The sequence below is a fragment of the Thalassophryne amazonica genome, chromosome 7 (genome assembly GCF_902500255.1).
Source record: "Thalassophryne amazonica chromosome 7, fThaAma1.1, whole genome shotgun sequence".
Lineage (NCBI taxonomy): Eukaryota > Metazoa > Chordata > Actinopteri > Batrachoidiformes > Batrachoididae > Thalassophryne > Thalassophryne amazonica.
In genome coordinates this window covers 83,836,030-83,950,378 of record NC_047109.1, presented here as the reverse complement: position 1 = coordinate 83,950,378, position 114,349 = coordinate 83,836,030, and the positions used below count along the sequence as shown (strand labels likewise).

At 41.0% G+C, this 114,349-nt stretch overlaps 2 protein-coding genes across 5 annotated transcripts; one reads left to right on the top strand and one right to left on the bottom strand.

The window, feature by feature from the left end:
• Positions 1–18,114: 18,114 nt before the first annotated feature.
• On the bottom strand, positions 18,115–73,622 carry tmem67 (transmembrane protein 67). Of its 2 annotated transcripts, XM_034174876.1 has the most exons (29): positions 73,375–73,622; positions 54,775–54,863; positions 54,574–54,664; positions 51,027–51,126; positions 43,988–44,057; positions 43,775–43,849; positions 43,622–43,684; positions 36,984–37,138; positions 36,605–36,737; positions 35,662–35,748; positions 34,501–34,566; positions 34,254–34,407; positions 33,443–33,563; positions 30,354–30,459; positions 27,317–27,373; positions 27,069–27,167; positions 26,867–26,965; positions 26,682–26,690; positions 26,492–26,578; positions 26,259–26,358; positions 24,653–24,792; positions 24,387–24,527; positions 24,169–24,249; positions 23,959–24,075; positions 23,732–23,848; positions 23,534–23,641; positions 19,081–19,183; positions 18,846–18,988; positions 18,115–18,359 (listed from the first exon to the last, which is right to left on the bottom strand). In XM_034174876.1, exons 1-29 carry the CDS (start codon positions 73,577–73,579, stop codon positions 18,279–18,281), a joined length of 2,997 nt encoding a protein of 998 aa, XP_034030767.1. In that variant the 5' UTR covers positions 73,580–73,622; the 3' UTR covers positions 18,115–18,278. The 2 variants fall into 2 exon arrangements, with proteins under 2 accessions (XP_034030767.1, XP_034030768.1); XM_034174877.1 differs by lacking the exon at positions 26,682–26,690.
• A 6,413-nt stretch (positions 73,623–80,035) lies between these two features.
• Positions 80,036–99,250, top strand: pdp1 (pyruvate dehyrogenase phosphatase catalytic subunit 1). 3 transcript variants are annotated; one of them, XM_034174881.1, is made up of 10 exons: positions 80,128–80,174; positions 80,848–80,851; positions 85,289–85,566; positions 85,663–85,830; positions 88,801–89,012; positions 90,548–90,629; positions 95,307–95,401; positions 96,510–96,678; positions 96,754–96,972; positions 98,062–99,250. In XM_034174881.1, exons 3-10 carry the CDS (start codon positions 85,318–85,320, stop codon positions 98,440–98,442), a joined length of 1,575 nt encoding a protein of 524 aa, XP_034030772.1. In that variant the 5' UTR covers positions 80,128–80,174; positions 80,848–80,851; positions 85,289–85,317; the 3' UTR covers positions 98,443–99,250. The 3 variants fall into 3 exon arrangements, with proteins under 3 accessions (XP_034030770.1, XP_034030771.1, XP_034030772.1); XM_034174879.1 differs by lacking the exon at positions 80,848–80,851 and having other exon boundaries at positions 80,036–80,174; positions 85,258–85,566; XM_034174880.1 differs by lacking the exon at positions 80,848–80,851 and having other exon boundaries at positions 80,084–80,174; positions 85,263–85,566.
• Positions 99,251–114,349: the final 15,099 nt, after the last annotated feature.

Below are 114,349 nucleotides of genomic sequence, written 5' to 3'. Positions count from 1 at the left end.
GAGGTGGGCTTCATAGATAATTGGCAAAGCTTCTGGGGAAAACCTGGTCTTGTTAGGAGAGACGGCATCCATCCCACTTTGGATGGAGCAGCTCTCATTTCTAGAAATCTGGCCAATTTTCTTAAATCCTCCAAACCGTGACTATCCAGGGTTGGGACCAGGAAGCAGAGTTGTAGTCTTACACACCTCTCTGCAGCTTCTCTCCCCCTGCCATCCCCTCATTACCCCATCCCCGTAGAGACGGTGCCTGCTCCCAGACCACCAATAACGAGCAAAAATCTATTTAAGCATAAAAATTCAAAAAGAAAAAATAATATAGCACCTTCAACTGCACCACAGACTAAAACAGTTAAATGTGGTCTATTAAACATTAGGTCTCTCTTCTAAGTCCCTGTTGGTAAATGATATAATAATTGATCAACATATTGATTTATTCTGCCTTACAGAAACCTGGTTACAGCATGATGAATATGTTAGTTTAAATGAGTCAACACCCCCGAGTCACACTAACTGTCAGAATGCTCGTAGCACGGGCCGGGGCGGAGGATTAGCAGCAATCTTCCATTCCAGCTTATTAATTAATCAAAAACCCAGACAGAGCTTTAATTCATTTGAAAGCTTGACTCTTAGTCTCGTCCATCCAAATTGGAAGTCCCAAAAACCAGTTTTATTTGTTATTATCTATCGTCCACCTGGTTGTTACTGTGAGTTTCTCTGAATTTTCAGACCTTTTGTCTGACTTAGTGCTTAGCTCAGATAAGATAATTATACACAGTCAAAACTATTAATTTATTAATCCTATTACCTTAACCAATAATCTGCATCACTTTTTACCAAAGTTAGAGCAACTTTAACTTTTGACCCTTGTACAAACTGAAATTGACCTTTTTCACCATTTCTGCTCTTTATTTATTTTTTTACTCCATAACTCATAGATGGTCCAAACAAAACATTTTTTTTAAAAAATCTTTATGATCAGAAAAATATGGAATACCTTTCAATATGATTGGAGAATTTTTAAATTTTGACCCATGTGTAATTCTTCAATGGACCCCTACCTGGCTGCCTTTAGAAATTGAAGTAGATACTGTGCTTTTTCAAGAGTAATGTCTAAGGAGTATTTGTGCCAGATTTGGTGCTTGCATCACCATTATAAGTATTCTCTGTAAATATTCTCATCTGCTACACTATAAATGGAGCCTCGTCCTCAACTACCACAAAAAACTCCAAGCTGTCATTGATGTTAAAGGGGGCAATAACATGGTATTCAGATCTGGTATATGTAAACTTTTGATCAGGGTCATTTGGGTGGTTTCTGTTGTCATTATGATTTTAAAAAGAAAAAATTCCCAAAAACCAGTTTTATTTGTTATTATCTATCGTCCACCTGGTCGTTACTGTGAGTTTCTCTGTGAATTTTCAGACCTTTTGTCTGACTTAGTGCTTAGCTCAGATAAGATAATTGTAGTGGGCGATTTTAACATCCACACAGATGCTGAGAATGACAGCCTCAACGCTGCATTTAATCTATTATTAGACTCAATTGGCTTTGCTCAAAATGTAAATGAGTCCACCCACCACTTTAATCATATCTTAGATCTTGTTCTGACTTATGGTATGGAAATTGAAGACTTAACAGTATTCCCTGAAAACTCCCTTCTGTCTGATCATTTCTTAACATTTACATTTACTCTGATGGACTACCCAGCAGTGGGGAATAAGTTTCATTACACTAGAAGTCTTTCAGAAAGCGCTGTAACTAGGTTTAAGGATATGATTCCTTCTTTATGTTCTCTAATGCCATATACCAACACAGTGCAGAGTAGCTACCTAAACTCTGTAAGTGAGATAGAGTATCTCGTCAATAGTTTTACATCCTCATTGAAGACAACTTTGGATGCTGTAGCTCCTCTGAAAAAGAGAGCTTTAAATGAGAAGTGCCTGACTCCGTGGTATAACTCACAAACTCGTAGCTTAAAGCAGATAACCCGTAAGTTGGAGAGGAAATGGCGTCTCACTAATTTAGAAGATCTTCACTTAGCCTGGAAAAAGTCTTGCTCTATAAAAAAGCCCTCCGTAAAGCTAGGACATCTTTCTACTCATTACTAATTGAAGAAAATAAGAACCCCAGGTTTCTTTTCAGCACTGTAGCCAGGCTGACAAAGAGTCAGAGCTCTATTGAGCTGAGTATTCCATTAACTTTAACTAGTAATGACTTCATGACTTTCTTTGCTAACAAAATTTTAACTATTAGAGAAAAAATTACTCATAACCATCCCAAAGACGTATCGTTATCTTTGGCTGCTTTCAGTGATGCCGGTATTTGGTTAGACTCTTTCTCTCCGATTGTTCTGTCTGTTATTTTCATTAGTTACTTCATCCAAGCCATCAACATGTTTATTAGACCCTATTCCTACCAGGCTGCTCAAGGAAGCCCTACCATTATTTAATGCTTCGATCTTAAATATGATAAATCTATCTTTGTTAGTTGGCTATGTACCACAGGCTTTTAAGGTGGCAGTAATTAAACCATTACTTAAAAAGCCATCACTTGACCCAGCTATCTTAGCTAATTATAGGCCAATCTCCAACCTTCCTTTTCTCTCAAAAATTCTTGAAAGGGTAGTTGTAAAACAGCTAACTGATCATCTGCAGAGGAATGGTCTATTTGAAGAGTTTCAGTCAGGTTTTAGAATTCATCATAGTACAGAAACAGCATTAGTGAAGGTTACAAATGATCTTATGGCCTCGGACAGTGGACTCATCTATGTGCTTGTTCTGTTAGACCTCAGTGCTGCTTTTGATACTGTTGACCATAAAATTTTATTACAGAGATTACACAGACTAAAGTTAATTATGGAGTTCCACAAGGTTCTGTGCTAGGACCAATTTTATTCACTTTATACATGCTTCCCTTAGGCAGTATTATTAGACGGTATTGCTTAAATTTTCATTGTTACGCAGATGATACCCAGCTTTATCTATCCATGAAGCCAGAGGACACACACCAATTAGCTAAACTGCAGGATTGTCTTACAGACATAAAGACATGGATGACCTCTAATTTCCTGCTTTTAAAACTCAGATAAAACTGAAGTTATTGTACTTGGCCCCACAAATCTTAGAAACATGGTGTCTAACCAGATCCTTACTCTGGATGGCATTACCCTGACCTCTAGTAATACTGTGAGAAATCTTGGAGTCATTTTTGATCAGGATATGTCATTCAAAGCGCATATTAAACAAATATGTAGGACTGCTTTTTTGCATTTACGCAATATCTCTAAAATCAGAAAGGTCTTGTCTCAGAGTGATGCTGAAAAACTAATTCATGCATTTATTTCCTCTAGGCTGGACTATTGTAATTCATTATTATCAGGTTGTCCTAAAAGTTCCCTAAAAAGCCTTCAGTTAATTCAAAATGATGCAGCTAGAGTACTAACGGGGACTAGAAGGAGAGAGCATATCTCACCCATATTGGCCTCTCTTCATTGGCTTCCTGTTAATTCTAGAATAGAATTTAAAATTCTTCTTTACTTATAAGGTTTTGAATAATCAGGTCCCATCTTATCTTAGGGACCTCGTAGTACCATATCACCCCAATAGAGCGCTTCGCTCTCAGACTGCAGGCTTACTTGTAGTTCCTAGGGTTTGTAAGAGTAGAATGGGAGGCAGAGCCTTCAGCTTTCAGGCTCCTCTCCTGTGGAACCAGCTCCCAATTCAGATCAGGGAGACAGACACCGTCTCTACTTTTAAGATTAGGCTTAAAACTTTCCTTTTTGCTAAAGCTTATAGTTAGGGCTGGATCAGGTGACCCTGAACCATCCCTTAGTTATGCTGCTATAGACGTAGACTGCTGGGGGGTTCCCATGATGCACTGTTTCTTTCTCTTTTTGCTCTGTATGCACCACTCTGCATTTAATCATTAGTGATCGATCTCTGCTCCCCTCCACAGCATGTCTTTTTCCTGGTTCTCTCCCTCAGCCCCAACCAGTCCCAGCAGAAGACTGCCCCTCCCTGAGCCTGGTTCTGCTGGAGGTTTCTTCCTGTTAAAAGGGAGTTTTTCCTTCCCACTGTAGCCAAGTGCTTGCTCACAGGGGGTCGTTTTGACCGTTGGGGTTTTACATAATTATTGTATGGCTTTGCTTTACAATATAAAGCGCCTTGGGGCAACTGTTTGTTGTGATTTGGCGCTATATAAAAAATTGATTGATTGATAATTATGGAATCACCGGCCTCGGAGGATGTTCATTCAGTTGTTTAATTTTGTAGGAAAAAAGCAGATCATAGACATCACACAAAACTAGTCATTTCAAATGGCAACTTTCTGGCTTTAAGAAACACTATAAGAAATCAGGAAAAATAATTGTGGCAGTCAGTAACGGTTACTTTTTTAGAACAAGCAGAGGGAAAAAAATATGGACTCACTCAATTCTGAGGAATAAATTATGGAATCACCCTGTAAATTTTCATCCCCAAAACTAACACCTGCATCAAATCAGATCTGCTCGTTAGTCTGCATCTAAAAAGGAGTGATCACACCTTGGAGAGCTGTTGCACCAAGTGGACTGACATGAATCATGGCTTCAACACGAGAGATGTCAATTGAAACAAAGGAGAGGATTATATCAAACTCTTAAAAGAGGGTAAATCATCACGCAGTGTTGCAAAAGATGTTGGTTGTTCACAGTCAGCTGTGTCTAAACTCTGGACCAAATACAAACATGGGAAGGTTGTTAAAGGCAAACATACTGGTAGACCAAGGAAGACATCAAAACATCAAGAAAGAAAACTTAAAGCAATATGTCTCAAAAATCGAAAATGCACAACAAAACAAATGAGGAACGAATGGGAGGAAACTGGTGTCGTCTGTGACCGAACTGTAAGAAACCACCTAAAGGAAATGGGATTTACATACAGAAAAGCTAAACGAAAGCCATCATTAACACCTAAACAGAAAAAAACAAGGTTACAATGAAAAGCAATCGTGGACTGTGGATGACTGGATGAAAGTCATATTCAGTGATGAATCTCGAATCTGCATTGGGCAAGGTGATGATGCTGGAACTTTTGTTTGGTGCCGTTCCAATGAGATTTATAAAGATGACTGAAGAGAACGTAAATTTCCACAGTCATTGAAGATATGGGGCTGCATGTCAGGTAAAGGCACTGGGGAGATGGCTGTCATTACATCATCAATAAATGCACAAGTTTACGTTGATATTTTGGACACTTCTTATCCTATCAATTGAAAGGATGTTTGGGGATGATGAAATCATTTTAAGATGATAATGCATCTTGCCATAGAACGAAAATTGTGAAAACATTCCTTGCAAAAAGACACATAGGGTCAATGTCATGGCCTGCAAATAGTCCGGATCTTAATCCAATTGAAAATCTTTGGTGGAAGTTGAAGAAAATGGCCCATGACAAGGCTCCAACCTGCAAAGCTGATCTGGCAACAGCAATCAGAGAAAGTTGGAGCCAGATTGAGGAAGAGTACTGTTTGTCACTCATTAAGTCCATACCTCAGAGACTGCAAGCTGTTATAAAAGCCAGAGGTGGTGCAACAAAATACTAGTGATGTGTTGGAGCGTTTTGTTTTTCGTGTTTCCATAATTTATTCCTCAGAATTGTGATTCCATTTTTTTTTTCCCCCTCTGCTTGGTCTAAAAAAGTAACTATTACTGACTGCCACAATTTTTTTTTCCTGCTTTCTTATAGCGTTTCTTAAGGCCAGAAAGTTGCCATTTGAAATGACTTTAATTTTGTGTCATGTCTGTGATCTGCTTTTTTTCTACAAAATTAAACAACTGAATTAACATCCTCCAAGGCCGGTGATTCCATAATTTTTGCCAAGGGTTGTATAATTTTTTGCACCTGTGTATGTTTTCCCCTCTCCAATCAACTTTTTAATCGACGACACTGTTCTTCTTGAACGTCCCATTTTCCTCAGGCTTTCAAAGAGAAAAGCATGTTCAACAGGTGCTGGCTTCATCCTTAAATAGGAGACACTTGATTCACACCTGTTTGTTCCACAAAATTGACAAACTCACTGACTGAATGCCACACTACTATTATTGTGAACACCCCCTTTTCTACTTTTTTGTTTTTTTTTTTAACTAATAGCCCAATTTCATAGCCTTAAGAGTGTGCATATCATGAATGCTTGGTCTTGTTGGATTTGTGAGAATCTACTGGTACCTTGTTTCCCATGTAACAATAAGAAATATACTCAAAACCTGAATTAATATTTTTAGTCACATAGCACTACTATTATTCTGAACACTACTGTACATCCTGTTTCTACTGATCATTCTTGATGTTTCTACAGCTTAATTGAAGTCCACCTGGGGTAATGACTGGGGACATGATTTGGAAAGGCACACACCTGTCTACATATAAGGTGCCACAGTGGATAGTGCATGTCAGAGCACAAACCAAATGTTATAAGAGCAGCTAACACTTAAGCAGTGTATCATTTAAGAGAGAGAACTCTGTGCGCTGTGATGACCATGTTTGTGTGTGCACGAGCTGAACGAGAGGTGAGTATTTGATTCGTAGGCTAGTTCTTGTAGTATGTAAATGATCAACCAATCAGAAAGTCAATGCTCACTACGTCACACGAACAATTACTGGCCAGCACTTCAAGTTGGACTTCAAGCTGTGTAAAATGTACTGATAAATAAATGTCCTTATTTCTGCAGATTGCAATGCTTTAGGGCCCCTTCACACATTGTGCGAATTCTGGTCAAATATAGCGAAACAGTTCAAATTAGGTCACCATGAAACATCGCATCAACGGGCAGGCGTACATGATCCCCGGTGCGAGAGTTCATGCACGCGACGGTGTCTTTCGAGCAGGAACAGTGTGAGGTTCACCACACCGTGCTGCTTATGTGGGATAAATTAAAAAAAAAAAAAACCCCGCGCCTTACAAAAGCTCTGAGTGCCAGTCATAAACTTTACCACTGAGCTATGGAGGTGTCCTTTGAAAGCTTCAGAAATCTGCCTCATATCAGGAAGGACATGGAAGTATTTAAAAAAATAATCACTCACCATATAAAAACATTGCATTTATCAAGCAAGCAATACAAATATGAACCGTCTGTTCCTCTGTAGGTGACCCATGGTCACATAGTCATGAAATGACATGAATGAGAAGCAGTGGGCTCTGGTCATGTCCACATCTACTGGTCCAGTGCGTCGTGTGTGTTCTGCCCGACCCACGTCTTGTGGACGGCGCGCCGCAGCACAGACACCACATCATGTGGAACAGAGCTCATGTGGGTGACGTGATGGTCAGATTGCCTGCTGCATGTACTGATCTGATGGTCTGTTTCAACCTGGCAGGCTGTCAATGTCCGCTCCGTGTGTGCGCTCGCTCACTGCAGCTTGTCACCACGGCGATATGTTTTTATTTATGCCCACGTAAGTACAGCAATCAGACACACACGCCTCACAGTAGACAGTTGTTAATCCATGTCTGTCCAAACACAGCAGGTGTTATCCAGCTGGGATGTCCCCACAGCTGCTTCTGTTAGAAGCCACACCTGTCAGTGGAGCAGTGTCTGTGTTTGCAAAGTCACACTCATGGGGAACGTAGGCAAATTTCACTGAGAGTACAACAGTGATTGTCTGCAGTCACACTCCAGAATTTTTTTTTTTTAATTAATAAGTTATCTGCCTTTTATGAACAAGCAGGAGAAATTTCTGGGATTATTCTAACATTACTACACTCCAACAGCACAAAGCTCGGCATTTTGAAGCATGTAATACAACCCAGTTACTCACTTACGGTGACATGTTTCATAGTTTAGACATCAAAACGTACATAATTTTAACAAGTTCTAAGAAACATCATGTTCACTACAGCAGTAACATAACTTTGTTCCTGAGCATTGCAATCTTCAGAATAAGGAAAACATTTACTTATCAGTACATTTAACCCAGAATGCATTGCATTAGTATGCTAATCGTGTGAACGACGTAGTGTGCACTGACTTCCTGATTGGTTGAGAATTTACATACTACAAGAAATATCCTACGAAAAAAATACTTGCGAGCAGGAGAAGATGAGAGTGGAGCAGAATAGGTTAGCAGAGAGAGAGGAATATAAGGAAAGCGTTAGGGTTAGACCAAACAGTCCCTCCTAAAAATCGACCGCCCTACCTTCACTGCACACGCGTTCATGATTATCACCTTGTTTCTACTTAAAACTCCAGTCATCTATCTTGGCAACAGATATCTGAAGCTTTTGTGCAATAATCATTCCCACATAAAGTCAGCATTATTTCATCATAAAAGACAGGAAGCGACCAGATCACGACAGCTACACGAGCTGCTATCTGAGGCATTCGCTGCATGTCCGTCATTTCAAAGCATCACAGATTATCACCTTGTTTCTGCTTAAAGCGGCCTCATTTATACTTAAAACCGACTTTAGAATGATTTAAGAAGTTTAGCCTTGTCATCTGGTTAATAATCCCATTAATTCATGTAATCCCCTTGGGTGAAGAGACTCTGTCTCAGACAAGCTGCTGAGCTCCGAAATGACGTATGCCCAATGAAGGTAGGGCTAACCAATTTTTCGGGGGGACTGTTTGGGCTGCGTAAATAACTATAAGGGCAAGGTGTGTCCATCCATCTTTTCACTGGCTGCTGTGCAGAGTTAATTGGGTCGCTGAACCTCAAGCAAGTTCAGCCCTGGAGGACAACAGAGTGTTTTCCCCTATGCTCCTAAACCATGGTCCGGGAGCAGAGTAAGTTCAAGACGAGCATGAAGTCAAAGGAATTGTCTGTAGACCTCCACAACAGGACAATCTCAAGACACAAATCTGGGGAAGGGTACAGAAACATTTCTGCTGCTTTTAAGTCAGGTCCCAATGAGCCCAGTGGCCTCCATCATCCATAAATGGAAAGAAGTTAAGATCCACCAGGACTCTTCCAAGAGCTGGCCACCCGTGTAAACTGAGCGATGGGCCTTAGTCAGGGGCGTGACCAAGAATCCGATGGTCACGCCGTCAGAGCTCCAGCTTTCCTTTGTGGAAAGAGTAGAACCCTCCAGAAGGACAACTCCACCAATCAGGCATGTCGTGTGGTAGAGTGGCCAGACAGGAGCCACTGGTTCATGTTAGTTTAACAGTGTTGTTAGTGTTCTTGATTTATTATGTAGTTCAATTGGTTTAGTCAGTTTGGTTAAGTCTCATGTTGCTGTTACTGTGAGTGAATTAAGTCTCTTGTAGCCAGTGCCGGGACTGGGACCAAAAGATGGCCCTGGTATTTTTGGCCATCGTGGTCCACCATGATTACTTATAGGATATGTGACGTGCACGACCTACCAAAGGGTATGTGCACATCAACAATTAAAATAAAGCCCAGCAGCCCACATGGAAGAAAGTAACCATGTTTTAAAAAAAATGGATATACTCTTTCTACTCACAGAGACTTTCTTGGGAGAGATGGCCACAGTGTCAAAATTCTCATCTTGAAGTGAACATGGATGTCAAAGAAACAGTGCTAGAGATGTCTTCTCAATGAAATAGGGATACTTCACTCAGTGTCATAAATCTGGTCACCTGGGTTGACTTCTGTGGTTGGCAAAAAGCCATAGCGCTGCAATAGTTTTTACAGTCATCGCAGGGTTGCTGTGTTATTAACGGCAACAATCGTTTCCTGAACAGTTTAGGAATACATTTCCAGAGAATTCCTGATTGGAAAACAAAGAGATCTGTGTGGATTACTGCAATTCAATGCAAGAACTGGGTGCTGTCGGCTTACTCCTGTGTTTATGGTATTCACTTCCTGTCAGATAAGTTGCAAGTACATTTAAATCATCAGAAATGTCAAAGGAATAATTTTCTATTTTAGTTTGGCACACCAATTCAACAAAGTTCCTCACTTAACACTGAGCAGTAATTTATCCATTGTTGGAAAATGCTCATCTATTTGTTCAGCTTCAAAATTACACATGAATCTATCAAAAGCCCAGATATCCCAGTTTTACAACAGCACTTAAATGCAGCACACATTTATTGAGGTATGTGGAACTGAACAGTGTGAAAAGGGTATTTAAACTTCCTGCAACCTGATCCATGCATAAATATTCACCTGTAAATAAATGCAAGATTATGCAACTGTCGTCATTTTGAAGCAATGCATCTTGTGGCAATTTATTTTTTTAAGGACCTATTTAAAAGTGAAAAAAAAAATCAAAGATATGAAGGTGAAGCTAAAAATCTGTACGTAATACTATTTCGTCAGGTTATAAGAGTTTTGGATTTATCGTTGATCAAACAAATCCAAAAATTTTTTCATCAATGTGGGGGTCTCAAGTGATTATCCAACCGACAAGGAACATGCACTGGGAAGTTCACTGATGAAGAGAACAAGAAGCATACGTCAAAAAGTCAGAAGCACAATGCAGTTATTGGCAGATTTGTCTCATCCTCACTCTCAGAGGCCATCTGTCTGTCTCCTCTGAATCCAGTTTTAGCACAAGCGAAAAGAATGCGGCACTCAGACAAATGTCTAAGTTTCTGAAGCACTGCACTGTCAGGTAGGTCAGATGATGGTGTACACTTAACCAACCACTTTTCCTGTTTGAATTCAGATACTATAGAATCAGAATAGCCTTTATTCACCAAGTATCTACAAGAATATAAAGTATGTATCAGCATGTATAAAGATGCACTAGACAATGAATAATTCACAGTAAAAATGTGCAGGAAAAAATGTGTGTTAAGGAGAAACAAACAGATTGAGTTATACATTATGTACGTATATGACTTGAGTTTTTTGGCAGGTTAAATTGTTCCTCATTGTAGTGTCTAGGTTTGTTAATCAAGGGCCACACCTCTGCCAAAAATGTGTCAATCTTATACAATATTACAATACGCATATTATCAACCTATAACAAGGATTTGAACCAAGTTACATGAAATTCCTATTAAAAATGTGAGAGGGGTGTTGATTTCCAAATAGAGGCACCCAAGCAGTCTGACAGCGTCTAGCTTTATTAATCAAGGTCTCTAACTCTGGTAAAATGAGCCCAATTTGAACAATATGAAAATATACATATTACCAACCTATAACAAGGACTTGTACCAAGTTTCATGAAATTCCTCCTAAAAGTGTGAGAGGAGTTGATTTCATAATGTTTATATCCCGTTTGGGACAGACAGCAGACAGACAGAAATCGCCGCGGTATAACCTCCCTTTGGGGATAATAAAAACTCGAGCTATAATCAGTGGTAAAAAATTGTATTTGTGATGAAATGCCTAAATTACCAAATTGGTCAGTCTCTGGATTAAAGAGTTAAATAGGGCCATTTGTACAGTCATTCATTTTCTATACATGCATACTCCAATCAAGCGTTACAGGGGGCACACACTGGAAAGGACACCAGTCCATCGCAGGGCCACACATCGATAAACGTACTTGCACGCACACCTACGGTCAATGTGAAGTTCCCCTGCATGTCTTTGGACATGAGAAGAAGCTGGAGGGAACCCACATGAACACAGGGAGAAGATGCAAATACCTCCACCAATAGAGTAGTTGCTTTTGATGACACACTATGAAATAAACATTGACCGAACTGGAACTTCAAAATGGTAAATTTAAGTTAGATCAAACATTTCTGAAAGTGTTCTGGCATGAAGTCAACAATTTTGTTGGGAAAGTGTAGTGACACGGACCCACAACAGGGGGCGTAAATGAACGGACAATGGAAGGAGTCAAATTATAACACTTTACTGTTGTGAATGACACAACCAAACACAGCAGATTCAGAATGTGCAACAGTCAATTAATAAAGGTGTCGTGTGGGCAGGCTCGACGATAGGAGACGCCCATCTGGAAACGAACCGGAACCACACGATTTCCACCACCACCGAACCCGAGGAATACTGGAGCCGCCAAGTCCCGGAGTCCCCAGGTGGCCACCTTCCCGGCGTGTCGGATCTGGTACTGCTGGCAGAAAGCAAAAGACAGTCAAAGGGTGGGTGTGTGAACACCCAGTAACAATCCTGGTGGGAATTCCACCTCCACCTCTCACTCAACACTTTGCAGCGGTCCCTCAGAAGAAAAAGAGCGCCGTCTTGCACAGCCTCCACTAAACGGACCGGTACTCCTGCAAACACTCACAATAACAGATTTACAAATATCACAAAAGGCTGAGGATATTACTTCCAGATGAAGATGATATCTCGGCAGTTTGGTGGAGGTGTCTTCCTGCTTTTATACCAGATGTGATGATTAGTGACAGCTGTCACGGATGATGGGTGACAGCTGTCACCACGGCTTGTTCCTGAGGCGGCAGCGCCCTCTCGTGCCTGAAGCCCGCACTTCAGGCAGGGCGCCCTCTGGTGGTGGGCCAGCAGTACCTCCTCTTCAGCGGCCCACACAACAGGACCCCCCCCTCAACGGGCGCCTCCTGGCGCCCGACCAGGCTTGTCCGGGTGGCGACGATAGAAATCGGCCAGGAGGGCCGGGTCCAGGATGAAGCTCCTCTTCACCCAGGAGCGTTCTTCGGGTCCATACCCCTCCCAGTCCATCAAATACTGAAAGCCCCGGCCCATTCGACGGACGTCCAAGAGCCGGCGAACTGTCCAAGCCGGCTCCCCGTCAACAATACGGGCAGGAGGCGGCGCTGGACCGGGTGCACAGAGGGGCGAGGTGTGATGCGGTTTTATCCTGGAGACATGAAAGACCGGATGGATCCGCAGTGAGGCCGGGAGTTGGAGCCTCACTGCGGTAGGACTGAGGACCTTGAGGATGGGGAAGGGTCCAATGAATCGGCCTTTTAGTTTGGGGGACTCGACCTGGAGTGGAATGTCCTTGGTGGAAAGCCACACCTCCTGCCCGGGCTGGTATGTGGGGGCCGGGGACCGTCGACGGTCTGCATGGGCTTTAGCCCTCGTCCGGGCCCTCAACAAGGCTGAACGGGCGGTGCGCCACACCCGACGGCATCTCCGCAGGTGGGCCTGGACCGAGGGCACACCGACCTCTCCCTCCACCAAAGGAAACAAAGGGGGTTGGTACCCCAGACACACCTCGAACGGGGAGAGGCCGGTGGCAGAGGACACCTGGCTGTTATGAGCGTACTCGATCCAGGCCAGATGTTCACTCCAAGCCGTCGGGTGTGCGGAGGTCGTGCACCTGAGGGCCTGCTCCAACTCCTGGTTGGCCCGTTCGACCTGTCCGTTAGTCTGCGGGTGATACCCAGACGAGAGGCTTACAGTGGCCCCCAGTTCCCGGCAGAAACTTCTCCACACCTGCGAGGAGAACTGGGGACCGCAATCCGAAACGATGTCTGTTGGTATCCCATGCAGCCGGACGACATGGTGGACAAGGAGATCCGCCGTCTCCTGGCCCTTCGGGAGGGCCATGAGGTGGGCCGCCTTGGAGAAACGGTCCACTATCGTGAGTATGGTGGTGTGTCCCCGGGACGGCGGGAGGCCCGTGACAAAATCCAGACCGATGTGGGACCAGGGGCGGTGAGGCACAGGAAGTGGCTGTAGAAGTCCCTGTGCCTTCTGGTGGTCCGCCTTGCCCCTGGCGCAGGTGGTGCAGGCCTGGATGTAAGCCCGGACATCAGTCTCCAGGGACGCCCACCAGAAGCGCTGCCGGACTACTGCCACGGTCCTACGCACCCCTGGGTGGCAGGAGAGCTTGGACCCGTGACAGAAGTCCAGAACAGCAGCTCTGGCTTCTGGTGGGATGTATAGTCTGTTCTTCGGCCCTGTTCCGGGATCCGGGCTCCGTGCCAGGGCCTCCCGGACGGTCTTCTCCACGTCCCAGGTCAGAGCAGCCACGATAGTGGACTCTGGGAGAATGGGTTCCGGTGGATCCGACAGCTCGGTCTTGAATTCCTGTTCATGCACCCGGGACAGGGCATCCGATCTTTGGTTTTTGGTCCCGGGGCGGTAGGTGATCCGGAAGTCAAAACGGCCGAAAAACAGTGACCAGCGGGCTTGCCTGGGGTTCAGTCGCTTGGCGGTCCTGATATACTCCAGGTTAAGGTGGTCAGTGAAAACCGTGAAAGGCACTGACGCTCCCTCCAGCAGGTGTCTCCACTCCTCAAGAGCCTCTTTCACCGCAAGGAGCTCTCGATTGCCCACGTCATAGTTCCGCTCTGCTGGGGTCAACCTGCGGGAAAAATAGGCACACGGGTGAAGAACCTTATCGGTTTCTCCGCTCTGGGATAGCACGGCTCCTATCCCTGAGTCAGAGGCGTCCACTTCAACCACAAACTGGCGACCAGGATCGGGCTGCACCAAGACCGGTGCAGTCGAGAACCGGCGTTTCAACTCCCTAAACGCGGCTTCGCACCGATCCGACCAGGTGAAGGGAACTTTTGGTGAGGTCAGGGCCGTCAGGGGGCTAACTACCTGACTATACCCCTTAATGAACCTCCTGTAGAAATTTGCGAAGCCGAGGAACTGTTGCAGCTTCCTACGGCTTGTAGGTTGGGGCCAGTCTCTCACCGCTGCGACCTTGGCCGGATCCGGGGCGACGAAGTTGGAGGAGATGATAAACCCCAGGAAGGACAAAGAAGTGCGGTGAAACTCACACTTCTCGCCCTTCACAAACAACCGGTTCTCCAACAACCGCTGCAGGACCTGACGTATATGCCGTACATGGGTCTCAGGGTCCGGAGAAAAGATGAGTATATCATCCAGATATACGAAGACGAATCGGTGCAGGAAGTCCCGCAAGACGTCATTAACCAAAGCTTGGAACGTCGCGGGGGCGTTAGTGAGGCCGAACGGCATGACCAGGTACTCAAAATGACCTAACGGGGTGTTAAATGCCGTCTTCCATTCGTCTCCCTTCCGGATCCGAACTAGGTGGTATGCATTCCTAAGATCCAACTTTGTGAAGATTTTGGCTCCATGCAGGGGGGTGAACACTGAATCCAACAAAGGCAACGGGTATCGGTTGCGAACCGTGATCTCGTTCAGCCCCCGATAATCAATGCATGGACGAAGACCGCCATCTTTTTTTCCCACAAAAAAGAAACCTGCTCCCATCGGAGAGGTGGAGTTACGGATCAGCCCGGCAGCTAAGGAGTCCCGGATGTAGGTCTCCATTGATTCGCGCTCAGGTCGGGAGAGGTTGTACAGCCTGCTGGACGGGAACTCCACGCCTGGCAACAAATCGATGGCACAATCATATGGACGGTGCGGGGGAAGAGTGAGTGCCCGATCCTTGCTAAAAACGTCAGCAAGATCGTGGTACTCAACCGGCACCGCCGACAGATTGGGGGGAACTTGGACCTGTTCCTTAGCCTGGGAACCAGGAGGAACCGAGGATCCCAAACACATCCGATGGCAGGTTTCGCTCCACTGTACCACCACCCCGGACGGCCAATCAATCCGGGGATTGTGTTTCATCATCCAGGGGAACCCCAGAATCACACGGGAGGTAGAAGGAGTCACAAAAAACTCAATCTCCTCCCTATGATTCCCTGACACTACCAGAGTTACTGGTGGTGTCTTGTGTGTGATTAAAGGGAGTAGGGTGCCATCTAGTGCTCGCACCTGCAATGGTGTAGGTAGCGCCACCAGAGGGAGCCCTACCTCCCTGGCCCATCTGCTGTCTAACAGATTCCCTTCTGACCCTGTGTCTACCAGTGCTGGGGCCTGAAGGGTTAAATCCCCACTAAGGATTGTAACTGGGAGTTGTGCAGCAATATGTGTGTGTCCCACGTGAATTTCTTGGCCCACCCTAAGCCCAGTCTCTAGGGGCGGGCGTTGGTGTTTAACCGTTCGGGGCAATTGCTCAAATGATGCTCCATTGAGCCACAAACAAAACACGCCCCGCGTGGAAACCTCCTCTGTCTATTAGGTGGTCTAAATGTGGCCCTGCTCGTGTCCATAGCTTCGTCAGCAGGGGGAGCTGTCGCCCCACGGGACGTAGAGGCCAGGGAGCGTGGGAAGGGCGGACCTTTCTCGGACCCGGAAGGAAGAGGGACGGCGCGCGCCTGGCCACGTCCTTCGTCTCGTTCCCGACGGCGTTACTCCAACCGATTGTCTAACCGTATAACGAGATCAATAAGTCCATCTAATTCCCGCGGTTCATCCTTGGCCACTAGGTGCTCCTTTAGGACTGACGACAGTCCGTTTACAAAGGCGGCGCGGAGCGCAGCGTTATTCCAGCCGGACCTCGCAGCCGCGATGCGGAAGTCGACTGCATAAGCAGCTGCGCTTCGGCGCCCCTGTCTCATCGACAGCAGCACAGTTGAAGCAGTCTCTCCCCTGTTAGGGTGATCAAACACAGTTCTGAACTCCCTCACAAACCCAGTGTATGTGTGAAGGAGCCGTGAATTTTGCTCCCAAAGCGCCGTAGCCCAAGCGCGTGCCTCTCCCCGAAGCAGAGTAATCACATAAGCTATTTTGCTTGCGTCTGACGCGTACATGACGGGACGCTGTGCGAAGATGAGCGGACACTGCATAAGAAAGTCCGCGCACGTCTCCACACAACCTCCGTACGGCTCAGGAGGGCTTATGTATGCTTCAGGGGATGGTGGGAGGGGTTGTTGAACCACCACTGGAACATTAATATCTAGCACAGGATCGACAGGAGGAGGAGCTGCAGCAGCGCCCTGAGTGCTTGCCGCCACTTGCGCGGAGAGAGCCTCCACCCTGTGGTTCAGGAGGATGTTTTGCTTGGCTATTTGATCCATTCGAGCCGTAAAGGCGGTGAGAATATGCTGTAGCTCACCAATCACGCCTCCTGCAGATGCCTGCGCTCCCTGCTCTCCCATTGGTTGTTCAACAGCCTGGTGACGCCCCTCGGAGTCCATGACGCTGGCCGAGATATCCTGTTGGGAAAGTGTAGTGACACGGACCCACAACAGGGGGCGTAAATGAACGGACAATGGAAGGAGTCAAATTATAACACTTTACTGTTGTGAATGACACAACCAAACACAGCAGATTCAGAATGTGCAACAGTCAATTAATAAAGGTGTCGTGTGGGCAGGCTCGACGATAGGAGATGCCCGTCTGGAAACGAACCGGAACCACACGATTTCCACCACCACCGAACCCGAGGAATACTGGAGCCGCCAAGTCCCGGAGTCCCCAGGTGGCCACCTTCCCGGCGTGTCAGATCTGGTACTGCTGGCAGAAAGCAAAAGACAGTCAAAGGGTGGGTGTGTGAACACCCAGTAACAATCCTGGTGGGAATTCCACCTCCACCTCTCACTCAACACTTTGCAGCGGTCCCTCAGAAGAAAAAGAGCGTCGTCTTGCACAGCCTCCACTAAACGGACCGGTACTCCTGCAAACACTCACAGATTTACAAATATCACAAAAGGCTGAGGATATTACTTCCAGATGAAGATGATATCTCGGCAGTTTGGTGGAGGTGTCTTCCTGCTTTTATACCAGATGTGATGATTAGTGACAGCTGTCACGGATGATGGGTGACAGCTGTCACCACGGCTTGTTCCTGAGGCGGCAGCGCCCTCTCGTGCCTGAAGCCCGCACTTCAGGCAGGGCGCCCTCTGGTGGTGGGCCAGCAGTACCTCCTCTTCAGCGGCCCACACAACAAATTTTACATGTTTTGTGTAACCTTGAAAAGTGAACCCACTGTATTCTAGGACACAATACACCACTTCCACGCATCAGATTTAAATACAGAATATAAATTTTTTGGGTCAACTCTGACCTTGTCTAATCAGAAAGCACCTCCCTAACAGGAAGAATATGAGCCAAATTGGAAGTTTCTATGGTGAGTAGTTCCAAAGTTATGGCTGATTATATGATTTTCACTTTTTGCGTTACCTTGAAACTTGATCTATGACCTTGAAAAATTAACTCTATTCTACGATGAGCCGAACCATGTGTCCAAATTTTATGATAATAGATGCAGAACTGTGACCGTGAGACTGTTAACTCGTCAACAAATGAAGAAACAAACGCAGGCGATCACATAAACTCCGTCCAACTTCGTTGGTGGAGGTAAAAATCATGGGCAGATGGACAGGGTGATTTCACCGAAAATATGATGTGCTAGGGGTATAATGACTGGGTATGAGTAAAGTTTTGTTCAGCTCCATTAAGGCATAAAGGCTAATTTCTTCCTCAAACACCAAATTGTCATCATATCAAACACTTTTAATGAATTCTAAAAAAAAAACTCCACTATTTACATAGTTGACGGCCACACTGTACATGTAAAAAACATTAACAAAACTTTATTTACAAATTGAGAACAGTAAACACAAACCAGTAAACAACATTGGCACCATCAACGACGTAGCTCATCATAACAGAAATCGCTCATCAATGAATGTGTTGCTGGCAAGGTTTCTCCGGCCGAGAAATTTTCGGATCATGCAAAATATCTGTAAAGGAATGAATGTTTTAAAGAAATAAGCAAATGCTCTTTGTATTATTATACTATGTAACAAATTTTTATTTTTGTTTTGTTCCTGGGTACACAGTGTGTTTTCCTAACCTGTTATGCCTTAAATAAATAGAAAATAGCTGTTATTCCACAGAAACTTTGCTTCTGTGATCAGGACAATGATATTTTGAAATTGTCTGTTTTCAAGAATATTCTCGATTCGCCTTCACTACTACTGAGTAGTCTTCTAGAATATTCTTTGACTGCTAGAACTGTCCAGAATTTTCTAGAAGTTTCCAGAATTATCTAGAAATTTCAAGAAACTTTTGGAACTTTCTAGAACGTTAAAATAAAATCAAAGTTTGTGCTGAATGCAGTCATTTTTCCACAGACTTTAGACATAAGCAGTTGAAATATAACACTTAGAAGCCAGGAACAAAAATTGTGTTACATAGTGTTATGAATACAAGCACAAAATACTAACCATTTGCTGAATGTAGGTCAGCACAGCTGCAAGCACAAAGCTCTGTGCTCCAAGGTCAACAATGCAGAAAAACAAAGTGTCAAAGATCAGGAGCGTGCTCTCATTCCCATAGAACAGCACGCCACAGAAAGAGTGACCCTCATCTGCAGCGAGAAACACAAACGAATATTACGCACTCACAAACCTACAGTATAAACAAACACAAATCAACAGCATGTCCAGGCAAGGGCATTACCGTTATAAAAGATGCTTTTGTCACTGGGTTCAAGGAACTCCATGCCTATGACCCTCTCAAGCATCAGCTTGTCCCTCACTACATAGTCCATGTCAGGTTGGGCCTAGTCAGTGATGCAACAAAAGGACAAAAAACAAACATGCTGGCTTGTATCATGCACAACAAAAATATGAAGAGATCCCCAAAGGTGGCAAGTTTTTTAAAAATGGCACTGAAAATTGGCCACATTCAACCACTTGAAATTAAGCAAATAAGAAGTAAAATAAGACTTCAACATAGTGGAAAGGAAATTTAATGACATCAGCTGCAAAGCTTCTACAGACCCTGATGCAGCTGATGCAATTTGATCATGTGAGTAAAATCTTGGAGAGAAACAAAGTGTCATTCCGGTTGGAGCTTTTATTAAATTATTAATCCCATTCGTCAATATTTTTTCATTTTGCACCTTCTGGCTTGAAGAACACATGGTGGTTTGATGCTTATGGCCACTGTTTAAGTGCTGGGTGTGTTTAGAGAACAGCTGCACAAAATTCTGAATTTTAGAATTGGTATCCATTCAATTCATGACTTGGACTTTAAATTGCATTGGCTCCGCCTAAAGCATGATGACTGAAATTCATTGCAAATAGGGTTGGGGCCATTCTGATCCCGGATCGGTATCGAGTTCCGATACCAACGTAATTCGCAGATCGGAATTTCCCGATCCAACCTGCAGGATTTTCCAATACCGGAGAGAAACCTCTCTAGTGCTGCATGCTCTCTGCTCTGTTTACTGCTGAGCGGGAGGAGAGGAGGGGGAGGTTCCTGAGCTGAAGCCGAGCTGTTTGTTCCGCAGTCGAGAGTTTTAAGCCACGTGTAATGGCAAATGGTCTGTGCCGCCGACCACGGTTTTTCAGAAAAATGAACTGAATTGTTATTGAAAATTCGGCCGCTTAAATGTCCGGAGGATGGGAAACGCTATAAAACAGTAGCTCAAGATGCAACTGAGGTCGACAGCTGAACAGACATTCACTTTTTTAATGCTGAATGGGAAAAAACTCCACCAAAATCCTTCAGTCCAGTTACTCACGTGAGCACAGCTGATGATACACTTAGAAATTTAAGGTCTATTTTACAGTTGAAAGGCTTCATGTTTGCACAGCAGGAAAACAGTGAGCGAGGGAGAGACAGAGAGAGTGAGTGAGAGAGGGGGAGAGAAAGAGAGAAAAAAGAGAGGGAGAGAGAAAGAGAGGGAGGGGGAGAGCTCGAGAGAGCGGGTTAGAGAAAGAGATAGAGAGGGAGAGCGAGAGAGGTGGAGAGAGAGGGAGCAAGGGAGAGACAGAGAGAATGAACATGAGAGGGGGAGAGAGAGACAGAGAGAGAGGACTTTCTTTTTTCTTGCTCCAATACTTGGTTTGACAATGTAAATGTATGTTTCAAATTAAATTGAATTGAGAGAGAGAGACAGAGGGAGAGAGGACTTATTTTTTTACTGTAACACTTGCTTTGACAATGTAAACATACGTTTCCCATGTCATTAAAGGAGAGAGAGAGAGAGAGAGAGAGAGAGACAGACAGTCAGATAGAGAGAGTGCTGTCTTTTCTCTTTTAAGTCTATAAATAAAAATACTTAATTCTTTCACCAAAACATCAAATTGAGGCATCCATCTTAGATGTACCTTCTGGCAAATTGTAACTGAACTTTCAGGTCTTCTTTTTAAGAAAATCCTCCTAAAAACACTTCATCATGAAGCTGTATCTGTCTGTCATTTTTACAAGTGAAAATATCACACATATCTTTTAAACAAATCTCATTTTTCCCCATAGTGCCTTTTGGCATGTGTGTGTCTGTTAATGCGCAAACTTTCAGAATTAGTGTATCACTTAAGATACTAAACTAAAATTTAGCGGTTAGCAGTTAGCTGTAACTTCTGCCAAATTTTTTAGTAGTTTAGTTAGCGGATTAGCAGTTATTGAAGCTAACCTTTTGGTTAGCTGTTCCCACCACTGGTATACTGTGTGTGTGGGTTTGTTATCCGTGGTGTTCACTCCCCTGTGTGTGTCTATCTTTGTGATCTCCTGCTGTTTGTGTGTCCTTACATTCCCCAGTGTCAAGTTCATCACGTCTTTATTTTTCCTCCTGTTGTGTCCTAATGTCTTCCTCATCCACAGTTCACCTTGTTCTTATTAATTATGCTTATCAGTTTCTTTATGTATTTCTTAGGCTGTTCATACGTGTCTCCTGTTCTCATTCTGTTCCTTGTCGAGTTCTGTGTGTATTTGCTGTGTACATCTTTTGACTTAGTTTTCGGGTTGTGCACTGTTTGGGATTTATGTTTCAGTCATTTGTTCCAGGTGTGTACTTCATGTTTTTAAGTTTCTTGATTTGATTTGATTTCCATGCTCTGTCTCATGATTTTGTCTCCTTGTATTCTCACGTGGTTCAGTGTTTCCATTTGTCTTTGATCTCTGCACCTGCTCTCAATTAGTTCAGTTAGTTTATAAGCCACACCTTTTCCGTTGTTAAGTTTGCCAATCGATTGCCACTATTATGCGTAAATCATGATAGTATGTCGTTTCTCCCATGTTCTCCATGTGTAAGTATTTTTTTGCCATCATTCTCCGCTGTCTGCCTGCTTTTTGTTAGTCTGTTCTCTCCTGGAACCTCCCTGTTGTTCACAGCCCTGCCTCCTGGCTGTACCCTTTTGTATGCTTACCCGTCCCCGGTATGTGGGATTGTGTGTCACTTTTGGATCATTAAAGCACTGTGGTTTTTTGCATCTACATCTTTGTGTCCTGGCTGCCTGCTTTTGGGGTTCAATCTGACTCAGCTCCAGCACTAATTGTCACACAATCAGTGAGACTGCACTGTTCTGGTATGAATATCTTTCCTGTTACACTGAAGACCCTCTCAACAGGTGCAGCGGAAGCAGGTATCGCAAGATATTTGCATGCAACTTGAGCTACATTAGGACAAGTGCTTTGATTTTCTTTCCAAAAGACCAAAGGCTCAGCAAGCATCTTCTGCTGCTGCACATGGTGTACTCAAGTTTTGCATCTGGCTCTGTGGTTTCCTGATGTGCTTGTGGGAGGCGAGGACAGAGAAATCTTTCACCCTGCTATTCTTTTCCCCGTTGCTGTGGTAATTTTATTACAAAAGGTCAAATCTTTGGACCTCTGCAATCCTGTGATCTAAGAATATTTTTACATCTTTTCCCAATCATGGAAACTCAAAGTTTGGCTCTGACCATCAAATTTAGTAGCAAAACTCTCAAACAAATGCAGTCCACCTCCTATTGTTTGGCAACCATTCTGAAGACTTTTGGATAAAGCAAAATTTTCTGGGAAATGAAGGGTTCATGTTCCACAAATTGTAATTTAAAATAAATCAAATTTAATTATTTGTTCTATGGTTTGCACTTTTAACACAGACTGATGGGGGGAAGGGGGGGATTTTGTTGTTAATAAAATGAAATGTTTACAAGCCGTTCATACCAATGTTGTTTACACAGAATATTTAATTCACAAATCATATTGATATATAAAATTTTATTGTTAAAACAGAACTAAATAATGTAAAAGAATTTCTTGAATTTTAATTATAGTTCCTTTAATTAAATCTGCATCCTGTTTGTTACCTCACTTGAAAATTAACTAAAATTCAAGATTGAAACTGAAGAGTCATTCTCTACTCAGTTCTGCGTTTTGCACAGCCCTGGTTCAGAGACGAGCCGATTTGTGTTTGTGCTTAACATGCTGATCAAGCTGATCAAGTGTTTCTTTTGCCACCCACAACGGCAGCTTCAGCACTGAAGGTCAAACTGTCACCAGCATGTTAAGTTATTATGGCGGCTTAGTGGTTAGGACTGTTCCCTCACAGCGACAAAGTCCCAGGTTTAGTTCTGACCTGGTGCTTTTTGTGTGGCGTTAGCATGTTTTCCCTGTATTTGCATGGGTGCCTTTCAGGTGCACCAGCTTACTCCCACTTCCACAAACATACAATTTAGGAGAACTGGTAGCTAAATTGACTGTAGGTGTGAGTGGGAATATGAATGAGTACGCGTGTGGGTCCTGTGACAGACTGGCGACTTGTCCAGGGTGTACCCCGCCTCTTTCCTAATGACTCCTGGGATAAACTCCAGCCCCCCCCATGACCCATAACTGGAAAAAGCAGGTTGAGAAAATGGATGATGTTAAATGACAACTATAAGTAACAATACCTATTAACAGCTCAGCTGAAAGTAAGTTCATGAACATAGATTTTCTTTTGAGTTTAATCCGTTTTCAAATGATCTTAGCGTGCATATTCTGTTTTCTGGCTTTACTTTTTACATAGTGACACCAAATGTGATGTGTCAGCCATCTTTTAAAAATCAGCTTTGTACAAGGTGTAAGTTTTATCAGATGAAATCAAAATCTCTCCAGAGTCCAGTGTGCATCTGCTGTGTAAATTCAAACATGTATTTGTACTAACATGGGCTATCACAGATGCAAGGAAGTGGTTCATGGTGTTGTAGGCTCTGGTGCGCTGCTCAAACGGGTTGGCTAAGGATGCATCCACCAGTCTCGATGGCCCGTGCCTCTGGAGGACAAGACAATAATGTTCAAATTACATTAAAAATCAGGACTCATTGTTTAATCAGCTAATATGGGTTTAGTGACAAATACAAACCCTGCTAAGGGGTTCCCGTATCCTGTCATACTGCAGACGGAGGCAGTGAGAGATTGAGACCTGAAAGGTCTGGATGTCTGTATTGGGAAGCAGTCCTCTCTGACCACACAGGAGCTCCTTCAGAGAGATAAAGAATGACAGACGTGAAGACAGAGTCAGTACGATTAGTAAAATTTTAAGTACGCTTTCAGCTGCCTAAGCAGAGTGCAGTTTGTCTGTGTACATACAGCTTCTTTCTTCAGGTTGCTGTTCATTTCCTCCATATTTGTGTCAGCGTGTCCGTGTACAGAATGCCCATGGATGTAGTAGCCAAAACATCGGTGGGACAGCAGCAGCACAGAAACCTACACAGGAACACAGATGCCATGCATTTACAAAACACTTCAAACACAAGAAATGCAAAAAAGTACACCTGCAGTTTGCACTTTGCGACTCACATTACTAATGGAGCAGAGATCCACAAACTGCCGGATTCGGTCCTTCACAAAGCGCACATGAAACACAGTGAAGTATATCACCTGTGGGGATATTTAGAAAATCTTTGAAAGGAGCTTTTACATTTAACTATCTCCTACATTTCTTTAAAAGCACAGAATAGAGCTAAGATGACAGGGAGGTACAGCGATTTTCAGATGATGATTTAGGGCTGTTTTACCTGCAGAAGCCCTATGCAAAGCCACAGCGTGGCTGCCAAACCATAGCGCAATGTCAGGCTGTAGGGAGGCATGTATGCCTGTGGAGAGCGCTTTAAAGTTGGCCAGGGGTCCCTCAGGGCCAGGTTGGAAAATCCCACCACCTAAATAACAGTAGTAAACAAAAAAACACTTAAGTAACAGCATTAAAAAAAACCACCACAAGAAAAAGGGACAGCAAAAAAATTTTAAAAAATCCAAACAAACTCATGTTAAGAGGATCGTGTACTTCAAGGAGGAAGAGCACAGCCATGATCTGAAATGTTGGGCTGATTTTGCGAATTGTCTGCATCTCGTTCCACTCATTGGCCACAAAGTAGGTCCTCCAAATACTGACTGGAGAGGGTTCCGATTTCAGATCACCAGCAGCTGATAACAAAAGTGAGCAAAAAAAAAAAGATGAAACAGCGGGATAATAATTCTTACAAAAACAGAAGATCCAGATTGAGACATCAAATAAATCAAGGTAACAGTATGTAATGAATGATCTACAGAGAGGACCGTGCATACCAGTAAGTACCCAGCCAGCCCCTGCTGATTCAACAGCCCACTTAGACATGCAGGTTAGGTGAAATGGAAACTTTAAATTGACCCTCTGTGCTCGCAGGTATAATGTGCTTGTCTATATGTGGTCCTGTGATCCTGGTCCTGGAGTCTTGTCCAGGGACAACGCTGCCTCATGCCCTGGTACTACTAGTGTAGGCTGCAGCCCCCTCATGACCCTTAACTGGATTAAGCGAGTATTGAAAATGATTTAATTAATAACAGGTGGCTGTGGTGGCACACAGCTCGGCATCCAATTTTAACACTCCATACAGAACAAAATTTACCCCAAATATCAAGAAGATTTTCCTTGCTTGGCATCTCCATGCATCAGGTTTTATGCACCTACTGTTGTGTCACTGGTGCTACCATGTTAGCAAGATCTCACTTGTAAATGAGAGTTTGATGCTCAATGTAATTTTAATCTTGTTATATAAAGAAATCCAAATCCAACTGCAAGCAGTGTGTGGGCTGAAACAAGGCTGGTAGATCGAGCATGAGCCAACAGTGGCCTGAGGGAGACACTATGATGCTTGGCTCAGATCTGCCCCAGTGGCCACGGTAGTATGCGACTCCACATCCAATTTAAAAGCCATATACTGTAAAAAAAAAAAATTACAGCTATCGAGAGGAGTTCACCGGCCTGGAGATACATGGAGACATGCCAGGGGTTCAAACGCCACTAAAATGACTTTTCCTGAATGATGAGGAGGACTCGGCTGTTCCAAATACAGTCACGCAAAATCAACTGAGGTGAGCCGTTATTATAAATTAGTCCTATATAGGCCATGAGGCCTATCAGGCCAGTACTATCTCCAGATTCCACATCGTGAAGTGGATGAGAGTCTACAACTTAACCTGGACAGATTATCAGTCTGACACAGGTTACCTTTACTCTAATACTCAGCTGGGAAGGCTGAGACAATGCAGATTAAGGATCTTATCCAAGAACACATACACATAGCAGGAGTAGGCTTTGAACCCAGGTCTACAGATTGGCAGCCCAGCTACTTATACACTAAGCCACGTGCTCTCCATAAATTAGTGACAGTAAATAAAAAACAGTAAATTAATATTTTATTCATAAGCAGACATTTTTAAGAGTTTAAAATAAAGAATGTACAAAGTACAGCGCCCCTACGCTGTCATCGTCCACCATGATGTTTTACTGAAGATATTGTGATTTTCCAATTAAGTGAACATCACTCACACCTACTAAAAACACCAGAACTGGTCTGCACAACCCTCCTCTCTGTAGGTGTTTGGTGACAATAGAATTAGTAAGGCTATACCTTGCACAGTCCTGCTTCCTTTGGCTCGTGGTCTCTCCCAGTCAATAAAGAACATATCAATAGACAACTGAAGGAAGAGCTTGTGGAGAAAGTGGACCGCCTGAGTACAAATACACAGGCATACTGTTCATACAGAAGTACAATACCTTCACAAAACAGAACTTCATTTTCACAAGTCACAACCACATACTGTGTACAATGCTTTTAGTGGGTGTGTCTTACAACAACCTCACCTTGAGAGCAAAGGCACAACCAATGTAGACCACAAACTGATCCTCCTGAGCAGGCAGCGGTAACAATACCGATACAAACTGTTGGGACTAAACACACAGACAAACACAAAAAAAATACATAGCAACGAACTGCAAATGATGATAACCACACATGTTTTGGCAAAGAAGTTAAGGGAGGAACAAGACTTGCCTCCATTGTCTAAGAAAGCAGAGAATAAAACAAAGAGGGAAAACAAGGTCAGGGAAAAAAGAACAAAATTTAAGAAAAAAAAAAGTTTAAGAGGAGAAGCTACGGAACAATAAAAGTTCTAAAAGCACAAAATGACGATCATTCATGCGAAAGCATAATCTATGGTTAAATGGAATAAGACAAACCTTATAAAAGATAAGCCAATAAAGTCCAGTTCCCACAGTGACGATGAAGAAAACATTGGCCAGATCTCCAGCATAGAACAACAAAAATGTCAGCATCGTCTGGAGAACAAAGGAAACAATTATGCACGTAATTTCTAGTGTTTACTCTTTTATACAGCATACAGACTGAATTGACATTTAAAAGACAAATGTACATTTGTACCTCCATGTCAACAAGTGGTGAGGCGATCCTCCTCTTCCAGCTGACTGTCTTCAGCAAGGAGCAGAGCACTGCAATACCACCCATCACACCTAGAGCCGTCTGTGCACACACAAAGACAACACAAAGACAGCATCTGTACTTCAACATCAGCACTCAAAATCATTAGACATCTGAAAGAATGCCTCCTTGTCAAGTAGGACAATATTATAGTAAATTTTACCTTCTTCATAGGCAATACGTCTACTCACATTAGTTTTTATGTAAGCTTCATTCTGATCCATCTCATACTCCACTGCAAATGATGTCTGAAAATAGACAGAGCTTAATGAGGCACTCTAATAAAAAAAATATATATATATGCTGATTTTGATACAGAAAATCTCAATTAAATTCAATTTCATTTATTTGCACAGTGCCCAATCAGAACCTAAGTCATCTTAAGGTGCTACATATGAGCAAGGTTTAAACCTTACTCATCCCATGAGCAAGCACATTGGCAACAGCCATAAAGGAAAAACTCTCAGTCACTTCATGACCCTCTCAAGACAATCTTGACACTCCATTAATTACTGGATGTCATACCCAGTGGTGGGCACAGCTAACCAAAAAGTGATGTTTTTTAACGCTAAACCGATAAACTGCCTAAAAACTTATTGGAAGCTACAGATAACCAAATCTGAATAACTTTCAACTTTGCCTCAAATACGCTCTCAGCTACTAAGAAGCTGATTTTGAGTTTAAACACCGCCAAAGCTTCTAACAAGACCAATGGTGATCACAAACCCAAACAGCCAATGAGCCAGTGTGTCTGCCTTTGTGCACTCTGCCCCTTGCTGTAGAAAAGCGTCATTTACCCTGACAGGATACAGTGGTCCAGCGATGAGGCAGAGGTCTTGAAATGGAAAGCAGGTTTGAATTATGGTTTTGCTTTATAAATAAAATTATTCCGGATAGAATAACTACATTAATGTAAACTCTTAAAATGTACAAAGTGATATATAACACATATCTGTTAATTTTAAAATAATGCACTAATTCTGAAGATTTGAACATTAACACACAGAAGCCCAAAGGGATTATGGGTAACTAAGCCTCCGCCCATACTGACTGGTTGATTCATTCATTCTATGTAAAAACCAACACAAGTGAATCAATGTGACGTGTTGGTGTTTACAAATAAATGTGCTTTTGTAAAATATGTCATTTTTTTCATTTGTATAAAAAAAAGAAAGAAATTTTCAAGATCCCGCTAGACAGTGCCTAAGCGCACGTGTGATGACATCACAACTCTATCCGGTTAGGAAGACAAGGTTTCTTTCAATAACAAGAACTGTCAAAAAACTTTCTCGTGTGTGGTTGGAGTTGCGTGGCGATAGGAATTGCCTTTTGAATGCTTGAATAACAATGTCAGTCGCACAAAAAAATCAAATAATAGTGAAAACATGTTCAGTGCGGTGTCATAACACATCAATCAGTCGCTCCGTGAGGCATCATAACATCCGATCGGTTTAGCGGCTCGGTGCGGCGTTCAGCTTTCAGGCTCCTCTCCTGTGGAACCAGCTCCCAATTCAGATCAGGGAGACAGACACCCTCTCTACTTTTAAGATTAGGCTTAAAACTTTCCTTTTTGCTAAAGCTTATAGTTAGGGCTGGATCAGGTGACCCTGAACCATCCCTTAGTTATGCTGCTATAGACGTAGACTGCTGGGGGGGTTCCCATGATGCACTGTTTCTTTCTCTTTTTGCTCTGTATGCACCACTCTGCATTTAATCATTAGTGATCGATCTCTGCTCCCCTCCACAGCATGTCTTTTTCCTGGTTCTCTCCCTCAGCCCCAACCAGTCCCAGCAGAAGACTGCCCCTCCCTGAGCCTGGTTCTGCTGGAGGTTTCTTCCTGTTAAAAGGGAGTTTTTCCTTCCCACTGTAGCCAAGTGCTTGCTCACAGGGGGTCGTTTTGACCGTTGGGGTTTTACATAATTATTGTATGGCCTTGCCTTACAATATAAAGCGCCTTGGGGCAACTGTTTGTTGTGATTTGGTGCTATATAAAAAAAAATTGATTGATTGATTGATTATAACAGATCAATAAGTCGCTCCGTGAGGCGTCATAACATCAAGCCTGGTTCACATGGCAAGATAATTAGGCCGATATCAGACCTGATCTTCCCCTTCCGACAATCTTAAGGACACCCCGACAATCATGATGACGCTAAATATAATCTTATCAGATATTCCTGCTGTGTGCGGTGTGTAAGAAGGACATGAGGGGCTAAATGTGACATGCAGCCAATCAGAAAGCGAGGTGTGTGACCTGGGAATGTTCATGTGTGTGTTGTTTTTACCATGTGGCTGACACCACACACTGTACAACTAAACCTGTCAGATCTATGATTTTTCTACCTCCACATGTGTGGTCTCTCAGGTTTTGGAAACCTACAGATAATTTTAAAATCCTGCGGTCGACAACACTGTGATATAACCGGTCGCCAGTAGATGGCAGTGTTCTATGCATTTTGACGCTGGTTATATCACACGGCCTGAATCACAATTTAACAGACTTTTCCGCTCTCGGAGAAGCAACCTGAGCTACTTCTGGCATTTTTACATAAAACAAACACAATAACAACATCTATAAACCCAGAGAATATATTCACAAGAGTTTTAGGCACAATATACAAAGAGTTTAATGCTGTTGTCCGTGTGGAACCTGATCAGAGCGTTTCAAATGCATTTCTTCTTTCGTGAATGTACTGAGATTACCCATAATGCACTTGGATACAGCATGTTCACACTAAAATCTTCAAAATTAGTGCATTACTTAAAACTAAAACATATAGCTGATATTTTCACTTCATAAAACTTCAGACGTGATGTTAATTTAAATAACTTGTCCAAAATTAGTTTGATTAAAATTTTAACCACAAGTTAAAACTGTATGCCTCTGGATGACTTGGGTGATATTGCCAGTGTGTCAACATGGAGTCAAAAGAAATGAGGTTTTTTTTCCTTTTCTATGACCAGTTCTCCTTTGCTTGCAGAGCGGTTTCTTCTAGAACTAGCTCTTTTCTGTTTGTAGAGGATAGAACTGCCCATCTACTACAAAAGCTACATCTGCAAAAATGTTAGCAGACTAAAAATTATCAGAAGATGATGGTTTTCAAAGTTATCTGAAAAGCTAATCCAATAATGAAAACATTATCTTTGATAATTCGCAGTCAGTGGATTAGTGGAACTGTGCCCACCACTGGTCATACAATTTCAACAACGTGTCTCTAACAACTCACCGATACGGTTTGTGTATCACTATCAGTGAGGAGAACATCTTCATAGGCCACTTTGAGTAAAGGAGTAAAAACATGTCCACTTTGGGTTTGTGGAACCAGCTGGAACCTAAAAAACATGTGCATTTGTACAATTACTGTACACACAAATTATAAATACCCAAACTTCATGAGTTAAGGTAAAAAATCTCAGACTTCTTCAGTGCACAGAGAATGCAAATTTTTCTCAAATTCTTGTCACAAATTTGGTAAAAACTTGTATCAACATTCACAAGATAATCCATCCACCTAAAAGGTGTGGTATATCAAAAGACAGGGCTACAGATGCTGTATAAATTTCAGGAGTGGGGGTGGCAAACTAGTAAGTAACTGGTATGGCCACCTTTTGCCTCACATAGTGCAAAACATCTCCTTTGCATAGAGTTGATAAGGTTATTGATTGTGGCTGTGGAATGTGGGTGCACTCTTCTTCAGTGGCAGAAATTGGAACATGCTGCTGTACATGTTAATCTAAAATATCCCAAACATGCTCAATAAGTGACATGTCTGAAAACCATGGAGGCCATGCAAGAACTGGAATGTTTCCAGCTTCCATAAGTTGTAGGCAGATCCTTGCAACTTTGAGCCATGCATTGCCTTGCTGCAACATGAGATGATGGCAGGGGATGAACAGCATGACAATGAGCCTCAAGCTCACCCTAAGTTCAAATTGGCATAAATAAATTGCACCATTGTCTGCCATCTGCACATTGCAGTGGAAACCAGGGTACATTTGTAAAAGACATTTTATGAGACTTTGCCTGGTTAAATAAAGGATACACACACACACACATATATATATATATATATATATATATATATATATATACATATATATATATATATATATATATACATACAACCCCTGGCAAAAATTATGGAATCACCGGCCTCAGAGGATGTTCATTCAGTTGTTTAATTTTGTAGAAAAAAAGCAGATCACAGACATGACACAAAACTAAAGTCATTTCAAATGGCAACTTTCTGACTTTAAGAAACACTATAAGAAATCAGGAAAAAAAATTGTGGCAGTCAGTAACAGTTACTTTTTTAGACCAAGCAGAGGGAAAAAAATATGTAATCACTCAATTTTGAGGAAAAAATTATGGAATCATGAAAAACAAAACAACGCTCCAGCACATCACTATTATTTTGTTGCACCACCTCTGGCTTTTATAACAGCTTGCAGTCTCTGAGGCATGGACTTAATGAGTGACAAACAGTACTCTTCATCAGTCTGCCTCCAACTTTCTGTGATTGCTGTTGCCAGATCAGCTTTGCAGGTTGGAGCCTTGTCATGGACCATTTTCTTCAACTTCCACCAAAGATTTTCAATTGGATTAAGATCCGAACTATTTGCAGGCCATGACATTGATCCTATGTGTCTTTTTGCAAGGAATGCTTTCACAGTTTTTGCTCTATGGCAAGATGCATTATCATCTTGAAAAATAATTTCATCATCCTCAAACATCCTTTCAATTGATGGGATAAGAAAAGTGTCTAAAATATCAACGTAAACTTGTGCATTTATTGATGATGTAATGACAGCCATCTCCCCAGTGCCTTTACTTGACATGCAGCCCCATATCATCAATGACTGTGGAAATTTACATGTTCTCTTCAGGCAGTCATCTTTATAAATCTCATTGAAACGGCACCAAACAAAAGTTCCAGCATCATCACCTTGCCCAATGCAGATTCGAGATTCATCACTGAATATGACTTTCATCCAGTCATCCACAGTCCACAATTGCTTTTCCTTAGCCCATTGTAACCTTGTTTTTTTCTGTTTAGGTGTTAATGATGCCTTTCGTTTAGCTTTTCTGTATGTAAATCCCATTTCCTTTAGGCGGTTTCTTATAGTTCGGTCACAGACGTTGACTCCAGTTTCCTCCCATTCGTTCCTCATTTGTTTTGTTGTACATTTTTAGATTTTTGATGCATATTGCTTTAAGTTTTCTGTCTTGACGCTTTGATGTCTTCCTTGGTCTACCAGTATGTTTGCCTTTAACAACCTTCTCATGTTGTTTGTATTTGGTCCAGAGTATAGACACAGCTGACTGTGAACAACCAACATCTTTTGCAACATTGCGTGATGATTTACTCTCTTTTAAAAGTTTGATAATCCTCTCCTTTGTTTCAATTGACATCTCTCGTGTTGGAGCCATGATTCATGTCAGTCCACTTGGTGCAACAGCTCTCCAAGGTGTGTTCACTCCTTTTTAGATGCAGACTAACGAGCAGATCTGATATGATGCAGGTGTTAGTTTTGGGGATGAAAATTTACAGGGTGATTCCATAATTTTTTCCTCAGAATTGAGTGATTCCATATTTTTTTCCTCTGCTTGGTCTAAAAAAGTAACCGTTACTGACTGCCACAATCTTTTTTTCTTGATTTCTTATAGTGTTTCTTAAAGCCAGAAAGTTGCCATTTGAAATGACTTTAGTTTTGTGTCATGTCTGTGATCTGCTTTTTTTCTACAAAACTAACAACTGAATGAACATCCTCCGAGGCCGGTGATTCCATAATTTTTGCCAGGGGTTGTATATATATATATATATATATATATATATATATATATATATATATATATGAAAGTGCCAAACATCATCAAACGGGAGCATCTGGCCAATCATGCCAGTTACAACGATGCACTGCAGTCAGGTCAAGACCCCGCTGAAGATAATGAACACTCAGGTGAGCTTCCTTGACACAGTTTCTGATAGTTTGTACAGAAATTCAGTGCTAGGCTGTGATGGCTACATGTGGTCTGCAGTTGTGAGGCCAGCTGGTCATACTGACAAATTCTCAGAAATTACTTTGAAGGCAAACTATGGAGGTGAAATGAACATTCATTTTTTTTAGGTTCAGGATTTATTATCTTGGCAAAGTTGAATTGCTCACTAGCACAGACCTTAATACATTTGTGAACACTCTTCAATTTATAATAACTGGGAACAAACATAAAAGTGTTGTATTTATATTTTTAAGGGTAGAAACCTCATTTTCTTGAGGTGGTGTTTGTTTATTATGTTTTTAAAATCTGATTCACCTTATTTTGATATCGCTAACCACACGGATGATTTTAGGCACAGAACTCAAGCTCTTTACTCTTCCACTCAGTGTGTCAATAAGAAACATACGACGAGACAGGAACCAATTCATCATGGTATCTGTGCAAAGATAAAAATGTATTTTTATTAAAACAATGAATACAGAAGAAAACAAAAGGTACAAGGCAGCGAAAGGGAGAGACACACCTTGCAAGCACACCTAAAAATATGTTTTTGACAACATAAATTCATTATATCACTTATACCATGTGATGACAAATGATTAGCTGATCAATATTAGCTTTGATTCATCTCTATAACTGTGTTGGTTTTGCAGACATCCTGGAAAGTGTGTTTTTCAAACAAGTGACAGAATGTCATGTTGTCTTTGAGACATCATCACAGGGTCACCCATAATGTTTGATTCAAATGATTTACTGACTGGTATACACATCACATCATCTGTCTAACGTAGGCTTTCTCAAAGAGTGGTCTGTGGATCACTGGCGGTCTGTGAACAACCCCTATACCGAAAACGTTTAAGAAACACTGCTCTAGCTCTAGTGGCAGTGATATGCTGGAAAATGCATTTTACAAACTCTGTTTTTTACCACCTTAATCTCTGAATGATGAGCTCTAAAAGTTAATCATTTGAAGATAATCACCAAAGAAATATTTCTTATATGCATGATGAAAATCTGCTCACGTATTTCTGAATTATTCTGCACACAACCAAGCACATGCAATTACAATACCCTGCACCACTGCTGTTACACACACTGTAAAGAAACAAACAAAAATTAATCGCACCTTGGTTGATGAAACGTCCATTATACTGTTGGTTCAAGATTAATGTGGGCAGAGGAAGAAGTTCTCTGCTGTCTCCTCCACCAAGGTCCATAAACACATCATAAAACAAGGGCTCAGGATGGGTATACAAGATTTCTGCTACTGACAGATCACACTAGACACACCCAAAGAATATATAAAGTAATATAAAGTAACACTGCAAAGGAATATGAAAAAAAAAACTGTGAAAGAATATTGAGACACTTACACTTGCTTGGTAAGCAGTTCCAAAGCTGAAGGTGGCCTTCTGTCTGGCAGCTGTGTCTGGACACAGCTAAAACAGAACGAGACAAGAGTTTGTTTATAATAATCACAAGACTTTCATATTTTTATGATACTGGATTTGTGTTCCTGTTGGACAGTGAATATACTTCGGTTAGCAATAACACTGTGACCACTATAGGTGAAGGGAATGCCATTGATTATCTCTTTACATTGGCACCTGTCAGAAGCTGGAACACATTAGGCAACAAGTTAACATTAAGGTTGATGTGCTGGAAGCAGGAAAAATGGGGACTCAAAGATTTCAGTGACTTTTCAAGTTCAAGTTCAAGTAGTTTTTATTGTCATTTCAACCATAAACACAGTGAAACGAAACAACGTTCCTCCAGGACCAAAGTTGCTACAAAGAGTATTATTATGATTTATCACGATAAACAATAATAAATACAGTGCGGTTGTGACCATTTTTTATAAAGTGAAAAGCATAGCAGCAGTTATTGACCATAAACATTGCACTCTTAAAATATGAGATTGTGTGTGTGTGTGTGAGTGTTTTCAGTCCAGTCACTGAAATATGTGTGACTGTTCAGACCAGACTCTGGTTGTTAAGGAGTCTGATTATTTAGGGGAAGAAGCTGTTACACTTTGATGAAGGCCAACTTGTGATGGCTCGACAACTGGGCCAGAGCATCTCTAAAACTGCAGCTCTTGTAGGATTTTCCTGGTCTGTATTCATCAGTACAGTAAAGTGGCCCAGGGAAGGAATATCATGAATTGCAATGGGATCACGGGCAGCCAAGGCTCACTGATGCATGTGAGGAGTGAAGGCTGGCCCGTTCCAATACAACAGAGGAGCTACTGTAGCTCTAAGTGCTAAAAAAGCTATAGGAAGGTCTAGCTGAGTTCATGCCTTGAAGGGTCAGGGCTGATTTGGTGGCAAAAGGGGGGACTGACACAATATTAGGCAGGTGGTCACAATGTTATGGCTGATTGGTGTATTAGCTATTAGCTATGTCACTTTAGTGACGGTTCTATAACACGGAAACAAGAGTGGAAAAGTCATTTTTAACAACACACTATAAACAGTTATAAATAATGAACATTGTATTCAGAGTATTCATTCTGAATCATAAATATTTCAATTTACCTGCAGATTATGCCCTCCTACTTTTTCCCATCTGAGGAACTCTCCTTTGACATTATAGACAGCAGCAATTAGCTTAATGTCAGTGTTCTGTTAAACAGACAGAATATGTCAGTTACCTAATGATTCTGCATGACTGTAATGTTACAGCTCAGTCTGAGGACATGCATGATGGAATACTATTATTATAATGCTATTTTTATACAGTTCAGCACATTCTTCCGTGGCAAATATGCAATGTCTGTTTGCCCTTTAACAGTCTGGACCAGCAGACTGAACTTTAAAGCCTGAACTTTGAAGACAAAATTTAGTATGTTCGGAAATAAATGCAAATTTATCTTTTTGATACAGTGCAAATAATAAAGCAATGTCCAGTTATTGATCAATGACAACAAATCATTTTATATAATAAATGAAAAATACAGACATAAAATGTACATGTGACACAGTTATTGGCACACTTTGATTAATTTACAGTAAATCATCACTTTCACAGCCAGTTTTCTTCAGCCAAGTCACAAGATGGATTCACAAGCTTTTCCAAATCACACATGCGCTTGGCTTTTTCCACATGCAAAGGTGTCAACTTAATTTCAGAAAGGGCCAGTAGGATGCAGGTATTCTTTGTAACTACCAATTGCACCAGGTGATTTCATTGACGAACTCTTGCCATCTGCTCAAAGTGATGTTAATCACTTTGGATGTGGGAGGAAGCTGGAGCACACGGAGGGAATCCATGCAAATGCAGGGAGAACATGCAAATTCCACACAAAAAGGCTACAGGTGGGAATCAATCCCATGACCTTCTTGCTGTGAGGCAACAGTGCTAACCACTAAGAGTATGCTGCCCCGTATTTTAAACTCAGCAGTTAAAATTCAGGGGTACCAATCATTCTGACAAGGACAGCAGTTTTTCCACTGTGAAAGACTGAAGTTGAACCATTACCTTGTTTTTTCCCATGAAACTGAACCCAGTGGGAGCTATTCCCTGACCAGTGAAGCTCCTCTGATCACTCTGAAGCACTCGATGAGCGAGTCCTGGTTCATTCCCATAGTAAAGCCATGGAAGATTAACTCTCCTGGAGACAGAGTAACTGTTGGTTAGCATTCACACTGATTGATCAAAATGCTGCTCCTTTCAATGGGGATGTTCTTGGGTAATCACTAATTTAATTATGTGCCCAGTTCTAATCTATGCACCAACAAGCATTCAACAGATTAATCAATGCGTGTTTTGAGGAAATCAATGCAGAAAAGTGGCACTAGTACTCCTAGGAACAACACTGTTTCTGCTTCCATAACTCATTCTTTGATATGTGAAGTACCAGTAGGAGTTGCCCTGGGTTGAGCCCAAAGCAGCTGTTGATCTGAAGATGGTGTTAAAGAGACCACAGGCATCATTGGCTACAGTACTGATTGAGTGCATGTTCATCACACACATGTTCCCGAGAGCTTGGCAGGCTGTCAGATTGGAGAACACCTGTAGGTACACAACACACTGCAACTGAAACACACAGGCGTGCAGAAAACTCTATACACCTCTTTATAACATAGCACAATTGCAAACAGGTCTTGCAGTGCAGCACATAACTGTGTTAAGATAAAACATTACTGATTGCTGTGGAAAAATAAATTTAACAGCAAAATGATTATGTGACAAACTACATTTGTGATGAACCATAACAGAGTTATTGCAATCCAGGCAACCACTTTCCTTCCCTGAGTGGAATAACAGTTAATTTTCTCTAAACCATAGGAATGACACCAGTCTTGCTGTGTGTTGGGGGGGGGCGTGGCTGGATGTTTTGGTGTTCTTTTCTTTTCTTTGCTCTCCAGTTGGCATGAGGGCTGATTTGTCTGTGAAGAAGGTGCTGGCTGAAGAGTCTTCACCCTCATCAACATCATGGAAAGCACCTGTGCTTGGTGCTCACGTGCAACCTGGACGACTTGCAGCTGAAGCAGATAATTGGATGGCGTTCTGCATTTAAGTCATGTGTGATTCAAGCAGAACTGCCGGGAACTCGACCTTGTGACGTTCGTTTGTGAGACGCTGAGGACCGCGCCTGGGTTTTGACACATCGAGCCCGTGAGGCAGGGAGGGGTGAGGACACATGCTGTCAGCACACACGAAAGGTAATTAAGTGTTTAAGTACTTGTTGATAGTAACTTGGTGTTTTGTTACACAGTGTACTGGAATTGTAAAGAGAATTGCGTAGTTTGCTTCTCACTGCTGTGGCGTGAAGGATAAGTGATCCTCCACTTGTTGTGAGAGGCTGCTCATTTGCATAAAGTAAAAGAAAGGACACTGACCTGAGTGTGTTGCTGGCAGCGTGTGTTTATTGGAAGATATAGTTGTATCTGTTGATTTACCTCACCGTCTCTTTGCTTCACAGAGAATCAGTTTGTCGTGTCCACCTGGGGGGTGTTTGGCGGTGGTAGGAAGTCCAGGAGCGCCGGCTTTAATCCTTGCGGGCGCTGGAGAGCGAGCCACGATAACTCCACCAGAGGGACGTTGTTTTTTTTATGTTTTTACACTTTTAAACACAGGTGTATAATAAATAGTTTTTGTTTGGAACCATTTTCTGGTTATTTTTAGCGCTGGGTCCTGTCTGACGCAGGTTCGCTCCTCAATCCGCGTCGACACATAACAAGTCTCCCAGATCAAAACATTGTTTGCAATGCTAGGAGAACAGCATCTTCATTTTTCTACTTCATAATTTTTAATCCGTTTTAATTATAGCTTTTCACAAAAAGTGAAAACATAACATTTCAGTAAAGTTAATGCATTATTTAAAAAATGCAGGGGGGAGCTAGGGGGGTAGTTTTCTCAGACCTATATGAACATACGAGGTCTGTCCAAAAAGTATCAGACCTTTTTATTTTTTTCAAAAACCTTATGGATTTGAATCACGTGTGCTTGCATGAGCCAACCTTGAACCTTCGTGCGCATGCGTGAGTTTTTTCATGCCTGTCGGTTGCGTCATTCGCCTGTGCGTAGGCTTTGTGTGAGCACTGGTCCTCCCCCCTCGTTGGATTTTCATTGCGAGGAAAATGTCTGAACAACTGGAGAAGCGCTGAATCAAATTTTTCCAGAAACTGTGAGAGACAGCCAGGTGGAAACCATTCAGAAGATTCAGACGGCTTTCGGTGGCTTTTCAGTCGAGTGAGTATCCGAGGAATTGTGTAAGAGCTGGACATGTCACAACATGTCCTGTGAGACTTCCAACTTCTGCACGTCTTTCATTACAAAATCTCCTATAACAATGGAATGTGCCGAAAAAGTGCTGATGTCCACCTCTTCTGCAATTTCTCTGGTAGTCAGACGACGTCCTGGATCAACACACAGCGTTCATTTTGGAAATGATCTGGTCGTTTCTGCTCGGAGCGCGGCGCACCCTCCGCCATTGTGCGCCATCTTTAAACCGGTGTAACACTCCTTAATCTGTGTGATGCCCATACTATCGTCACTGAAAGCCGTCTGAATCTTCCGAATGGTTTCCACCTGGCTGTCTCTCACAGTTTCCTGAAAATTTGATGCAACAAAGCTCCAAATGGTTCCACCTCGCAATGAAAATACAACGAGGGGGGTGGACCAGTGCTCACACAAAGCCTGCTCACAGGCGAATGATGCAACTGACAGGCGTGAAAAAAATCACGCATGCGCATGAAGGTTCAAGGTTGGCTCATGCAAGCACACGATTCAAATCCATATGGTTTTTGAAAAAAATAAAAAGGTCTGATACTTTTTGGACAGACCTCGTATACCCAGAGGGGTTGCCATTTTTCCATTAATTGCAGTTAATATTTCAACAGTTATACTGAAATACTGAATCAAACTGTCGTTATCAATAGTATGAAAAATACACAGCTATATAACACATCCTAAATTTCTAAATCTCCTCTTGTGTGTGCATATGTCCATCATTTCTGACTGTATATGAGTGTGATCGTACCTAGATCTAGTTTCTTTTAATGTTAAGCCCCCGTCACACATAGCAAGAATGTGGAAGAACCATTCCGACACGGTAAATATTGCCATAATCTGAAGCAGTCTGGAGGAAAAGAGGTGTGGTCAGCTGTGGTCCGAATGCATCCGGACTGCCTCGTGCACACCTGCAGGATGTAGCCCAAACACATTTCAGACAACAGTCAGATGACACAGACTGCTGTCAGACAGTGCCGACATTGGAGCTGTCACTCACCCACGCAATCAAATCTCCGCTTGTCCTCACATTCCCAGCGCTAAACTGACCTCTCATCAGAGTGTGTCACACGGGCGCATAAGAGTGCAGGAGCTGTTCATTCAGAGAGCGCACAAACAGGTTGACAGCTGTCAGTGATCACCTGATGTTAGTCCCATGAAAAATCCCTTTAGGTGTTTGATCAGTATATACTTGCATTGCTAGATTTTATTTGTCCAGCTGGACTCCTAGCTGCTGCTGAACTGTGCTGGCAGTGCCCCAACTTCCCACATGTGCGCAACATTCAGATGCCGCCAGTGGACTTTCTCTTTTTTAGTTTTTTTTTTTAACTCTTTTTTGTTGTCATTTTACTTGATATGTATCTTAACACAACTGCAGTTGGATTATCGTTGTGGGACGGCACTTCGCATGGGATTTATTCATACCAGAGGTGGATTATTCTTTTGTCAGCTGATCGACGTTGCCAGCACGCAGCGCAGCTGGGTGAAAGGGACTTGACCAGCTGTCTGCACTGTGAAACACGAGGTACCGGAGGTGAGTTACATGTTTATTTTTGTCGTCACATGCTGGGCAAACATTTCCACATCATTCCTGTTACAGACTTAGGAGGTGAACGTGTAATAATACATGCGTTACAGCGGTGATATCCCATTCAGATGTGTTGCGCCGCTGCACTGAGCCTCTGGCGTGCACACAGTGTCACATACATGTTATTACGTAACAATATTTCTTTTGCCCTCCCTGGCCGGGGTCCAGCGTAGATGGACAAACGTGGAACAACATGTCGGCAGACTTTCCTATGACCGATTGATCTCAGAGCTCAATCAACTGTGATCAGATACTTCAGAGGTCACAAAAATGGACATAGAGAGGACTTGTGACCTTGCCAGAAAGATGTGTCGGTATCGATTAATACTCTCTGGTCCCCTCCCCTCCCGGGGTACTGATGAGGCGTTTAGCAGGCTGACATCGTTAAATAGGTGGCAGGCGCAGTTTTGCAGACAGCAAGGTTTTAGCTTTATTGATAACTGGCCTTTGTTCTGGGCCGCCGTGGCTTGCTGATGCCGGATGGCCTCCACCCTACTGGGGAAGCACCGCCATCTTGTCTGCGAACATAGATAGAGCTCTACAGGGAGGGTAACATTACAAATCTACAGCAGGCCACGGAGCAGGTGATTAGAGACCCTGCAAGGCTTATGACAAATGTGGGTGTGGAATCCATTAGCTTAGCTGGGAATTTAGTGCAGAAAATCCACTATGGTGATAGTGCAGTTTATTTGCCAGGGAGGGAATTTCAACAAGTTGAGACTGTGGCCTGTGTCCGTAGTCGTGTCCATAAAAATCATAGAGGGATATGCTTTCCAAACTTAATACCCATTACTATATTGGATGATGTTGAAATTGAGGATAGCCCAGTGGTTGTTCCAGCAATAGCAAAGATTTCGTGTCTGCTACCTACAACGCGCGTGGAATGTCTTAAACCTAAACCTACTTCTAGGCATCTTATATATGCTACTCTGGAACCACCCCTAAACCCAAACAGTTCAACTGTCAACCCCACTGAGGTCCACTGAGACTGGGTCTTATTAACATAAGATCACTGTCCTCAAAATCATTGTTGATCAATGATCTAATTATTGATCATCACTTAGATATGATTAGGCTATGTGAAACCTGGCTTAAACCTACAGCTGTCCTCCCCTTAAATGAGGCCTGCCCACCAGCATATACATTTAGTCACATCCCTCGTGATGCGAAGCAAGGCAGGGGTGTTGCTCTTATTTATAAATCTAGGTTTAGCTTATTAGCTGTTGGGGGTTACAAATATCACTCGTTTGAGCATCTGATTCTCCGCTCTGCTCAGGATATTACACATTGCCAATGTCAGAAGAATAAAAATCAATCGTATTATTTTGTCACTGTATATAGGCCTCCTGGCCCATATTCTGAATTCTTAGATGAATTTGGTGCGCTCATCTCTAACTTGTCAACTAGTGTAAATAACATTCTGAGCATTGGTGACTTTAACATTCATATAAATAAGCCTTCTGATCCCCTCTGCAAATCATTTATGGAAATTGTGGATGCATTAGCATTTCGGCAATGCATTCAGGATTCGACGCACAATAGTGGAAATACCCTGGATCTGGTTCTCGCACGTGGTATTGCTGTCACGAATATTGACATCATGCCTCTTACATCAGTGGTGTTTGATCACTCACTTATTAAGTTTACAGTTTCACTGCTGTGTTTAGTGGAACAACAACCTTATATATCATTACAGCGATGCATCAACTCCTCAACTAAGACTGAACTCGAAGCTAGACTGCCTGATGTCTTAGCTTCACATCTGACAAATACCCAGTCAGTAGACAGACTTGTGGATAGTTTAAACTCAGTGCTCAAAACTACACTCGACATGATTGCACCACCTGTGTTAAAACCGCGCCCCCCCCAAATCACAGTCTCCTTGGTTCAATGATTATCTGCGTGACCTCAAGCATAAAGCAAGAGGTCTAGAACGGAAATGCGCCGTTCAAAATTAGAAGTATTTCACCTTGCGTGGCGTGATGCTATCTTAGACTATAAGCATGCATTAATGGCTACAAAGCGGACTTACTACTCTGATTTGATCAACAAAAACAAGCATAACTCAAAGTTCTTGTTCGACACAGTGGCAACACTTTAGCATGGACAACCACCTGTAGTTCGCTCTCCTTTTACAGCACAAGATTTCTTGGATTACTTTGAGAAGAAAATAGAAGACATCAGGTTAAACATATCCCGGCATGCCTTAATGCAGCCACTACACCGTGCTATTGATGTGGGCGCCACTACTGAGGTATTACCTAGATTTACAGAATTTGACAGTATGCAGGGGTGGTGGCCAAGTGGTTAATGTGCTTGGTTTCAGTTCAGAAGGTTCCGGGTTCAAATCCCACCCCTGCCACATTTCTCCATATAATGTGGAGTTGCGTCAGGAAGGGCATCCGGCGTAAAACTTGTGCCAATTCAACATGCAGATCCACTTTGGATTTGCTGTGGCAACCCCGAGTGCAAACAAGGGAGCAGCCGAAGGGACTTACTTACAGAATTTGACAGTATCTCACTAGGCATGCTGACAAAACTCGTAATGTCAACAAAAAGCACAACCTGTTTATTTGATCCTATACCAACAAAACTGTTTAAGGACCTGTGGCCCAGTCTTGGGCCGACTGGAAATTATTAATCTTTCTTTAACTTCTGGATCTGTTCCTAAATGTTTCAAATCTGCAGTGATTAAACCATTACTTAAGAAACCTAATCTTGACCCTAGTGTACTGACAAACTATCGGCCGATATCAAATCTATCATTTTTCTCTAAAATTCTGGAAAAAGTGGTGTCACGGCAGCTCATAGACTATCTTACTGAGAATAATTTCTTTGAGCCACTGCAGTCTGCTTTTAGAAAATATCATTCCACAGAGACGGCTTTCACTAAAGTGGTGAATGATCTTGTGCTTACAATGAAGTACTTATTGGGTTTTGCATCTGAACTCTTCACATGTGCATCACACTCAGAGCCGCTGGCCATTTTAGACCAACTGTGTGGACTTCCACAGATGGCTGTCAGAATGTTTTGGGACTGAAATACGATACCTTTTGGATGTGCGCTGATTCATAAGTCCAACGCCACTCTGCGTGATTCTGCCTATGTGTGACGGGGTTATTAGATAAAGCCAGTGTATTTTTAAAGGAAAATATGTAAGTTGTGTAATTACTAGGCAAGCTGCTGCTGAGGAGTATAGGTTTTTCATGAACCATGCCGACTGGACCTGGAGCTTCTGCAAAAACAAAACAAAACCTCAATATATCAGTCAGTGACATAAAAAAAAAGGTGATGGGGGTTGTTAAAGGAGGAAACACCAACTCACCAACTGAGCAAAATTGACGTTTGGATTCACATTGGTTGAGAGGCTGCTCAGAGGAGGGAAACATAATCCTCCTGCCTGTGGGGGTGGGGGGGTGGTCATCATCGATTGACAGTGGATGTTATCTCTGAGTATCTAGCTCTTAATGAAAAGCATGTGTATGAAGGATATGTTGATATGTTTGAGAAGGTGGTGAGAATTGAGGGTTGAACTCACCACAACATTACCAGGACTACACACACAGGAGAGGGAGGTGTTAATAAAGGTACCCTGACACCTCTCACACCTGAGCAAGTATTTTGAAGAGAAAGAAACTCAAAGTCAAGTCATCCCTTCTTCATAATACTATGTGAGCATTGCTAATAGACAGTGGTCAAAACAAATTTACGTGCCTTAGCAAAAAATAAACGTCTTAAGCAGGACCTAAAGCAATCATGTAATATGCAATGCAAGTAGGTAGTACTCGATGAAAACGACAACAATTAGATTTGACAAAAGCCATTTTGGTTGATGTTTGGTGAATGTTTGAAGAAACAGCTCCTTATTATGATCAAAATATATTACACGAACACATGCAACAAAAAAGGGCGTATTTGAAGAAAATGAGGAATTACACTGCTCCATCAAAAGCACAATATGCATGTTAGATGATTTTAGCCCAAAACGAGAGGTGCATGTCACAATGTGGATGTTGCTGTTGGTCAGGTTCATCATCTTCTAAACCAGGATGATTCAGAAATGGCTGCCATATAACAGAAAATTTAGTCAAGCAGCCCATCACGCCATATTAAACTTTCTCCAACCAGGCAGGTACAAACATATGTAGACGGTTCAGTACACAGAACTGCACACAGAATACGTGGTACAAATACACAGAATACATGGTACAATGCTGCACAGTATGATTATAGACACGTTCGTAATTTGTTTTCATACTGTAAGTCACCAACATTTCATCTCATGCCCACAGATTGTGTCCCTCAAGTGCAGTGGTGGGCACAGATAACCAAAAAAATTAACTTTGATAACAGATAATCAGATAACTGAAAAGTTATCTTGATAAAGATAAAACAATAAACCACCCAAAAATGTATCGGAAGTTACAGATAACCGATAAATTCAGATATTGTCTCTGGTACATTTACAACTACTAATAAACTGTATTTGAGTTTTAACACCACAATAGCTTCTAGTAATATTAAAAGTGACAACAGACCCAAACAATGAGGCACACTTTTGTGTTTGAACATCCTGCCCACTGCTGGAAGCTCTTGTTTACTGCACAGCTTCCAGCACAGAGGCACCCTGAGAGTAGCCACAAAGCTAGCTCTCTATCAGTCACACCGCTCTGGTCAGGCGGAGGTCTTGGAAAATAAAGTCATGCTGACTTATGGTTTTGATTTATAAATAACATTAAAACCGATAGAATAACTCAATTAATGTCAATTCTGTCATTTGTACAAAGTTAAAATATAACATATATCTTTTAATATTGAATAATGCACTAATTCTGAGGTTTTGTAACAAACACAGACAGATCGCAAAGAATTCTGGGGAAAAGTGCCTCTGCTAAACACTGACTGGTTCAGTCATTCATTATGTAAACCAACATGTTAATGTGACGTGTGTCCTGTGTTGGTGTTTACAGAAACATTTAACAGGTAGGTGCTCAACTGATTTTAAATTTTAAAAATGTTTGTCACTGTTCATCTTTGTTTACTATGTTATCGGTCTAAAAGTTATCGGACAAAAATGTATCGGAAGATAATTAGTCCGATAATGGTTTTTAAAGTTATCTAAAAAGATAATCCGATAATGAAAACATTATCTTTGATTATTATCTGTTATCGGATTATTGGAACTGTGCCCACCACTGCTCAAGTGTCATGATGTACAGGATGGCGGGGTCTTTCACCCCCTTCAGTGCAGGAGGTGTGGCCACACACCCCTGGCCTGCTGTGTCTAAATCGAATAGAGGAAAACAGACAGTTGAAGCCAGTGATGGGATTGCTTAACCCAGAAACTTTGGAAGCATTAATGAAATTGGTTAATCTTCCTTTACATTAACTTTCCAACATTAACTTAAAAGCCAAAGTGTACTGATACATATTTGGACTGAGTGACTGTCTCCGTATGAGGTCAGTCCGCTTTCGAATTAAGACAAAAAATGCCACCAACTTATGATAAAAGCTGATGGTTTGTATGTATTAGTAAAAAATGTAATTTGGAACTCCTTGGTTCTTGGCAAAGAGCATGTCTCGACTACACGCCAGTAAAATTTCTCCTTGTCTCAGTGAGATCCTATTCTCACTCATTCCTGTTTGTGACTGTGCTATGATAAAGAACTGTTCCAAGAAATCTTCCTAAGAGTTCTTGGAACAGTTCTTGGAATTCCATGAATTCTGGTATCAAACAATTGAGAACCCAGCTGTATCAAGTACTGCTTAATTGTAACTGCATTACAACATGCAGCACTTGACCTCTGACCTTTGGATACAACTTATGAACTATGAACAATTCCTGAACAGTGAACTTTATTTCTTAAGAAGAGACCTTTATTTCCTTACCTCTGAAACAACCTGTGTTGAACCTTTTATGAACTGTGACTGATTTGAGGCTCCAGCGTTACGAGTGCATTCACTCACCCTGTTTGTCTTTATTCCCCATAGTTCCTGGTCTCGGAATTAAGCCTTCCACCTGGTCTTGAACCCTGAAATCTTAGTTGATATTATCCTTCAAGACTGGCTCGGAATCCTGCAGCTCCCACATTTCGCCACCAGGAGGCGGGTCATCTCTCCACACTGCAGGCACCCCAGCACAGCACCTTTATTTATTATAAGTAATAATAATTCAGTGTGCATCAATTCAATTGACTGGTGAAATCATGATGCATCGCTCTCTGCCTGCTTGCCTTGTTTTTTTCCGAGGCACATTGAATGCACCATGGACGGAAGCCAGAAAGCACATTTCTACCGCAACAAACATGATGACATCAATAGCCTTTTTGCTTAACCTTATTGGTCCTTCAGTTCGGGACACCAGAGTAGCCGGTGTTTTTGAGTGTTATTGGGAAAATTAATATTTCTCTACACTGATTGCAGACTGCGCAGGGTCTGCTTGAAGCAACAATGCAGCGCTTCGACCCGCTGTTCACTGGTTTTCAGAAGCAAGTCCACAATTTCTTCATTAACCCCTCTCAAAGCCATTTAAAGATATCAATCATGAGTCACCTTTGTGTGGATTAAAGACACGAAGTGGGACTCTTGTCTTGTTGTGGGCAAGAAATGAGAATCGTACTGGCCGTTCCACACTGGAGTTTTACGCAATGGTTCTCTGGCGTGAGCACCAGCTGGTGCATAAACTGAAGTTACAATAATAATAATATCTCTGTTTTGTAGGACTAACTGCAAAGCTCCAAAGAGACATGCAGATTTCGGCTAGGAATTAATAACTTCAGAGGGAATCACCATTTTAAAATCAAATGACACCTCTTTCCAAACGTTATAATACAAACAAACTACAACCAACCAAAACCATTTTTCCTCCAAAATGTTATGTCCTCCCATTTTTTATGAATTACGTCCTGGCGTTGCAGCGCAGCCGGCTGTTAAGAGCTGAGCTCAGGGGCTATGGAGTTACATTTGTGTCATTAATATCTGAAAGAAAATGCTTTTGACAAAAACTACAGATGTTGTTATTTCTATTTCTGTCCAGAGATCAAGGATCCATTATGTACATCAAGGATCCAGTGGACCATGTACAGATTTATTGATTTTATTTATGTCAGAGATCAAGGATCCAGTGACCAATTTCACATTATTTACTATAAGGCTCAATAAAATGTTGTGACATAGAAAATCTGGTAAAGCCTACTTTTAGCACACAGAAAATTCACAAGAGGTATTGATAAGGGAATCGATAAAGAATAGGATCAATAAGCTGAATCGATAATAGCATCGATATCGATAAAACTGAACTGAATGGCCATCAAATGCATATCAAATCGCATCAAAACCGGAACAGGGGTGAATCGTATTGTATCGTATCGCATCATCAGTATCGTCATGTATCGCTATATGTATTGTATCGCTGGTAATATATTGAGGTGCGTATCGAATCATTGTATCGCTGGTAATATATTGAGGTGCGTATCGAATCATTGTCAGTGATGAGATTCCCGTGCCTACTCCACACGTCGCACGACATAAAAACAAACAAAAAACAAAAACAAAACAGTGCAATGCACAGTAAATTCATCCCAAGGTGAATGATAACAGATAAGAGATAAGAGATGGAATCCAATTTCTAAACATTTAAAGAAAAAAGGAAGTTTACATTACACTTTGTCTCAGTGTTGGTGGCTTTCGGCAGCTCTCACGCTGTTCACTGATAAAGCTACTGCCTGTAAAAACAGAACTCGAACCTGAACCGTGACATCGCAACAATTTATTTTTAGCAAATATGTTTAGCGTGATACTTATTAACAGAAAATGTGAATTTTGAATATAATTGTAAAAATGTGTTTTATTTAACGCTTACAATGACACTACAAAAAGATTTACAAGAGGTCCCTTTTAATCTGAGCAGGACAGCGCTGCCATCAGACAGTATAGCTCTGTGAGACAAAGTGTAAATGTAAAACTTTATTCATTAAAGGTTTATGAAGTGATTACATCTTTTGTCATTCACCTTGCGTATGAATTTATCTGTGCAGGGTGTTGTGTTTTTTGTCTGTTTATGTTGTGCGACATGTGGAGCCAGACTCCCTTCAATATTTTTTTTTTTGCCCATTTAAGTGGTTTTACTTTAATACAAATCATGACATCTCATTAAAACATCACTCTGTGCCCTATTTGTAATCACTGTACACAGTGTTGTTATTTGGTGGCCATCTCATCAATGAAATTTTATACTAATTTATATAGAACGTCAGTTTATAAATTGGTGGGGTTTTCTGTCTAAACTTGAATGTGCACCGATCTCATCCGGGGACAGCGATGCAACACAAATACGTATCAGTATACTTTCACTTTTAGGTTCATGTTTTGAAAGAAAAAGGTAAATTAACCAATTCCATTCGTGGTCCCAAAGTTTGTGACTGGAATAATCCCGTTCACTTCCTTTAACTGCCTGATTTGCTGTTTCCTCTTTTCACCTCAGAAACACAAATAGCTGAGTGAGGGGTGTGGCCACGCCTTCGGCACAGAGCATGAGACCAGAGTGTAAAAATGACATAAAATGTCAGTGACTTACAGAAATGAAGAAGCACATCTCTATAATCATACTGTGCAGAATCGTACCTTGTATTCTGCGTGCAGTTCTGTGGACCGAAGCATTGCATGTTTACCGTATGGTTCAATACAAACACATGTATTGTGACACCCGTAATATATACAACCCCTGGCAATAATTATGGAATCACCGGCCTCGGAGGATGTTCATTCAGTTGTTTAATTTTGTAGAAAAAAAGCAGATCACAGACATGACACAAAACTAAAGTCATTTTCAAATGGCACTTTCTGGCTTTAAGAAACACTATAAGAAAATTGTGGCAGTCAGTAACGGTTACTTTTTTAGACCAAGCAGAGGGAAAAAAAATATGGACTCACTCAATTCTGAGGAATAAATTATGGAATCACCCTGTAAATTTTCATCCCCAAAACTAACACCTGCTTCAAATCAGATCTGCCTCGTTTAGTCTGCATCTAAAAGGAGTGATCACACCTTGGAGAGCTGTTGCACCAAGTGGACTGACATGAATCATGGCTCCAACATGAAAGATGTCAATTGAAACAAAGGAGAGGATTATCAAACTCTTAAAGAGGGGTAAATCATCACGCAATGTTGCAAAAGATGTTGGTTGTTCAGTCAGCTGTGTCTAAATCTGGACCAAATACAAACAACATGGGAAGGTTGTTAAAGGCAAATATACTGGTAGACCAAGGAAGACATCAAAGCGTCAGACAGAAAACTTAAACCAATATTGTCTCAAAAATCGAAAATGCACAACAAAACAAATGAGGAACGAATGGCAGGAAACTGGATGTCAACGTCTGTGACCGAACTGTAAGAAACTGCCTAAAGGAAATGGGATTTTACACACAGAAAAGCTAAACGAAAGCCATCATTAACACCTAAACAGAAAAAAACAAGGTTACAATGGGCTAAGGAAAAGCAATCGTGGACTGTGGATGACTGGATGAAAGTCATATTCAGTGATGAATCTCGAATCTGCATGGGCAAGGTGATGATGCTGGAACTTTTGTTTGGTGCCGTTTCAATGAGATTTATAAAGATGACTGCCTGAAGAGAACATGTAAATTTCCATAGTCATTGATGATATGGGGCTGCATGTCAAGTAAAGGACACTGGGGAGATGGCTTGTCATTACATCATCAATAAATGCACAAGTTTACGTTGATATTTTAGACACTTTTCTTATCCCATCAATTGAAAGGATGTTTGGGGATGATGAAATTATTTTTTCAAGATGATAATGCATCTTGCCCATAGAGGCAAAAACTGTGAAAACATTCCTTGCAAAAAGACACATAGGGTCATGTCATGGCCTGCAAATAGTCTGGATCTTAATCCAATTGAAAATCTTTGGTGGAAGTTGAAGAAAATGGTCCATGACAAGGCTCCAACCTGCAAAGCTGATCTGGCAACAGCAATCACAGAAAGTTGGAGGCAGACTGATGAAGAGTACTGTTTGTCACTCATTAAGTCCATGCCTCAGAGACTGCAAGCTGTTATAAAAGCCAGAGGTGGCTGCAACAAAATAATAGTGATGTGCTGGAGCGTTCTTTTGTTTTTCATGATTCCATAATTTTTTCCTCAGAATTGATGTGATTACATATTTTTTTTCCCTCTGCTTGGTCTAAAAAAGTAAACCGTTACTGACTGCCACAATTTTTTTCCTGATTTCTTAAAGCCAGAAAGTTGCCATTTGAAATGACTTTAGTTTTGTGTCATGTCTGTGATCTGCTTTTTTCTACAATTTAAACAACCTGAATGAACATCCTCCGAGGCCAGTGATTGCATAATTTTTGCCAGGGGTTTTGTGTGTGGTGTGTGTGTGTGTGTGTGTGTGTGTGTGTGTGTGTGTGTGTGTGTGTGTGTTTGTGTGTCTGTGTGTGTGTGTGTGTGTGTGTGTGGTGTGTGTGTGTGTGTGTGTGTGTGTGTTGGGTGTGTGTGTGTCAAACACAGAAGTAAAGCCTCGACGACATAACTTTCACGCTCTTCAGTCAATTACCTGTCTCCACTGCTGTTAGGCACTGAAAAAGCAGGCTTACTTCCATTACACTTGTCACACCTGGCCTCATCTAAGGCATTCCCTTGAACATCCCGCTCCACTGTAGAGAAAAACCATTCAGCATTCACACAAACAAAAATAAAATGTGAATTCAATAATATGTAGATGGGGGGTTCTATAACAACAGCCATTTTGAAGTCTCAGCAGTGAAAATGTGGATTTATCTTAAAAGTTGTCATCTGATGGTGTATTAAATATAAATTCAGGGTTCTTACACAAGATAAGATTACAAAAACATGAACGAATAAAACTTATGATGCAATTAAGAGGTCCAAACACCATTTCTGTTCATGTCCCTCATCTGTGGTCTCAATCCTGAAATATGTGAAATGTTAGTTCAATTACAATGCGACTTCATTTCAAATGTAAATGTTTCACATACAAAATACTTCATAGTAAAGTGAAATCATTTTTCCCCTTACTTATCATTTGCATAATTTTTCCTCCATCTAACTTAGCTGTCCCTTACTTTTAAGTCCTTATCACATCACCTAATCATTCAATTTTTTTTTATATTATTTCATTCATTTAAAAGAAAAACAGAAAAGCAAAAACCAAAGCACCAACAATACCAGAATGAAAAGGAGCAGAAAGAAGAACAAGTTTATGATTCTGCCCCTTTTAGCAATACAATCTTTTCAATATACAGCATCATAGTCAACATTATTTAACAGATTGCATTTCTTTAACTTGTCACATACCACTGACCCATTTCATAATTATGACCATTAATTAATACATTACATCACTGACAGGTTACATTTAAACTTAAGACACTCCAAACATTATTAACAGTTTACTTTTTTTTTTTTTTTACTTTCTTGCAGCCCACTGACTTACTTCATAGTTTCATACTTACTTAATACATCTAATTTAATATGTTTTTAAATAATTTAAGCGACCTTAATTCTTTAATTTCTTTATTAAGATTGTTCCATAATTTCACACCATTTATTGCAATACTCCTTTCCTTTACTTTGGTTCTAAATCTTGGTTTTTTAAAGACTTCTATTCCTTTCAATTTATAACTACTTACTCTTTTTTCAAACATAGTTTTTGAATGTTTGTTGTAAAGTATTTTTATTAACTTGGTACATCGTTTGTAATACTTTCAAATCGACTAAATCATGAAATTTAAGTACCCTATACTTAATAAACAATGGATTAGATGGATCTCTAAAACCACTGTTACTAATCACTTTTAAAGCTCTTTTCTGCAAAATAAATAAAGGTTGTATATAGGTTGTATATGTTGATCCCCAGATTTCTACACAGTAAGTTAAATATGGGACAATCAATGAATTGTACAATGTTAATAAACCATAACTATTTAATGAATATTTTACTTTATGCAAAACAGCAATGGCTTTCGCTATTTTTCCTTTTATGTAATTTATGTGTGACTTCCATGTAAGATCTTCATCAATCATGACTCCTAAAAATTTCATTTCTTTTACCCTTTGTATATCCATTCCATCTATTTGTAATGACACATTATTTTTTTTTCGCTCTATCATTAAACAATATGAAATTTGTCTTATTAATATTTAGTGACAATCTGTTTATATCAACCAATGTTTAACTTTTTCCAACTCTGTATTTATCACTTGTGCTACTTCCTGTATATCTGATCCAGAGTAAAACAGCGTTGTATCATCAGCAAATAAAATGCTGCCAAGCACATTGGATACATTCACAAAATCATTTGATATACAAAACTAAACAGTTTGGGGTCAAGTACCGATCCTTGTGGTACTCATAAATAATGTTACACAATTCTGATTTGGTATTATTTATCTGAACAAACTGTTTTCTATTTTCTAAGTAGCTTTTTTACCCACTGATGTGCAACACCTCTTATTCCATATTGTTGTAACTTGTGGAGCAATCTTGAGTGGTCTATAACATCAAAGGCCTTTTTCAGGTCAATAAAAATACTTACAAAATAATCCTTATCTATTGTTGTTGATATTTTCTCTATTAGTTCCATAATTGCCATAGCTGTCGAATGTTTTGTTCTGAATCCATACTGAGCATTATTTAAAATATGATGTTTCTCAATAAATTTATCCAATCTTGTTACAAAAACTTTTTCCATAATTTTAGAAAACTGTGGAAGCAATGATACTGGCCTGTAATTAGAAAAATTATGTTTGTCTCCATTTTTATATAATGGGACTACCTTAGCAATTTTCATTTCATCTGGAAAAACCCCAGTTGACAGAGACAGATTACAAATATAAGTAAATGGTTCAATAACAATTTCTATTATACTTTTTACAGTCATCATGTCTAAATCTTCATGGTCAGTTGATCTTTTGCTTACACAGTTTTTTACAATATTTCTTATTTCATCTTTTTCCACATTGTCCAGGAAAATACTATTGACCGTATTTACCAATGTACATAATTTATCTTCTATTATTGGTTTATTTCCCACCAGACTTGACCCTACATTTGAAAAATAATCATTAAACCCATTTGCAACTTCTTTTATATCATATATCTCTTTATTTTCCTTAACAAAGTAATTTGGAATAGTTTCTTTCGTTCCATCACTATCAATCACACTTTTTTATAATTCCCCATGTTACCCTCATATTATCTTTACTCTTATTTAGTTTTTCACTGTAATAATCTTTTTTTTGTTTCCTAATTATTGTTAATAGTTTATTTTTATATTTTTTGTATTTCTGTTTCTGATTCCTTTGTTTGCAATTTTAAAAAGCACCTGTATAAATAGTTTTTCTTTGCACAAGCATTTTTTATTCCCTTTGTCAGCCATGGTTTAATGTACAATTTAGTACATTATTTTGAAAGGTGCTTCTAATAGGTCTACTTTCTGATTAGTTTACAACCTCAATAATAAAAGTCTGCTAAATTAATACCTCTTGGGACACTGGCAATCAAAACTGAACCCTCATTATATTTGTAGAATCTGTATGGAGGGCCAGTGAATCAGGCTATATAACAGTATATTGCAAATTCTGCAAAATATACATAACATGTCACATTTGACATGTTTATGTATATGTTACGTTACATTAAGGTTAGACCTTACTCATGTGAAGCGCCTTGAGGTAGCTTTGTTGTGATTTGGCACTATATAAATGAAATTGAATTTGCAAATGTAGAAGAGCACAAAATCAACTACAATAAGATCACAGAGATGCAGAGAAGAAATGAGAAAAGACCTAGCCAAATAATGAAGATTATCTCTGGTAAGAAAACAGTGTTACAAAAAAAAAAAATAATAATGAAAAGAGAAAGGAGTGTTTGTACAGACAGTTGACATCTACGTATGACCGTCAAAATTTTTCATGGCACAGTGAAAACTTTGAAATATATGTTTTTTTATTGGGAATTTTTTTTATGACAGCATGTATTGTGATGAACAAAGCTTGATAAAAAAAAAAAAAAAAAAAAACTGTAAAAACACTGAGTTATTGATTTTACTCTAAAAACTGCTCTGTCTTTACTGACTCACCCAGGATATCACCTGATGGGCACTGACACCTCCCCTCATCAGTGACACTGCCTGGACATCGAATGCACTCAAATCCATCTGATGTCACTGCCTGTAAAACAATGAAAATAAAAGAGAGCGCATGTCAATAAAAAAACTGTTACAGCTAGCATTACAACAAAATGGTACAATACAAAAAGGTTCAAACAATATTGTACATACAGATGCTTCATTTGGACATATCTCACAGGTAAGTGACACTCCATTGGTGGTGAGAACACGGAATCCACTTTTGCAAATGCAGCTCAGCCCTGAAAGAAATGTGGTTAACACGATAATGTTAACCGGGCTACAAAATTCTCAGAATGAACAAATTTACAAACAGATTATGTTATGCTTGGTGCTGTGGCTGCAGTACAAGTGCATCACATAGCGGTGTCACACGTTCCAACTTTTTGTTAAATTGCTTCCTAAAAGCAGCTCTTGTTATTTATGTTATTGATAACCAACAGCATTACGAGATCTATTAGAAAAGTATCCCACCTTATTATTTTTTTCAAAAACCATATGGATTTGAATCACGTGTGATTACATCAGACATGCTTGAACCCTCGTGGGCATGCGAGTGTTTTTTTACGCCTGTCGGTTACGTCATTCGCCTGTGGGCAGTTTTTGAGTGAGGAGTGGCCCACCCGCTCGTCGATTTTTTCATTGTTTAGGAATGGCTCAGAGACTGCTGCTTTGTTTGATCAAAATTTTTTCAAAACTGTAAGGGACAACTGAGTGGACACCATTCGATAAATTCAGCTGGTTTTCGGTAAAAATTTTAACGGCTGATGAGAGATTTTGGTCTGGTAGCGTCACCGTAAGGACGGCCCACGGTGCCTGACGGCGATCTGTGCTTCGAGGTGGCAGCGTCTCGCCGTTTCAAGTTGAAAACTTCCACATTTCAGGCTCTGTTGACCCAGGAAGTCGTCAGAGAACAGAGAACTTTCAGAAGAAGTCGGCATGAGGAGTTTATTCGGACATTCCATTGTTAACAGACATTTTGTAATGAAAGAACGTGCGGGCAGAGTCGCATGTCGGGCCGGACCCGACCGCGGGGGGTCGCGACAGGAAAAACACCTCCGTTGGAAACCTTAACGGGCAAGTTGGAACATGCCCAAGCTGTTAAACAATTTCTCAGTTACTCACTTGTTGAAAGCCATCAAAAGCCACCTGAATTTTACAAATGGTTTTCAACACGGAGGTGTTTTTCCTGTCGCAGCACACACAGATTCGCGAATTTGCGCGCACGGCTTTCATTACAAAATGTCCTTAAACACTGGAATGTCCGCATAAAGTCCTCATGCCGGCCTCTTCTGAATCTTCTCTGTTCTGTCACGACGTCCTGGGTGAATTAAGCCTTAAATTAGGATGTTTTCAGGTCGAAACAGGCTGACAACGGCGCCTGGAAGCGCTGCGCGACGTCCCGCTCCGTGGGAAGTCCTTACACCGACAGAAACACCCCATAATCGCTCATCAGCCGTTAAACTTTTCACCGAAAACCAGCTTAATTTCTCGAATAGTGTCCACTCGGATATTTCTCACAGGTCCAGAAAAAATTTTGATAAAGCAACGCGTGCCGAGTGAGTAACTGAGAAATTGTTTAACAGCTTGGGCATGTTCCAACTTGCCCGTTATGGTTTCCAACGGAGGAGTTTTTCCTGTCGCGACCCCCCGCGGTCGGGTCCGGCCCGACATGCTACTCTGCCCGCACGTTCTTTCATTACAAAATGTCCGTTAACAATGGAATGTCCGAATAAACTCCTCATGCCGACTTCTTCTGAAAGTTCTCTGTTCTCTGACTTACTGGCTCAACAGAGCCTGAAATGTGGAAGTTTTCAACTTGAAACTGCGAGACGCTGCCGCCTCGAAGCGCAGATAGTCGTCAGGCGCCGTGGGCCGTCCTTACGGCGACACTACCAGACCAAAATCTCTCATCAGCCGTTATAATTTTTACCGAAAACCAGCTGAATTTATCGAATGGTGTCCACTTAGTTGTGCCTTACAGTTTTGAAAAAATTTTGATCAAACAAAGCAGCAGTCTCTGAGCCATTCCTAAACAATGAAAAAAATCGACGAGAGGGTGGGCGACTCCTCACTCAAAGACTGCCCACAAGCGAATGACGTAACCGACAGGCGTGAAAAAACTCTCGCATGCCCACAAGGGTTCAAGCATGTCTGATGTAATCACACGTGATTCAAATCCATATGGTTTTTGAAAAAAATAATAAGGTCGGATACTTTTCTAATAGACCTCGTATTGCTGTTGAAGAGGAGGATTTGCTGATTGCTGACTGATTCACTGGTTGAGTAAATTAATGAACTCTCTACGAACCTACCAAACAACCTTCTGCTTCTGTTCAGCCGTCAGACAGCATACTTCATGAGGTAATCCAGGTTCTCTATCTCCTGGAGCGGGCCGTGTCCTCCACTCCACAGACCACCTGACTTTATAATTTGTTCTGTTGATTTGTATGTAATTAAATATCAGTTATTCATTCCTTCCATTTCTGCTTCCTTGCGTTTGGGTCCAGTTCAAATCCTGGGTCGGCTTCAATCCCGCACCCAAATTGTAACAGGTCTGTTGTTTAAATGTAATTTTCATGCTTGTATTTATTAATCTCTTTAATTGCATTTTCAATTTGTTGGTTTTAACTGCACTTCCTCTGTATTTTAGCCCAGATTGGTGACTTTTAAATTGCTGTTTTAAAGGCATGTGCCTTTTTAAGTTACAGTTTCACACAAACATCTGCACTGAAATCATAATGAGTTGAAATAAAAGGGGAGTTTAGAAGCTATGGAAATGAGGACGTCATACAAGATTTGCCTCATTCAATGGTATATTCCAGCTTTCACCTCGTGAAATATTCGTACCATTGAACTCATAAACATTCATTATTTGTATACTGTAGTCTGTATGTGAGAGATTTTAATCAATAAAACAGGATGCCTTGGTTTGATGCTTAAAAAGTAAAGTTGCATGGTTACAATTTGATTTTGGAAATTTTCTTGTGATTATGATTCTTTCAAAAGCTGGTTCACAGTCACAATAAACCATAATACCATTACAATAAAGGTGGAGCCAGGCAACTGCAGACCTTCATTTTTTTTATACAGTGACAAATTAAAAATTACTCCCATGCTTTAAAAAATATACAACTCCCAAATGTTTTGATTACACACAATGGGGTGTATAATATACGAGGTCTCTCCAAAAAGTAACGGACCTTTTTAATTTTTTTAAAAACTATATGGATTTGAATCACGTGTGATTGCATCAGCCAAGCTTGAACCTTCGTGCGCATGCGTGAGTTTTTCCACGCCTGTCGGTTGCATCATTCGCATGTGGGCCGGCTTTGAGTAAGCACTAGTCCACCCCTCCCATCGGATTTCTTTTGTCTGAGAACTTGCTGAGAGACTGCCGCTTTGCTCCATGAAATTTTTTTCAGAAACTGTTAGAGACAGGCAGTTGGAAACCATTCGATAGATTCAGTTGGATATCGGTGAAGATTCTGTCGGCGTCACACGGATTAAGGAGTGTTAAAACCTTTTTTAAAGATGCTCCACAGCGGCGGAGGGCGCGCGGCGCGCCGAGCACCCATTTGACAGGCTGGATCGACCAGATCATTTCTAAACTGAATGCTGTGTTGATCCGGGACATCATGTGACTACCACAGAAATGGCAACAGAGCTAGACATAACACTTTTGCGGCACATTCCACTGTTACAGGAGATTTTGTAATGAAAGATGTGTGGAGGATTTTGCGCGTCAGCACGAAGCAGCTCAGGACGCGCAGCAAAACACCTCCATCTTGGAAGTCTCACAGGACATGTTGGGGCATGTCCAGCTGTTACACAATTTCTTGGATACTCACTCGACTGAAAGCCATCGAAAGCCGCCTGAATCTTCTGAATGGTTTCCAACACGGTGTTTTTTTTTTTTTTTTTTTTGCTGTGCGTCCTGAGCTGCTTCATGCCGACGAGCGAAATCTTCCGCACGTCTTTCATTACAAAATCTCCTGTAACAGTGGAATGTGCCGCAAAAGTGCCTGGTTCTCTCCCTCAGCCCCAACCAGTCCCAGCAGAAGACTGCCCCTCCCTGAGCCTGGTTCTGCTGGAGGTTTCTTCCTGTTAAAAGGGAGTTTTTCCTTCCCACTGTAGCCAAGTGCTTGCTCACAGGGGGTCGTTTTGACCGTTGGGGTTTTACATAATTATTGTATGGCCTTGCCTTACAATATAAAGCGCCTTGGGGCAACTGTTTGTTGTGATTTGGCGCTATATAAAAAAATTGATTGACTGATTGATTGACTTGTTTGCTGGGTGTTCACACACCCACCCCGTAACCTGTCTCTTTTCCCGCCAGCAGTACCGGATCTGACAGCTGGAAGCGGTGGCCACCTGGGGACTCAGGACTTGGTGGCTCCGGTGTGTTGCAGGTCTCCGTTGGCGGTGGAACATCGTGGGTCCCGGCTCTTCTCTGGTTAGGCGTCTCCTACCCTCGGGCCTGCCCACGCGTCATCTTTGGTTATATTGATATTGACAGACTAAAAGCATATTTTGACCTGTTGTGCATTTGCAGCAATAAATTGTATTTATTGGATTCTCTATTGGCTGTTCATTTACGCCCCCTGGTGTGGGTCCGTGCATTTCACTTTCCCCAACACAATGCTCCTTACTTTCTACCAATAGTCAACATATCTGATTTTACACTGAAACTCAATCATTTTTACTGTACCAATTTAGAGAAATTTCAAATGAAAATTTTCATATCTGTACCTTGATATGAGAAGTGTCAAACTTGAGGTGCAAGTGAAGTTTATTGGCAGGAAAAACTGCAAGGAGGGGTGCATTTTCATATAAGAAAAAAATACTATTTGACAGTGTTACAGGGCATAAAGTGCCATCAAATATGGCACAGTGATGACCTGACAGCAGTGTTTTCACTGCTCTGAAACTGAAAAAATATACATTCAATACTTTTGTGCTTTTTTGTGTGTGCATTGTGATGGTTTTGAACAGCTTTTGGGCAGAAAACCCATCAGCTACATCTGGCAACAATATGCTGTGCTGCGGTGGGTCATTCATGCAACACAGCCAAATGAGAAATGATCTGTAGACATCTAACATCATACCGCAAACATTAAATAATTAACACCTTTCCCTGGACTTTCTTTGACTGGAAACGATGGTACAGAGATTGAAAATATAAAAGCCATTCTTCAAAAAGCATTTTAGCAATTGGGAAAAAGTCCCTTGTTTGCTGTCAGGTAAGAAATCATTTTCTGCTCTGCACCTTTACAAAACTCTCAGGCTTAGCCAATCTAGGTAATACCAAAGAAAAAGCAGATGGCAAGTAAGTCCCTTCGGCTGCTCCCTTGTTTGCACTCGGGGTCGCCACAGCAAATCCAAGGTGGATTTGCATGTTGAATTGGCACAGGTTTTACGCCGGATGCCCTTCCTGACCCAACTCCACATTACATGGAGAAATGTGGCAGGGGTGGGATAAAGCATTCAACAAGATGTGTGCTTTGGAGGTGGTGAACAAGTCAGAGTCATGCAGAGGTGGGATGAAGTCACTGTCAAGTCATAATGACCACCAATTGTTTGCAAGCAGACTTGAGACTTGACTTGGGACTTGCAGACTGATGACTTGAGAATGACTTAGTGACTTTGTCCCACCTCTGGAGTCATGCACCCATAGAATATATACAGTCTATGCCACAGATGCACACAAAAAGGCCCACAATAAATGCACTCAGAAGAAAAAGAAAAACATACTGCACGTCAGTAGCAGGTCTGCGGTTACTTGAAGTATTTATAAAAAAAAAAAGCAAAAGCCACCTCTGACTTTACTTCAGGTGACAAGTGACAAAGTTTTTTTATTCGGCACACAAAATATTCAAATAGAAAAAAGTGAAGAATTCCACAAACAAACACAGACAAAACTAGTGAGTCCGAAAGGGTGTGGGCTGAAGCAAAGCTTATTAGCGCCCACCCTTGCTAGTACAAGTCCAACAATTCTAATCAGTCATATTTACATAAATACAAATTCACTACTACATGTCGACACACAGACATACACGTCAATATACTATTCACTTATAATTATATTTATATAGTACCAGATCACAAGAAAGTCGAATCAAGGCACTTTACGCCAGTAAGGACTAATCTTACCAACCTTACCAGGTCTGGAGTTAAGAAATGTGACCAATAATAGGATTATATTTATTTGTTATTGCTGTCAGACATTGCATCCACAACTCCCAACGGTTCTATTTCCAGACTGTCAGGTGCATTAATTGCTCCAGTAGACTTGATAGCTGGAATAAACTGGCAAGCACTCCAGCAAGAGACAGCACTAATTCCCAACAGTAACCCATACGTAATGCAATCCACCATTTTACAACTGAGAATCAATAAGTAGGATTTTGCCCTTTGTTACAAAACAACAAATAAGGACAGTCAGTTAGGACTATGTCACATTCACACGTGAGATCACAAGAACGCAGCCTTTGCTCAAGATCGTAATTCCCTTCGGCTGCTCCCTTGTGTTCCACTCGGGGTCGCCACAGCAAATCTGAGGTGGATCTGCATGTTGAATTGGCACAAGTTTTATGCCGGATGCTTTTCCTGACGCAACTACATAGAGAAAAGTGGCAGTGGTGGGGTTTGAACCAGGAGCCTTCCACACTAAAACCAAGTACACTAACAACTTGGCCACCACCCCTTTGCTCAAGACAGCGATGCCTTCAAAAGGGCTTATCTGAGAGCAGTTATGGGAGGACACAGGTACACGACACTTTGTAGTGAATACGAAGGCGAGAATTTGTACGTCTGTGACTGGCCGCCTGATGAAAACACACTTGGGCTACATTGCTTGTCTACTGAAATCACCTGGTTTGGTTTTGTCTATAGCTTGCCTCTAACAGCCAGCTGATGGCTATCATTGCCTGGAATGATGAAGATTTATACACCAAGTTGGCCTGAAATTAACCATTGTAAATTCAATTGACGAGTCTGACGCCTTTGAAAAGTGACCAAATTACATGTATACTGAGTTCGCCAATGTTTTCATCGGCCAAAAATGGCCACCAGACGGCGCTGGGGTAAAGTCTGCATCTGTCCATGTTTAATTTTACAAAGTGGCTATCCATAATAATAATTCCACATTCTATGTGTACATTGCACAGTCTTGTTATGGTTATAGTTAGAGGTTGTGGTTAGGCAGCGGCTAGCCATATGTAGCCGCATTTGTATAGTTCTATTTGTACGTAGAGTTTCTCTCATTGGTTAATATAAGTCGCGTGATTATGAAGCTACGTACTTCTACATGTATTTGCTATTGATACGTAGATTCCTAAACTATGTTAACCACAACCACTAGTCCTAACCCCAACCATACCTGGTTAAATAAAATAAACCCTAATCCTAACCATAAGAATTTTCAATTCAATTTTCAATTTATTTTCATTTATACGAGTATAGCGCCAAACCACAACAGAGTTGCCTCAAGGCGCTTCACACAAGTAAGGTCTAACCTTACTAACCCCCAGAGCAATAGTAGTAAGGAAAAACTCCCTCTGAGGAAGAAATCTCAAGCAGACCAGACTCAAAAGGGTGACCTTCTGCTTGGGCCACAGACCTAAATTACAGAACAACGAATATACAGGAAATGCTGTTGGTGCACAGGATAGGAGGGTCATCAGCACAAATACAACTCCCATCTCTGAATGGAGCTGCACCTTAAACAGAGAGAAAAAACAGAATCAGGCATCAGAAAGACAAGAAATACTTTGAAATTTGCGAGCATTAATCAACAAGAAAAACAGAAGAAATACTAAGGTGATCGCCGGCTACTAGCCCTAAGCGTCACTAAAAGACCCAGAATTTAGGAAAAGTTGAGGCCACGGCACGCTCCGTTTACTAATAAAATGAATTAAGAGTAAAAAGTGTAAAACAAAACTATACCAGTATGCGAGCCATACGAAAGAGAAAATAAGTGCGTCTTAAGTCTGGACTTAAAAGTCTCCACAGAATCTGACTGTTTTATTGATGCAGGGAGATCATTCCACAGAACAGGGGCAAAATAACAGAAAGCTCTATGACCTGCAGACTTCTTATTCACCCTAGGGACACAAAGTAGTCCTGCACCCTGGGAACGCAAAGCCCGGGCCGGTACGTAAGGTTTAATAAGGTCAGCTAAGTAGGGAGGTGCCAGTCCGTGAACAATTTTATAGACTAGTAGCAGAACCTTAAATCTGATCTCACTGGGACAGGAAGCCAGTGAAGGGATGTGAAAATGGGTGTAATGTGGTCGAACTTTCTGCTTCGTGTCAAAAGTCTGGCTGCAGCATTTTGAACCAATTGGAGACCCCTAATGCTAGGCTGCGGTAAACCAGAAAACAGAATGTTGCAGTAGTCCAATCTAGAAGAGCTAAACACATGGATCAGGGTCTCAGCATCAGCCATAGACAGGATGGGACAAATCTTTGCTACATTTCACAGTTGGAAGAAAGCAGTCCTCTTAATATTTCTAATGTGGAGGTCAAAGGACAATGTAGGATCAAAAATGACACCAAGGTTCCTCATTTTGTCGGTGTGATGTATGACACACGAGCCTAGGCTGAACGTTAACTGGTCAAATTGATGCAGATGTGTCACTGGACCAAGAACCATCATTTCAGTCTTATCAGAGTTTAAAAGTAGGAAGTTTCTAGATATCCAACTTCTCATTGATGCAAGGCAATCTTCTAAGGATTTTATGTGAACTAGATTACCAGCAGTTATCGGCATATATAACTGAGTATCATCAGCATAGCAGTGAAAGGTAATCCCAAAATGCCGTAATATGTGCCCAAGGGGTGCTATATAAAAGGGAGAAAAGCAGGGGACCTAAGACGGACCCCTGTAGAACCCCAAATTTCATGTCACCAAGGTTAGAGGTAGTGTTACTGTACAAAACACAGTGAGAAGACTGGTCAAGTATGACGTCAGCCATGCAAGGGCACTCCCAGTAATCCCAAAATGATTTTCCAGCCTATCAAGTAGAATATGATGATCCACTGTATCAAATGCAGCACTGAGATCTAACAGCAGCAGAACCGTAGTGGTGTCCGAGTCCATTGTAAGCAGAAGATCATTCACCACTTTAGTGAGAGCCGTCTCTGTGGAATGATATTTTCTAAAAGCAGACTGTAGTGGCTCAAAGAGATTATTCTCAATAAGATAGTCCACGAGCTGCCGTGACACCATTTTTTCCAGAATTTTAGAGCAAAATGATAGATCTGATATTGGCTGATAGTTTTCCAATACATTAGGTTCAAGATTAGGTTTCTTAAGTAATGGTTTAATCACTGCAGATTTGAAACATTTAGGAACAGATCCAGAAGTTAAAGAATGATTAATCATTTCCAGCACAGTTGGCCCAAGAGTGGGCCACAGGTCCTTATAGCCCAGTCACACGGCACACGACGATTCCTGAACGAAGGAAAAAAGTTAAAAAAGTCACAATTCATTAAGAAAATGTGGATGAAAGAGCGTTATCACTGAACAGCCTGCGAAGCAAGAGCGCAAAAGGGGCGAAAGACGAACTTGACAAAAACCGAAGCTAACGATCTCGACGCTCTAAATGAAATGTGCCTGGAGCCACAGCTGGAGCAGTGTGCGTCTGCATCTCTGAGTTCCAGGACTCGGCGCTGGGACGGAGCTCATAGCGCCTGAATCCTGGAGAAACTGCAAACAGAAGCTGTGGAAATCTGTGCGTAAGTCGGTGGACCACCTGCTTTGGTTCCTCGTCCAGAAAAAAAGCGGGATCATCTCCTTCATCATCAGAATCCACACTGTCTGTCGACACGCTGCGCACTCCATCTTCCTCCAATTAAAAAAAAATTTTTTTTAATCCTCTGGTGTGCTGTGGTCACTGCTGTATCACTGTATTCCTTTACTAAGCCATATATATTGATTTATAACAGAAAACTGTCAAAAGGGGGAATAAATATAAGTGTAAAGATGACTGAATATCAGTGGTGGGCACAGATAACCAAAAAATTAACTTCGATAACAGATAATCAGATAACTGAAAAGTTATCTTTTATAAAGCTGAACTGATAAACTACCCAAAAATGTATTGGAAGCTACAGATAACCGATAAATTCCAGTATTGTCTCCAGTACACTTACAACTATTAACAAGCTGATTTTGAGTTTAAACACCATGGTCGCTTCTGGAAGCATCAAAGGCGACGACAGACACAAACAATGAGTCAGCACTTCTGTCTTTGTGTGCCCTGCCCCCTGCTGGAAGCTCCTGTTTACTACATGGCTGTCATCCAGGACAGAAGCAGCTGAGAGGAGCAACGAAGCTCAACTCACTACTCAATAACAGCGCTGCCGTCAGGCGGAGGTCTTGGAAAATAAAGCAGTGCTGACTTATGTTTTAGTGTATAAATAAAATTAATACTGATAGAATAACTCCATTAATGTCAATTCTGACATTTGTACAATGTTAAAATATAACATATATCTTTTAATGTTGAATAATGCACTAATTCTGAATTTTGTAACAAACACAGACAGATGGCAAAGGATTCTGGGTAAAACATGCCTCAGCTAACACTGATTGGTTGACTCGTTCATTCTATGCAAACCAACACGTTATTGTGAGGTGTGTCGTGTGTTGGTGTTTACAGATAAATGTGCTTTGGTAAAATATGCTATTTTGTATTTTGTAAAAAAAAAAAAAAAAAAAAAAAAGGCATTTTCAAAAAAAAGCCAACTTGTAATTATATAACCGGTGTCAAAATAAATAGAACACTGCCATGATCTACTGGTGCCAGTGATTCAGTACTTAAGCTGGGTTTACTTTACACTGTGCGAGTTTTGGCCCCTTTTCAGCTGATTTTTCACACGTGCGAGAATTTTTTGGATCGCGTCGAGTTTCAGGTTAATCGCACATCCTGCACCGTGTAGTATACATGGAGTAACGAGCTGCATTTAACATCTCACGATCACCTCCTGATCGCCAATCGTATGGTCGGATGAAAATCAAACCTGTTTGATATTCTGGTCGGCCGTCGTGAGGGTATCCCGCTGCTGAAGCAGTGCTACAAGCATCCAACCTCTCGCACTGTGCATGTGCAAACACCAGAGAGAGCATAACAGTGATCATCTCTTTGGGAGAGCAGCTTCTGCTTCTTTTTCCCCATTATTCTTCAACTCATGTAAAGTCTTGTAATGGTTTTTTTTTAAACTTTGATGTCTCCCATCGAGAGTTTTTGTAAAAAATAAGAAATGTAAATTAAGTTTGAAAAAAAAAAGTTTCTATTTACGTTTTGCTTCTGGAAACACGAGTCCGATGTGTGGTTTTTGAATGTATAATGTGTGTGAGAACATAAATCGGGCGCTCTGAACTTTTACACCGCGCGGTTCTGTCATACAGTTTGAGCTGGAACTGAGTACAGTGACAGAAGATATCATACAGTGTCTGCCCAGCTTCAGGGCAAATACTGCCATGAACACTACTGTCCAGTAGATGGCAGTAGAGACCGTGAAAACTTGCCAAAACAAAATTTCAGATAATCTGTGTCTGCTACGTTTAAGATGCGTGGAATTTAATCAATGCAAACACAACGTCTACAACCCCTGGCAAAAATTATGGAATCACCGGCCTCGGAGGATGTTCATTCAGTTGTTTCATTTTGTAGAAAAAAAGCAAATCACAGACATGATACAAAACGCAACTTTCTGGCTTTAAGAAACACTATAAGAAATCAAGAAAAAAAAATTTGTGGCAGTCAGTAACGGTTACTTTTTTAGACCAAGCAGAGGGAAAAAAATATGGACTCACTCAATTCTGAGGAATAAATTATGGAATCACCCTGTAAATTTTCATCCCCAAAACTAAATCCTGCATCAAATCAGATCTGCTCGTTAGTCTGCATCTAAAAAGGAGTGATCACACCTTGGAGAGCTGTTGCACCAAGTGGACTGACATAAATCATGGCTCCAACACGAAAGATGTCAATTGAAACAAAGGAGAGGATTATCAAACTCTTAAAAGAGGGTAAATCATCACGCAATGTTGCAAAAGATGTTGGTTGTTCACAGTCAGCTGTGTCTAAACTCTGGACCAAATACAAACAACATAGGAAGGTTGTTAAAGGCAAACATACTGGTAGACCAAGGAAGACATCAAAGCGTCAAGACAGAAAACTTAAAGCAATATGTCTCAAAAATTGAAAATGCACAACAAAACAAATGAGAAACGAATGGGAGGAAACTGGAGTCAACGTCTGTGACTGAACTGTAAGAAACCGCCTAAAGGAAATGTGATTTACATACAGAAAAGCTAAACGAAAGCTATCATTAACACCTAAACAGAAAAAACAAGGTTACAATGGGCTAAGGAAAAGCAATCGTGGACTGTGGATGACTGGATGAAAGTCATATTCAGTGATGAATCTCGAATCTACATTGGGCAAGGTGATGATGCTGGAACTTTTGTTTGGTGCCGTTCCAATGAGATTTATAAAGATGACTGCCTGAAGAGAACATGTAAATTTCCACAGTCATTGATGATATGGGGCTGCATATGTCAGGTAAAGGCACTGGGGAGATGGCTGTCATTACATCATCAATAAATGCACAAGTTTACATTGATATTTTGGACACTTTTCTTATCCCATCAATTGAAAGGATGTTTGGGGATGATGAAATCATTTTTAAAGATGGTAATGCATCTTGCCATAGAGCAAAAACTGTTAAAACATTCCTTGCAAAAAGACACATAGGGTCAATGTCATGGCCTGCAAATAGTCCGGATCTTAATCCAATTGAAAATCTTTGGTGGACGTTGAAGAAAATGGTCTCCAACCTGCAAAGCTGACCTGGCAACAGCAATCACAGAAAGTTGGAGCCAGATTGATGAAGCGTACTGTTTGTCACTCATTAAGTCCATGCCTCAGAGACTGCAAGCTGTTATAAAAGCCAGAGGTGGTGCAACAAAATACTAGTGATGTGTTGGAGCGTTCTTTTGTTTTTCATGATTCCATCATTTTTTCCTCAGAATTGAGTGATTCCATATTTTTTCCCTCTGCTTGGTCTAAAAAAGTAACTATTACTGACTGCCACAATTTTTTTTCCTGATTTCTTATAGTGTTTCTTAAAGCCAGAAAGTTGCCATTTGAAATTACTTTAGTTTTGTGTCATGTCTGTGATCTGCTTTGTTTCTACAAAATTAAACAACTGAATGAACATCCTCCGAGGCCGGTGATTCCATAATTTTTGCCAGGGGTTGTATAAACCCAGAGAATATATTCACGAGAGTTTTAGGCACAATATACAAAGAGTTTAATGCTGTTGTCCATGTGGAGCCTGATCAGAGCGTCTAGAAAGCATTTCTCCTATCGTGATGGTACTGAGAATACCCTACCCATAATGCACTGGGCACAGCAGCTCCACACTAAAACCTTAAAAATTAGCGCATTACCTTAAAACTAAAACATATATCTGATATTTTCACTTTACAAAACAGACATGATGTTAATTTAAATAACTTGTCCGAAATTAGTTTGGTTAAAATTTGAACCATAAGTTAAAAAATGTTTGCCTCTGGATGACTTGGGTGATATTGCCAGCATAACAGTATGGGGTTAAAAGAAATGTTTTTTTTTCTCTCTCTCTTTTTGTGACCAGTTCTCCTTTGCCTGCAGAGGATAGAGCAGTTTCTTCTAGAAGCAGCTCTCCTCTGTCTGCAGAGGGTAGAACTACACATCTACTACAAAACGTTTAACAGGTAGGTGCTCAACTGACTTTAAATTTTATAAATGTTTGTAGCTGTTCAGCTTTGTTTACCACGTTAGCAGTCTAAGAATTATCGGACCAAAACTTATCGGAAGATAATTAGTCCGATAATGGTTTTCAAGGTTATCTGAAAAGCTAATCTGATAATGAAAACATTATCTCCGATAATTATCGGTTATCAGATTACCGGAACTGTGCCCACCACTGCTGAATATATCAGCGTAGTAAACTGATCAGTGCATGTGAATGCGCATTGAATCACATGTGCGGTTATTTCAACCAGCTGCAGCTGATCCACAACGTGAATTCTGCCTTCCAGAATGGCTCTTTATATAATCATTTTAATTATCTACCTGTTGCCACATTACATAAGGGCTGGATTGTCATTCCTACACTCATATGGTTATATTTAATAAAAAATCACAAGCGCACGCAGGAGCTGCTGCTGCCGCTAATGCTGCATTCAAGTACCATTGGAAATTACACAACTTTTATGTTGTTTCAATTTCCGCAGTTGTCTGTGGCAACATAATTAATTGTATCCTCACAAAAGATTAATTCTGTCCTATATAAGGTGCCTGAGCCCGTTGAAGCTGACCCCCCACCCAGATAAAAAAAAATCCAAGCAAACAGGCTGAGTTTGCCCTGTAATTTCTGACAATAAATGAACACAGCAGCAGCCTCAGTGCTCACAAACCGGCTTCTGCACTGTGTGAAAACATTCAGCCAGTCGAACGAAGTCAAACTAAACAAACGATTAAAAAAACGTCAAGAACAACAGCAAAACGAAACACGGACGAATTGAGGTTTTCGTTGCCCTTCGTTCAAATTTTTCAACAGTTTAAAAATCCTGACGAAGCGCCAGCTGCAGGAACGAAGCTGCGCGAAGGTTAAACGATGCCAACGAAAGTCCAGATTTCTTGTTTCGTCAGGGCTTCTTTGCCCTTCCTTAAGTGCCGTGTGACTGGGCCATTAAACAGTTTTGTTGGTATAGGATCAAATAAGCAGATTGTGCTTTTTGTTGATGTTACAAGGTTCGTCAGCATGCCTAGTGACATACAATCAAATTCTGTAAATCTAGGTAATACCTCAGTAATGGCGCCCACCTCAAAAGCAGGGTGTAGTGGCTGGGTTAAGGCATGCTGGGATATGTTTAACCTAATGTCTTCTATTTTCTTCTCAAAGTAATCCAGGAAATCTTGTGCTGTAAAAGGACACCGAACTACAGGTGGTTGTCCATGAATAAGTGCTGCCACCGTGTCCAACAAGAACTTTGAGTTACACTTGTTTTTGTTGATCAAATCAAGAGTAATAGGTCTGCTTTGTAGCCAGTAATGCATGCTTATAGTCTAAGATAGCATCATGCCAAGCAAGGTGGAATACTTCTAATTTTGAACACCATTTCCGTTCTAGACCTCTTGCCTTATGCTTGAGGTCACGCAGGTAATCATTGAACCAAGGTGACTGTGATTTTGGGGGAGCATGGTTTCAACACAGGTGGTGCAATCATGTCGAGTGTAGTTTTGAGCACTGAGTTTAAACTATTCACAAGAATGTCTACTATTGGGTATTTGCCAAATGTGAAGCTAAGACATCAGGCAGTCTAGCTTCGAGTTCAGTCTTAGTTGAGGAGTTGATGCATCGCCATAGTGATATATAAGGTTGTTGTTCCACTAAACACGGCAGCAAAACTGTAAACTTAATAAGTGAGTGATCAGAGACCACTGATATAAGAGGCATGATGTCAATATTCATGACAGCAATACCACGTGTGAGAACCAGATCCAGGGTATTTCCACTAATGTGCGTCGAGTCCCGAATGCATTGCCGAAATCCTAATGCTTCCACAATTTCCATAAATGATTTGCAGAGGATCAGAAGGCTTATTTATATGAATGTTAAAGTCACCAATGATGTTATCTGCATTAGTTGACAAGTTAGAGATGAACGCACCAAATTCATCTAAGAATTCAGAATATGGGCCAGGGGGCCTATATACAGTGACAAAGTAATACAGCTGATTTTTATTCTTCTGACCTTGGCAATGCGTAATATCCTGAGCAGAGCAGAAAATCAGATGCTCAAACAAGTTATATTTGTGACCCCCAACAGCTAATAAGCTAAACCTAGATTTATAAATAAGAGCAACACCCCCGCCTTGCTTCGCATCACGAGGGACGTGACTAAATGTATATGCTGGTGGGCAGGTCTCATTTAAGGGGGACAGCTGTAGCTTAAGCCAGGTTTCACATAACCCAATCACATCTAAGTGATGATCAATAATTAGATCATTAATCAACAATGATTTTGAGGACAGTGATCTTATGTTAATGAGACTCGGAATAAGGACCTCAGTGGGGTTGACATTTGAACTGTTTGGATTTAGGGGTGGTTCCAGAGTAGTATATATAAGGTGCCTACAAGTAGGTTTAGGTTTGAGACATTCCACGCGTGTTGTAGGTAGCAGACACAAAATCTTTTGCTGGAACAGCCAATGGGCCATCCTCAATTTCAACATCATCCAATGTAGTAATGGGTATTAAATTTGCAAAGCATATCCCTCTATGATTTTTATGGACACGTCTACAGAAACAGGCCACAGTCTCAACATGTTGAATTTCCCTCCCTGGCAGATAAACTGCAGTATTACCATAGCGGATTTTCTGCACTAATTTCCCTGCTAAGATAAAGGATTCCACACCCACATTTGTCATAAGCCTTGCAGGGTCTCTACACAAGGCTGCACTACATACAAACAGAATTTGGAATTATTAATACAGCTACGTATGAACAGCCAAGGGGGTGGTGGCCAAGTGGTTAATGCGCTTGGTTTCAGTTCAGAAGGCTCCGGGTTCAAATCCCACCCCTGCCACATTTTCCACATAATGTGGAGTTGCGTCAGGAAGGGCATCCGGCGTAAAACCTGTGCCAATTCAACATGCAGATCCACCTTGGATTTGCTGTGGCGACCCCAAATGCAAAACAAGGGAGCAGCCGAAGGGACTTACTTTTTTACGTATGAACAGCCACTTCCTTGTGGTTAACATAATTTAGCAATCTACTATCAATAGCAAATATGTGTACACGTATGTAGCCTCATAATCACGAGACCTATGGGTTGGGGCGAACTTTACACCGAGAGTCCTCTGGAGGCCATTTTTGGCCGATGAAAACATCACTGAGCTCAATACAAATACACGTAATCTGAGCGCTTTTCAAAAGGGTCAGACTCATCAATAAAGTCAATTTAATATACAATGGTTAATTTCAGGTTAGCTTGGTGTATAAATCTCATTGTTCCAGGCATCAACTGGCTGTTAGAAGCAAGTCAGAGACAAAACAAAACCAGCTGATTTCAACAGAGAATGCAGCCCGAGTTTGTTTTCATCGGGCAGCCAGTTGCGGAAGTACGAATTCTCCCTTTCGGATTCGCCACTTTGCTGAAGTGACGTGTATCCACCCCAGCCCATATTGACCAATGAAAGAAACACTACTTACGAATAGAATTTCACTATACAAATAGCCACTGCCTTAATTTTACGATTAATTTGCTTAATTATTATTGCTTAATTTTATTTTTAATAAAAAGCACAAAGCATTTTTAACAACACCAGCTTTTCTATTGTTTACAATTAAGTGCTGAAACGCTTTGTTTGGTGATGATAATGTCACTTAGGTAAAGTTAGAAAGATATTCACAGATTCGAAGTTCACGGCTCAATAGATCTTAAGAGAAATGTTGTAGAAAGACAAACATCACTAGTTTCTAACCTCAGGAAGGTAGACAACGAGCTACAACCTTATTTTTATCCATATGAGCCATCCTCTGAGCTGAAAAAATATCACTGATCTGAACGGGCAGGCAGCAGAGAAACGGAAGCTTAGGGACGTCTACAAAGTGCAAACACGGAAAAAAAGACACCAGACAATTATTGAATAAATCACTGTAATAAGGAGTGATATCACCAAATTCACTACACACATCAGTGGGGTCCTACTACAGAGCTCAGTTTGGGAAAATGCCATTATGAAAAACTTTGCAGAATTTTTTGTTTTTTAAATTTTCAATAGCATCAAACTCAGAAGATGTGGTGTCACCAGATTCACTGCACACAATAGCCATGTCCTGTAGATTATACTACAGCACTCAGTTTGGAAAAAAGCCATTTTAAAAAATTTTGGAGAATTTTTTATTGTTTAAATTTTCAATAGCATCAAAGTCATAAGGTGCAGTGACACAATATTTACACAAAATGTTTTACAATTTTTTTTTCCAAATTCAATTCTGTAGTATAATCAGCACGACACCACTGTCGTGTGCAGTAAATTTTGTGTCACTACACCTTATGACTTTGATGTTATTGAAAATATAAACAATAAAAAATTCTCCAAAATTGTTTAAAATTACTTTTTTCCAAACTAAGTACTGTAGTATAATCTACAGGACACAGCTGTTGTGTGCAGTGAATTTTGTGTGAGAAAAACCTTATGACCTTGCAGAATTTTTTTATTTTTTAAATTTTCAATAGCATCAAAGTTTTTCATAATGGCATTTTCCCATACTGAGCACTGTAGTATAATCAGTAGGACCCCACTGATGTGTTGAGTGAATTTGGTGATATCACTCCTTATTACAGTAATTTATTCAATAATTTTCTGGTGTCTTTTTTTCCGTGTTTGCACTTTGTAGACGGTCCCTAAGCTTCTGTTTCTCTGCCGCCTGCCCGTTCAGATCAGTGATATTTTTTCAGCTCAGAGGACGGCTCATATGGATAAAAATAAGGTTGTAGCTCGTTGTCGACCTTCCTGAGGTCGGGCACAACACCTGTTAAACCTGGCAACACGAACATTTACGCATTTTGCTGTTAGTTTAGCTAGCTGCTAGAACATCCAAGTTTGGGGTTGTAAATAAAAACTAACAGGACTACCGAACACTGGTACAAAGTAGGTTTTGCTGTGCTACCATGGTGACCGACCTGTCGCGCTCCTCCTTTGGTTTGGACCACACTTAACACACGACAGACTGGAGATGTCGAAAAACGTCTCCTCGCCGCAGCCAGAAGGCGACTGAAACGGCACGATAAGCTGCTGAGAATAAACAGGCTTAAAGAACGCAAAATACAATAATGCTAGAGCCGCTCTGTATCTCACAGCAAAATAACTTAGCGTCCCCGTCGCCATGGCCAACAACGAGCTATCTTTTTCTTTTGGTTCCGTCCGCTAGTGTGTCATCACATCCGCCTGCTGCCAAGCGAACGACACTTCGGAGCATGTGTCGACTCTGTTTTCATGAAGCTCCCTGTCGATGCTTGTGTCGTTTCGTTATGCACTTCTTTGTTCTGTCTGCTGCTTCTTTTTTTGCTTTTTTTATTCGACAACGAAATACATATAAATAAGCAGTTTTGCCGTGGATAACACAGAGGGCCTAAAACGCTTATTTCTGGTTTTCTGTTCAATTTCAGTTTTCAATTTATTTTCATTTATATAGCGCCAGATCACAACAGAGATCCCTCAAGGTGCTTCACACAAGTAAGGTCTAACCTTACTAACCCCCAGAGCAACAGTGGTAAGGAAAAGCGCCCCCTGAGGAAGAAACCTCAAGCAGACCAGACTCAAAGGGGTGACCCTCTGCTTGGGCCATGCTACAGACATCAATTACAGAACAATTCACAAAACGAATATACAAGAAATGCTGTTGGTGCAAAGGACAGGAGGGTCTCCAGCACAAATACCACACCCATCTCTGGATGGAGCTGCACCTTAAACAGAGAAAAAAAACAAAAACAATCAGGCATCAGAATAACAAGAAATACAGTATAATTTGCCAGCATTAAACAACAAGAAAAACAGGAAATACTAAGGTGATCACCGGCCACTAGCCCTAAACTTCACTAAAAGACCCAGAATTTAGGTAAAGTTGAGGCCGTGGCACGCTCCGTTTACTAATAAAATGAATTAAAAGTAAAAAGCGTAAAACTATACTATGCCAGTATGCTAGCCATACTTTTTCCAATTGCTAAAATGTTTTTTTTTAAGAATGGCTTTTACATTTCCAAAGGGAAAATAAGTACATCTTAAGTCTGAACTTGAAAGTCTCCACAGAATCTGACTGTTTTATTGATGCAGGGAGATCATTCCACAGAACAGGGGCATGATAAGAGAAAGCTCTATGACCTGCAGACTTCTTATTCACCCTTGGGACACAAAGTAGTCCTGCACCCTGAGAATGCAAAGCCCGGGCCGGTACGTAAGGTTTAATTAGGTCAGCTAAGTAGGGAGGTGCCAGTCTGTGAACAATTTTATAGATTAGTACGTAGCAGAACCTTAAAATCTGATCTCACTGGGACAGGAAGCCAGTGAAGGGATGCGAAAATGGGTGTAATGTGGTCGAACTTTCTGCTTCATGTCAAAAGTCTGGCTGCAGCATTTTGAACCAATTGTAGAGCCCTAATGCTGGACTGCGGTAAACCAGAAAATAGAACATTGCAGTAGTCCAATCTAGAAGAGATAAACACATGGATCAGGGTCTCAACATCAGCCATAGACAGGATGGGACGAATCTTTGCTATATTTTGCAGATGGAAGAAAGCAGCCCTCGTAATATTTCTAATGTGGAGGTCAAAGGACAATGTAGGATCAAAAATTACCCCAAGGTTCCTCACTTTGTCAGTGTGATGTATGACACACAAGCCTAGGCTAAGCGTTAACTGGTCAAACTGATGCCAATGTCTCACTGGACCAAGAACCATCATTTCAGTCTTATCAGAGTTTAAAAGCAGGAAGTTTCTAGACATCCAACTTCTCACTGATGCAAGGCAATCTTCTAAGGATTTTATGTGAATGAGATTACCAGCAGTTATCAGCATGTATAACTGAGTATCATCTGCATAGCAGTGAAAGGTAATCCCAAAATGCCGCAATATGTGCCCAAGGGTGCTATATAAAGGGAGAAAAGCAGGGGGCCTAAGATGGACCCCTGTGGAACCCCAAATTTCATGTCAATAAGGTTTGAGGTTAGGGTTACTGTACAAAACACAGTGAGAACGACTGGTCAAGTATGACGTCAACCATGCAAGGGCACTCCCAGTAATACCAAAATGATTTTCCAGCCTATCAAGTAGAATATGATGATCCATGATATCAAATGCAGCACTGAGATCAAAGAGCACCAGAATCGTAGTGGTGTCCGAATCCATTGCAAACAGAAGATCATTCACCACTTTAGTGAGAGCTATCTCTGTGGAATGATATCTTCTAAAATCGGACTGTAGTGGCTCAAAGAGATTATTCTCAGTAAGATAGTTTATGAGCTGCCGTGACACCACTTTTTTCAGAATGTTAGAGGCAAATGATAGATTTGATATCGGCCGATAGTTTTTCAATTCTGTTGATTGATTTTATTTTGTCATGAAACTCCCTGGATGCCATGTGAGCTCCCGTGAAATAGAAACAGCATCAGTCATCAAGGAGAGGCTACAGGCCATGAACTTCCCTGGATACTATGGACCCCAATGAGACTGAAACTGCACCAGTCACCAAGGAGATGCTAAAGGCCATGAATCTCCTTAGATGCCATGTGGACCCCAAAAAGACTGAAACTGCATCAGTCACCAAGCAGAAGCTAAAGGCCATGCATCGCCCTAGATACATCAACACAGTAAATTAACATTACAAAATTATGTAATTAACAAGAACTAAAAGGGTTGAGTTCTTCTAAAAACTGTTGAGGTCTAACATGTGAGGTTCTAAAAACATTCTGGAAATAACACACACCATTCCAAGTCATTCTAGACACTACACAATTTAATACCACCCTTGAAAAATGTCAGCTACCCATTTAATAAAGACCACCTTCTACTACTTCAGGTGGTCATCTTTATGTTTCATTAGAACAACACTAGACAAAAATACCAGCATAGTCTCCATAGTGATTCATGTAACCGAATATCACTTTCATCCCATCATTCACATTCTGTGACTGCTTCTCTTTCGTCCACTGAAACCTTGTTTTCTTCTGTTCATTAGTGCAGTTGTTTTGTTTGAACTCTCTTTATGCATGCCTGATTTCTTTCACCCTGTTTCCCGCACTTTCATCACACATACTTTGACTGTTCGGTTATGCATTTTCCTATTTTAAAGGCATACTTTATAATCCTTTCCAGTGTTTCAACTGGCAACTCTTGCCAAGGTCATGCTTCCTTTCTACTACTCAAGCCCAAGATCTCATGAAAATCTGTAAGCTCTCTCCTTTAGCTAAATTAATTCGCAATTTGAGACATGTCAGCATTTGTTTTGAAAATGTAAATTACACTATGATTCCAAAATTTCTTCAACAACATTTAGTGACAATTGTTGCCTCTACTTGATCTTAATAATTTAAACACATTAAATTTGATTTGCTTTAAGTATATTTTACAGAGCCAGGTATTCAGTTGTAGTTGTAGTACACAGCTTGATAGAAAATCTAGGCTGTATTGGGGTTGGGAAAAGCAGGTTGTGACATTCCCAAAAGTAGACAAGAAGGCATTTGTTTGAGTAATCTGTATTTCTTGATACAGATTCAACATTTTGGCCATGTGGTGCTTTTCTTTGTGCATGAACCAGAATATGCGCACCTCAGTGTTGGGGGAGGCTAGCAGCTAGAGAAGGCCAAGGGGAGGCTAATGGTACAATGGGCTGTGGCATATGGACCACCTGTCTGCCTGGGTGGTTGCCATCCAGGACCCAAGTGGGTTCCATGATGTGGTGGATGCAGCAACACACAGCACTAGCTCCCATATGCACCCAGACTTGACATAAAATATATGACACAATCTTTAACATGACAATTCTGCAAAAAAAATATTTTTCCTTAAAATAAATTTAGACGTCCCATCCACTTATGTACGGTGCATCCGAAAAGTATTCACAGCGTCTCCGTTTTTCCACATTTTTTTATGCTACAGCCTTATTCCGAAAGGAATGAAATATTTTTTTTCCCATTAAAATTCTACATACAGACAATGTGGAAAAAAGTTGAGACTTTTGCAAATTTATAAAAAATAAAATATTATTATATGGCTGCGGCGGTACGCGCGCTCTGATTGGCTGATTGCCGGTTGGATATTTTCCAATATCCGGACCAGTTACCATGATAATCGGCCGCAACATGTATTTTCGTTACAAAAGGAAGCAAAAAACACGACTAAAAAAAGGTCGTTTGCTTTGAAGGTCTCAATGAGCACAGTGGTCTCCATCATCTGTAAATTAAAGAAGTTCAGATCCACCAGGACTCTTCCTAGTGCTGGAGGCCCGTCTAAACTGAGCAATCAGCAGAGAAGGGCCTTTGTCAGGGAGGTGACCAAGAACCCAATGATTACTCTGTCACAACTCCAGCATTCCTCTGTGGAGAGAAGAGAAGCTTCAAGAAGGACAACCATCTCTACAGCAATCCACCAATCAGGCCTGTATGGTAGAGTGGCCAGATGGAAGCCACTTCTTAGTAAAAGGCGCATGGCAGCACACCTGGAGTTTGCCAAAAGGCACCTGAAGGCCTCTCAACCCATGAGAAAAAAAAATTTCTGTTCTGATGAGACAAAGATTTGGCATGAATGCCAGGTCATGTTTGGAGGAAACCAGGCACCATCCCTACAGTGAAGCATGGTGGTGGCAGCATCATGCTGTGGGGATATTTTTCAGCAGCAGAAACTGGGAGACTAGTCAGGATTGAGGGAAAGATGAATGCAGAAATGTACAGACACATCCTGGATGAAAACCTGCTCCAGAGAGCTCTTGACCTGAGACTGGGGTGACCATTCATCTTTCAGCAGGACAATGACCCCAAGTACACAGCCAATATATCAAAGGAGTGGCTTCAGGACAACTCTGTGAATGTCCTCCACTGTGAATACATTCAAAAATGTGATGTTCTCTTGCAAAAACTACAAAAAAAACCCTGCTCCAGTATCACCTGTTTCTGGACCCTTCGACCCATCAATAAAAAGTAACACATTTTCTTGCTACCACTCTGTTACGTGCTCATGACATGCATTGACCAGGACTCCATTATTATCCACTGCCTTAAGTTCAAGTAGTGTGAGACAACCTTGGGTATCTCTGACTGCTACAAAGGAACATGAGGCCACAAAACTCCTGGACAGAAGACTTCTTCATGCAATGTTAGTTCCTTCGCTGCTACCTCTCCTGTCCATCCAAAGCTTGACAATTTTGCCAATTTTCTCTCCCAGCTTGGCTGAATCACTATTTTAACCAGGTGATTGTCTTTCTGACCCATCATGTTTATCCAGTAATTAGCCCTAAGTTGCTTTCGACGCAAGCTAAGTGGCATTTTTCCCGTTTCAACTTGCAGAGCACACACTGGAGATCAACAAACATATCATGAGAGCCTTAGCTTGAACTAGATCCAAAGAAGACAAAACTGTCAAGATATCGTATTCAATTCTTGATCTTACACATAAATTTGCTTTAAGGATGCCATATCTGCTCCCCACTCCGTTCCAGCAGACACCTCATTATGTTCATCACCTTTTTGCATTTGTCAACCGTTTTCATTATATGATCCCTCCTTGAAAATCTTGAATAAAACAAACTTAAAAGAACAGTCTGTCTAAATTGTTACCAAGTTTGCCAAAACACATATATGTGGTTACGGTCATTTGCAGTTTGTCACTATGTATTTTTTTGTGTGCATGTCTGTGTGTTCAGTCCCAGCAGTTTGTATCTGTGTTGTTACTGCTGCCTGCTCAGGAGGATCAGTTTATGGTCTACATTGGTTGTGCAAGGTGAGATTGTTTTAAGATACACCCTCTAAAAGCGTTGTATACAGTCTGTAGTTGTGACTTGTGAAAATGAAGTGCTATTTTGTGAAGATAGTGTGCTTCTTTTTGGCGTAACAGAGAGGTACCAAGAACATATTTTACTTTGTACTGGCAGTTCGAAGGATCCAGAAACAGGTGCTACTGGAGCAGCTTTTATAGTCCAAGGATGAAATATTGAGTCTTGCAAGAGAACATCAGATTTCCTGAATGTATTCACAGTGGAACTGTTTGCTATTCTAATGGCAGTCTGCAGTGGACGTCACACATTTATCTTCATAAAGTATTGGTGTGTAGTGATTCATATCAGCTATCAATAGTACTGAGACAGGTTCACCCAGGAGTCAGCAAGACCTTATTTGTGACATTTGTTTGCCGATTAGGGATGTGGCAAGGAAAGGGGTTGATAAAGTTGGTGTGGATTCCAGCGCAAATGGGTATCCCAACAAATGAGAAGGAGGATAGGTTGGATAATGGATAAAGTCACTATTGCTAGACAGAACTGGTCATACTTTCTTTAACAGCACTCTCTTCCTCCTAGGAAACCATCAGGATGGACTATGTTTGTGTCTGTGTATGAGTGTCAACAGCCAGAGACAGTGAAGTATGTGCTCATGCATTGTAATAAATATTCCAGGGAAAGGCAAGAGCTTCTCTCAGAATTTAGAAGAATAGGGCTGAAAGAATTTTATGTAGGTGGTGGTGTTTTTGTTTTAAATACTTGAAGCACAGTGGACTCATCGAGAGGATTTAGTACTGCTATAATGAACTGATGCAGTAGGTGGCAGTAATACACCAATAAGGATGCCAGATGCCATTAAACGCCATCGAAGAAGAAGAAGAAGAAGAAGCAGCAGTCCAGCAGTGTGTGTGTGTTGACGTTTATGCTGAGCTGATTGTGTTTTAGTGGTTTTAGTTTTAGCCATAAACTTCAATAACGTCTGTACAGTCTGCTTTTAAAGGTGAGCAGAACTCTCTTTTATTTTTGCAGGTTTTCAGTGTAGACGGTAAGGTTTCGACACTATAGTATGACATACATTTTTTTAAAGCTATGTGTAGTTATGTTGCTTTTTCCTAAAAGTATGTTCTGCGCTCAGCTAGCGTTAGCGGCAAAGTTTTTTTTAACGTCTTTGCTGCTTCATTTGTACATTTTTCTGTCTCCAGTATAATAATGGCCAATATACGATATTACGTGTAGGAGTTGAGGATAGTGAATTCCACTTCAGTCGTCCGGGCAAGAATTCCGAAGGTCCAAATGTCAGGGCTGACATTCATGCCAAAAGTATTAATAGGAGGGCGTTGAGTCCTGCTGACCAATCACTGCAGACTTACAAAACCTTCGGACTTTAACCCCAAATTACAATTCCATATTATTTAATTTTAGTCTACAGTAGTTATTAATCTTTTAATTTTTAATATGTTTTATAGTTTTTTTTCCCCTGTTTCTGTCAAACAGGTGAAAACTAACAACTCCCACACAAACAAAACTAAAAAAGTTGGGAATAAGATTCAGGATACACCACCAGATAAAGATGCATCTGATTTCAAATGACTGATTCTGTATGAATCCTCCAGTCAAATCCTGTAAACTACTGTGCATCTTCTTTTACAGTAAAAGACGTTTTGTACCTTTAGAACAAGTCCTGAAAATGCAATACATCTGTCATAAATTGTTAAAAAGATATGACTTACTGAATTTGGCACCTTTTTCTGTACAACTTGTTTTTATCCCTTGGCACCCCGATGGACATAGAAATGCCTTTCATCTGCTGTACTTTTAGGTTTTCGTAGATTTGAGACAAGTTTACCAAATTTGCAGCAGGGATGCATCCCTTGAAGGTCTAGATCAAGTTAGTTGATGAGCGACCTTGATCAAATATTGACAATCACTGAGCCAAAACTAATGTCTGTGTGCGATGAACTCTACTCTCAATAACCTAAGGATTTCTAACAGGCTGAGCAAATGTGCAGCAAACATGCCTCTCTTCAACTCTAGGGCAACTTTAACCTAATTTTGATGTTCAGAAGAGCAACAAAAACAGAATCTGTAATTTAAAAAACACAAAACAGTCCATCTTGGGTCTTTAATCCACATGTGCCCACGTTCAGCACTGACAGGTCCATAAGAGGTATGACTTCCAATCATTGGTGCAACAGGCATAGCATCCTGATGTCAGTCCGACACCCTCAGGTGCAGGTCCAGGATCTGTCAAAGTTTTCGTCAGTGCTTCAGACAGAGAGAAAAACAGCAGGATCAGCTGGTCGGAAGTAACTACACCGGCATTAGTTTACCAGCAGTCAATCAACAGGGAAGCAGAGAGGATGACTGTGCATCTGGAAAGTATTCATAGCGCTTCACTTTTTCCACATTTTGTAATGTTATAGCCTTATTCCAAAATGGGTGAACTTTTTTTTCTCAAAATTCTACACACAATACCCCACAATGACTGTGTGTGTGTGGTGGGGGGGCTTTTTTGAGATTTTTAGCAAATAAAAAAAAAAAATTAAGAAATCACGTGTACATAAGTATTCATAGCTTTTGCCATGAAGCTCAAAATTGAGCTCTGGTGCATCCTGTTTCCAGTGATCATCCTTGAGCTGTTTCTACAGATTAATTGGAGTCCACCTGGAGAAAATTCAGTTGACTGGACATGATTTGGAAAGGCACACACCTGTCTACATATAAGGTCCCACAGTTGATAGTGCATGTCAGAGCACAAACCAAGCATGAAGTCAAAGGAATTGTCTGTAGACCTCTGAGACAGGATTTTCTCAAGACACAAATCTGGGGAAGGGTACAGAAACATTTCTGCTGCTTTGAAGGTACCACTGAGCACAGTGACCTCCATCAACCGTAAATGGAAGAAGTTCGGATCCACCAGGGCTCTTTCTAGAGCTGGCCGCCTCTCTAAACTGAGCGATCACAGGAAAAGGGCCTTAGTCAGGGAGGTGACTAATAACCTGATGGTCACTCTGTCAGAGCTCCAGCATTCCTCTATGGAGAGAGGAAAATGTTCCAGAAGGACAACCATCTCTGTAGGAATCCACCAATCAGGCCTGTATGGTAGAGTGGCCAGACAGAAGCCACTCCTTAGTAAAAGGCACATGGCAGCCCACCTGGAGTTTGCCAAAAGGCGCCTGAAGGACTCTGAGACCATGAGAAACAAAATTCTCTGGTCTGATGAGACAAAGATTGAACTCTTTGGTGTGAATGCCAGGCCACATATTTAGTGGAAACCAGGCACCATCACTCACTTGACCATCACTAGGTCAAGTGAAGCATGGTGGTTGGCAGCATCATACTGTGGGAATGTTTTTCAGTGACAGGAACTAGGGAAAGATGAATGCAGCAATGTACAGAGACGTCCCGGATGAAAACTTGCTTGAGAGCGCTCTTGACCTCTGTCTGGGGTGAAAATTCATCTTTCAGCAGGACAGTGACAAGCTTGTGCCAAGCTTGTGGCATCATATTCAAGAAGATTTGAGGCTGTAATTGCTACTAAAGTGAGGTGCTATGAATGCTTTCTGGATGTACTGTAGTAAGGTGGTCGCCGACAGCGAGACTTGTTTCACTAATGGACCCAGATTTAATAACTTTTCAAATAAATAACGGGTTTACTAAATTGAGAGCAATGATACATCTCTTGAAGGTCTCGGTCATGTTTGATGATGAGTGACCTTGACCAGGTATTGAACATCACAGAGCCAAAACTAGTCTGACACGCTGTACTCCTTATAACTTTTCATAGATTTGAGGCAAGTTTGCAGAAGGGATTTATCCTTTGAAGGTCTAGATCAAGTTCATTGATGAGTGACCTTGACCAAATATTGAAGGTCATGGAGTCAAAATTAGTGTATAGGCTATGTGTGATGAAGGCTGCATTCTCAAGAACTTTCCAAGGGTTTCTGACAGACTCAGTAAAAGTGCAGCAAACATACTTCAAGCTGTAGGCCAACTTTAATGATGACTGACCTTTGAAGGTCATAGGGCCCAAAATATCTGCAACACTGTACTCCAAATAACCTCTCAAAGAAATAACACAGACATACCAAATTAGGAACAAGGATACATCTCTTGAAGGTCTAGGTCAGGTTCAATGATGAATGGCCTTCACCTACTTTTTGAAGGTCACAGAGTTAAAAATTGTCCATGTGCGCTCATGGGATTTCATTTGCAGTAAGGATGCGTCCCTTGAAGATTTGGGTCAGGTTCCTACTCTAGCTCTCTGTAGCCGCCGTGTCCTTTTTTCCTCAAACATCCACACCTTTTCCAAATCAATAAAACCATGACTTGCACACAAATTGCTCCTGGTTGCCTTTCTTCTCTGAATGTAGTCTCCCCAGTAAAACTTGTAAACTAATCTCGACAGGTATCATTACACTGCATTGTTACATTTTCTTTATTATGACATGGCTGCATGAAAATATTGTCCATTCACAATGACACACATTTCTGTGATGGGGACGCAAGGCCTTTGTCACAATAGCACATTTTTACACTAAAATCAGTGTCACATCCCATTTTTAAAACCTAAATATTTCCAAATGTAATACAGATGTAAGGCTGAAAGTTTGTGTGGTGTTTACTGAGAAAAATGTTTCTGTGAAGGCTCTCAGTTGTCCAGGTGGTTTCCATAGTAGAGAAGCTTGAATCTTCGACTGGACTGGGTTGCTTGACACAAGGATGTTTCCCTTCTAATCACAGAAGCTTCCTCAGCTAAATTTCTTGCTCTCGTAGTCTGACTTCTGTCTTGACTCTTGTAGAGAAGAACAAACAGAAGCCAGCAAAAGCTGGAGTTTTAAACCTAACAAGACCCCTCCTACTGAGAGGCAGACTGCTATTGGCACTGACTAACAATTGCTCTAATTAGCACTTATTGTACTCTAGTTAGCACCCTCCTAATGACAGGGCAGCTGTCCCTCCTAATGATGGGACTGACGCCTCTCCTGACAGCATGAATGACTCATTACCATGAACAAAAGTCAAATTGCTTTGACCTGAGTATCCCATTGTAAACAGGGGACAAAGCGTGTCTCAGACCCTCTCCCCGGTTAAGGCTGGGTTTCGACTGTTTCACACACAAAGCTTCCTTCACTCCTCTCTCAAACCATTTCTTTTCTCTGGCTAAAATTTTAACTTCCTTGTCCTCAAATGTGTGGTTAGTCTTTAAGGTGGAGATGAACTGCAAACTGAGGTCCGCCGGCGCCCTCTCTGCGGTGCTGGTATAGCCTTTTGTGCAACAGCTGCTTCGTCTCACCTATGTAGTGTTCGTTACAGTTTTCCTGACATCTGATGGAATACACTACATTGCTCTGTTTGTAACTAGGGATCCTGTCCTTAGGGTGAACTCATTTCTGTCTTGAGGTGTTAACAGGTTTAAATTAAACTGACAAAATCCCAGTTTACTTTAAACAGAGAGGGCGCTGGCAGACCTCAGTCTGCAGTTCATCTCCACCTTAAAGACACTGCATTATTTTTGGGGGTAGAGTTGGTAAGGTTAGACCTTACCCATGTGAAGCTCCTTGAGGCAGCAGTGTTGCTGTGATTTGGCACTATACAAATAAATTCAGGTGAACTATAACAGAGATATAACAGTATCATCCATGTGCTCTTCCTCCATCTGTGATCCTCTCTTCCTTTTTCAGTTAGTTTGAAGACTGGTTTGCTATTGGCGAGCAAAAATAATGTTCTTGCCGTGCTTTTCAGCAGCACAGTGACTGACAGGTTGAAAAACAGACTAGTACCTTTTTAATTCTATAACCACAGAAATCAGATGATTTGGGAAGTTACTGGTCATCTACTGTACAGCATCTGGTGTTTTGCAAGTTTTAATTTAAGATACTGTCGCTAATCCCAACATCAAGGCTTTCTCCCACACCTGCTCCTGTTTGCACAATGTGTGTTAAATGGTGCATAACGAGAACACTCTCTCCTTTCCAGATAACTGTGTTTTATCCACAGTTTGTCCAGCTGTTTTTTTTCCTCTTCTCTCTCAAAGTCTGAGCCTCTGAATGTCCTACCTTTTACTTTTTTTTTTATCTCAGTACAGGTGTGTATATACGCCAGTGCTGTGCCGTGTATGTGCTAGCAGCACATTGTCCAACATGGCTGTGACATCACAACTGCTCCGAGGCTTGCCCCGTACCAAGGTCTTGGCTTCCAGTTTGTTACCGTGTCAACACCAGTTTCAGAGTGGCTCATTTAGTCACTGTCGTGCTTCAAGGCGACCGTCCCATATGTGGTTGAGTCAGCACAACTCAAGAAGCTACGAGACAACGTCAGTGCTGTACAGCTACATCCTCTCTCCTCAACAGGTCAACTCCATCCTGAAAGCCAATGAGTACAACTTCAAGGTTTGTGGACTTGGAAACAAAAGTACTTTTTGCCTTTTCACTCTCTTGTGCATCTCTCAGCAGTGAAACCGTCATGTCTGTGCGCTGTGGTTCTAGGTGCCAGAGTTTGATGGAAAGAACTTGTCTTCAGTGATGGGTTTTGAGAGTAATCACCTGCCAGCCAATGCGCCTATAGAGGACCGCCGCAGTGTAGCCACATGCCTGCAGACACGGGGAATGCTGCTGAGTGTGTTTGATGGCCACGCTGGCTGTGCCTGCGCCCAGGTGCGACTGTTCTCCTACTGTATACCGCATGACATTTTAACAAACTGTTCTTCAGATAATGTTCTTTCTCAAGGAGATTTTAATTAAACGTTTCCCAACAGCTATGAACGACTGTATAAAACAAAAAGAATGAAATTGAAATTAGTAGATGGTAGTTTGAAGGAATAGCCAGAATTATTTGATACTATCTTAAATTTGCACCATACAGGTTAGGAAGAAGTGCCAGGATTCTGTAATTAGAACACATTTTGTTGTCGAGTTGTCCAGTCTAAATCCTTTTCATTTACTTTGATTGCCTATTTGGTCATTTTGGAAGTGTTTATATTATTTCTGCTGCCAGTAGGGTGCATGTACATCCCCTTGTAAGTACTATGTAGCTCTGAGCATTCATTCATTTTCTATACCTGCTTACTCCAATCAAGGATTACAGGAAAGCTGGAGCCTATCCCAGCATTCATAGGGCGAGGGGCGGGGTACACCCTGACAGGAAGCCAGTCTCACAGTGTAATCAAATTCTTCGTTATACTTTATACGATACAAGTCTTACATAGTAATACCTTTTTTCATAAGTGAAAACGTTGATTCCTGACAAAAAATTTGCACAATAAAGTTAATTTGTGCAGCCTTGAAAAATGGTTGTTGTAAGCTTGATGTGATGTAGTGTCTACTCACATTATACAGTGGGTAGCAATGGTTAGTTTTCTTCACCATACATGTTACTGCTGCATGCATTATAAAATCTTAATTTAGAAACTGCAAAATTTAGACTTTAAGTTAACAAATGGACTATTTCTTCAAAATCTGCTTTAAACTACAAGTGCTACTTCTTTGTCCTCCTGGGTTATTCCATCTCGAGTCACCCAGAGGCTCCTAGGCCACCCCTCAGTTCTGCTCTGTCAGTTTGAAATGTTATTCCTTACAAAGTTATAGTGAGATGCCAAATATTGTCTGTATCTTAGAAACATTTGAAGCTACAGCCTTTGGAAATTTTTGTGAATTTTTCACATATTGTGAAAATGGTGTTTTCTGCCAAATTTGCACCTTAATAATGAGCTCCCTATATGCCTCACAGCTTTGAAATTGCTCATGCCAGGCTATCTTTTGGTGTAGAGTTTGGAAATGTTGGCAGTTTTGTTGTATCTAGTGTGATCTGCCTTATACTAAGGCCTCAAAATGGTAGAAACCCAAAATTTTACATGTCATTCGTATCATTGATTAGTTCAAAATCAAAGAAATATACTAGCTATGGCTAGAGAATTTTTTGTATGAGTTTGTGATATAATGGAACATATTACACATTTAAATGATACACAAGGTTGTTTAACAACATTTATAGTTGTTGAAAAAAAATGATAATCTTGAAAAAGTGACAAATATGCAAATTTTCTTCACCCCAGATGCCAATGTGGACAGTTGACTATCATATTCATATTTTTACCATATACTCTTATATATCTCAATATGATATTGTGCAAATATGGTATTGTTATTGAGCTTCCTTCTTGTCATTATAAACATGACACATTGCCTATTTTGGGTGGATATGGACATCTTGGGATGAGGTCACTTCATATTGAATATTGAGAAACACCTTGGTTACGTCACTAGAAATTGGGAAAACCATAATAGCCATATGCCCATTATGTTTAAAAATAGACAAAAATGGCAAAATACCTATTTTAAGAGAATTAAGTCATGCTGGGATTAGGTCGCTGAACATTGGGCAATACTTCATACTTGTAACCACACATTTACCCACATGATGTCATGTGCTGTGAAGAAACAAACAGATACATACTGCTGTCAGCAAACAGCAATGCAAGGAATACCAAACTTGCCTTTATTTCTGTAAACCAGTGTAAAACAATAAATATATCACTCAAAATCAATTTACAAAGTAAATAAGAGATGTTTTACTAACTCTTTTAACAAGAAAGATATTCAAACTATGTATCTATATAATCATTGTAAATGTGAAGTGTGATTTCAAAATCTGAACAGTAAAATCAGTTGAGAGTAAGGTTTTTTTTTTTTTTTTGTTTTTTCTTTCCAAATTTCATATTTGTTATCATGATTCTGCCAAAAAAATATTGTTGGGACTACATTCTGATTTGAAGACAAAATCACACAAAGGAAGCTCAATAACAACACCATATTTGCAGCATACACAGTAAAATCACCAGTGTAAAACTAACACTGCCAGTGTACATATGGTTCCACTTTGACCAGAGTAGGACCATATGTACACTGGTAGTGTTAATTTAACACTGGGGATTTTACTGTGTATCATCTTGACATATGTAAGAACATATGGTAAAAATATGATAGTCAACTGTCCACACTGGCACTTCGGGTGATGAAAATCGGTATATTTCGACACTTTTTTAAAATGAGCATTTTTTTTTCAACAACTATAAATTTTGTTAAAACAACCTGGCATATCATTCAAATGTGTAGATATGTTCCGTTCTATCACAAACCATCATGCAAAACATTCTATAGCCATAGCTGGTATATTTCTTTGATTTTGAACTAATCAAAGATACGAACAACATGTACAATTTTGAGTTTTCTACCATTTTGAGGCTTTTGTGGAAGGCAGATTACACTAGATACACCAAAACCACCACAATTTCTCAACTCTACACCAAAAGGTAGCCTGGCATAAGCAGTTTCAAAGCTGTGAGGCATATAGGGAGTTCATTATTAATGTGCAAGGTTGGAAGAAAACACCATTTTCATGATATGTGAAAAATTCACAAAAATTTCCAAAGGCTGTAACTTCAAACGTTTTCAAGATACAGACCTAATATTTGGCATTTCACCCTAACTTTGGAATGTGATTAACATAAAATTGACAGAATAAAGCTAAGGGGTGACCTGGGAATTTATTTCAAAATTGGGTGATTTCAGATGCAATGACTCTCATTTATCTTGTTGCATAATGGCACCCACTATTTCCTCTTGCAGGCACTGAGTGAGCGGTTATTTTACTACATTGCAGTATCACTGCTGCCACATGACACCCTGTGTGAGCTGGAGTCAGCAGTGGAGGCTGGCAGGGCCCTCAGCCCCATACTGCAGTGGCACAAACACCCAAATGACTACTTCAGCAGGGAGGCTCAGAGTCTCTACTTCAACAGCCTTCGAACATACTGGCAGGAGTTAATCGACCTCACCAGGTGAGAATTGGGAAGGGTAGCAGAGTACACACAATAAGGTCAAAAAGCACACCTGGACTGACAGAAGCAGGCTTTATTATTAGCTTTAGATGCATCCAAAACAGATGCTACTACTAAAATAGCAATAGCAATAATCAGGGCTGTGAAAACTCAGCGGATCCGCAAAATTCCGTGGATTTCTCATGGGGAGGAGGGGGGTGTTAGTGTTGTACTCTGTAATTGTGATCATCACTGAGTTTTTAAAATGTCTTTCGCAAAAAGTTCTTTTTTTGTTTTGTCTTTTTTTTTGTGTGTCTTTTGTTTTCTACATTGTACAAGTTTTATAAATCCACGGACACTGATCTGTGTGTTACAGATACAAATCAGTTTCCTCGGATCCGCGGAACTCGATGCCACGCAAAGCCTGGCTGTTACAGCAGTTGTTGTAAAGTGGGACTGGTTGGTTGCTGCGGTGACACTGTGGCTCCTGCGAGACGCTTAAGCTAAATGTAGCATGTGGACATTGCAAACTTTTAGAGCTCTCAAGTTTTTAAAAGAAGAATTTTGCAGCCTGTCTGTGTCACAGAGCACTGTCGGACAGAGGAAAGATGGCAGAAAAGATGGTTTGAAAAAGTCTGAGGGCAAGAATCCGTGGAATTGTCGCTGCCTTCATCAACACACCTGAAAAAACGGGAAAAACGAGCTGTGCCCTCATTAAACACGGTAAGAATTTTTCTTTCTGGAAAATAAACATTGTGCTGTTCAAACAGGATTTTAGATAAGATTCTGTGACTTTTCTTTCATTAATCTAGGCTTTCTTTCATTGCAAAAAAAGATTGTGGCTTTGAATAATAGATTTACATGAATTTGCAAGAATGTAAATGAGTTTTTATTAATGTAGACTTTTTCATGGGAAAAAGACACTGGCTTTGAGTGGATTTACACAAGAATATGTGGCTTTTTTACAATAAGGTATGTTATTAATATTTTACTGTGATTTTCAAAATATTCTACAAGCTTTAGCTGTGGTTTTTGAAATGCTGTAACAGTCTTTTCAGTCTTCATAAATTTTGTGTAGTTTAACTGTTCTGAGTTAATGCATAATTTGGTTTACAATTAAAAGGAAAATCTTTCCAGGTCCTACTTCCACGTCATATTCTGTTATTTCAACATTATCATTGACAGTTCAAATGAAAGGTTGAATATAGGATCATTTAAATGTGCACTAGTTTTGACATTTTTCTTTCTTCCAGGAGACGCTGAAAATATATCATTAGATTTAAAAAAATTAGTTTGGTTTCTGGGGTTATGCCCCCCAGACCCCCTTCACATTTTCCTCGGATTTCACAATTTTCATTTCACAGCCCTGAAATAATAGTAAAATTCTTTCATTCCTGCTTTAAAGGAATGTTAAAATGTTTTTGTTCTTTTATGTTAACCTGGATTCCGATTCCTCATTTCATTGTTTGCATACATCAACGCAGACCTGTGTATCTTTTTCCCAGTGGTGCTGTTGGTTTGTAGCTTATTCTGCATCCTGCTGTGTCTGTTTTCAGTCCAGGTGATGTTCCTGACACTCAGGAGGCGTTGCGTAACGCCTTCAAGAGGCTGGACAATGACATTTCCCTGGAGGCTCAGGTAGAATTTATATCTCAGGCTATGGGCAAATACAAATACTGTATGTGGGATATGATGCTTATGGTGATGTTAATGTGTGTGAGCAGACTCATTTATACTCTATAACGATATACAACCCCTGGCAAAAATTATGGAATCACCGGCCTCGGAGGATGTTCATTCAGTTGTTTAATTTTGTAGAAAAAAAGCAGATCATAGACATGACACAAAACTAAAGTCATTTCAAATGGCAACTTTCTGGCTTTAAGAAACACTAAGAAATCAGGGAAAAAAAATTGTGGCAGTCAGTAACGGTTACTTTTTTAGACCAAGCAGAGGGGAAAAAAAAATATGGAATCACTCAATTCTGAGGAAAAAATTATGGAATCATGAAAAACAAAAGAACGCTGCAACACATCACTAGTATTTTGTTGCACCACCTCTGGCTTTTATAACAGCTTGCAGTCTCTGAGGCATGGACTTAATGAGTGACAAACAGTACTCTTCATCAATCTGGCTCCAACTTTCTGTGATCGCTGTTGCCAGATCAGCTTTGCAGGTTGGAGCCTTGTCATGGACCATTTTCTTCAACTTCCACCAAAGATTTTCAATTGGATTAAGATCCGGACTATTTGCAGGCCATGACATTGACCCTATGTGTCTTTTTGCAAGGAATGTTTTCACAGATTTTGCTCTATGGCAAGATGCATTATCATCTTGAAAAATGATTTCATCATCTCCAAACATCCTTTCAATTGATGGGATAAGAAAAGTGTCCAAAATAGCAACGTAAACTTATGCATTTATTAATGATGTAATGGCAGCCATCTCCCCAGTGCCTTTACCTGACATGCAGCCCCATATCATCAATGACTGTGGAAATTTACATGTTCTCTTCAGGCAGTCATCTTTATAAATCTCATTGGAACGGCACCAAACAAAAGTTCCAGCATCATCACCTTGCCCAATGCAAATTTGAGATTCATCACTGAATATGACTTTCATCCAGTCATCCACAGTCCACGATTGCTTTTCCTTAGCCCATTGTAACCTTGTTTTTTTCTGTTTAGGTGTTAATGACGGCTTTCGTTTAGTTTTTCTGTATGTAAATCCCATTTCCTTTAGGCGGTTTCTTACAGTTCGGTCACAGACATTGACTGCAGTTTCCTCCCATTCATTCCTCATTTGTTTTGTTGTGCATTTTTGATTTTTGAGACATACTGCTTTAAGTTTTCTGTCTTGACACTTTGATGTCTTCCTTGGTCTACCAGTATGTTTGCCTTTAACAACCTTCCCATGTTGTTTGTATTTGGTCCAGAGTTTAGACACAGCTGACTGTGAACAACCAGCATCTTTTGCAACATTGCATGATGATTTACCCTCTTTTAAGAGTTTGATAATCCTCTCCTTTGTTTCAATTGACATCTCTCGTGTTGGAGCCATGATTCATGTCCGTCCACTTGGTGCAACAGCTCTCCAAGGTGTGATGACTCCTTTTTAGATGCAGACTAATGAGCAGATGTGATTTGATGCAGGTGTTAGTTTTGGAGATGAAAATTTACAGGGTGATTCCATAATTTATTCCTCAGAATTGAGTGAGTCCATATTTTTGTCCCTCTGCTTGGTCTAAAAAAGTAACCGTTACCGACTGCCACAATTATTTTTCCTGATTTCTTATAGTGTTTCTTAAAGCCAGAAAGTTGCCATTTGAAATGATTTTGGTTTTGTGTCATGTCTGTGATCTGCTTTTTTTCTACAAAATTAAACAACTGAATGAACATCCTCCGAGGCCGGTGATTCTATAATTATTGCCAGGGGTTGTATAGTTGACTCAGTTTTCCAGATATCCCCACGTTTCTGTTTATTCATTTATTAGTTTTTTGTTTCTTGGTTTTGTCAACCAATATTTTTTTCATTTATATTTTTATGTCAATATTAATTAATAGCAGACCTTTGGATTGTCATAAGGGCCTTTACTGAACAATAATTGATCAATAAAATATTACTTTTGAGTGTTCTAATTATGTTAAAGCTAGTATTACCAACAGTGAGAAAGTTAGAATTTCATTTTTAGAAAACAAGTGTTTGAAGGTTGAGTGTAGTCTCCAACATGTTCCTACGAGTATTTTGGGACATAACTGCCCACAGTTTAGATAATGTACATTTCTGGAATTTGTTTATAGTACACTGCTGAAAACAAAAAGCAGTTAGTTGTTTTTGCTTTTCCCTCATTCATAAACTCAAAAATTCTCATTCTGGTGTTGGTTTTTCCTTCCCACTGTAGCCAAGTGCTTGCTCACAGGGGGTCGTTTTGACCGTTGGGGTTTTACATAATTATTGTATGGCCTTGCCTTACAATATAAAGCGCCTTGGGGCAACTGTTTGTTGTGATTTGGCGCTATATAAAAAAAACTGATTGAAATTGATTGATTGGTGTGTCTGGAGCTCAGATTCCCAAATAATAAGTCCTATTAAGGATATTATAATATTGTTCTATTTCTACACTAATGCAGAAGTTCTGATTTTATAACTGACATCCAGGCAAAAGATGCAGAGCAGTCATATGTATTTATAGATTAATTTTTTTGTGTTCAGCTGTATCACTGGACTTTGACTTGGACTTTTTAACTGGCAGTGAAACCCAGAATTTCTAAGCAGTACAAAATGTAGAATTACTGTAAAACAAGGATTTGGTTTTCAAAATGCAACAGTATACATATTAGACTCACTTTGGTAAAAAAAAAAAAGGCCTTGATAGGACAAGAGGTCCCCCACCTCTCACCACGCTGTCATCACTGCACATTTGATACTAAGACCAACGGCTGGGTAGTTAACCAAAAATGTATTGAAGCCGAAAGTTAGAACCTCTCACCAACCTAATCTTGCTCATCACTCATCTTCAACCACTTTTTCGGGTTCGGGTCGTGGGGGCCACAGCTCCAGCAGGGGACCCCAGACTTCCCTCACCCATGCCACATTGACCACCTCTGACTGGGGGATCCCGAGGTGTTCCCAGGCCAGTGTGGAGATATAATCTCTCCACCTAGTCCTGGGTCTTCCCCAGGGTCTCCTCCCAGATGGACGTGCCTGGAACACCTCCCTTGGGAGGCGCCTAGGAGGCATCCTTTCCAGATGCCTGAACCACCTCAGCTGGTTCCTTTCAATGAGAAGGAGCAGCGACTCTACTCCGAGCCTCCCATGGATGACCAAACTTCTCACCCTATCTCTAAGGGAGACACCAGCCACCCTCCCGAGGAAGTCCATTTCAGCCGCTTGTACCCACAGTCTAGTTCTTTCAGTCATGACCATAGGTGAGAGTAGGCACGAAGATTGACCAGTAGATTGAGAGCTCCGCCTTTTGGGTCAGCTCTTTTCGTCACAACAGTATGGGAGAGCGAATGTAATACCTCCCCTGCTGTGCTGATTCTCCGGCCACGCTCCATCGTCCCCTCACTTGTGAACAAGACCCCGAGGTACTTGAACTCTTTCACTTGGGGCAAGGCAGGATTCCCTACCCGGAGTAGGCAGTCCATCAGTTTCCTGCTGAGAACCATGGCCTCAGATTTAGAGGTGCTGATCCTCATCCCAGCCACATCACACATCAAAATGTGCACTCTGATTTCTCTGTGCAGAGAACCTGCAGGCTGCGTCCTCACCTCCTCTTTGCCCCCTGCTGCGTGCACCTGACGCAGACATTCCCAAGTCATCACGACGCCACAGGAAGCAACTTGAAGCAGCCCCGGTGTGAAAGGGGCTTAACATCTGCTGTACGGTTTCTTTTGGCTATTGACATAACAATAGCAAGGCCACAGTTGGTCCATAGTTCATTTGTTTTGTCTTGATTCAGCAGTGGTGCCTTGAGTTGAATTTTCAAGTGAAAGGGGGGAGGGGGGAGTACTCATAAACCCTGAGAATTTCCAGTAATGGGGTGGGGTGCGAAATAAATGATCATCAATTGCAAGCAAACTTAAAAGCTTGAGATAATTGTGATATTGATTTGGAGTCAAGTTATTTGACTCTACTTAGGCCATAGCTATTTCCTGGGTAGTAGATATTGTATGCTATAATGACACAAAAAGGATAGCATAAACATTATGCTGGTTAGGTTGTTGATTTGCATGAATCCTTCTTATAGCCACAACTCCAGAATTCTTGATTAGAGACTTGAATATGCGTACCTAATCAAAGTGACCAGTGGGTGTTTATGATGCTAATGGGCAAACTGAATTTTTAGTAAAATCATAGTTTCCCAAAAACGTGATAAAACACAGTGCAAGTATATATTGTTGCATTAAGGAATGTAAAATCTAGAAAAGTGATGCTGGAGATGCTTTAGCTACCATCAGGAACATTATTATCTTCAGGAAGTGCACATCATGTGAACAGCAGGTCTGTTTGAAGATAGAATTTCATGGTGCACACAGTGTGTGCTACAGGTATTTACTGTTACATACGGTAAACAGTTGAACAGCAAAAACTTGATTTTCTAAGTCCAGGTTCACATACGGGTTAGTTTAGGACTGTACCATGCATGAAGATATTGAACATCACATTTGCACCATAGCAGCAGAGCAAACACATGAATGAGCCTCCACATTTACTGCTTATAAATGAGCTCAGGTGTCATTTTTCTTTCTCTCTCATTTAATCCACGTGCATGTACTGCGCAGAGGCTCAAAGTGATATTTTTCTATTCAGGTTGGTGACCCAAATGCTTTCTTGCACTACTGGGTTTTGAGAGTGGCTTTTTCTGGAGCAACAGCATGTGTGGCTTACGTCGACGGACCAGAGCTGTATGTATAATAAAAATGAACACGCATACACTTGTGATTTACTGTGCCAGTAGTCAGGAAAAAATGGCAAGATATGACCAGTCAGGCGTGGGATTGTGCACTGATGCCATACGTCACTGCGTCCACAATACCAGGAAACCATTTTGGGTTCTGGGTAGCAGTTACTCAGACAGATGACCAGTCCATCACCACATCTTGAATGTAGCCATCTATATGCTGCAGCCAAGTGACACATGGGCATCCCTTGGGTTTCACCAGTTGTTGGGGTCGTCACCAACGAATCGCCTGTGTGCCCAGAGAAATGTGTTACATGGTCAAAATGTTGTAGTTTACGTTCTCGTACAAATGCAAGTGATGATACTCATCTAAATCTCTAACAGTAACTGCTTGTTCAACATAAAGTCATTCCTACTGTACCCAAAGATCCTCTGACAATACCTCGTACCAAAGACATCGCCTTAGGTCACTTGATAGCATCCAAGTCTCACAACCATACAGTAAGACGGGAAGCACCAGGACCCTAATGACTTGGAGCTTCGTTCTCCTGCAGAAGTATTGCCAAACACCTCCTCCCAGTGACTTCATGATTCCATAAGCTGTTGTCAGGCATCTGAAGCTCACAGGGCTTTTCTCGAGCTCCCAAACACATGAACATCACTGGTGAGATAAGTGTCAAACTCTACAAGTTTGTACTTCACCGCATAATAAAGACTGAGACTAGGAAGTTATAGAAGTCCCGAATGTTACACTCGATCCAGGAAATTCACAAATCCAGACACTCATTCCTCACTGCGTTTCTCAAGTCCTGCAATCAGGGCATCCGTTGATTCCACAAAGGTCACAGCATCGTCCACAGTGTCAAGGTCAGAATGTTTCTCATTGATAAATGCATCTAACACAGAGGACATGCAAGGACTGAACAGAGCAGGAGCCACAACACAACACCACCCTGACAAAATCCAGAACTGACTAGAAAGAAGTCACAGACTCCACTTAGCTCCTACAGTACCTGTGTAGGAAACTGTGATAAAATTGTAAATAAGCTGATATTTTCTGATAGCCCTGCAATGTCTGATGTGCTTATGTTTTTTTTCTTTGCATTATACAGATTTATAGCCAATGCAGGAGATGCTCGGGCAGTGTTGGGGGTGCAGGAGGAAGATGGTTCATTCAGCGCTCTCACGCTCTCTAATGATCACAACGCCCAGAACGAGGAAGAGGTGGCTCGCATACGGGCTGAGCATCCTGCATCAGAGAGGAAAACGGTTATCAGACAGGTATAACCCCTCCCATTTTCTTTAATATTGTGGATTAAAAGTCTCTTATCCTTATTCTGTTTTTCGTTCCATAAGGATCGCTTGCTTGGCCTCCTCATGCCATTCCGTGCTTTTGGTGACGTAAAGTTCAAGTGGGGTATTGAGCTGCAGAAGCGTGTGTTGGAGTCTGGACCCGATCAGCTTCATGAAAATGAGCACACAAAGTTTATACCCCCCAACTATCACACGCCCCCATACCTGACCGCTGAGCCGGAGATCACATACCACAGACTGCGACAGCAGGATCGTTTCCTGGTGAGATTTCTCAGTAGAATTCACTTTTTACCGACCTCAGCTGTTAGCTGATGCTTGCACTTGTTGAGATGATGACCATTATGCCTGGTTGACCCAGTCATCCCCTTCTAGGAAGCCCAGACTATCGTGATGGGCATAAAGATAATCTTATCAGATATTCCTGCTGTGCGTGGTGTTTTGGAGTGCTCTAGTCTGCTCAGAAGGACGTCAGGACTGCTCAGACCTCAAATCGTGAATATTCAACATGGTGGTTTGTCTTGGCCTGATTTCCCAGCATGTGGGGTGTGCCCCAAGTACAAACGAGCACGCAGTCTGTTGAATGTGAGGTGTAGCCAATCACAAAGGGAGCTGACGGAAACACGGAGGGGAATCCAAAATTGTTTACTCTGGTCACGTTTGATCTGGAGAGGTTTTGCGAGATTTCCCGTCTGATGTGGGAATGTTCGTGAGTGAAATCTGTTCGTGTGTGGTGTGTTGTCTTTACCATGTGGCTGCACACTACACACTGTACAACTAAAACTGTTATGTCTGACATACATAGTCTGCACACTAGTAAACGAGCAAAATCTTGGTCCCAATCCAACAAAATTAATGCCTCGCAAATGTGAAGAAATCATGAAAAACTGTGGTTATACAACTAAATACTAGTTTAGTGATTCACAGGATTGCTAAAAAAGCAGTTTGAACATAATAGTTTTGAGCTTGTTGCGTCAAGCCCCCCCCCCCCCCACACACATACTTTACTCACTTGCATTTTAAGGGAGTGTCAGCTGTGACATTTGGCCATGTGGCACATTTCTCTGTGTATGATCCAGCACACTGGTGCCTGAGTGTTGAGGAGCCTGGCAGCTGGAAAGGGCACAGGGGACACCTACGGTTCACCTGCCTGTGGAAGATAGACATGGGGAAGGACCAATTGTCTGTGTGGGTGGTTGCCATCCAGGACCCATGGTGGTTTCATGATGTGTATGCAGTGACTCATGTTGTCATAGCAAACCTTAAGACCTGACTGACTTTAATGATATAGAATATGAAAGATGAGCCCAGAAAATAGAAGATATTTCAGCTGTCCTTGGTTTGTCTCTGTAGGTGATTGCATCTGACGGCCTCTGGGAAACGCTCCACAGACAAGACGTGGTTCGCATTGTGGGCGAGTACTTAACAGGCGTGCACCAGCGTCAGCCCCTCCAAGTGGGGGGCTACAAGGTCACCCTGGGACAGATGCAGGGTCTACTTGAAGAGAGGAAAGCCCGCCTGTCTTCAGCTTTCGAGGATCAGAACGCGGCGACCTACCTTATGCGTCACGCGGTGGGCAACAATGAGTTTGGCACAGTGGACCACGAGAGGCTGTCAAAAATGCTGTCGCTACCAGAGGAACTAGCCCGCATGTACCGCGATGACATCACCATAGTCATCGCGCAGTTCAACCCTCATGTGATCGCAGCACAGGAACAGGAGGAGGCGTCCTGAGCTGTACAGACACGAGCGTGAAATTATTTATGTAAAGGTTTCCGGCCATTTGTATGCAAACGAGACAAATTCCGTTCCTGAGCATAATCGGCATATTTAGGTTGCCCCGTGCAGCTGTCTTGCAGACTGCTCTGCAGGATGGACAAGGTGCTATTCAACTTCCTCACCTGCTGAGCAGCTCAGCGGGAATGAAATGATTCCAAAGAGGGTGAACGTGGGGGATTTTACAAGAGCAGCTTCTCTGGGTGAAGCTCTGATCTGCACTCTGGTAACACCACGCGCACTCGCTGCTGAGTGCTGATGTACAGACGAATGTATCTGTTTGTCCTACTCTCTCTCTCTCTCGATGATTATTCATAGTGTCAATGTGCGCACTTTATTAGACAGGAGATTCTGTTGGCTTTCACGCTGCTCCATAACATTGCATTTGAAATTAATGACTAACATTAATTAATTAATTAATTTTGTTGGCTGTTTGATGTTCATATAAACAGCGTAGCCCTTTGTACAATTGGAAGCATAAAAAAAGGCTGAAATATGGCATCAGATTGGTGCCAAAACATCTTCACAAGAAAATGTGAAAAATCAACCTCATTGTTTCATTTCAAACCCAGTGTGCTGGAGCACAAATATGGCCCAAAACCATCCAAATAATTACAGTTCTGACTGTACATACGCTGTCCATAAAGCTTGAAGGACCCACACTACAGGTCAGTAGGGGGTACTGATACAACTATATACAGCAAGCTCTTCTGTAACACTTGAGTACTGCTTATTTATTGAATAAAGTACAGATCTCTCTTCATCACTTCAGCGCTTCTTCTGAGTTTATTTTCAAACTTGTGTGTTTGAGATGTGTTCATCTAACTAAGGTAATGATTAGAAGACTTAAACCTTCAAAAAATACATTTTGCAAGAAGAAACCTTTGGTATGCTAAATTGCATTTTCTACATTTTTTAATACCCATTTGCTTGCATCTGTCTGGTGTGTGAACACTCAATTTATTTCCTTTGTTTCAGTTTATTTCCTTTATATAGCGCCAAATCACAACAGAGTTGCCTCAAGACACTTCACACAGGTAAGGTCTAACCTTTCCAAGCCCCAGAGCAACAGTGGTAAGGAAAAACTCCCTCTGAGGAAGAAACCTCAAGCAGACCAGACTCAAAGGGGTGACCCTCTGCTTGGGCCATGCTACAAACATAAATTACAGAAACAATTCACAGAACAATTCATGGACGAATATACAAGAATTGCTGTTGTTGCACAGGACAGGAGGGTCGCCAACACAAATACACTCTAGGTTAAATGACACTCCTCAGAGAATTCTTCACTGTGGTCATATGGGGACATTTTGGCTGCTGCCTAATTCTGCTATGAATTTAAAACTTCATTATGTAGTATTTGGTGTCATCTAGTGGTCACTTGTCATGATTTTGTTTCACCTTTTCACTTCTTTTTTGATGGGAGGATTCACACGAGAGCCCTGCATGGGAGTAATTTCTTCATCCTGCACCCGCTGAAATTCGGCCCATTACCTCCCGCAGTGTCTGTGTTAGACTCCAGCCAGTTCCCACAATGTGTATTTCCAGTTCTGCTCGCACAGCAATATACATGCATTGAGTTTGTCTCCTCCCGTCCCGCAGGAGAAAACGCATCATTGGGGCTGTTTGTTTTGTTTCCCAAAGATGGCTTCATATGTGGGTGATTCTTTAACTATGGGCACTATTGGCCTTGTAAATGTAATTTCCACCACACCATTGCCTTACAATATAAAGCGACTTGGGGCAACTGTTTGTTGTGATTTGGCGCTATATACATGTGCTCTGATGTCACTGTTTATCTCCATAGAAACTACCCAAACAATCTTTCATACAAACTGTTTAGGGACATTACAGTGTTGTGGTGGAAATTACGGCAATAGTGTGGGACAACTACATTTTGTTTAAAAAAAAAAATCAACAGTTGTATGACATTGAATACCCCAATTATGTTTTGATTATTTTACTGATATTTTATTCAGAGATATTTTAAAACATTAGAAAAAACGTTTCTTTACCATTCATTTTTATCATTGAAGATCAAGACTCTGGGTGTGGGACAAGCACAAAACGGCAATATTTGCATATAATGATGCTGAAAAAAGGTGAAAAAGTCATCATAGACTACTAGAACAAATTTCTCAACACACTTTCATTGTAAAGATAACTATAAAAGTGTGAAATTTCCCCTTTTTTCTGTTTTTCATACAATATGATCAAAGGATATAAGTGCCCGTAGTCTAAGAATCACCCATGTGTGGCATATTTGGGCATGCAGTGTTGCTACGGTAACTCCCACTGTGCCTGTGTACCTGCTCTGGTTTGCTGCTCTTCGTGGGTGCTGCTCTTGATAGAGACGTTCTATTTAAGCTGAAAGTAGCATGTGTTCACCGCAATAGCCAAATCGCTCACTCATAGACTCCTTTCAAACAGTTCTCCAGTCTGTGATTTTTGGAGGTGGTCCGAGCAGCAGTGACACCTTTATATTATGACACTGTACTCATGAGTTGACATGTAGTTAACATCGGTCTGACATTTAGAGGGTGAAAGGTGGATTTCAGAGTCCAGTTCTGTGTATGTGTGTATATGTAGTACATCATCTCTTGTTTATGACATAACTTGTTTGTGGCACTGATCACAGGGTCATGACTTCATTTATGCCTAAAAGATGGAAAAAAGTAAACTTGATGATTTCACAAAAATAACTCAATAGTTAACTTAATTTCTGCATAACAATTTGCACTAATGACGAACAGGAAATTTCCATTTAGGATATTTATGAAGCATCACTTTGCACTGTAGCTGACCTGTCAAATTGTACTGCAGAATCTTGTGAAAGGTGCAAGTTACATGTTAATGCTACAGTTTTATTTGTATTGTAAGACTTTAAGTGATTTTGGTGCACGTAAACTGTACGGCACCACATGAACGTGGGCAGATGAAGATTCTCAGTTCAGCTTTGCACCTCGTTCCCTACAGTTGTGTATGCATGTATGAGCAGTATCTTTCTTGTGTGATTTTTGTGTTGCTGCTGGTGTTTTTGTGGAACTGATGCAGGTCTGCTGGACCAGCTGCAGATTTCACTGGTTAGTTAGTCGTCCATACTTGGTACAGATCAGTGGGTTTAGTGTCACACTGACAAGCTTTTTGTTGACATGGGGCACACAACAGCCACTAGGTGGAGCTGCTGGGGCACAGTCAGGGAAGAAAAGATTCATGTGCACACATGCATACATCTGAAAATAGGATTATGAATTCAGTCATGTCAAGGCAGATACCTGCTTTAAAAATGATTTTAGAGACTTTAATTTAGGCAGTGTTTAAGCTAAAGATGGAAAAAGTCTTGTATATTTGCCTAAAGGATGGAGACGTGGCTTTGTAACTAATGGGTTGCTGGTTGAAGTGTCTAACAGATCATTTTGTGTGTAGTTTCACTGCATATTCTATGGACAAATAAGAATTAGATTTTTTTTTTTTTTTTTGTAAACTCTTTGCACAAAATAATTTTACACCCTAGATAAGGCCTGCCCATTTTGAGGCCTATGGGCCACATTTGGCCTAAAATGGCAACTGACCAATTCTGTGTAAGTGTATTTCTTTCTTATAATGAAATTTTTATTTTAGATTTAGGATCTTAATATTCTATAACTTATAATACATTAGTTGTAACTGCATGTATGGCTTTTTAAAAAAAAACATTAATTTTTTTTAGCCTGTGGACCTGTAGCCAGATTAATTTAAGGCCCTTCAAATGAAGGATTTTGGGCACCTGTGCTTTAGGTTGATGTTACGTGTCGTACCAATGCTTCGAAACGTGTCGAGCAATCCAGGAAGTGTTTCCACGATGTGCGTTTCGAGGCTTGTATCCTTTCATACTAGCTCCATGAAGCTTCATCTCACCATCACTACTTTAGGCCCTCAAGAAAGGATTTTAAAAGGAAAAGAACCTTAAAAACGTAGATGTGAAAAAGGTTAAACCTCAAGAAGGGCATAAACTGGTAAATATCACAATTCCAGAAAATGAAAAAAATACTAGATTTAATATAGCAGTAAGTACAATATAGTGTGTGTGTACAATGGATGTTGGTAACTACTTTCTTGACTCACACCATTCCAGTGGGGGTGGGGTGGATAGGTCATCTTCATATTAAAAGTGTGAGTGCGGTGAGTGATTTTATGTAGTAAGTTCAATATAAGTACATAATATAATTGTAAATACATTAAAAATACATGGATGACAAAAATTTAAATAACTGATTTCCATTATGGTCCATTTAAAAATCTAATGTGAAAATAGCAGTAAAAATAAAATAATAATACTAGTGTATGTATATAACAAGAAGAACTGAAACAATTTATAAATATATTAAGACAGTAAATTAACATTCAAAAAAAAAAATTACATAATTACCAGAAAATAAAAGGGTTGAGTTCTTCTTCTAAAAACTGTTGGGGTCTAAGATTCTAAAAACATTCTGAACTCACACGCCATTCCAACTCATTGTACAAGCATTGCTTCACTTATTACTATTATTATTTATTACCACCTTTTGAAAACTGTCACCTACCTATTTTATAAACACTACCCAATCTAGGCAGGGGTGGTTGCCAAGCAGTTCCATGTCCTTGTTTCCACAGTGGAAGGTTCTCGGTTGAAGGCCATACCTGCCCATTCTCCATGTAATGTAGAGTTGCATCAGGAAGGGTATAAATTTGTCCCAAATCAACGTACCGATCCACTTCTGATCTGCGGAGGTGACCCTGAGTGAAACCAGGGACGAGCAAATTAAGGGACTTAATGAAGTATATAAACCACGTACATTAGAGGGGTAGTAAATACGTAATATAGCTTCAATAGTAAATATACTCAACAAAAATATAAACGCAACACTTTTGGTTTTGCTCCCATTTTGTATGAGATGAACTCAAAGATCTAAAACTTTTTCCACATACACAATATCACCATTTCCCTCAAATATTGTTCACAAACCAGTCTAAATCTGTGATAGTGAGCACTTCTCCTTTGCTGAGATAATCCATCCCACCTCACAGGTGTGCCATATCAAGATGCTGATTAGACACCATGATTAGTGCACAGGTGTGCCTTAGACTGCCCACAATAAAAGGCCACTCTGAAAGGTGCAGTTTTGTTTTATTGGGGGGGATACCAGTCAGTATCTGGTGTGACCACCATTTGCCTCATGCAGTGCAACACATCTCCTTCGCATCATCCGTGAAGAGAACACCTCTCCAACGTGCCAAACGCCAGCGAATGTGAGCATTTGCCCACTCAAGTTGGTTACGACGACGAACTGGAGTCAGGTCGAGACCCCGATGAGGACGACGAGCATGCAGATGAGCTTCCCTGAGACGGTTTCTGACAGTTTGTACAGAAATTCTTTGGTTATGCAAACCGATTGTTTCAGCAGCTGTCCGAGTGGCTGGTCTTAGACGATCTTGGAGGTAAACATGCTGGATGTGGAGGTCCTGGGCTGGTGTGGTTACACGTGGTCTGCGGTTGTGAGGCCGGTTGGATGTACTGCCAAATTCTCTGAAACGACTTTGGAGACGGCTTATGGTAGAGACATGAACATTCAATACACGAGCAACAGCTCTGGTTGACATTCCTGCTGTCAGCATGCCAACTGCATGCTCCCTCAAATCTTGCGACATCTGTGGCATTGTGCTGTGTGATAAAACTGCACCTTTCAGAGTGGCCTTTTATTGTGGGCAGTCTAAGGCACACCTGTGCACTAATCATGGTGTCTAATCAGCATCTTGATATGGCACACCTGTGAGGTGGGATGGATTATCTCAGCAAAGGAGAAGTGCTCACTATCACAGATTTAGACTGGTTTATGAACAATATTTGAGGGAAATGGTGATATTGTGTATGTGGAAAAAGTTTTAGATCTTTGAGTTCATCTCATACAAAATGGGAGCAAAACCAAAAGTGTTGCGTTTATATTTTTGTTGAGTATAGTTTTAGTTTAAATATAACTTGCAGTACGGTGAATTAGTGGTTAGCACTGTTGCCTCACAGCAAGAAGGTCATGGGATCAATTCCCATCTGTGGCCTTTCTGTGTGGAGTTTGCATGTTCTCCCCGTGTTTGTGTGAGTGCCCTCCGGGTGCTCCGGCTTCCTCCCACATCTAAAGATATGCAGGTTAGGTGAACTAGAAACTTCATAATTGTCCATGTCTCCCTAAAAGACATCTCAATGGGACTAACCTGGTTAAATTTACAATAAATGTTTTGTCAGTAATTCATTTGGTGGTCATTTAATTATGTCCAAGTTTGTCTTTTTAAAAGACAAACTATCCGTTTGTCCTATTGTAGTACCGCATTTATTTTTTTAACAAGAGAATAAAAAGAACAGTGACTCATCCTGCCAGAAGTGGATAGTCAGCAATTTCCCGAAGCAACTGTTTAAAAAGAACCACACATGGTATACAAATAATGACTGTTTATGAGTGCAATGGTAAGAATATTTTATGAAGTGAAAGATGGAGCATTTCATCTTTCACTGAATTAAATATTCTTTCCCATTGCACAAATGAAAAAAAAAGTTGTTTAATATAACACCTAACAATCTAGTCTGTACCTGATACTGTGTGTTGATTTTGTCGTGTACAGACTGCCGTCTGCTTTCCTCAGTACAGCAAAAAATCAAAACAACTAGATCTGTTTTTTGTGTCATAAGAATGAGAACCGTCAATAAATCAAACCCCAACATGTTTGTTTTTAAGCTAAGGGCCATTGATGTTGGTGTGAGTGTGCGGTCGTTGCCACATGCACTGATGCAAAATGTATGGAACTAAATTTGCACTGTAAAAAGGACAAAATAGCAAATGGGATGAATGATCAGTATCATGTGATATACAAACCACCAATCAAATGACAAGGATCTATTTAGGCATTATATAATTCTGAGTAACCACATTCTGTGGCCTGTTACAACGCTGAGGGAGTCTGTCTGTGAACAAAGATGTATCCAGCAATGAATTACTTATAATACTATGATGATTGATCATCAACATGTACAGTCCCAAATCAGAAAAAAACTGGCACAATTTGCAAAATCATCCACAACTTTTTTTTTTCTCATCCAGGTGTGCAGATAATCTGGTGCCTTCAGTTTGACAGATTTACTTAATGCTTAATGTTTTCATTTGTTTCTTCTTCAGCACGGATGTTATTTCAGACCTCACTCATAAACGCATATGGAGGGACATCTGTTTATGGAATTTATTTACAGGTTTTTCCAGCTCAGAGGAATGAGCAATAAAAATGACTCCACATGATTAACAACATGACAGCGGACCACCCCAGTTCATCCAAGGACTTTGTGGGAACAGATAGTGAGTCTTAATTTGATCAGTCACTGGGGGTATAGTCATTGGGGCCTTTTATGCTTCCCTTTTTTGCCACAACTGTGGGAGAAAATAAAGCAGAAGTGGTGTGGAATGCTCTGACAAGGTGTTTCTGTTTCATGAGGAGAATGCTGCTGTCCACACGTCTGTCTTGGCAATGGCTGCCGTTCATGAATGTGGCTTCAAACTTGTTCCGCACGCACCTTATTCCTCTGATTTAGCTCCTTCGGACTTCCATCTCTTTCCAAACATGAAAAGGCATCTTGGTGGAACTCAATACAATACGAGTGAAGCGACGCACAGTGGCGCGAAGCTCTCTCATGGTAAAGGGAGTCCCAAACAGGAAGTGCCAAATTTTGAGTCCACAGTGAAACAGGAAATGTCAAATGTTGAACACTTCCTGGAGTGACAAAACATGACATCTCATGGGAATTTAGTGGCAATTTGAGACTGAAACAGGAAGTGCCAAATTTTGAGTCCACAGTAGGGTTGCCAACCGTCCCTTGAAAAACAGAATTGTCCCTTATTTGGAAATAAAAGTGTGCGTTCCGTATTTCTGTGAGAATCAAAAAGTCTGTAAAATGTCAATGGAATTGACTGGCGCTTTATATGGAAACCTACGGTAAATTTGATCCCAGCCTCTCTCCTGCTTTTCACCAATGAGCTGACAGACACGAGTTGACAATACAGAATCACTCTTATCTCATTGGTCGAGGGACATCTGCTCGCAAGAAGATACCGACGTCATGAGCCGACGACGGTCGCTAGACGACAATAACAAAGCAGCATGGCTGATATCTATACAGACACCGACACTGGCACTGCAGATATGCCTACGGACAGCAATGTCTGTAACGTCGTTACTACTCCTCCTAAAAAAAAAAAAACAAAGAAAAAAGAATGCAAAAATACAGGGGAGAATGAGAAAAGGAAATTGGCTGGGTGGAAAAGGTGCGCGACAACAGTATTGTTTGCTTTTCAGACTTTATTTTTTGCACTTTTTTTTACACTAAATGTGTAAATGTGCACTGTTACATTGTTTTGCACTGTTACATTGTTTTGGATTATGCAAATTTTCTATTGTTTTTTTTTTTTTTTTTTTGTTAATTTATACAATTTTAAGTTAAGCAATAGCACTACAGAGATTTATTTTTAAAGAAGACAGAATGCTCATATTTAAATTGTGAGTGAAAATTTATTTTGCACTAAAAATAAATTGCTAAATAATAATTTGTTTTCCACGTGTTCATATCAGAACAAACGCATGTATGCATCTACCTAAATTCAGGGTCAAGTCAACAGTCAAATGATTAAAAATCGTTTCACACAGACGCTGGGAAGGGTGAAGGCAATGGTCAGTCGGCCGGTCGGCCCTGGCGGTGAGGTGTCCCTTATTTATTTTTCAGAGAGTTGGCAACCCTAGTCCACAGTGAAACAGGAAATGTCAAATCTGTTTACCTTTGGAAAGGTTTTATATATATATATATATATATATATATATATATATATATATATATATATATATATATATATATACAAAAATATAAATGCAACACTTTTGGTTTTGCTCCCATTTTGTATGCGATGAACTCAAAGATCTAAAACTTTTTCCACATACACAATATCACCATTTCCCTCAAATAATGTTCACAAACCAGTCTAAATCTGTGATAGTGAGCACTTCTCCTTTGCTGAGATAATCCATCCCACCTCACAGGTGTGCCATATCAAGATGCTGATTAGACACCATGATTAGTGCACAGGTGTGCCTTAGACTGGCCACAATAAAAGGCCACTCTGGAAGGTGCAGTTTTGTTTTATTGGGGGGGGGATACCAGTCAGTATCTGGTGTGACCACCATTTGCCTCATGCAGTGCAACACATCTCCTTCGCATCATCCGTGAAGAGAACACCTCTCCAATGTGCCAAACGCCAGCGAATGTGAGCATTTGCCCACTCAAGTCGGTTACGACGACGAACTGGAGTCAGGTCGAGACCCCGATGAGGACGACGAGCATGCAGATGAGCTTCCCTGAGACGGTTTCTGACAGTTTGTACAGAAATTCTTTGGTTATGCAAACCGATTGTTTCAGCAGCTGTCCGAGTGGCTGGTCTCAGACGATCTTGGAGGTGAACATGCTGGATGTGGAGGTCCTGGGCTGGTGTGGTTACACGTGGTCTGCGGTTGTGAGGCTGGTTGGATGTACTGCCAAATTCTCTGAAACGCCTTTGGAGACGGCTTATGGTAGAGAAATGAACATTCAATACACGAGCAACAGCTCTGGTTGACATTCCTGCTGTCAGCATGCCAATTGCACGCTCCCTCAAATCTTGCGACATCTGTGGCATTGTGCTGTGTGATAAAACTGCACCTTTCAGAGTGGCCTTTTATTGTGGGCAGTCTAAGGCACACCTGTGCACTAATCATTGTGTCTAATCAGCAACTTGATATGGCACACCTGTGAGGTGGGATGGATTATCTCAGCAAAGGAGAAGTGCTCACTATCACAGATTTAGACTGGTTTGTGAACAATATTTGAGGGAAATGGTGATATTGTGTATGTGGAAAAAGTTTTAGATCTTTGAGTTCATCTCATACAAAATGGGAGCAAAACCAAAAGTGTTGCGTTTATATTTTTGTTGAGTGTATATATATATATATATATATATATATAATTCCATCCATTTTTTTGTTGTTGTTTTTAAATTAATCTGTTCTTTGGTATGTTGTTCTTGCTGTTGTATTTAATCCGCTGTAAGGTTTCTGTGTAACTTTTTGTTTGTCTCATTAAATAAGAAAATAAAAGTGAAATGTTGAACACTTCCTGGTTTGATAATAAATGAGATCTCATGGGATCTTGCAGGAATTCAGTGGGAGGTTGAGACTGAAACGAGTGCTAAATTTTTAGTCCACAGTGAAACAGGAAGCGTCAAATGTTGAACACTTTCTGATATGGGTGTAGCTGGGTTGCGCTGGATTTCCCTGTAATCTGATTGGACACCCCAGGTGCCACCCAGATGATTGACATGTCACAGCACCACACGTCTGGTTGAAAAGAGCCATTTTGAAATCGGTGACACATATTGGCTGCTAGGTCATTCCTGTACAGTAGGTGGTGCTGTGTTCTACAAAAAAAAATTCTAATCCACCTTAGTAGAAGAAGAAAATGTTTGCGCAAGTTTTGAATTTGAGCACATTGTCTGAACCACAGACTCCGAGTTATATTGGTGAGTAAACAGCCGTTTTCTAATGTCTAAAATGACCTTCCTTAAACTCAAACTGATAGCAAATCTGTACAACTTGATATAAATTTAATTAAAAATATAAACTACAGCTTCTTGATGGAGTGGTGTAGAGGAGGTTTTTCAGATGGTTTTCAGTGGCTTTTCAGTCGTGTGACTATCCGAGACATTGTGGATGAGCTGGGCATGTCACAACATGGCCTGTGAGGCTTCAACACGGAGGCGCTTTTGCTCTGCCATCAGGTTTGTGCTGATGAATTTCGCTGCAACTCTTTTCATGGCAAAATCTTCTGTCACAGTGGAAAGTGCCAAAAAAGTGCTGATGTCCACCTCTTCCGCAATTTCTCGGATAGTCACATGACGGTCCCACATCACCACAGCGTTCACTTTGGAAATGATCTGGTCATTTCAACATGTTGATGGCCGACCGGAGTGTGGCTCGCTCTCCACCGTTGTGCGGTTTTCTTTAAACCGGTTGTACCGCTCCTTAATCTGTGTGATGCCCATAGGATCGTCACCGAAAGCCGTCTGAATAATCCGAATGGTTTCCACCTGGCTGTCGCCCAGTTTCTGGCAAAATTTGATGCAGTCACACTGCTCCAGTCGTTCCACCATTTCCTTGCAAAGAAAAAACGACGAGAGACTCCACCCATCCTCACACAAAGGCTGCTTACAAGCAAATGACGCAATCGTCAGGCGTAAAAAAAATTCACGCATGCGCACGAAGGTTCAAGGTTGGCTCTTGCAAGCACACGTGATTCAAATCCATCAGGTTTTTGAAAAAAATGAAAAGGTCCGATACTTTTCTAACAGACCTCGTACAGTTGTTTGTAAAAGTTTGGGCACCCCTGATGATTTCCATGAAAATTCAGTAAGGTATATCTTAAATTATACATTCCAAATCTAAGGTGGAACTCTGCTAGTGTATACTAAGGTACTCTTAAATATTTAAAAAAAAAAAGGGGGTTGGGGGTGGAAAGAGGAAGAATGAAGAATGGACAGAGCCACCTAGGTGCCTGGTCTTGAGAACCAGGGATGGAAGGTGCATAAATTTTGGGACTCCAACAGAAAAAAAAATATAAATATTTAGTAGACCCTCCTTTTGCAGAAATAACAGCCTCTAAACGCTTCCTATAGCTTCCAATGAGAGTCTGGATTCTGGTTTAAGGTATTTTGTACCATTCTTCTTTACAAAACATCTCAGGTTTGTTTGTTTCCGAGCATGGACAGCCCACTTAAAATCAGACCACAGATTTTCGATAATATTCATATCTGGGGACTTGAGATGGCCATTCCAGAATGTTGTACTTGTTCCTCTGCAGGAATGCCGTAGTAGATTTTGAGCAGTGTTCAGGGTCATTGTCTTATTAAAAGATCCACAACTTCAGCTTTGTCACTGATTAATGAACATTGTTCTCAAGAATCTGCTGATATTGACTGGAATCAATGTGACCCTCAACTTTAACAAGATTCCCAGTACCTTCACTGGCCACACAGCATGACTGAACCACCGCCAAATTTTACTGCAGGTAACAAGCGTTTTTCTTGGAATGCTGTGTTCTTTTTCAGCCATACATACTGCACCTTTTTATGTCCAAATAACTCAATTTTAGTTTGATCAGTCCACAGCACCTTATTCCAAAATGAAGCTGGCTTCTCCAAATGTGCTTTAGCAGACCTCAAGTGACGCTGTTTGTGGCGTGTAAGCAGAAAAAGCTTCCTCTGCATTACAGCATCATACAGCATCTCTTTTTGCAAAGTGCGCTGTATACAACCTGTGTCTGAAAATTCATTAAGGTATATCTTCCATTATACATTCCAAAGCTAAGGTAGAACTCTACTAGTGTATCCTAAGGTATATCTATATTAAAAAAAAAAAAAAAAAAAAAGAGTAGAGCCACTTAGGTGCCTGGCCTTGAGAACCAGGGATGGTAGGTTGAAAAGCTTTTTTTTTTTATCCCATGGGAACTCTACCTATCCACCTAAGCGGCTCAAGAATATGGACAGCATGTACAACCCCTGGCAAAAATTATGGAATCACCGGCCTCGGAGGATGTTCATTCAGTTGTTTAATTTTGTAGAAAAAAAGCAGATCACAGACATGACACAAAACTAAAGTCATTTCAAATGGCAACTTTCTGGCTTTAAGAAACACTATAAGAAATCAGGAAAAAAAATTGTGGCAGTCAGTAATGGTTACTTTTTTAGACCAAGCAGAGGGAAAAAAATATGCAATCACTCAATTCTGAGGAAAAAATTTTAGAATCATGAAAAACAAAAGAACGCTCCAACACATCACTCGTATTTTGTTGCACCACCTCTGGCTTTTATAACAGCTTGCAGTCTCTGAGGCATGGACTTAATGAGTGACAAACAGTACTCTTCATCAATCTGGCTCCAACTTTCTCTGATTGCTGTTGCCAGATCAGCTTTGCAGGTTGGAGCCTTGTCATGGACCATTTTCTTCAACTTCCACCAAAGATTTTCAATTGGATTAAGATCCGGACTATTTGCAGGCCATGACATTGACCCTATGTGTCTTTTTGCAAGGAATGTTTTCACAGTTTTTGCTCTATGGCAAGATGCATTATCATCTTGAAAAATGATTTCATCATCGCCAAACATCCTTCCAATTGATGGGATAAGAAAAGTGTCCAAAATAGCAACGTAAACTTGTGCATTTATTGATGATGTAATGACAGCCATCTCCCCAGTGCCTTTACCTGACACGCGGCCTCACATCATCAATGACTGTGGAAATTTACATGTTCTCTTCAGGCAGTCATCTTTATAAATCTCATTGGAATGGCACCAAACAAAAGTTCCAGCATCATCACCTTGCCCAATGTAGATTCGAGATTCATCACTGAATATGACTTTCATTCAGTCATCCACAGTCCACAATTGCTTTTCCTTAGCCCATTGTAATGTTGTTTTTTTCTGTTTAGGTGTTAATGATGGCTTTCATTTAGCTTTTCTGTATGTAAATCCCATTTCCTTTAGGCGGTTTCTTACAGTTCGGTCACAGACGTTGACTCCAGTTTCCTCCCATTCGTTCCTCATTTGTTTGTTGTGCATTTTCGATTTTTGATACATATTGCTTTACGTTTTCTGTATTGATGCTTTGATGTCTTCCTTGGTCTACCAGTATGTTTGCCTTTAACAACCTTCCCATGTTTGTATTTGGTCCAGAGTTTAGACACAACTGACTGTGAACAACCAACATCTTTTGCAACAATTACGTGATGATTTACCCTCTTTTAAGAGTTTGATAATCCTCTCCTTTGTTTCAATTGACATCTCTCGTGTTGGAGCCATGATTCATGTCAGTCCACTTGGTGCAACAGCTCTCCAAGGTGTGATCACTCCTTTTTAGATGCAGACTAACGAGCAGATCTGATTTGATGCAGGTGTTAGTTTTGGGGATGAAAATTTACAGTGATTCCATAATTTATTCCTCAGAATTGAGTGAGTCCATATTTTTTTTCCCTCTGCTTGGTCTAAAAAAGTAACCGTTACTGACCGCCACAAATTTTTTTCCTGATTTCTTATAGTGTTTCTTAAAGCCAGATAGTTGCCATTTGAAATTACTTTAGTTTTGTGTCATGTCTGTGATCTGCTTTTTTTCTACAAAATTAAACAACTGAATGAACATCCTCCGAGGCCGGTGATTCCATAATTTTTGCCAGGGGTTGTAGTTGAACGATGTACAGAGACACTATCTGCAGCAAGATCATGTTGTAGGTCTTTGGAGCAGGTCTGTGGGTTGACTATGACTGTTCTCACCATCCTTTGCTTCAGCTTATGAGATTTTTCTTGACCTGCCACTTCAGGCCTTAACTAGCACTGTGCCTGCTGTCTTCCATTTCCTCACTATGTTCCTCACAGTGGAAACTGACAGCTGAAATCTCTGAGATAGCTTTTTGTATCCTTCCCCTAAACCATGATGTTCAGCAATCTTTATTTTCAGGTCATTTGAGAGTTGTTTAGAGGCTCCCTTGTTGCCACTTATTAGAAGAGATGCAAAGAGGGGAAACATTTGCAAATGGCCACCTTAAATACCCTTTCTCATGATTGGATTCACCTGTGTAAGGAGGTCAAGGGTCAATTTCAATTTATTTCATTTATATAGCGCCAACGGTATGACGCCACTACAGCCACGCTGGAAAAAGTGTGTGGACTTACATGGGGATTATATTGTAAAATAAAGCGTTACATTAATTCAGTTCTGGTTTCAATCACCTCTGGTATTTCAGGGGTCTGCACAGTTAACATGTGTATGACACTTTTTATTTCCTCATAAAGGGTGGAGGTAGACACTTGAATCAAAGTTGTGCATGTCTGTGTGATGACAGTATCTAGTGGTGGCCAAGATTTCTCTACTTGCCTTCAACTTTTCAGCCTCTCTGACCCTGTGTGTGTGTATGTGTGTGTGTGGATGCTTTTGAAATTTTTTCCGTGTTACAAGTGAAGCCTGAGAGCAGACATAAACACTGGAGCGGCTCCGTGTCGAGTTATGAGGCTGTAAGTCAAAGCTCAGTGTTTGGCTGCTGGAAGCTGGAGCAGCAGGCTTTTTGATGATGCAATCCAAACACGCGTGCACATGAACCGCAGCGTGCACAGCCACGCCAGCACACATGGTAGCTGCATTCAATACCTGCATGTGCATTTTGTGCTGCTCTTATCACCACTCAGAGCACCTCTTTGTGTCACATAGTAAAAGCCCTCGATTATGTCATCCTGATTTCTGCACGGCTACACAAGAGATGAGTCAGAGCATCACTCTGTGCAGCAGCTTGGCCTCGAATGCTCAGCGACAGACTGGCAGGGAGAGAGAGAGAAAAAGATGCACCGGCTGGAAGTGCAGAGTGAGCTGTTAAATGTCTCCAAATGTTAAGTGAGGAAACCGCACAGGCAGAACTGAGGTGTCTGTTCTGACACCTACACACTCACACACACACACACACACATAAGGAGGTGAAAATGGGAGAGTTTCCCAGTTCTTTGTTTATTTGGGAAAACAGCAGAGAGCAGATATTGTTACCTCCGCCAAGGAGGTTATGTTTTCGGTCGTGTTTGTTTGTTTGTCTGTCTGTTTGTTAGCAGGATAACTCAAAACGTTATGAACAGATTTTGATGAAATTTTGTGGAGTGGTTGGAAATGACAAGAGGAACAAGTGATTAAATTTTAGTGGTAATCCGGATAACGATCCGAATCCAGGAATTTTGTTAAAGGATTCTTCACCATTGCG

Bases quoted from the DNA above. Each gene is read 5' to 3' on its own strand.
- tmem67 (XM_034174876.1), bottom strand. From the start codon at position 73,579: ATGGCGACGGGGACGCTAAGTTATTTTGCTGTGAGATACAGAGCGGCT. The intron at 54,864-73,374 runs GTCGGTCACCAT...CATTTCTTTCAG, and splicing joins CCAAAGGAGGAGCGCGACAG to GGCTGAGCTGCATTTGCAAA. The intron at 27,374-30,353 runs GTGAGTTGTTAG...GTCTATTTTCAG, and splicing joins GTGATACACAAACCGTATCG to ACATCATTTGCAGTGGAGTA.
- pdp1 (XM_034174879.1), top strand. From the start codon at position 85,318: ATGGCTGTGACATCACAACTGCTCCGAGGCTTGCCCCGTACCAAGGTC. The intron at 85,567-85,662 runs GTTTGTGGACTT...CTGTGGTTCTAG, and splicing joins CCAATGAGTACAACTTCAAG to GTGCCAGAGTTTGATGGAAA. The intron at 96,679-96,753 runs GTATAACCCCTC...TCGTTCCATAAG, and splicing joins GGAAAACGGTTATCAGACAG to GATCGCTTGCTTGGCCTCCT.